Source organism: Camelus ferus, chromosome 13 (genome assembly GCF_009834535.1).
Source record: "Camelus ferus isolate YT-003-E chromosome 13, BCGSAC_Cfer_1.0, whole genome shotgun sequence".
Classification (NCBI taxonomy): domain Eukaryota; kingdom Metazoa; phylum Chordata; class Mammalia; order Artiodactyla; family Camelidae; genus Camelus; species Camelus ferus.
The window spans coordinates 1,919,900-2,022,052 of record NC_045708.1 but is presented as its reverse complement, the minus strand read 5'-3'; the positions used below and the strand labels follow the sequence as shown (position 1 = coordinate 2,022,052).

Genomic DNA, 102,153 nt, shown 5'->3' with positions numbered 1-102,153 from the left:
CCATAAGAGGCACTGAGTTCCGAGGAAGAAGTCAGGCTGCAGGAGGAGGAGGGTGGGGAGCTATTGTTTCAGATGACGTGGACATCTGAGGAGGGGCTGGTTGAGCAGGGACCCAGATGGGTGAGTGAACGGCCATGCAGTGTCCAGGGGCAAGCACTCTGAAGAGAGGACACCGACTCCTCTTAAGGCCTTGAAGTAGGAGCCTGTGTGTCTTGTTTGAGGGTGAGCAGCACGACAGAGCCGGCAGGACTGTACTGAAACTGGGTGAGGAGTGGACAGTGAGCTCAAGAGTGGTGGCCAGAGTCCTGGCCTGGAGCCTGGACGGCCACGCAGACTTTGGATTCTGTTTGGATTGCCTTGGGAAGCCCCTGGTGGCGTGAGCAGAGGCCGGCTGATCCAACTCAAGAGTTAGAAGCATCGCTCCAGCAGGTCCTTTCACTGCCGGGGACAGCACACTTTGGGGCCAGTGGTGGAAGGAGGCAGGGAGACTAGGGTGGGCCTGGTCACACAGGTCAGGCCTGGACCAGAGTGGCAGCGTGGTCAGATTTGTGATGTTCTGAAAGTAGAGCCTTGACAGCGGCCGAGTTCCTGGGAGCTGGCTTCCTTCCTGACCCACACAGCTGAGGAGGGCGTTACCTGCCCTGACTGGGGGCAGCAGCGTCGCTGCAGCCGAGCGGAACACTGGGAGGCAGCACTCCAGCCTTGCTGCCAGCTCAGTTTGGCATGATCACAGCAGGGTAGCCAGTCTCGCCAGGCAGCACCCAGCCAGTGGTGTCAGGTGCCACCTAGCCAGCTCAGCCAGAGCCAGGGCGGCACGTTTCGACGTTCACTGTCATGGGGCCGGCAGGCGTGCCGCAACTTGGCTCTAGAACTTAATGCTCCTTTCCCGCCCCTGGCTCTCTCTCGAGGGCCGTAGCTACCGTTAACATTGAATATGTTCTTAATAACGTAGTGAGAAGGTTTAATCCCGGGTGGTTGATGCACTTACGGAGTCCTGAAACGTTCAGCTGAATGGTGTGGTGTGATGCCAAAGCCTCATTTTTATCCCTGAAGCACATTCACGAATGCGTAAAGCTTGTATGACTTTGGAAACTGACAGCTTTTACTTTTGGGTTATGTGTGACGTTATCTGCCTTGTGCCTCCTTTCCTGACTCTGAGCTGAAGTATAACATATGTAGAATACCCACCTTCGTGTGTAGCGTACACAGAGAAGCTCCCGAGCTCGGTCAGCACATTTTTGCAAATTGAACCCTGTGTGAACAGCCCCCAGAATGTCCTCGGGCCCCCAGAAGCCCCCTCTGCCCACTTGCGGTCCAGACCCAGGGTGACCACTCTGCTGACGAAGGAGTTTCTGTGCCGTTGGACCGGCTCTCGGAGGGTCTGACAGGGTTTGATTCGCTGAGTTCTGTGATGCTCCCACTTGGCTGGGGTCCGCACTTCCTCGGGGCCTCCAGTAGGAGTTGAGAAACAAGCCCTGCTCGCTGGACGTGCCCTTCGTCACACCTTTTCTCCTCGTCACTGTTCTCCTGTGCCTGAGGTCTCCAGAGCGTACAGAGTGGTTTTGACTGTGAATTCCGGGACGTTCTAGCTCTCATATCAAAACACCCTCCTCTGACGCTCCGTTTACTCCCCGCAGGGTCTCCGGAGTGGCTGTCTGCTCCCTGCCCTCTCAGGCAGCTTCTGAGAGTGTGCTGGACGCGTTGCAAGCAGCTAAGGGCTGCAGTTCACTCTGTCCGCCCTCCTGGTCCTGTGTGGTTCCTTCCCAGTGGGCAGCACCTGCGCTGGGGTAGGTGGGGTGGTGCTGGGGGAGCTGACATGAAAATGAAAACCCACTTGAAAATCTGAAAGGGTCCCAGATACCTAGTTAGTGTTTCCCAAAGTGTGTTCCCTGGAATGTTCGTTGTCTTCGTGTTAGGGAGAGCAGGGGCTTTGTTCTCCAGCACACCTGGGGGAACGCAAGATCATTAAGGAGACAAGCTAATTCACGTGGCCTTCCTGTCTGTGTGGCAGTGGAGCCTTAGAATCTGGCAGCCCCCAGTCATTTTGGGGGGGGTGTCACCGTCCGTTTCAGTGGTGGTCAGGTGCACGGAGCGTTTCCCACCCTGACCATCTTTAAGTGCGCGGCTCGGGGCATCGGCGTGTTCACCCTGCTGTGCAGCCAGCATCACCGGCATCTCCTGAGCTCTTCCGTCTTCCCAAACTGAGCTCCTTCCCATGAAGCACTCACTCCCCACCCCCGACCCCGGCCGCCACCCTTCTCCTTTCCTCCTCTGGATTTGCGGCCCCAGGTGCTGCATCTGAGGGGAGTCATACAGGGTCTGTCCTTTGCGACTGGCTTTTTTCCCTCAGCGCAGTGTCTTGAGGGTTCGTCCCTGTTGTAGCGGCTATCAAAACTTGCTTCCTTTTTGAGGCTGAATAATGTTCCAGGGTACGGATGGACCACATTTTATTTATCCACAGTTCATCCATGGAAGAACACTTGGGCTGCTACCACCTCTTGGCTCTGGTGAATAATGCTGTTCTGAACGGGGTTTTGCAGGTGTCTGTTCCAGACTCCCAGTCGCTTTTGACCTTTGTGTCCTTCGGGGGTTACTGTCGGGAGCAGAAGCCACTTAGGTGTTTTCAGCAGCAGGAGACTTAGTGTAAAGACCGGTCACTGGGGCTCTGGGTGGGGCGACCTCAGAACTCGCCTCTGCCTCATCCAGTCAGGTGAGGGGCAGGGGGCTGCCCGTAGTCTGGGGGTCAGGGCACCTGGTTGGAAAGGCTCTGCCACCACAGTCACCTCAATGGCAAACTGGTGACAGGGCCCCAGGATGCTGTGGGAGTGACCCCGTTCTCCATGGAGTTGCCTTTGTCCGTTTGTCAGAAATTCACCTCTCCTGCTCCTCTGATCAGCTCCTCTGCTCGTCCCCAGCACGGCGCTGTCTGATCGCCACCACTGTGCGGTGGTGACGTGGAACGAGGAGCGGGGTCCTCCCGCCTGCTCACTTTCCTTGTTGTCTTGGTTACTCTAGATCCTTCCCCTTCCCGTGTGAGTTTAGACCCCCCTTGTTGGTTTCCACAGCAGAAGTCCTGCCAGGATCCTGACTGGACTGCACTGAATCTGGAGGTCGGTCTGGGACACCTCTGTGATGGAGGGTCGCACCGTCCCTGTGTTTACTGAGGGCGCCTTTGACTTCTTTCCTCGGTGCTGTGCACTTCCCGGGGTCCAGATCTTGGGTGTCTTTCGCTCGGTTCCTTTGGTGCTGTTGCGAAGGGTCCTTTTTAGTTTCTGTTTTCAGGGTTTCATTACTAGTGTGTGGAAACATGGCTGATTCTTGTGTGACTGACCTTGCGTTCTGTGACCTCGCTGAACTCACTTGTTAGCCCCACTAGCTTTGTGTGGTTCTTTGTGATTCTCTGTGTTGACAGCCATGTAGTTTGTGAATAGAGGCAGATTCCTTTCTTTCCAGCCAGCGTGTCAGTCTGCTTCGTGCCTGATGGAAGTGGCTTGGACCTGTCACATGGTCTAGAATAGGAGTGACGGCCGCCTTGTTTTGTGCCCAGTCTTGGGGGGCGTTCTGTCTCACCACGAGTGTGGTGCCGCTGCAGGCTCGGTCAGGTTGAGGTAATTGCTTTCTGTTCCTGCTTTGCTGAGAGTTTTCATCATGAACGGATGTTGAATTTTGTCAGATGCATTTTCCGCATCAGTTGAGATGCTGGATGATTGCGCTTCTAATGTCAAACCAGCCTTGCCTTCCTGGGACAAGCCCACTGGATCCTGCTGCATTTCCCTTTTTTATACGTTCTGGTTTCCATTTGCTAAGCTTTTGTTAAGCATTTTTGTCTTTTCACGAGAAGTATTCATCTACGGCTTTTTCATGATGCCTTTATTTGGTTTTGGTTTCAGGGTCATGCTTGCCTCGCAGAATGAATTGGCCTTGTTTTTCCGGAAGGGTTTCTGTAGAATAGGGACTAATTTTTTTTTTTAATGTGAAGACCTGGCTCCGGTCGCCAGCCCTTGTCTTGTAAGACAGACATAGGTCGCTAGAACGTACTTGGTCTTCAGCAGAATATTTCAGTATTCCACAAACAGGGCTTAGCTTCGGCACTCGGTCCTGACCTCAGTCAGGAAAGCTCGCCGTTGCTTGTGGGAAGGAAGTTTAGGAATGTCTTAGGGCTTCTTGCACAGGGCCGCACAGTGCTTCTCCCGGAAGTGCCCCCTCACCTGGGACTGGCGTCTTGGCCATTCGGGGACAGGAAGGCTCATCCTCGAAATGTCCAGGTCAGGTGCTCCTTGAGGTCCCGGTGTGCCCACAACAGGTCATCACTTGGCACTTGCATCTTGGTGATCTGAGAAAACTAGGCCATATTCGGCCATTCGTAGGGGCCTCAGATTCAAGCCACTCTGCTGGGGTCCTGCCCTGGCTCGGGCCCCTGGGCGCCTTTCTCGCCCTCCGAATGTTTTGGGAAAGGAATCTGGTTACCTGTGTTAACACACCCCCTTGGAAAGTAAGTGATCAGGCACAAATGTTAGTTCTTGCTGCTGCTCTTAGCGCCTGGGTGACCACTGTGTGGCCAGTAACGCCACGTAATCTTAGTGTCCAGACTGTCACATCCACCAGCTCGGCATCAAGACAGAGACTTCAACTGCTTTGGGACCCTGTCGTCTGTGGTGCCCTCCACCCCGGGAAGCACCTACGGCAGTTTGAGTGGAGGAAGGGTGGGGGCTGGGGTCCTCAGTCTGGAGCCCATCTGCCGAAATCCCACGTGGACGCCAGCCGCGTGACGTCCCCTCTGCCCATAGCTGGATGCCTGTTTGGATGCAGTGGGTTTTGTGATGTTATATTTAGTTTATAAATTAGCTTTGGTTTACTCATTATAAAAGAGGAACTAACACTTGGTTATATGTGATGAAGGTTGTATTTAGAATAAGTCAGTGTTGAGAATTTGTGAGGATTTTTTCTTTCTTAAAGATGTTTGTATCTTACTCAGGTTTGAGAAATACTGATAGCAGTTCCATCTGCATTTGTAAATTTAGGGGTGGGTGTGTTTTTTCCCTGACTCATGCATCCTGTTAAAGCCGTGTGTCTGGCTTCTGTCCCCAGGCATGTGGCTCTGGGTGACAGTGGCCAGGCCCGGGGTGGTCTCCGGTTGTAGAGAGGAGCCGGTTGGGGTCTTCATTCTGTGACGTCTGCTCGCTGCGCCATGACCCCGCGTATCCTCCTTGCAATTTCCAGGGAAGGGGGTGCTCTGCGACGGACTGCCCTGTCTGGACGGGCAGACTGCGGGGTCCTGCTTCGATGAAGCCGACAGACGTGGCAGGCCGCCTGTCTGTGGACTTTACAAGTAAGAGCAGCCTCCTAGCGGTTTTTGAACGTTTTCCCGTTATGTAAAATACTCAGAGCACTTCTTTAGAAATGCTAACCTGCAGTTTCTAAATGAGAGTCTCATTTCCAGGAGTGAGAAATAGATATGTTATTAGTGGCTTTTCTGTTTGAACATTATTTATTCTAAAGAGACCCAGGGTTTACCGTGTGGCTCCCGGTTGCCAGGGGCTGTGCTGGGTGCTGGCGCTGGGTGTAACTGGGGAAGAGACAGAAAAGCCATTGCCCCCGTGAGCCAGGGTCTGAGAGGGGCCAGCTCCCAGAGGCAGCGGCCAGTGCCTCTGCACGGAGACTGCAGTGTGGGGAGCGTCAGGATGCAGAGAAGACGGGCTGGCGGTTGAAGTCAAGTGGCTGGCGTGCCCCCTGCTATCCCGCTGTGCCCCGCAGACGTGGCCGTCAGCAGCCTCACAATTCACACACTGCAGAAGGCTTCGAGGGACGCGGCCCAGAGCCCAGCTGGCCACACACGCTTCTCAGCCAATGGGCTGCGGGGTGGGCCCTGCCCGGTGTCCATCGTGTCTTCCGGGCGCCTTGACCCAGCTGTCCAGTTCTTGCTCGGGAAGGTCCGTGACGGCCGAGCCCTGGGGAGGGTCCATTGGGTCCCCACCGTCAGCAGTCAGTACCCCGCAGCCCCCCTAGATCTCCTGAGGAAGTCAGGCGGGGGCTCCGCGGTGGGAGCCCCAGCCGCCTTCTGGGGCTGAGCGCCCACGGCCACACCCCAGCCGCCAGCACCGGCTCCCGTGTGGGACTTTCCCTGCTGCTGCCGTGCACGGTGTGGACGTGGCCGGTGTGCTGCTGGGAGGACACGCTCCCCACCGTGTGTGCCCTGGGGAGTGCCCTCTGCCCAGGTGAGAGCCCGCTTTCTTCTCGGCACCCTCTTGCCTCTGTCCAGCCTGGGAGTGCAGCCGGGGCTGGCGCCCCCTAGAGGGCCCCCCCTACAGGGCCCCCCCCGCCGTGTCACGCGGGAAGCACTGCGCGCTTGGTGAGCTGTGAGATTCGTTATTTTAATAATTGTTTCTGCAGTGCCTGCTATGAGACGTGCCTTCTGCCATCTTGAAGCGTGGGCCCCGTCCCTCCTGCAGGAGGTCGCAGCCAGGCCGGGCTGGCAGCGACCAGCCGGGGAGGTCGGGTCGGGCTGTAGCTCCTGTCTTGTCCTGCTGGAGCAGAGCCCCCACGTCATCTGTTCTCGTGGCCCCCATCCCTCCTCCGTTCTCACTGGGAGCTCCTCCTCCAGGGCTGCTTCCTCAGGTCCCCGCTGACCCCTGGGGCTCAGCCTGGGATCCAGGCCACCCCTCTTGGCCCCTCGGGCCCCTGAAAGGATGCTGCACAAGCCCCTTCTCTGGCCTCCCCCTGCACTGCAGCCACCACGAGTCCTTTAAAGTGGACTTCGGACCTGGCCCCCTCTGCTCCCAGCCCTCGGGGGGGTTCTCCTCTCGCTCAGGGCAGACTCCCCATCCTTGGCTCATGAGTCCCTACAGGAGCGCCCCGCCCCGCCAGGGCCCTTCTCTCTGCTCCTGGGACACTGGCAGCCGCACTGCAGGCTTTGCCGGCTCCCCGCTGCCTGGGCGCTTCTCCCAGGCCGCACCGGTGCCTGCCCTGCTCTTCCCTGCGGCTCTTCCACCATCATAGTCCACGTCCTCTCGGCCCCTCGTGTGGCCGGTGCCCCGGGGCCGTGGCAGGGACTGCTCTGTCCTCGTGCTGCCCCTTTGGTGCCCAGAGCGCAACCCCACGAGTGTGGGGACAGGAGGGGCTGGCGGGTGCCTGGCCAGACTCTGCGCTGGCCAGCAGCCCCGCCTTCTGGTCACCGTTGGGGGTGGTTTTAGCTTTTCCCTCTTTTGATGACCAGTTTCCGTAGTTGCTCGGCTGGGCCGTGCTTCGGGCTGACAGGGCAGCGTGCTCCCTTCGGGCCCTGCTGGTGTGAGCTCCTGGGGGACAGACCCCGCCGTGAGGAAACAACGTGCCCTGCCGGCGGGGGTGTTGAGGGTGAGACTGCCGCCACCGCCCGGGATGGTTTCCACCCCGAGCCTCAGCCCTTCCTGCGTTCTGGCCCGGCGGCTCCAGCCCTGGGTCCTGATGCTAAGAAAGTGATCGGGGTGGCAGTGGACGTGTCCACAGTTCTCGTGATGCAGGGCCTGGGGCCGTCTGAAGGCCAGCCCCCAGGAGCAGGCGAAGGCCGTGTCCCCATAGTGGGCAGTCCATGGGACAGGACACTTAGGAGGGTTTCTCCAGATGCAGGAAGGTGCTTTTGCGGGAGCATTAGGCAGGGAAAGTGCAGAGAACAAAACTGAATAAATAACGTAAGCCCAGCAATGCAAAAAATGCATCACCTGTGTGTATAAACGTGTCTGTACGTGCACACACACTCACACACACACACATACATGAGCGCTCCCGGGGGAAGAGGCTGGAAACAGACCTCCCAGGTGTCGACAGCGTCCTTCTCTGCACGGCGGGATTGTGAGGGCTTCTGGCTTCCCCTTCATACCTGTCTGTGGGTTCGGAACCGTTCAGGTCACAGAAGGAACCCCTCCCCATTGCGTAAGGACAGTACACAGAACCCAAGTCACTTGAACACTCTACTTCTCTGGGAGAGGAGGGGTTAGTGGCGTTGGAAACACTTCAGCAAACTAGACAGAGAGGCAGCACTGGACCCTCCTCGCTGCTGAGGCCCACGGGGTGTTCAGGCCGCGTGTGGTGGAGCGAGTGGGAGCGCGCCCTCCGGGGCCCTGGCCCCCCCGTCAACGGAGGTTCAGCAGCGGTTCTGTCTGGGTCTGTGGGGCTGCCGCTTCTGCGAATGCTTTAGAGGAGCTTGAACGTCTTTTGTCTAAAAGGGAGCGCCTTATCAGATCGTTTGTCCCAACTGGTTTATCCCCGGAGGACGCTGTGGCCTGGATTCCGCGTGCCTCCCGCGGCTCCCTGCCCTTCTCGCCCCAGGGTGCGAGTCTAGAGCCTGCCCGTGCTCAGCCACAGGCAGCTTTTGAATTGCTCCTGGAGCCCCTTGGTTGATCATGTCCACATCTTTACCGCACCTGGGGCTTGTGCCGGGTGGTGGGAGACTGTGTGATGTCGGTCCTCACGAGCTCCCGCCCCCAGGGCAGGGGCACGACTCAGCCCTGGGCATCTCCGTCCAGGCTGAGCCCAGGACGGCCCCACGTTTGTGCTTAGGGCACACTTTCTGACTGACTGTTCACCAGCCCTAACTCCCTTGTTTCTCTCAGTTTTCTGTTTGCTGAAAGGTTGTACACCATCATTGTAAAGGAGATTACTGGCCCTTTTGGGCATCAGAAGTTTTGCGGTTTGCTGGACTGACTGACTGACAGCACCTGGATGCCCTCCTGCCTAGACACGCTTCCTTACAAGACGCAGGCGCTGCTGTGATCACCGCGACATCTCCCGGGGGGGGGGGGGGGCCTTGTCACCTAGATGTCAGCCAGCACTGCAGGAAAAGCTGTGATCAGAGACTGGAGGCGCCCCCGGCCCCCAGCCCCGGCCCAGCCAGTTGCGATGGTGAAAGATGTCATTTCAGTGGGCAGAGACACGTGCATGCGGTGGGAGCCACTCGAGGGTGGCACCTCGTGCACAGTAGGTGCTCAGTAAATATTTTAACTGTTCTTGTAAGAACTTTTAAACTTACCTGGTGAGAGCGAAGTTTTCTATACTTTGATGATTGAGATTCACTCGTCGGTCCTAATAATGTTTTAAGAAATTGTCTTCCCAAAGGTGACTTTTTTCTTTCCACGTTGGTTGTTACCTCAAAGACGCCCTGGCCCTTCGGCCGTCACACACAGCTTATGCTGCATCGCAGTGCGCCATACGGAGCGCGGGGTGCAGGCAGCCCTGGAAGGTCGGGTGCCGTGCCCCCCGGTACGGGCCATCACCCAGGGGCCGTCCACCCCGACCACTTGCACTTTCCCGGCCCTCGTGGCCCCCCAGGCGCGCGGCTCTCGGCACCTTGCAGGTGGGTCATCAGAGCCCCTGGGCATCTCCGGCCTGGCTCGGCCCTCCCCCTGGATGCCCAGACCCCGGCCGGGCGCTACCGGGAGGCGTACCGACAGCTCCTCAGACACTTTCTCAGGACCCTTCGAGGTGGGTGAGGCCCTCAGGAGAAACCTTGGACGTGCTGACTTGTAGCGAGAGTATTTGTTTTCAGTTACAGTCAGTGCAGCAGGTAAGCCGTTTGCAAAGTGATGGCACTACGGGTGTCGGGTTCAGTCTCAGCTGTTTTGAATAATCATTTGCGTTGCGTGTATCTGACGGACCGCCCGTCGGTGTCCCTTTGGGGTTATGTGGACGCACACATTAGCTCTGAGGCATGGAATGTGACGGGTACTTCCACGTCCCTGGGATCTGGTGAATTTCACACGTCCCTGAGGAAAGTGGCCCGGTTGTGGGGGAGACGGCTACGTCAGACAGGCAGTGGGCCTCTGCGCTGCACCCCTCGGGACCTTTCCGTGTCCCCCGTCCCCAGCCAGACCAGAGGGTGTCGTGGTCCCGGCTGGGCCTGGGCTTCTGCCCTGACTCTGTGTAAGCACGCCCTGTGCGGGGGAAGACGCTCCCGCGGCCACCGGAGAGCAGCTGCTCGGGGCGCTGCAGGCGGCCGCGGCCGCACGGCAGGCCTGGTGCCGGTCAGCCGGAGCCCTGCGGCACAGAGCAGCCGAGGTCTGTGTGGTCGAGGCAGAGCACCGGGAGGCACAGTGCGCTCGAACCCTGCCTGAGACCCGCCGGCCTGTGCACGTGCCCCGGTGCTGAGAGAGCTGGCACCTGTGGTGACATTATCTTCACCAGAGACCAAGAAGAGGACCCTTGGGAGACCGAGTATGTTCCGTTAGTGGGGTAACGGATTGTAGGGCGATGTCAGAGCCAGGAGACTGAGCTCAGGGTTGCTGCTACATTTCCTTCTGGCTGGGGTCTCCTCCGTGGGGTCCTGGGAAGAACGCAGGTCAGGAATCGGACCGTGTAAGTGGGGGGAACCTGCAGCCCCAGCTCTGAGCACCTCTTCTGTGTGGGGAGCAGAGTGAAGGCGGCCTCAGCACCCTGGACCGCGTGCTGCGTGCCCTGAGCGGGCTGCAGCTTCCCGGGGGCCTCAGGGGCAGTTACAGCTGTGTTTAAAAACCAAACAACTTTCTCAAAGAATCTGTGAGTTGTGCAGTGTATTATGCAGCACTATTCCTAGGAAATGATAAATAATTGTATATGATGTTAAAGAATTTTTTTTTTTTTCTTGCCTGACTGTAGACTTTCTCTGAATGTCAGCGGGCAGCCAGGAAGTGGCCTCACAGGGGCGTGTCCCCAGAGCCAGTGCCTTGCAGAGTGGTAGATCTGCTGCTAGGCGGGTCATCTTCCCAGACTTCCGTGCCAGCCTGTGGGAGGCGTTTTCATTTATTTCAAAGTGATCGTGTGTGTTCCTTGTATTCTACTTTAAAAAAACGTTTTTTAACGAAGGTGCTAAAGCTGCCTCGTGCTGGAGCGCATGGCTGCCGCGCTCACCCCTCGAGGTCCCTGTCTCCGTGCTGTGCGTGGCGGCGGCGTCTTAATAAAACTCCCAGGTCCGCGTTTCCCGTCCGGTTCTGCAGCGTCGGCGTGTCCGTGATTCAGACAGCCGAGTGCGGGAGGGTGGCGCGGAGGTGACAGCTCAGAGGAGGGGTGGGAGGAGGTGTGTGGGGGCGGGGACAGTGGGGACAGAGGAGGTGCGCGGGGCTCCGTCTCCCTGTCCTGTCGCCTTGTCCTGCTGGATTTCAGCCCCGCGTCTAGAGAGACCCAGGCCTCCCTCAACACTGAACAAGCTTTGAGAGCCCCGCATTTCGCTGTGGCCAGTCCCCAGTCCCGTATTCCCAGGTCTGACAAGAGGGGAGCGGAAGGAAGGCCAGGTGCCCCGGAGCCCGAGCAGGGCTGACCTGAAGCGTGAGCGCTCGTCTGGAACAGCCGGAGGGTGTTCACAGTCCACACGGACGCCCGCGTGGCCTTTCTGAGGTCACAGCCCGGCCCCCGGCCTGCTCTCAGGAGGTCTGAGCTGGCCGGGCCCAGGCCAGTCCTGTCAGTTCAGTGGGCGTTGCTCAGATGGCACCAGGTCGGGCCACAGGTCGCTCTTGGACCCGAGTCCACGCTGAACACACGGCTCAGAGGCCCCGGGGTGGAGGGCGCCCGCAGGGCCTGTGCCTGCGTGGGGTCTTTGGGTCTGGTTCAGTCATAGGAGACAGTCACAGGCCGTGTGCTTTGTTACGTATAAAACCAAAACTTCCCACCAAAACACAGCTGAAAAACACATTTCCCCAAGATGGCGTTACCGGGAGAAGCAGCTAGCGTCGCTGGGACGCTTCCATCAGCGCTGCCGGAAGAGGCTCTGCGTTACGTTGGCAACGCGGGTGGTGTTTTTTTAAACCTTCAAGTGTTAAAGCGCTTTAACCAACAGAACAGAAGATGTTTGTGTCTTTACCGCTGGCATGTTCTGAGGGCCAGCTACCCGGTGCCCCCGCTCCCTGCACACTGGGGACCCAGGCCGCTGGCGCTGCTGCCCAGAGCTGGGCGGGATGATGCCCCCAGCAGCCCTGCCCTGGAGGGGAGGAGCCCGGGGGACTGGGCAGCAGTGCTCAGCGCGCAGGCGTCCACGAGGCCCACCCTGCACCCCAGCCCGCAGCTCCCTCCCGCCTCCTCACTGCTGGGGAAACCCCACACCCTAAAATAAAGCTTTATTTTCTCTTGAGTTCTGTGGCAACGTCGTGACTCGGAAGGATTGTTGTTCTGTCAGTTTGCATGTTCCTGTGACCACGACAGTGTTCCCACAGCTGCTCCTCCACCATCTGCAGGCGCAAAGGCCCAGGGGCCCTGCCAGCTCATCCCACAGGGAGAGTCAGTGAGAGGATCCCGTGCCGGCCTGGGTCCCCAGGGAGGGTGCTCCTCCCCCTTCCTCCACCCTGGGGCTCCGCCCGCCCTCACCAGGCGCCAGGCGAGGAGACCAGACTGAGAAACAGCCATGTGAGGCCCGGGAACTCAGCTGTTCCTCAGCGGGGTGCTTGGAGCCCAGGGAGTTGGGGGAAGGGCCCCTCGGCTCCTGAGGTGGTCCTTGGGGAACGGGTTGGGGGGCCCAGTGTGGGCTGCTGGAGCAAGTGCAGAGTCCATGACAGCTGGCTGGGGCCCTGGGCTTGGTTTTCACATCTGAACCGGCAAGAAGGGCGCACTGACCCCGGCTTGCGGGGGTGCAGTGAGGAAGCACGGGGACGCCCCACCGCCCCGCCTCCGCCCGCCCTGCGGCTGCTATGACGCTGCGCCCGGCCGTGTGTTCCCCGTGGCACTGATGGCACCCCTTCTGCCCCAGGGTGGTCCCGGGGGGGGGGGCAGCGTCATCCTAGACACCGGCACCTGCGCCTGCACCCATCGCTGCTTTTTTAAATCAGTGGAGCCAGCCGGTGTTGACGCTCATGACCTCCGAGGTGAAGTCCTGGTCCAGAGGCCCCCTGGGGTCTGGGGCACAGCTGGCGCTGCAGCTCCGTCCCCTGCTGGCTGGCCTCTGAGCCATTTGGCACAGCTGACACCCCTCCCTCCGCCCAGTGCCCAGCCTCTAAGGAGCCTGGAAACCTGACCAAGAAATTGGCACGTGAACGCTCACTCTTGGTCCTGCCCTGTGCGGAGAGGGGCGAGCTTGGCTTCTGAAAGGACCTGCGAGAGGTCTGCCTCTCTGAGCACTCGGCCTGGAGGGAGCCCTTCCTGACTTCCCGGTGGGGAGGGGGCGGTTACCCAACAGGAGGAGCCCCAAAGGGCGGTGAGGGCTCTGTCTGCACAGCCTCCTGGCCTGGGAGCCTTGCCGCTTCAGGGTGATCTGGAGACGCCGGGGCATGGGCAGAGCAATGGACAGACGGATGGACAGACCGCTGTTAGGAAATTGCCAGGCAGCATCTTGGCTTCCATGTCGGTCAGGACCCCTCCAGGCCAGCCCAGAACATCCTCTGGCCCCTGGCCCCCTCTGTCCTGTTTCCTGTCCTCTGCTTCTCTGGCCACCAAGGCTCAGAAGGCTCTTGGCAGAAGGAAACGGCCCCTCAGCTGGGAGTGCGGACACCGTCTCCCCCCCAAGCCCACTGCCTCCCTGGGCTGCCCTGTAAGGGCCTGGACCCCCTCTGCCTGCCTCCTGTCCCTGCCAGGACGGGAGGGCCTCTCCCAGCACAGAGCCCAGCCTCCCAGGGAAGGAGGAAGGCCATTCCACCAAGAGAGCAGAACTGCCCTCCCATGGCCGCCTCCCATCCCACCCACAGAGCAAGGGACGAGCCCTGCCCGTCTTGGGCCCCCGCCTGCTCTGCCCCTCAGCTTTCTGCCCAGCTGGCTTTATACAGACTTGGGAAGCTGGGAGCCCCCCTAGACTAACCCTGACAGGAACATTAAAGACGGAAGTTTTGTTAAAATAGGCTGACCCACCGTGTAGAAAAGGGTGTCATTTTATCAAATATTAACAATCTGCAGTAATTTGAGGGGCATGCCATCCGTGTCTGTGCTGGAAGGGTCGCCAGACAGAGGTGACAGGCCAGCGGCCTTGGCGTGGGTGTTGGCTGGAGGCTGGTGGCCAGAAGTCTCCTCGCCTCCTGGGAGGGACCAGTCTTCAATTCCAGCGAAACTCTGGTTTTCATTCAGGGCAGAAACAGAAGGCGGCTGCAGTGGGGTCTGCATGAGCAGTCAGGTGTGCAAGGGACAGGCTGGCCCTCAAGTCCAGCAGAGGGACCAGCCTTGCGCAGAGACGTAGTCTGGAGCCTTGACCCGAAAAACCAGACAGGCTTAGATACAGTCACTCAGAACCAGAGACAACGAAAAATACTTTTTGGCAGTCGGTCAGTGGAGCCCCCAGGAAAGTGAGGCGGTGGGTAGGGGTGAGGCTCGGCGCGGCTCCGGGAGCCCCTCCCTGCGGGCCACCCCACAGCCTGCGGGCTGCGGTGGCTGGAGGGCTGGACTTCCCTCTCCCGGTGCAGCCCAGAGGTCCTGCCTCCCAGGGCAGCTTGAGACAAGAAGGAAGCAGAGGTGGAGCGTGGCTTCCCGAGTCCTCGGGCCCAGAGGCCCACTCTCCGCTGCTCTCCCGGGCAGACCGGGCTGGGGCCCAGCCGAGCCCCTCCCCCGGCCCCCTCAGTGGGCCTCGCCCTCCGTGAACTCCTCTTTGATGGACTGTTTTCGGGACTTGCAGTCTGGGAGGTCGAAGCCAAAGTCGGCCCACTCGTCCGGCCCTGAGGCCCCCGCAGGGCCGCCGCGGTTGGGGATGGTGATGGTGTGGCGGACGCGGAAGTGCACGGCCTCCATGACCCGCTGCCGCTGCAGCTCCCCCGAGCTGCCGAAGGAGATGGTGGCGGCGTTGCTGCTGGAGCGGATGAGCTGCTGGGCGCCGTAGTCGTGGCCCTGCTTCAGGTCCTGGAGGCCCCGCCAGATGGTCATCCGGTACTGCTCTGGGACTTTCAGGGCCCCGAGGTCCTGCAGGAGCAGGGCGGCGCCCCGTTACAGGGCATTTGTGGCAGGCTGCCCTCGTCCCCTCCCACCAGGGATGTCAACTGTGGGACCCAGAGGGAGGTGAGGAACCCCACCCCGAGGGCCATCGGGTCTGGCCGCACCGAATTCGGCCCCAGCATGGTGGCAGGAGAGCTAAGAAGTGACGTGTGTGTGCTTGGGGTTGGGGGGAGAGCTGAGGTCACTCGTGGGCCCCTGGGCCTGGGGCCTTGCCCACGGCAGAGTGACAGAAGGAGACACTGCACACCGGGCCCTGGAGGACCGCCTGCCCCCAGCCTCAGGTCGGGGCCCCTCCCAAAGTCAAAGCAGATGCTCGGGCTCCACCCTCCCTCCTCCTCCCATCCCTGCCCCTCCCCTCCCCCCTCGCTAAGCTCGCATCAGCAGTGAGGCAGCGTTCACATGCACTGAGCCAGCCCTGCAGGGAAGCCGGGAGAGGTCAGAGGAGGGCGTTAGTGGACACACGACAAGGCCACCCTCTGAGCCACTGGCCCCAGCTCCCTCTGGGCAGCCCATGTTTCTGGCCCATGGCCATGGCTGGGGATGAACCTGGATGAGCCTCTGAGCAGATGCCAGGCCCCCCAAGCTGGAGCCCCAGGATCCAACAGCTGTGTCTCCTGGGCTCTGGCTCCATCACTGCCCTCAAGGCATCGCCTGGCTATGAGTGCTCGTTGCCGGGACTCTTGTTCAACCCAAAGACAAGCCTTGGCTGCGCGGTGAAGGTGCCCGGGGTGGGGTGCTCCTAGCTCTGCACACCCCAGGCGGGATGTTCAGTTGCCGTGGGTGCAAGGCAAGCAGTTTGGGGGTCCGTTCGTCCCCTTGTAAGTGGCATTGAACTTGACCGGCTCTGTGGCCCTTCTGACCTTTGACTTCTGCAATTCTTTGTGCCTTGGAGACAGCCCGTCCCCCTACACCAAAGACAGCCTGACCACATCAGAGAAGACTCAAGTCCAATGAGGGGCCTGGGGGGAGTCCCTTCCAGCCCGAGGCCCTGCAGCTGAACTGGCTGGAGTGGACACTGCTTGTGGGCAGAAGGGTTTGCCAGATTCCCCAGGCTTCCCGCACACGGGCGAGGACAGGCACGGAGGGGCTGCCCCAGAAAGGGGAGAGCGTTCCCTGCCCCGCAGACAGGGCCCTGCGCCGGGTCTGGGTGGCCCCTGAGCCTTCCTGCCCGGGCAGGGCCGGGGCGGTTACCTCCATAGTTAGGCTCTGCAGGTGGTAAACGCTCTGCAGCCCCTGGGAGGTGAAGCACTCGATGCAGTTTGGACACCCCAGTCCTGTTAGGAAACTGCAGAGGGTTTGGGAAACAAAGCAGCATTAGCCTCTAAGGACCCGGCTACGCGGCCCGTGCTGGTAGAAACTGGCCACCCCAGAGGTCGCCCCGCCCACTGCTGGCCACCGCATCGGGGACGCGCTCGCTGCGGGCACAGCGTCCAGGAACCCCTGGCTTATTGTGTCCCCTCAGCACGTCGGTTGGATACTCACTCCTGACCTTCCTCTGCCTCTGTTCTTCCTCGAGCCGCTAAGCAGGGCACGCGCAGGGTGGCATGCAGGGACCGTCCCCGGGCGGGGCCAGGTAACCTGGCCGCCAGGGCTGAGGTTAGTGGGTTAGTGGCGGGGCCCAGCAGCCACCCACGTACCTGACCAGGCTGGGGTCGGCGTGGTAGGGGGGTGGCGGGGTGCAGTGGGACCCCGAGACCACGGGCTGGGAGCCGGGGCCTCCGTTCATCTCGCCGTCAGCCTGCAGGGCGTGGCCGTGGTTGTTGAGGATCCCGGGGCCTGAGCGAGAGGCAGGCGGGACTGTCAGAGCGAGCCAGGCCCAGCCGCCCCGAAGACCAGGAGTGGACAGAGGGGACCATCCACGACCCTGCGTCTTGCTCACAGGCCCGAGTTGCTGGAGGGAGGCAGCCGCCCAGAGCCCCTGGTGGTCCGAGCCCACCCCAGCCAGGCTGCCCGAGCTACTCACCCATGGGCCCCAGGTTGGGCCCGGCCGCCGAGCCGTGGGGGGGAGGCTGGCCCACCAGCTGGTTGACGGAGGGCAGCTTGTTGACGGCCCCATGCACTTTGTTCATGGGCGAGAGGACGGGCCCATAGGACGGAGGCTGCAGGTGGCTTCTGCTCGGAAGGGACAGCTCGGGTTGGTAAGGAGCTCAGGCCACTGTCACCTCCACTTAACACCTCCGTGCTGCTGGGGCCCGGAGACCTCGACCCGCGTGAGGTGTCAGAGCGCCTGCCTCCTCACCCAGACTCCCTGTCTGATGTCTGATGGTGGCCTGCTGGCAGGCAGGACCCGGCAAGGGTGGGAGGGGGTGGGTGTGGCTTACATCCCTGGAATCGGCACCTAGTCTTGGTGGGTCAGCGTTGCTCCAACCACCCCTCCTCACATTCACTGAGCAGAGACCCCGCCGTGGGAGAGACAGAGTGATGGCTGAGATGGCTGCAGTCAGGGAAGGCTTCCCGGAGGAGGGGACACCAAGGCAACCGCTGCCTGGTGCTGTGACTACTTGCCACACTGAGTCCCCCGAGTGGCCCCACCTCCCCCAGGCAGCGAGGCAGGACAGGGCGGGGCCCCGGGGGCCGGAGGGGCTGCACTCACGGCCTCTGCAGGAGCTGCTGCTGCCGGTAGGAGTCCACCAGCTGCTGTGGCACCAGCTCCACCAGCTCCAGGCTCTCCTTGATCTTCATCAGGATCTCATAGTTCTCCCGGCCCCGCACCTGAGCACAGAGAGGTGGACCCTCTGCCCTGGTGCGTGTGGACGCCTCCCGGCCCAGGCCCCCCGGGCAGTGAAGCGCCTCTCCTTTCTTGGGGGTCCCCTGCCTCTACCCTCCTCTTCCCAGAAGCAGGTCTGATGGGCGGGTCTCCTCTGTCCACACAAACCACGCCCATCCCTTCCCACTCCTGAGCCTCCACCACACTGTCCCCGTCCCCCTTTCCAGAGCTCAGTGCACGTGGGGTGCCAGCAGGGGACATGCGACAAATACGGGGCTTTTAGAACAAGGAATTCATTCTTGAAGAACTCAGAAAATGACCCTCTCACGTCAGAGACCAGTCCCAGCAAAGCAGGGGGTTCACCCTCCAGCTGGAGAAGCCTTGTCACACAGCAGCCTGCGAGAGCGGTTTCCGTGACGCAGCTGCGGCCGGCCAGGCTGTGCGGGTGTGGGGCTCCTCACGCGCCACCCGGCGTGGGGGGCCTGCATCACCCCCACGGTGTCGCTGTGTCTGCAGCAAGACCTCCTGTGCTGGGGCCTGACTCAGGCAGAGCCCCCGCGTGGTGGCCCTGCTCTCCCTCTGCTCTGGCCCTGCTTGTCGGGCCCCCTGGGAGCTGGTTCTCCCTTCCCGGCCCTGCGGCCTGCCACCCCGGGGGCCCCAGTCACTCACGTGCATGTAGTACACATCCTCGTCCCCGTGCCGCCTCTTCTTCACGCTGGTGCCCAGGGCAGGGATGGCAGGGGGGCTCTGCTTGAAGGCTGGAAGGGACGGGGAGGCCTCGTGAGCCGGCGGCGGAGGGGCGCATGCAGGGGAGCCACGCCGACCACGCCGCCCGGTGTGAGCCAACATTCGCGAGGGGCACCTTGTGGACGGGCCCAGGGACCAGTCACCCACTCAGATGGGCCACCCACCCTGGACAGAGCTGGACAGGGGCATGAGGGCGGGGCTGGCTCTGTTACCCGAGCCCCGGGGCAGGTCCAACTGCGTCCCGAGGGCCGCCTGGCTCTGGCGTCCGGGCCTGCCCTCCACGCCCGTGCCCCAGCCCGGAGCCCCGCTCACCGCGCTTGCTGGCCGCCCCGCTCTTGGCGGCGCTCTCGTTCAGGGCCTGCTGCTCGCGGTAGTGGTCTTCGTCTGCTTTGCGGTCTCGGCCAGGACAGGCGCAGATGCGGCCCTCGAAGGACCGGCGGCCCAGCACCTGCCCGCTATCCAGGGACACAGCCAGAACCGTGAGATTTGAAGGCCTCCTTCCTTAGCCACCTTGGACCCCACAGAACTGGCCTCAACGGGCTGAGGGGTCAGGGCCAAGCGCCCAGCTGCTCTGGGACACCAGGTCCCCTGCTACTCTCTCTACCCCCCAGGCGGCTCCTGAGCCTGCAGCCCCTGAGGCCCCTCCCAGCTCATGGCCTGCAGGGCCCCTCCCCCAAGCTTGCCTCCAGGGCCAGCACCACTCCTTGGTCATGCCTCTCTGTCTCCACCCAAGACCTCCAGCAATGCTGGCCCAGGTCCCAGCCCCGCTCCCTCCCCGGCCCCACATCCCGCAGACTCACTCCCGGGTCTCCAGGGTGATGATGATGAGGATGGGCCGCCGGTTCATGCCGCCCACGCAGCTGCTGTTGCACATGAAGTTGTACAGGATGGTGGTGAATTCTGTCCCCACCTGCACACAGGAGGCGGGGGGAGGCTGTGGGGTCAGCACATGGCTCCCAACCCCAAAAGTGGGGGCTCCTATCCTTCACATTTCTGGGTAGGCAAGCGGGTGCTGGGTCCCATGGTTCTCAGTCTTCTGTCCACCCATCCACCCCCTCACCTATCCATCCTCCCTTCCATCCTCCCCTCCATCCTCCCATCTGTCCATCCATCTATCCACCCACCCATCCATCCACTCTTCCATCCATCCATCCATCCATCACCTCCATCCACTCAGCAATCCATCCACCCGCATCTATCCACTCATGCAGTACACTGGAGCCATGCGCTGTGCTGGCTCTGGGTACCGAGTGCCACTCCCAGTTTCTGCTCTCGGGAGGCACAGAGGGCCGTGGTCTGGCAGCCCAGCCACCCCCCCTGACAGCCCAGAGGCTAGTGTGAGCACGTGCACAGGCCTCCGTGGGCACACTAGCGTGTTTCGCACGCCATGGCTCTTCTGGGCAGAAAGGCATTGCTCTAGCAGTGGGGGCCCAGAGCCGTCCAAGTGGACCCCCAGCACACACACTTGTTCCAGGGGGTCTGGGGAGAGCTGAGATGTGAACTCAGGACTCTTGACCCCTGCGCATCCGAGGCCCACAAAGTGGGCAGTTGTCACGTCAGGGAGCAAAAATCGCAATATTGGTTTGGGAAACCTGGCCTTTCACCAAGCTGCTGGCATGTGGTGGCCACCAGGGGGCGGGAGAGACCTGTTCTCCTGGCTGGCTCTGGCGGTGAGAGCCGGGCTCAGGGGAGGGAAGGCAACCCCTCCCCGGCCCTGGTCCCTCCAACGCCAGGACTGTTCCTAAGCAACCAAGGGGAGGTGCCTGGGAGGGCCTGGGAGGGCCTGGGGGGACGAGGTACTGGGGTAGGGCCTGGTAGGGGCGGTGGGACCAGGTACAGGGATGGAGTGGGGCGTGGGTGCTGAAGGACGGGGTACAGCTCTGGGGGGGGGGTCTCAAATCCAGGCAGAGGAAAGGCAGGGGCTGGCTGCCACACGCCCACCCTGGGAAGCATGGCCCAAGGCCCAGAGCTGGGACCCGCTCTTCACCTGAGGTCTTGGCACCCCTATCCCACCATCACCCCGCCCGGCCCTCACGTCAGCTCCAGAACCTTCTGCTGCCTTAGAGCCAAAGACCCCCCAGGTCTTTCTGCCCCTGCCCACCTCTTACAGCACCCAGCCCCCAGCCTCCAGGCCCCATCACCTCATCTCCAGGCCCTGCAGCGACGACGTGCCCCTGACCGCAGGCCTCTCCTCTTCCTCGCGGGCCCCCACTCCACCCAAACTCCAGTCCTCAGCCCCTCTGTCCCCCAGAGCCCCAGGTAGAGACCAGGGCATGAGAAAAGGACGGGCAGGGCTGAGGCTCAGAGGTCAGCAGGCCCAGCCCCCACGCTAGAGCTGAGGATGCAGATGCTCTGAGAGGGCCCAAGGGGGTCTCACCCAGACCGGCAGGGAAGGGATGTTAAGTAGGGTAGAGCTGCACAGCCCAGACTTAACTCATAGACGCTCGCTAAGGGACCCCAGGGGTCTCTGCCCGGAAGCCCCGCCCCTGCCTGGCCCCGCCTACCTGCGGGGGCTCGTAGGGCACCATGACACTCTGCCTGCCGGTGACAGGGTCGTCCACGTACTGCGAGAGGTTGTTGCCCTCCACGCGGATGAGGTGGCTGGCCGGTGCAGACTGTCCTGCCAAGAGGGGACGCGGCTTCAGAGGGGTGCCAGCCGGGGTCTGGCCGGGGTTGCGGGGAGGTGCAGGGTGGAACGCAGGCCAGCGGGCAGCCCTCCTGCCCCTGGGGCCTGGCCCAGCAGCCCTGCTCCCGCTCACCTGTAGGCACTGGCACTTCTGGCCAGGACATGGGGCTGGGGAGGGGCGTGCTGAGCCCTAGAGGTGAGCCCCCTCCCATCGGACCTGCTGCCTCCCAGGTAGGAGGCCCCGTGCCAGCCCTCCCCTCCGGGCTGGGACACTGGATTGGGGGGCGGGGTCAGGGCCCTCACCTTCGTTGAAGTCCCGCCCCAGCTCGTGGTTGGGGCAGCGCTTCACGACCTCGGTCACGTGCTCCGCCTTCTTGTAGACGGGCATGGCGCGGATGGCGGTGCCCGGGGGCGGCGGAGTGGACACCTTGATCTGGACGGGGCAGGTCTTGGCGATTTGGCAGTAGAGCTTCTTCAGCAGCGGAGAGTACTGGGGGCCAGGAGGGGCCAGGTTGAGGATGGCCGCCCCAACGCCACGCCCTCGCCCGCTGTGCCCGCCCCCACCCCAGGAATCCCTGCCCCCACAGCTCTCTACTGACGGCCGCCAAGTGCCTGACCCTCCGCTGAACACCTCGGGCCTGCTTCTCTCAAAGAGCCTCTCCCCAGCACCCGCGCGGCAGCGCCTGGCTGGTCTGGGCTCAGAGAGCCCCCTGCAGGCAGGCTGAAGTGCTTTCTATCTGGATCTCACTGGTTGGAGAAATGGGTACCACTGGGTCCATTTTATGGATGAAAACAGTAGAGGCCAGGAAAGCAAGAAGGAGCTGCTGGAGAGGGTCTGGGACGGAGAGCCAGGTCCGGTGCATCAAAGCCGGTGAACCTTAAGACCCCAGACCATGACAGTTTGAAAGGGGTGAGGCTTACAGCATCACAGCTTGGTTCTTAAAAGCCTAGAGTTAGCTTTTAGGGCATTTGTGCAAAGGAAACCAGCCAGGGCCTCCTGGAACATCGAGTCTGAGGGGCCAGACCTGCAGCTTGGTTCTGGCCACTGCGGTTTTGACCACGAAGCTCTAGGACCCCCCACTCAAGACCCTGCCTCTGGGAGGACCGAATGACTCCCAGGCCACCTGCAGGGACCTCCCTGGCCAGCACTCAGGAGTCTGGGTGGCCCATCAGAGGACCCCAGCCAGCTCTCACAAATTCAAAGGTGATCCTTGATGGAAGGGTCCGTTGGAAACAGGGGTGCCCCTCGTTTCCAAGCTGGCTGCCTCCAGTGACCAGCTCCCCTCCAGTGACTGGCTCCTGGGGGCCCATCTGGGGGTCCTCATAGTCCCGTCCCCCAGGAACAGTAGGGAACATCATAGTCTGAGTCACAGGACACTTCCTGTCCCCATGCCACACACCCTGGGCCCCCCACAAGTCCCCCTGGAGTTACCCCAGGCACCAGGATCTGGAGAGAGCCCTATCTCACCCCACCATGGTAGCCAGGAAGAGTAGTAGCTGGAAACGGGGGGGGGGGGGGGGCGTAGACCTGAGAAGGAGTAGGTCTGAGCCCACTTTGCCAAGGAAGCTGGGGCCTCACACCCTAACCCTGCAGAGGAAGACCCCCTGGCCGTCAAGGGACACAACAGACCCTAAGGACCTCACACCCTCGGTAACTCCAAGTCCAGGAAAAGCAAGGGAAGTGGAGCTCGGGCTGAGCCCGTGAGCAAGGGGTCCCCGGGCCTCAGAGCCCTTGGCCCTGAGCAGTATGAGCTGTCTTTCCTCTGATGAGCTGACACCCAGCCGGACATGCTGACCTGTCCCTGGGGCGGGGTCTGAGGGGCACTGGGGGACAAGTGGGCTGGGGTCTCCTAGTGGCGTCTTGGGAGATCAGGACCCCTCAGTGCTGGCTTCAGGGCGGACAAGCCCTCTTGTGCCCCTGTCACGGAAGGGGGTTGGATGCCTCGCCCACCTGGGGTCCCTGAAGCCCAGGGCAGCCTGCCATCTGTGCCCCCGACTTCTGCAGGGAAGGACATCCCTGTGGGTGTAGGTGGGCCCTCGGCTGCCAGAGAGTGGGCTCAGGAGCCACATGGGGCAGGGGAGAGCCTGCCTGTTGCTGTGGGGGTCAGTCCAGCTTCCCAGGGAGGTGACCACTGCCCTGTGTCCCCATCAGTATAAACGCTGTCCCTTCACTCCGCAAAGCAATGGCTTAGAGGATAAGCCCAAGAGCCGTGCCCAGGGCAGCAGCAGCCCAGCCCCAAGCAAACGCCAGGTTCCAGCTGAGTCCTGGCTCTCCTGTCCACCCACGAGTGAGGCTTCAGAGCCCGTCCCTGGCTCTGAGACAAGAGTGCAGTGAGAGCTGCCTGGCAAGCTCCAGGCGCAGCCTCGAGGAGGTGGAGACGGGCCCACAACGGGCCCGCAACCCCCCACCCCCGCAACCACCAGGCTCCGGGACAGCCACGCGGCCTCAGAGCCCCGGCCCTGGCGGCGCAGCCTTTCCCTCTGGCCTGCCCCGGCCCCTCCGGCCGCCCCGCCCCGGGGAGGAGCTGCCGGGCGCTGTCCCTGGTACTGCAGCCCACTGCAGCCCGACCGCCCCTCCAGGAGCTGGGAGCCGCTGCCGCCCGGGCTGCCTCAGGCGGGCAAGCGGTGAGCGTGCAGAGGAGGGCGCCCAGCCCACCCCCGTGTCCCTGGCAAGGCCGCCAACTCCCCATGGGGTGTCCCCAACCCAGTGCTGCCCCCCGGCTGGCTGCTCACGTGGCCTTCACCACACACACCTGTCAGGCCCCGCGCTGGTCAGTCAGGCAGCATCCGGGAGGGATGCCTGAGGGGTCCCCAGCCCGGCTGCACCCAGTGCTGACAGTGGCCGCTGAGGTGCAGGGCAGGAGGGGAGCCCGGGAGGGCGAGGGGCAGGCCTGGACGGCCAAACCCCCGGGGCAGGGTGCAGCGTGGGACCGGTAGGCAGTGAAGGAGCCCTTGCATGTCCAAGTCCCACCCAGCGCCTGAGCCCCGCCCTTCCCAGCTCCTTCCCCTCCCCCCAGAGCTCCTGGGCCTCAGGCTGCCCTGGGACGGCTGGGAGCAGCAGGGCTCCCGGTCCTAGTCTCTTCTGTTGAGAAGGTCACGTGAAGATGCTTCCTCTCCGCACCCCCCACCCCCGCCTCTTCTTCCCTAGAACCGCTAGATGGATGTGTTTCAACAGATTCCCAGCCGATAAAATCTTATTTATCTTCGGCTGTTGACACAGAGCCGTCCAGACTTGCCTGCTCTGGGGTGCATGTGTTCCTTCGTGCTTGCAGGAAACAGTTTGCCCAAATGCTGGGGTATGCCCGCCCTGCCCCCCCCCACTCGGCTTCTCTCCTCGGACCCCCCCCACCCCCCCCAGTCCACGAGGGGCCCAGCCTGGCTGCCAGCCGGGCCTGGCAGGGCTGGTGCGGGGGCGGGGGTGGCGGGCGCGGCGCAGGGGCTGTTAATTTCCTCACACCCGCTCCCCAGCAGCTGGGTGCCCGGCACGGGCAGGTTTGGACAGGAGGAGAGTGGAGAGGTGATAATAACTTGTCTGTCATTTTCCAGGGACGTGTAGCATCTTGCAAACCGCAAATACCGTTAACCAGCTGGGGTGAATCTGCTACAACAGGTTCTGGAAGACGGGGCCTGCAGTGGGGCTTTATTTTTTAAATGATTTTTTTATGGCCCACTTTATCTGCTTTCCACGTGTGCGTGCGTGCGTGTGCGTGCGTTCACAGCCACACTTCTCTCCTCTCCTGGGCTGTGGACCCTTTGAGGACCTCCTCAAGGCCACAGACCCTCTCTCACCCTGGAAGAGCCCCCAGGGCGGGTCCGCAGAGCACTTGACTAGAAGCTCTGTGGGCTCCCAAGTGGTCCTGAAAGCTCACAGGAGGCCCCGGTTCCAGCCCCCTTTCTTCTTCCAGGTGGGGGGACCTCCCAGGGCAACACAAGCCACAGGGACGTTCTGCCCACCCCTTCCTGGTGACCTCTCACCCTTCATTGGCACCGCTCTGCTACCAAACTCCCATGTCTTCGCTCAGCAGAGAGCAGCTCGGCGCACGGTGTCAGGGTGGGGGGGCTCTGACAGATATCAGGGAGGCCGCCGGCCTGGAAGGGCAGCAGGGGCGCCCGTGACCATCACCCCAGCCTGCTTCAGAGCACCCACAATCAGAAGGCAGCCATGGTCCACGCACAAGGAAACCCACAGCCAACACCTCACTTTTGCCACAGGTCTGGTAAAGGCTGGAGGCCCCAGGGAGCCCCTGGATGCCTGGGGGGCACAGCCAGAGCCTGGCCTGGAGGACGTGCTGTGATTCCTCTAGAGTCCCCGCTGAGGGAGGGGGAAAGGTGCACCTGCGGATGCCCCCCGCGCAGGTCAGGCGGCCCAGGCTCCCCTCCCCAGAAGCCCAGAAGGACTGGGGGTGGAACAGGCTCTGTGGGTGCCGAGACGCTCACCACCACCTGGGGAGTCCCCGAGGCCGTGGCCCAGAAGCTGCCCCAGAGAGAGGCAGGCCTGTGTCTGGTCAGCGCACCCCCGGTGAGTGCGCACCCTCAGGTGCACCCCGAGACCAGCCTGCTCAGCTCCTCGTCCCTCCCCGGGCTGCAGGTCAGCAGAGGACAGCCCCAGTGGCTTCCATCCTGGGCTGAGGCTGGGCAGGGTGGGCAGCAGACATGCGCTGGGCTGACCCAGGAGAGAGGCCAGTAGGCACCAGGTCTGCACTGCAGAGGGAAGGCCCAGCGTGGCGCCCGGTCAGGAGCTGAGGGCCCCGCTCAAAGCCTGGCCAATGGGAGACGGGCCAGGCCCAGAGCGGAGGAGTGCCCGGGGTGGGCCAGGGGGCCCGGGCAGGCACCTCTGCTGGAGTCAAGACTGGGAACCCCGTGAGTGGGTGCAGTCACCCCGCTCTCAGTCGCGTAGCCACCGTTTACTGACGCCTCCTCTGCGCCGGGTCCACTCACTCGTGATCTCACCCTGGGGGTCACGCACTCTCACCCTGTTTCAGCAACCCAGACCTCTGCTTCCAAAGCTTCCAGCCAGGTTGGGGGAGGGCAGCCCTGGGACCCCCAGCTTCACCTCCGGACCGCTTGTCACCACCAGGCTTGACCTGGGTCCACAAGGATTGTGCAGCTCAGAGGCAGGTGGACAAAACAAGGAAACAGGCACCAGATTCAATGCCCTTCATCCTCGAGGCAGGACTCCAGCCTCCGGGGGGCAGCGGGACCCACGAGCAGGGGCCTGACCTGCCTGGTCCTGCTGCGGGTGGGGTCTCCCTCCGTGGTCTTGCGCAGCGGGTGGCTCCCAGGTGGTGACTGTCGAGGGGAGGGGACGGCTGACCAGGATGCACCACCTCTACCTTCCTGTCCAGACGCTGTGGGATGAGGCTCAGTCCTGGCTCCAAAGGGACCGTGCCAGTGGGGTCTGGCACACAGCGGGTCCTGTTGTCACCACGCTCACTCTGACCCCAGCCAGGGCAGAAGGAGCTGCCCAGAGGCGGGCCCTGCCCTTGGCCCCGGTGCACAGGGCAGGTGGGGAACTCTGGGCCTCCATCCGGTCCTCATTCAGTAGCCCAGCACAGCATCTGGCCACCCCTGAACCCTGAGGAGGGGGTGAGCAGGGCATGTTCTGAGTCCTCGGGGCAGCCCCGGAGCTCCCAGCAGCAGCTGCCCCTCCCACTCCAGGGGGGCAAATAGGGTCCCGGTCCCTGTGGAGCAAAGGCACCTTGCTCAGCCTCAGCTGAGTCCAAACACAGGTTCCTCTGCCCACAAACTTGGTTTCCGACTTTGCCAGCCAGGGAGCCCATGGCTGTCTGTCCTGGCCTCCTGTGTCCCTGCCTGCAGTGGGCATCCCCAGCTGGCCTCACGGAGAGAATGTTCTGGCAAGAACCCAGTAAGTGGGGCTGTGGGCCAGGCCACAGAGCGGCCCGGCACGGGGAGGTGTGGGGAGGCTAGCCAGCAGCCCAGCTCTGCCCGCCCCACCCGCCCCCACCCCGCTTGTGGCCTTTTGAGCTGGACTGGCCTTGCTCACAGGACAGTCCCAGAGCCTCTGACTGTGGGCACACCACTCTGGTCACTGTCGCTGGGCTGGTGCGGGCAGGCACAGAGAGGCCGCCTTCTTCCCCAAGCGCCTTGCAGCTTCAGATGGCCTGGGGGGGGGGTGCCTGGAGCTGGACCAGCTGCAGGAGGCGGGGGAAATGGGGGGAAGAGAGGCTGGGTGGTGGCCACAGCTCTGGCAGGTGCTCAGAATGGCTCCTCCAGAAGCCAGAGCAGGAGCCCCGGAGGGAGACCCTGGAGTCTGAAGTCGGGGTTAGGGTGAGAGCCCTGCCCGCCTGCCAAGGCAGCGGCGAGCGAGTCCCTGGTGAGGACCACGGGTAAAGCCACACGCCCTTTGGCCGGGAGCAGCGAGTGCTGCCTCTCAGTAAGTAAGCTCCGCCCCCGGCCAGCAGGAGAGGAGCCCGCGGCGGCTTCTCCGGTGAGCACGGGACCTGCAAGCCCCGGACACGTGGGGGTGGTCAGTCTTCAGCTTTCAGGACAGCTGGCTGCAATCGGTTTTCACTGAAACTTGTAAATATCCAGGGAAGCATCTGGGGCGGGGAGAGTGTGGGCTTCCAAACACCTGGCCCCGTGCAGCACGTGGTGACTCCCACTGCACCAGCCCACCTCCGTGCATCCTCTCCAAGGCCCTGGAGGCACCAGCTGCCCCCACTCAATATGAGGACCCTATGGAGAAAGCGAGGAGGTGCCCCGCCCCAGGCAGGTCTGCGATCCTGGGGGATGGATTCAGGCCACTGCATGGTCCCCCCACAGCCCCGACCTTCCGCTTCACTGAGGCCTGTGTGCCTTTCATGGGGGGTTCCTGCCCTAGAGCGAGCTGTAACTCGCAACCCTGAGCTGCCAAGCCCCTCCTGGGCTGCAGCCCCGACCTGCCACCCCACCCAGAGGAGACGCTTTCCTCCCAGCTCTGCCTCTCCCCTTCCTGAGGCCGCCTAGACAAATGGACAGAATGCCCGGATGTGGACAAGGGGCTTCTCTCCAGGAGACCAGGGCCTGGACCAGCAGGCCTCTGTGTTGGGGTCCCTGCAGCCATGGCTGGTGGAATTCCGGGGCCTGGGATCCATGAACTTGAGCTTGGCTTCTAAGTTTGGGGGCTAAGAAAATCCCAAGGCAGATTTCCCCCACCACTAACCACAGGAACCCACCTGGCTTGGAAGCAGAGCTCTAACTTACTGCTCAGCTGCGACCCTCTCCCAGAGTCCCCCCACGGCCAAGGTCCAGGGCACTGGGGACCCCCCGTGGCTGCAGCACTAGTTCTAGGAGAAGCTGGGTCAGGACCTCCCCTCTGGTCCTCGCTTTCCCACCTAGAAAGGGGGTGATGGGAACCAGGGGTGGGGCGGGGGCTGCAGGCCCGGTTGAGTTGCAGGAAGAGCAGAGGAGGGGCAGGTCCCAGGTCCAGCTCGCCTGCCTCCCGAGCCCTCCTGGCGTGTAACCACTTCAGCCTTTGAGCCTGGTCAGCCCCGATCATCCTAACCACAAAGTCTTCTTGAGGAATTTCCATTTGTCAAAAAAAAAACAGGCAGGAAGGCGGCTGTGCAGACTACCCTCGCTGGGCGGCAGCTGTCACTCACTCATCAACAAACAGTGATCGCAGGGTCGCTAGGGCCCGTGGTCCCCCACCAGGGGCAAGCCCTAGAACTCTGAGGGGTCAGCCCCCCAACCCCTGGTCCCCTGGGTCCTGGGGGAGGCAGCCCCCCAACCCCTGGTCCCTTGGTCCCCTGGGGGGGCCAGCCCCCCAACCCCTGGTTCCCTGGGTCCGGGGGGGTCCCCGAGACCTGCCCCTCGAGCTGGGACAAGGCTGCTCCTTTGACATGCCCCCAAGGGTGCACAGCCTGCGCCCCACACAAGTGAGGAAAGCCGGGGTCAGGCTGCTGGGTCAGACCCCTGCTCAGTCCTCTGCTGATGGGTGTCCTTGAGCAGGGACCTGCCCTCTCAAGTCTCGGTTTCCTTATCCATAAAATGGGGGGAACACGAGAGCCTACAACACATACTCGGGGTGCTTAGGGCTCGGCCTTTTTACTCGGGGGCACTGTAATAGTTCAGTCAGCACACTCAGCAGACACCCCAAAATCCACGGAGCCACAGCCAAGTTGGAAACAAGCCCCAGAGCACAGGCAATGCTCCGCAGAACGTGTACTGCACCATGCCCCGCTTGCAGCCGCACACCTGCGGGATGGACTCGGGTCCACGGGGGTGGGCGTGGGGGCTGCCCTGGGAGCACCCCTCTGGTGCAGGGACTCGGGGCCCCTCTCAGGGCCTCCAAGGCTGAGGTCTGTGACCTCCAGGGGCAGGGCTCCCCGCTGCTGGGGAGGGTGGAGAGAAAAGAGGGGACCCCGTCCTCCGGCCGGGACCAGCCCGCAGAGCTCTGCACGAGGCCAGCATTTGCTGCAGCTTCTCCCCGAGTGCGCCCACTTCCCCTTAATACCCCACGTTTCGTCTCCATGATAAACATTGTTAGATCTTCCGGCGGCTTCAAATACATATAATTGCTCCTGGTGCCAGTAAAAGGTATTAATTCCACTTACGCATTCCATAAACCTTTAGGATAACGCAATTGACACCACGATCGTGTCGGGGCACCTCCGCTGTTATTTTCCTGCTTGCAAACCTCCGAGGGGCTGGAAAGTGCTCTCCCGAATCCATTAGTGTTGACTCAGCCACATTCTGCCCAGGAATCCCGCGCAGAGCCTTTGTGTCCCAGCCCCCCTTCCTCGTGCTCCCCCAGGGCCAGGAGGGGTGGCGCTCACACCACGTGGGTCAGCTCGCCCCCAGGACAGACGGATGGACACACACCCCGCCAGGTCTGGGGCAGCTGGAGGTCATTCAGGGGGCTGTGTCCTGGCTGGCGGTCTGTCCCAAGGCCCCCCAGGGACCAGCTGTGCCTGCACACCCGTGCGCACCCTCACCATCTCGCCTCATGGCTGCCCGACCTCGGAGCCCCCTCCCCAACCTCTGGAACATCCAGGCCAGTCCCGTCCCTGGAGAGGCTCAGCCTGGGAGCGGGGAGAGGCTGGACTGGACTGCACAGCACCAAGACGCCTTCACGTGGGGTCGCGCCTCCTCTCAGCTCCTTGGGAACCCTGTCACCAGCTATCCCCACGGTGCCCACGTGTGACAGTCCCCAGGATGGGAGTGGACACCAGGGCCCAGAGGCCAGGCTGGGCCCTGCCTCAACCCCGACCGTGAGTGTCCCAGGGAGGGCGTGGGACAGGGATACAAGCACTCGGCCCCACCAGCCCTGGCCCCACTCCACCTGTCACCAGCCCTCGGAACATCGGCCCCACTCACAACCATGATCTCTCATGGTGTCTCTCCCTGAAGCCCAGATAAGCCCCAAAACAGACACGCCTCAGCCCCAACACTGACATGCAATGAACACTGGTGGGCGTTACACCCCCGCCAGCGGCTTATCTGCCCCGATGGCCAAACTCCCACCTCACCTGGTCCCTGCTCCTGTTCACAGTCTCAGGAAGAGCCCAGGTCCCTCCTCTGACCTGTCAGCTACCCATGACCCACCACCTCTGGCCTTCTGCGGGAGGGGCGGGCTGTCAGAGCCCTGGGCAGCAACCAGGAGGGGCCTGCACAGCTGTGTGTCTGCGAGTGTGTTCCAACACGTGTGCAGTGTCTGCGTGTGTGTGCTGTGCGTGTCTGCACATGTGTTCACGTGTGTGGGTCTGCACGAGTGTGCACACACAGGCCTGTGGGCTGAGGGCTCCAGGCCCCCCTGTGCCCAAAGAGCGCAGGCGTGAGATCTGAAGTCCGAGGGGTGCAGGGCAGGGCAGAGGGGCCCCCCGGGGCCGGGGCAGCCCACAGGGAGCCTCAGCCGAGCAGAAGCCAAAGACCCCATTAACAGCCGTGGCCGCTCAGGGGCCGCGGGGGCTGTTTTTCCTGTGCCAGGAGAGGAGTGACGGCAGCAGTCGGTTTGGAAGTGCACTTGAGAAAAATATAAATTATCTATCAGTTACCAGCCGGCTGGTGTAAGGGGGCCGTGCCTGGCGCGGCGCAGAGGCCAGGACAGCAAGGCTGGTGGCAAGTCTGGGCGGCACCGGCACAGCCAGCCCCCTAGAGCTGCGAGCAGGCAGGGCACCCGGTGGTCCCCGTCTTCCTGCTGCCGCCTGCCCGCCCGCCCCCTCCCCCGGGCGAGGCAGGGAGCCTGAGGGGGTGGGGACCGCTCCCAGGGCTGAGATGCCAAAGGTCTCACTATCAACGTCTGTCCCACCCCCATCCCCACGTGGACAGGGGCCGGGGCGGGGGCTGTTAGCACCAGCAGCAGCACCGTCCTCCTCAGCTCAGCTCCACAAGACTTCGGGGGTGGGGCCGGGCAGGGAGGGGCACGGGGGTGAGGGAGGCTCAGAGCCTGAAGGGGAGCCCCTGGGCACAGTGAGCCTTCCTCTGCCTTCTGTGCAGCCAAATGAGCCACCTCCATCCCAGACAGACCACCCCATGGGGCCACTTAGTGCCAGCACAACCATGACCAAGCCATGAGCACCTCCGGCCTTGAGGCCACACACCTGGCAAGGAGTGGCGGACACGACCAGGAGGGTGGCAGAGGGCAGCCGGCAGAGGGCAGCTCTGTCCCTCCTGAGGACCAGCTCAGACATCCGAAGGCTCCAAGCCCTCCAGATGCTACAGAGACCCCACCGGCATCCTCAAACAGTGGAGAGGAAGGGAGCTGGGACCCCCCCACACAAGCTGCCTACCAGGACTCCTAGGGGACCAGTCACTCAGGCCCTGATGACAGAATGTCACTGAAGGAGGAACTGGGACCCTCCCTTCCAGAAGAGAGAGAAAGGGCCTAGGGAGCAAGTGGGAACTTGGACTAAGATAGATAGTGAGCCTCCTGTCGCTAGAGGTATGCAAGTGTGCAAGAGGTATGCAAATGCCTCAAAGGCCAGACCTCAGAACAGGGATGTGCGGAGCAGAACCCCATAGGCAATAAAGAACCCTGGCAGGTGCAGCTTCCCCTAAACAACCTTGTCTGGGAGGACCGGCCTCAGTGGCCCCCGACCCCCACCCCTACCCCCACAGGCCCAGGAAATAACAAAGACAACTCCCCAGCACCACCTGTGCGAAGCCCCAGGCAGCACAGACACCATCCCAGTTAGGCCTCATCACCGCCACCAACAAGCAGTGAGGGAGTGAACTTCCCCAGATGAAGAGGCCTGGGCACCGACAGGACCAGGTGCCCCTCGGGGCCCCTGGAAGTCCCGGAGTCAGCCTGCGCCCACAGCTGGAGTATGAACCAGAGACAGCTGCTGGGGGCCGTGGCCGGACCCAGACCCGGGACTGGCCCCTGCAGAGTCTGACCAGGCTTCCTGCAGCTCCTCCCCACCTCTGGCCCCCAGGAGTGTGGGGAGAGCACAGCAGGGGTCAGCAGGGCAGTGGGGACGGTGGGAACCAGTTCTTAAAGTGGCAGAACCTCGGGGTCACCTGCTCAGCACCCCTGCGGGGCAGGAACCAGCCACCCCGCATGGACTCCCCCGCTCCAGGGTCCTGCTTCCAGGGGCTGGCAGTGAGCACGGAGCTGCCGTTCCCGGAGGAGGAGATGTGGCCCGGTGGCCAGGACCTGCCAGGTGTCCCCTGGATGAGCGCAGGGCTGGGCTCACTCTCCCCTCCTGGGGGGGTGCAGGACACTCGGAGGGTCCCTGGGACACCCTTTCCTGCTGGTGCCGTGTGTGCCCTACGTTCACAGGCACACTGGCGGTGTATGGGGGGGGGTGCTCAGTGTCCCTGGAGCCTTCACTCTGCCCCCGTGGGGATGTCAGGCAGCCCCTTCCCCCCCAGCTGCAGCACGGATAGTGCGGTTCAGCGGCTGGGAGCCCAGCCACAGGGTCCCCGTGCCAGCACCCCTACTTACTACCTGCAGGACTCCAAGCAAGCTACTTTTCCTCCCTGTGATTCGGTCTTCTGGATGGTAAAATGGGACAATAATAGATTCTACCTGATGGGTTGCTGGCAGTTTCAAGAGTTAACATAAACTCAAAGAGCCTAGCGCAATTCACAGCTCTCAGGGAGCAGCCGTGGGGCCGTGGGATGTTATCAAAATCTCGAGCGGCAGGCAGAACGTTCCCAAGCACAGAGAGGCAGGACCCGGGGTACATCCCTGAGTGCCCGTCTCACACCCGTGCTTGGAGATAACAACCTGGAGACCAAACCCGCGTACGACAGATGCTCAGCGCCAGCCCGGCACTGCCTGGAGTAGGTGACCTCCCTACTGGACCCTGGACCCTGGCACTGGCCTTAGAGGACGCCAGGTGTCAGGGCCGGCAGACTCCTGCCCACACAGGATGGGATTCAAAGCAGCGCCCCAACCTGCTGGCCAGGCAGTCTTGAGACTGGTCTGCCTCTGCCCCACGGACCTCGCCAGGGGCAGGGGGGACCACGTCCATCCCCTCTGGGGCCCTGCGGGAGACTGGCCCCCTCTGGCCAAGCGTCTGAGGGGTGGGCACACCCAGACTGCCCAGCCCTGAGACCCGCCTCCTGCCCGATGCTCCTCCCGGCCAGGCGGGAACCCTGGATGGACAGAACACAGGCATGCTCGGCCCTCCCTTGGTGCCCAGGACACGGCCACCCCTCCCCACCCTACGCCCCACAGATGACGGCCGGAGCAGGGGCACCACTCACCGTCCAGGTGGCCGACTTGGCCGTGCTGGACTGCTGGAAGGTCACCTCGAAGTGGTGGGGGCCAGGGTAGTCGGCGTTGGAGGGGATGACGGGCGCCGGCGACATAGTGTCGAAGGTGGAGCTGGGCTGCGCGTAGGGTGAGTGGGTGGGCACGCTGGCGGCGTGCTCCGGGGTGTAGGGGCTGGCTGGGGCCGCGCGGCTGCTCATCTGGTCCATGGTGCTGCTCAGCAAATTGAACTGGGACTAGTGGGAAGGGGAGGAGGGAAGGGGGAGACACACAGTCAGGCTGGAGAGTGGAAGCCGGAGTCCCAGTCCGGGAGGTGTCCTGTTACAGGAGCCTTAAAGGGCCAGCGGCTCAGTCATCCCAAATATTTCCTCGGCCCCCCCCCCACCTGACAGGTCACTACTTGTGTTGGGATAAACTGACATATTCACCTCGCCCTGCTCTCTCCATCACCCTCCCGGGTGCCCGGGTGTCAGGGGCTCCACAAAGCACACCTGGGCGGGGAGCTGCCTGTGGGGGTGGCTCCCAGCCCCGGACACCTTCTCAGCTGGGCTGCTCTCTCCAGGGGCAGCGCCTACACCAGACATCCTCACCTCTACCCGCCACACCCCCTCTCCCCACAGCTGCAGCTCGAAGTGGGGAGACCCCGCGCCTGGGAGCCGGGCAGTGGGGGAGACAGGGCCAGGGCAGAGGGCGGCCCCTGCATGCAGGAGGGCACACCCCAGGCTCTGATGCAGGAAATGCCTGAGAGGCCCCCTGGGGAACAGATGTGGCCTGAGGTCCAGCTGTGCAGGTGGCCGGGCAGGGTTGGAGGCTGAAGGACACTGGCTGAGCCAATAGCCCCATTCAAATGCCCTCTGTATGTGGGGCTGCCCCGTCCACCCCACACCTGAAAGACCTCGACCCCTGCAGTCCCCACTGCTCCCCTGCCTGCGGCTTCTGCCTGGTCCACGGCCTCCGCCCATCCCGGGGCACTGGCAGCCCAGCCCCCTCCCCCGGGCCACACACGGAAGGAAGAGGAACTCCTAGCCTCGCGGTGTGGGCATATCCCCCGGGTCACCCTCTGTGGGATCCTGAGAGGGACGCATCAGCCGCTGCCAGGAGCTTAAGGGAGGCCCTGTCAGGGAGAGAGGGGGCGCCGGTCCACGCTCCACTGCCTGGAACCCAGCACAGATCAGACCCCACAGGAAGGCTGGCAGCGAAGACCCCCTTCCCAAACTGGAGGCTCCAAGCAGGAGGGTAACACAGTAGCTGACAGGGGCCAGACCTGCTCTAACCGCAAACGCTTCAATAGCTCCTTCTCTGAGCCAGCGGGGCTCCGAGGAGCAATTAATTCATCATCACGACCTGAAGTGGGTGCTACTGTCCCCGGCTTGCAGATGAGGAGACTGAGGCATGGAGCAGGCAGGACCTGCCTGGGCTGATGCCGTGGCCCCAACAGAAGACACAGGAGACCAGCCTGAGAACCCCGGGGACGGTGAGCTGAGAGGCCTCCGTCTGCGGGCAGGGGGCCTGGAGCCCCCATAGCAGGGTAGGGGGGTGGAGGCAGACCCGACAGCGGGGCCCTTGCGCCCTGCCCTCTGTCTCTGCCTCCACGTTCCTTGGAAGAGCACCCCGCACACATCCCGGGGGCCACCCCGTGCTCAGCCCCCTCTCCGCATCCCAGTCTTTCTTCCATCAGGAGGGTTGCGCGGCCCCTCCAGCTCATAACCCACCCCCCAGAGTGTCCACGTCTCTGAGCCCCAAGCCCCCTCCCGGCCTGCAGAGGGAGAGCCCCTCCTGAGGTCTGCCCAGCCCGGATGCAGGGAGCACAGCTCAGGTGACAGGTGACAGGCGACTGGTTCTTATCAGAGCCACTGCCCGCCCCCCTCCACGCAGTGCCTCTCAGAGGCCAGGCAGGTGCTTTCCTTGGATGACCCAGCCAACTGCCACCCAGCGCGGATCAGCCCAGCAGACCCGTGCCCTCCCCCTCAGGGACAGCCAGCCTGGGCGAGGCTGCCGGGCACGGGCTCAAGGCGCTGGCAGAAACTGCCATTGGACAGATCTCCGGAACAGGCCTCTTGCTTTTCTATTGGCACCTCCAGGGTCATTCCCCCAACCCTGTGAACCTGGTGCCCCCACCACCCTCCCACCCCACCCCACCCCACCCTACCTTCCTAACCCCTGTGCCTCCACCTACAGAATCAGGGGTCCGGCCCACTGCCCACCTCGTAGGCAGGTCAGCAAACTGGAGTCCGTGCGCTGGACCATCACCCCTCCGCACTTAGAAAGAAAAGAACGTCTGCTGCTACAGTCCGGAGGGAACGCGGAGACACGTCACCGACAGCTCCGCCACGCAGCTCACACACTGCACGGCTCCCTCAGCGTGAAAGTCCCGGGAAGGCAAACCCACGGGGACAGGCGCGGACGGTGGCAGCCCGGGCTGGGCGGGGCTGCAGGGTGCTAGCTAAGGGGGGTAGGGTTCCCTTCTGAGGTCATGAAAATGTTCTAAAGTGGACTGTGGTGACAGGAACACATATCTGTTAATATACATAAAAAACACCAAACTGTCCATCCACCCATCCATCCATCCATCCTTTTGATTGACACTAAGTCCTTGGAATTGACACCCACAGCACAGCTCAGTTCACCTGGGCCACAATTCCTGTGCCTGCGTGGGGATGCATGGATGACCCATAGGACAAGTTCCATCCTTGTAGGGTCTTTAAGGAGGTGAGTTGTGTGACATGCAAATTATAACTCAATAAAGCCATTTAAAACAAAACAACCGAGGGACCCAGGGACCTGGTCCTCTCTCCTGGCCCAGGGCTGTTGATGCGGGTGGGGTGGGTTGGGGTGGGGAGGGACAGCCGACCGCTCCTGGAGGCCTGGGCTGGGGGCCCCAAGTGCTATCATACCCCCAGTGAGTGTCAGCACCCTGCTCTGGGAGTGCCCTGCTTCTGTGTCCCCCTTCTTATGTCTCCCCAGCTGGACTTCAGACCCTACAAGGATGGAACTTGTCCTATGGGTCATCCATGCATCCCCACGCAGGCACAGGAATTGTGGCCCAGGTGAACTGAGCTGTGCTGTGGGTGCCGATTCCAAGGACTTAGTGTCAATCAAAAGGATGGATGGATAGGTGGGTGGATGGGAAGATGGATGGGTGGGTGGAAGGATGGATGGAAGGATGGATGGATGGATGGATGGATGGATGGATGGATGGAAGGATGGATGGGTGGGTGGATGGATGGACGGACGGATGGTTGGATGGGTCGATGGATAGGTCGATGGGTGGATGGATGGACGGATGGAAGAATGGATGGATAGATGGGTGGGTGGATGGAAGGGTGGACGGATGGATGGGTGGACGGACGGAAGGATGAGTGGATGGATGGGTGGATTGAGCGGTAGGACAGCCCCTCCATATGGATGCCCAGGACTGAGGACAGGATGTGAGCCCACCCCTCCTTGACAGGAGGCCAAGAGACTGGTGGGTCCTGGGGGTAGGGGATGAAGCCTGCAATACCCCCACCCCAGAGATTTCCTCTCTTCCATGTAACCCCTCTGGAGGTGGGTCTTCCCTGTTGGCTACCAGACCAGGGTGGCCTGAGGACTGCTGGGAGCCTACCTGTCTGGCCTCAGACATGAGCTGAGCGAGGACAGCTCAGCCAGGATTTCAGGTCTGTCCCCCACCTCCATCCCCCACAGGAGGACGGCCAGGCCAGCGGGGCAAACAGCCCCTGCCTCCCTGCTCAGAAGCGGGAGGCAGTCCGACGACAGCGGTGTTCAGATTTCAACTTGTCCACATTCTTTACCGATCTGAGGCGAGTGCCGGGGAATTAGTCACTGAACCACAAGGAGCGGGGCTGATAGGATCTCCACACCCAGCAGCCACAAGGCGGGAGGGAGCCCGGGGGCTTCCTGGGGACCCGTGCACGAACTGCAGGTGCTGAAGCCACAGCCTTGTGGGACCCTGGTGGCCAGCGAGGTCCCGCATCCTCTCACGCCAGCCCTCCGAGGTGTCGGACTCAGTGGCCGCCTGAGGTCCAGGGTCCTGGGGAGCCCCCTCCTCCCCTCCCCGGGAGCCTGAGGACGGTGGCCCTGGGCTGGGCCCGGCTCGCTGGGGAGGATGCTGTCCGGGTGGCCCGTCGGGGCTGCTCCTTCTCCTGTCCTGCTCCCCCAGATGCCCCCCACACCCCGAGAGAGGCGGAGATGGCTGTCCCGCGGGTGTCCCTGCCGCAGTGGCGGCGGCAGCTCTGAGCACAGCTGGAAGCCCGCCGATTAGGAAGCACTGCATCCTCGCCCCAAAGGCCTTTTCTTCCCTGCCCGCGGGAGACTGTGCTTCCTCCCAGCTCAGTGGGCGGGAGGGCTGTGTTGGGGGCCCGCCCGCCTCAGACCCAGGCGCTAACAGCCAGGGAGCCCGGACCGAGGGGAAGCCAGACACAAGCCCGAGGTCCAACTTGGCCACACCGAAGCCAGCGGGGTGGGGGGTTCTCCAGAACCAGAGGCCCCGTCGGCAGCAGGGAGGAACTCGGGCAAAACCAGGACATTTTTGGTTTGTTTTGCTTTCAATAAGAACTCCCAGGAGAGCGGGCTGATCGGGACACGCCCGGCCCGCGGCAGCCCTCATGTGCCTACATGTGCGTGCAGGGCTCCTGGGCCCGACCCAAGGAGGGCCATGAGCGAGCGGGCAGGCGGGCGGGCGGCGGGCGCCAGCGGGTGGCCTCCCCTCCAGCCTCCGCGGAAGCGCGGGGCCTGCCTCGGAGGCCCCGATGCCTTGGGGTGCGGGCGGGAGCTCGGGGAGGGGTCAGGCGAGCACATCGCTCTCAGGTCCTCAGAGCGTCTGGCAAAGCTCAGCGAAGCCCTGGGAGCCTCTCCCACCAGGACCCGGCAGCCCCTCCAAGACAGCCCCGTCCATTTGCTGCACACACATGCATTCTGTTGCGCTCTGTCAGCTTGGAGAAGGATGCTGGGCAGGGCAGAGGGGTCAGAGCCGCCCTCCGGGTGCAGGTGCAGATGGTCTGCACGGTGAACCGGGTCTGCGTCCCAGCCTCTGCAGGGCAGCGGGCTTGCTCCCGGGGTCAGCGTTTCTTGGGCAGGAGGCCCGGGTGGCCTATCTTTGCTCAGCGTCGGGCGAGGGCACACCCTGACAGCCACGTCCAGGCGTGTGCTCGCACACAGGGCCCAGAACACACGCAGGCAAGTGGCTTACACCTCGGGCTGCGGCCACATGTCTCTGGAGAAAGGAGGCTGGGTAGGGGTGGGGGTTGAGGGGGCCCAGTCCCCTGGATGGACATCTCGCCTTGCTCCGGAAGGGAGCTGGCCTCTGCCAGATTCTGGAGTCCTAGGAAAAGGAAGATGCTCCCCGAGGAGCAGTGGGGAGAGGTCTGAAGGGGGCTGCCCTGGGGTAGGGTCTGGTTGCAGCTCCCTCCTCCCCTCCCCTTCCCGTCCTAGCCGCATCAAGTCCCCAGCCCCCGCCCCCATCTGCTGGGGGCCTTCCTGGGCACAGGTTAGCACCAGATTGGATGCTCAGAAACTCTGGGTTAAATGAATCAGACCCTAGAACTCACAAGAAGACCCCACAAGTCACACAGGCCTACTGCTCTGGGCGCACTTTGGGGCCCAAGACAGCTCCAGCCCACGGCAACCCCTCCAGAAGACCCCAGTGAGAATGGCCACGTTGCACTGACTAGCGTCCCTGCCAGCGCCCCGGGGGCCAGGCCACCTCCCTCCAGGGCACTCCCCAAGGGGGTGTCCCCCCACGTCCTACCCTGCCCCCCACCTACCGATCGCCCTCCTAAGCAGCCGGTGGAACTGCACGAGCTGGGCTCTTCCACCAGCTCCACGGCGTCGGTCTTTTCCTTGTGAGCTGGGCTTGGGGGTTTTACAAGTATCCCATTTTGTGTATTTATTTAGAATTTGCGAACCATCTCGAATGATTTTGGGGGACGTACATGGAAAATACACTTACAAAGTCTGTGTCCCCACTCCCTCCTAATCTCGTGCCTCTTCGCGTCCGCCACCACCGTTAGCAAGGCTCCAGGCCGCTAACATCAGACACCGGGAGCACAGGCGGACTGCGACCACAGGCACGGCAGTTGGGGGACACAGCACAGATTTACATTTAGGTACCACAACCAGTGGAAGAGTTTTTTTTAAGTGAACGTGATAACAGAAAATCTTGCCGGTAAAACTTAGAACCACTCTGGTTACGTTCCCAAAGGTTCACGGTTTCAGGCTGCCTCAGCGGTCGGTCAAGGGGACACCAGGCTGAGCAGGTGCAGCTGGAGAGCCCTGGGCTCAAACATGGATTCAGGAAGCATCTGTTTGTCCCAGCCACAGGGACACAAAGATTCAAAAGACCGGACTGCCGCTCCTTTGGGCAGTGAAGACAGCTCCCAGGGAGCCCCAGTTTCCAGCCTCCTTCAGACCCTGCAGGTCTGTACCATGGGGCCTTTGCTCATGCTGTGCCTCCCACCCCCAGCGCCATCCATCTCCACTAACTGTATGGCCTCTCAAGGCTCACCTCCTCCCTGAAGCCTCCCAGGCTCTCTCCACCTGTCCAGCTTCTCCAGGTAGAGTAAGGACTCGATGACTCACACCCTTGTGGGTTTGCATCTGTGCCCACCATTTACCAAGAGCTTCTGTGAGGGCCCAGGAGTTAATACACTGAAACCTGAGAGTGGTGCCCAGCACACAGTGCGCAGAGAAGTGTCTGCCATTGTTCCTACTGGCTCCCTCTCCCCCTACCTGCCCCAGGTGGGCATAGGTCCTGTGGCCACAGTCCTGGGAGCTACACATGGATGGCCGTTGTGGAAACACACCACTTCCGATTCCACCTTTTACAAGCCACAGGAAGGCCAGCTCACACATCCTGCATTCTTCCACATTTCTGCCAGAAATGGAGGTTTCATGCTTTTAAGGTTTTTATTGTTCTTTCAGGGTCTGGTCAGGAGAAGATGGTCACACAGGGCACCTTCCCAAGGCCCTGAAGGCCAGTCTCTGGGAGGTTGGACCTTTTCTGGCAGCTTGGACCCACATTCCCCTCCTCCCTCCCAGAGCCACTTCAGTTCAGCAGAGAACAATCCATTGGGTCACAGTGCACCCTTCCCTCCACACCCAGAATGGACCTGAAAGGACTCAGCAAGGACAGGAACGACCGGACAACTCAGAGAGCACAAGGGAGCCTGTCGGGTGGTGGTGGCAGGAGCTGGCAACTGGCATAAACAGGGACCCAGGACAAGACACGCAATGATAGGCTCCCCACCGCCCAGGGAGCAGGGACCCCTCCGCTGGGTCAAGACAAGGAAACTCCTTCACGGTGCAGAAGTGCTGAGACGGGAGGCTCCTGCTGAGCCAACCTCTCTCCACTAGAGCAGCGCGTCTCGTCCAGGAGCCTTCCTCCTATTTGAGTTCCTGCTTCTAGATTAAGAACCCGCTGAGCGTCCAGGACCTGCAGCTCACACAGGCAGCTGTCCAGCAGGCCAGCCCATGGTGCCCAAAGCATGTGCCCCGGAAGGCGTGAGTGCAGACCTTATCAGAGCCTTGAGGACAGCCACTGTGTGAGGCAAATCTGGGAGACAGAAGTGTCACGGAGGGCTTGCTGACCGGGAGCTCCTGTCCCCACCAGGCTGGCTGGCTGGGGAGTAGGGGGGAGGACCTGACACAGCTTTGGCTCTTTAAAATGCCCCTGCTTCTGGCAGAGGGGAGGCTGGAGGGGGACAGTTCCCTTCCAGACAGGCAGGGATGAAGTCCCACCCCGTAGGACAGCGACCTGGTCCTGTCTCCCGCCCGTCCCGGGGCAGCCCAATCCCACTGGCCCATCCCAGTGGCCTGGCCGCACGGCTTGTCCACTGCCCACTCTGTTCTCAAGAGGAGGCCCAGAGATCTGATGACAGTGGCCAAACGGCAGGACACCCTGCGTCAGCTGGGCCCAGGGGCACCTCGTCTGCCTGGGGGGACTGGGCTGGGGCTGCAATGCCGGACTCTAGGGAAACCAGGAGCGTCCCTGAGAGGCCCCTCCTGGGCTGCACCTGTGCCCTGCCCCTTCCAGGAGGGCACCGGCCTGGGGCGGGTGCGTTTTTGAAAAAGGAGGTCCTGGGAACAGCAGCATTTAAGGGCCCACCGGACTGGAAGGAACAAAGGCTCCGGTTTGTCTTTTTTCTTTATTTTTGGAGGAGTTGTCCTTTTTTAACTGGGGGGAGGGGGTGTCCCTTTTTCTCTGGCCCTAAGCCTCCAAAGCAACTGCTCACGCCTTTGTGAAACCCACAGCGAAGGCTTAGCCCCGTGCCCAGCATCTCAGCACTCGACCCCCCCCCCCCCCGCACTTCCCAGAGCTGAAGCGTGTGGGGCACGTGGCCGCCCTGCTCGGAGACAGCACGCTGGAGGCAGCTGGGCGGGGATCCCCTGCCCCAGGCTCTTCTCCCTTTGTGACCTCAGCTGAGCTCAGGAGGGTCGCAGGGGACCCTCAAGAACTCAGAAAGGACATCTTGCCTCTGAACTGGCATTTTCCGTGTCTTCCATCCTCTCCCCAAGACTCCTGACAGCGGGAAGTGAGGATGTTTTCAAAAACACCCAAGAAGCCCAAATGTGGCTGCAAGCACAGTCCGCCTGCGACCCTCCCAGTTGTGGGAGGCAGTAGGAGTTCCTCAGTCCTCCCTCCCTCCCCATTTCCCTGCCCCGCTTGCTTCCTCCCTCTCCCCTCCCCTCTCCCCTCCCCTCTCTCCTCCCCTCCCCCCTTCCCCCTCTCCAACCTCGCTGGGTCTAGCACCGCAGTCTGCCCAGGTGCCCTCAGGGTCCCGCGGGGACAGGGACGGGCTCTGCAGATGCCCTCCAAGGTCAGCCCCAGGCCTCCCCCAGCCCTGTTCTCCCCACCCCCTGCAACCTTTGACATCCTACCCATGCCCACCAGCTCACAAGGGGCTGCCTCTCCTCCCCCAGCCCCTTCCTCACGCCTTCAGCCCGATTCTGCCCCCAGGCCTCCTCCAGCAGCCTGGCCTGCAGCTAAGCCCAGCGGCAGGGCCACAGATCCCTCCTTTCCCGGGTGGGGCGAGCTCACGGTGGGAACCCACCGGGGAACCGGAGACTAGGGTCTCAGCTCCCACTTCACCACGGCCTGGCTGTGTGACCCAGGGCAGTGACCTCTCTGCGGAAAACAGTGTCCGCTGTGGTTTTTTCATGGGAGCAGAGTGTGGATCCAAACCGGAGGAGGCTGGGTGCAGGGGTCACCAGGTGGAGCCCCACGACACACTCCCCACGCTCTGCTGGGCCCTCCACTCAGAGGCCCCTCCCCACGCCCCGTCCCGCTCAGACGCTGTCCCCTGCAGTGAGGCCCCCAGCCCACCTCTCCCACTCCTGGTACCCAGCACCGCCTACCCCGGCCTCTGCCCTGCATGTTCCCACTCACTCTGCTGCCCACACCAGGGAGGAGTTCACAGTGGACAGACGCGTGCCTGTCACCCCGGGTTTGAGTCCCTGGGGTCTGATCTCTGAGGGCTCTGCCCGGGGAGGGTCAGCCAGGCACCCCCGTCCTCGGGTGCACTCTCGGCCTGACCCCCAGTGCCCCTGTGCTCCCCGGGGAATACCGACACCAGACTTTGAAAAAACAGAGTATGAAACTTCAAACTCCCTGATCTTTCCTCACAGGCATGTCTGGGCTTGGGCACAACCTCACCCAGAGGTAAGTGCCTGACATGCCGTCTGGGCTCCAGCTTGGAGGTAACCCATCCCACACGGAGCAAGACCTCCATCCCGCTGGTGTTTCCCACAGTATCTCCAGGAGTCTGTGATTAAACGGATGGAAATGCCAACAAGATTCGACTTGTGCTTGGGGGGGAAGTCTCCCTCTCCTCCTGAAAGTATGCACATACAGTCTCTTCTCTCACCGGGACCTTGCCCAATCCCCGCCAGAGCCACGTGGAACTTTCCACACCTCGCACCGGGGCAACGTGCCCCGAGCCGCCCTGGCTGCTGCAGGAGGCGTGTGTCTGCAGGACCCGAGGCCGGAGCAGCCCTGCCGCCAGCCTCCACCTGCAGATCGCGCTGCTGAGACAGGGAGGGCGAGGCCTGGACCCGAGAGCATCCGCAGGGCCCCGCAGGGGTCTTGGGGCTGTGCCCTCCCAGGCTCTGCAGAGCTGCCCGAGAACAGGCAGGTGACCCAGGGATGGGAAACGAGCCCAGTCCGGGCCCCACCTCCCAGGGTGCTGAGAGCCTGGAAGGAAGGTGGGGCGCTCTGGGACTGACCACGACCATGGACAGGGCAGGGCTCCTCAGGTGCAGCGGAGGTGCTGGCCGCCGCTTCCCTGAGCACCGCTGCCTGCAGCCCCAGAGCCTGGCCACCCTGTCACCAGGACATCCCTACCCATCCATCCCTCCGTCCATCTGTCTGTCCATCCTGCAGGTGCTACGCAGGCCCTGTCTGCACCAGACCTCCTGCAGGGCGCTGAGGCACCAAGGGGCCGTCAACAGGGTGGCCCCCTCCCCAGTGGGGGAGAATCAGTTGTGACCAGAGCAGTGATGGGGCAGGGAGGGTGTGGTAGGAAGGCCGAAGAGGGAAGAGAGAGCTGCCCAGAGCCTTGCGGGGCGTGCAGTCCAGGTGGAGGGGAGGGCCCCAGGGCCCCAGAGCCGAAGGAGCACCTGCATTAAGTTAACTCAGCTAGGCCCGCAGGCCGGCCCCAGCCCCCAACTCCAGCTCTGAGCCCGGGCCCAGCTCCCTGGCTGGGGAGGGCAGCTCAGCCCTTCAACACACGTCCATCTGGGGCTCCCTCCCACGTGCTGAGACACAGGAACAAAGACACAGCCCGTGCCCTCGGGAGCTTAACTCGCAGGAGGTGACAGCAAACCAACCAACCAACCATGGAGCAGGGAGCAAGGGCAGTGAGCGCACAGGGGCTCTGGGCTTCAAAACGGGCTGAAAACAAAGAAAAAAGACAAAAGCAGGCCGGCACCAGGGATGGAGGAGGGAGGGGCGGGGGAGGGGCAGGGATGCCGAGACCAGGGGATTCTCAAGGCCGGAGGTGAGAGATGCCACTGGCCGCAGGTTCTGGGCGGGGCCGAGGGGAGGTCCAGACCCAAACCAGGGGGCAGAGGGCCTGCGGGCAGAAGACCAGGCTGCAGGGCCAAGTGCAGGACACGGGGCAGAGGTGAAGCACCCTCCCCACGGGAGCCCGCGGGGACCGAGCCGAGCGGAGAAGGGACTGGGGCGTGTGGCAGAGCGCGGGGCCGGTGCGGTGGAGTCGGGAGGTCAAGCCAAGGGGACGGGCTCCTAATAAGCGGGGTGCTGGGCGTTGTAGGAAGGGGCTGGGGCGGCTCCGGCTGAGCGAAGGGAGGGTGTGTTTTCCCGCCAGCTGAGATGGGACAGGCACCGCGGTGGTGGCACGTGAAAGCTCCTGCGGGGACAGACTAGAACCTGGTGGAGGGCCAGGAGCCTGAGCGGGGTGGCCTGGCTGATGGGCTGACCTCTCTGTCCCCCTGAATCAGGCTCTGGTATCTCCTTCCCGACAACCAGTCCCTCCCACACCCCGAGAGCAGCACCGGTGGGGAGAGTGCGCCTTGTGGCTGCTGCCCCGGCCCCAGCCCCCACTCTCAGTCCAGCTCTGTCCTCTCCCAGCCACAGACACGCCTCCCGCCGGGGTCCACAGAGGCAGGATCCTCTTCCATCCTCGCTGCCCCCCACCCCGCTCTCAGCAGCACGCCCCCCACCAGCACACCCTTTCCTGGATTCCCAGGCCCTCTGGTCTCCTTGGCGGACTCCCCAGCGGTCACCTCCACCCACATTCTGGCACGCGGGACACCTGCCCCAAAGTGTCCAATTGGTGCTCCGGCCAACGTGGCCCAGACTCCGACCGCCCTCCCAACTGCGAGGCTCGGAACCCTGGACACTGTCCTCCACTCCTCTCCTGCCCTTATTCTGAAGGTCATCTCCGAACTTCCCCCTCATCTGACCGCCTCCCACCACCTCCCAGATGCTCCCAGCCTGACCTCAGCCCCACTAGACGTCCCCTCCTTCCCTCCCTCCCGTGGCTTCCGCAAGTCCCCCTCCCCCACCCCTCCCCCTCCCCATCTGGCTGCTCCCCTCCTCACCTGAGGAGCCTCTCGCACACAAGACCCTCACAGAAGAACGCTTACCTTTCACCCCGAATCCCCCTCTGCAGTTTCCCATTGGAATAAATGCTGACTCCCTTTCCCCGGTCACTCAGGTCCAAGCCTCAGCTCAGCAGCAGATCCCATCCAGAGCCCCAGTGCTCGCACCCCGCCCATTCCCACCTGGTCCCAGGCCTGCACCCTTCTCCATCCCAGCCTCCCGCCAGCTCCCGGCCTCGCCCTGCCCCCAGGTGGCCTGCTCTCAGCACTGCAGGACCGGCTGCTCCAGGAGCTCAGGAGGGACCCCGCCCTCCTCCCTCCCTGTGCCTCATATGCAGTAGGTGCTCAGCAAATATTTCCTGACACATGATTGGCTGCTCCCGCCTGGGGCCGCTCCTGCCCAGAGGCCACCCCTCATGTCTGTAGGAACGGGTGCAGCCCTGCTCCAGCACACAGCACACAGGGACAGTGGCAGGGGCCAGGCCCCGTCACCCGTGATCCAACCTGTGAGGACCCTGCAGCCCAGACGGACCTGGGCCGCCAGCACAGGCAGGCACGGGGGCGGGGGGAGCCAGGGGTGTCCGAACATGCCCTTCTCCTGTCTTGAGACTGTGAAGTCGATACTCAGCGAAACAGCGAGCCTGGGAGGAGCCTAGGTGGGGTCCCTGACACCCACCCAAAAGAGCAGAGGACAGGAAAAGTTGGACAGTCCGGGTGGTCCCAGCACTCATCCCTTCTGAGAAGGGTCCCCCGGGGCAGGCCCTCGGCTCCATCCTGCTCTGTGAGCAGCTGGTGCTCGTAGGTGGGAGAAGCTGCTTGGACCCAGCACCAAGCCCACCCCAGCACCAGCTGAAGGGGCCCAGTAACTGGGAGCCGCCAGAGTCGGGGCAGGCGATTGCCCAGCCCTGACCGGGAACCGCGGGAGCCACGGAGGGAGAGGGTCAGGCCCGAGGCCGGCGTGGGAGGCGGCCTGCTCACACCAGAACCGGGGCTCAGGAAGGTGGGTCTCCCGGGAAACCCGGCGGGGCCCCCGACAGCAGCCTGCAGCTCCGCGTTTCCCGCCCGGCCCAGCGGGCCCCAGACAACCGCAGAGGCGCCCGCATGATCTCAGTTCACCCTGTTTGTTCAGACCACTTCCTCTCTCGCGACATCTGCACGCTGTGGTGACGTTACAAGTACGCTCCCTCTGGAACAGAAACGGAGGCGCTTGCACAGGTCAGCAAGGCCCTGCCAGCCCACCAGGCCTGGGAAGAGGCTCTGGCAGCCTCCACCGCCAGCAGGCTGCTCCAGACGCCTGCTGACGGAGCCAACAAACGAACTGGCCAGGTTATCCGCGGTGCACAGGGAAGCTGGGTGCTGACGGCGCTGGCCACCGCTGGTCCCAGAGCGGGGCGGCCGCAGCAGGGTGCACGCCAGCGGCTCCCTGCGCCCACGGCTCCTGCAGGCAGGCGATGCCCCATGGCCCGGAGCAGGGGGCCTGTGCCCCCAGTCACCGCTCCCTCCCCACTCACCGAAAGGCGACTCACTGTCATACCCACTTCACTGAAGAGAAGCTTGTACCAGAGTCCTCTGTGTCCCAGGGCTTCCCCTCCAGGGCCCAGGCTTGCGGCTCTGCCTTGGGTTCCATGTGTGACAACAGACACCCAGGTGGCGGGGTCAGCCCCTCCGCCTCCACACACGGAGCGTCTGGGGGTACAAGGCTGCTCCCTGGGGAGCCCCTGGCCTGCAGGTGAGCCTGGTGACAGGCGGTGGTGGGTAAATGAATCAGTAAAGGAGTAAGTGACAGGAGGGAGAGACGGGACTCCAGCTGCAGTCCACACCCGGCTGCACACTTTCCCAGGGCTGGGTTTCAGATGAAAAGGTCACGCCAGAGGTGTGGAGATGCCGGGAGATTCCAGAGTGCACGAAGCCAGCACCCGGGTTGGGCCGTGAAGATGGGTCATTACACCCCTCACCTCCCCTGGGCCACACACACACTGTCACTCTTCCTATGGCCTTGCCTGGGGACACACACCTGAGTCCTGACACACAGTGTGCACAACAGCACGTGCACACACACACAGCGTCACGCACACGTTCAGTGCACTCACACAGACACACTCGAGTGTACACACGCCCAAACACACATGTGCACGCACACTGCAGAGAGCCCGCAGGTCGTGCGGCACTGCACACACGGCTCCTGTCTGCTGCCTGCAGAGCTTGGGGACATCTGAACTCTGTCCAACTGTCCATCCCATCCCTCCGCCCGCCACTGAGTCTTCAGCAGGGCACGAGGTACCGACGGCACCCGCTCCATCCGCCTCCCTGGCAGGGAAAAGGCCCCACATGGAGCAGCTGCGTGCGCCCCACCTGACCTGCTCAATTAGCAGCCTGGTGCCCGCCTGGCCCTGGGGACCCAGCACATCTGGAAATGAGTCCAGGTCCCCAGGGCTCAAGCCACAGGGCCAGGCACAAGCTGCAGCCCCTTCCTTCCCTCTGTCTGGCCGGCTGCCCACGTGAGGGGCAACGAGACGCCCCGAGGCCAGCCTGCCGCGAGCCCTGGACCTGGAGCTCAGACCCACACAGAGCCAGCACTTGGCCAGTGCGAAGCGCTCCTGCCACCGCGGCCAAACGAGCAGGCTCCCAGGTGAGGGTGCGCTTGTCCTGGGAGCAGGTGGCGGCAGCCTCCCAGCCAACCCAAGCCCCGGGAGTAAATATGACTCCCAGGCAGGCTGAGCTCCTACAGCCGGGGGCAGGGCGCGGCAGGCAGGCAGCCGGGCCGCAGAACCCCCCACCCCTGCCTCAAGGCAGGGCCACCAGCTGACGGGACCCCACCCACCCTCCTCTCCCGGGCTGTCGCTCCTGCCCAGCCAGCAGGCACTGGTCCCCAGAGCTCCAGGATGGGCAGACACCTGCCTGCCTCTGTGCCCAGGACCCGCCCCAGCCCCTCGGCGCCTCTCTCACCTGCCACTGCTCACCCCAGCTGGCAGTGGGTGCCCGACCCCGGGGGACAAACAAGAGAATGCCCCCTGAACCCTCGACCACAGCGAAAGCCCCAGCAAGCCCCCGAGAGGGATGGAGACAGATCCCCCATGGGCGGAAGGACACACAAGCGCACCTACCGAGGCGAAGCGCTGCACGGGGTCACTGACGTACAGCATGGTGGGCGCGCGGGGGTCCGCACACGCCGGGGAGCTGGCGTGCCGCGGGGCGAGGCATGGGTGTGGGTGGCCTGGGGGCCAGGGGCAGGGGTGCGGCCGCCCAGCAGGGTGGACCCAGGCAGAGAGGCTCCGTGGCTACAGGGGCAGGAGCGAAGGATGCTCGGGAACATGTGGGCTGGCTGCGGGCATCCTTGCTTTCCCCATCTCCCTTAGTCCTGTCAACTAGCTGCATCTAACAACAAAACCGGCGGCCCACCCCTTTATTCCTCATGACTATTCACCAAAGTCCAGGGCAGGCCTCAGCTTGCCCACTGATGTGCTGGACCGCACCAAGGAGGCTGCCTGGGGAGGGGGCGGCACGCGGGGCTGCTGGCCGGCTCTGTAATGAAGCCGCACCCGGGTCCTTCTGAGACGCTGCCCCCGGGAGGCCCTGGGGGGTCTCAGGCCTCCACCCCTGAGCACGAGGGGGCCAGCCTGGACCCTCGAGACCTTGGGAGGCAAGGCCAGGCCACCCCAAAGGAAAGAGATGGTGCCACGGCCCCGGGGCGCAGGGCGGAGCAAATCTCAGTCCTGCCCATAGAAGGTGGTGGTCTACCGGGGCCACCCCAAAGGGCTGAGCAGAGAAGAGAGGCCCTCGGGGAGACTGTGCCCCCGCGGGACCCCACAGGGAGCCTGGCAACGGAGTGAGCAGCTGGGCGTGGCCCACAGCAGCCCAGAGCCCACGCCCCAGACTCCGCCCAGGCTGCCGCCAGACTTATCCCTGCTGCTGCCAAGCCACCAGAAAGCAGGGATGTGGCCGAGGAGGACCACTGGGACCCCGCCCACCACACGCCAGGGGCACCGCGACAGGGGCCCTCCTCGCTGTGGTCACTGCCTCTCCCTCTCCAGAGGGACCGTCCATTCTCACTTAACCATCTTCGGCACAAAGCTGTGCTGGCTAGGAGCCGAGTCCGCCCTGGAAGCAGGCACAGCGACCCACATGTGACAGTGGGTGTGAATCCCTAAGCCCCGAAGCACGGCTGCTTCTGCCACCAAAACTCGCGAGGTGCTGGGAAGACCCTTGTCCCCCGGCCTGCTCTCACCGCGTCCAGAGAGCTGGGAGCAGACGGTTAGGCGGAGGGGGGGCCCGGCCAGCGGTCCAGCCGAGGAGCCCACCGACGCGTCCGGGCCCCCAGCCCCTCCAGCTGAGGGGAAGGGAGAGCCCAGGAGGGGCCGTGTGCCCGAGGGCGGGGCCGGAGCCTCCGGCTCAGGCTCTGGGCGGGCCTCAGCAGAACTGGCCTGGACCCTCATGACTCCATGTGGCCCCCCCCGTCAGCACCCACGCGCAGGTGTCCCTCACTCACAGTGAGACAATCGAGGGAAAGAGAGGTTTGTGGGCAGATTGAGGTTCAGGACAGGGGGCTGCAGCAAGGCCCAGGTGGGACATGCTGGCCGGGGGCAGCAGCCGAGAGCATTCCTTGCTCAGGGTGCCTACCGGCCGGAGGGCAGGAACCCCCCACGCTGCCCGGGGAGGGGGGCCTGTCCGTCAGTGAGGTTCTGTGGACGCTGCTACAGCCGCTCCAGAGGGCTGGGTGCAGGGGAGGCTTGCGGCCTGGGTCGGAGAGGAGACAGAGGGCCTGGCGTTGAGCCCCCACCCCCACCGCGGAGCACTGGGCAAAATTTGAGCTGATCAAAAGGGAAGTTACTTGAGTGGGCCTGACCTAATCAGGTGAGCCCTTCCACGCGGTCAGGGAGGACGTCCCCCTGACGGCCTCAGGAGCAAACTGCCAGGCTGGGAGGGGCCACGTGGCAGGGGGTGGCAGGCGGCCTCTAGGAGCTCAGAACAGTGGCCCTCAGTCAACAGCCAGCAAGGAACGGATTTCTGCTAACAACCAGAGCCTGGAAGAGGTCCCGGGCCTCAGAGAAGAGAGGAGTCCTGAGCAGGGGCCCCATGGGGACATGCAGGACTCCAGACCCACAGAAACTATGAGATAATAAACGGATGTTGGTTTAAGCCCCTGCAATGGTAGTGATCACACAGCACAGCTGACTCAGACACCAGGAGTGTGAGCAGTCAGGCAGAGAGCCGGGGCAGAGGAGGCCAGGGCTCCGAGGGGCTCCGGCCTGCAGGGCACAAGGCGGGGCCCAGGATCGCAGGCTGCCCAGAGGGAGGCAGGGTCAAGCTGGGAAGGCCTCCTCTCTCGAGCCCTACTGGAGGCACTGAAGGCAGAGAGTTCAGGGCAGAGGGACCCCACCCCACCCACATGGCCGAGGAGGACAGAATCGTCACTGTCCCCAGAGCACAAGCCTGGGCCACGCTGGGATTCCCAGCACGAATGCGAGCCTGTTTCCCGCTCTCAAAGTGCGGAGCTCTGGCGTCTCCCCCAGAGCATCGCCTACTTCCTGTGCATTTACCCAAAATCCTGGCCATCTAGGGGACAGGGACCAGGGAGCTGCCAGTCCTGGCACCCAAGCTCAGCCCACCGGGTCCTCGGCATCTGCTCTTCTGAATTTAACTCACCAGGGACCCCTCACCCTGACCACTTCCGCAGGACTCAGGGCAGCGGGCAGGGTGGGACAGTCTCCTGCACGGCGCACCTGCACAGGAAGGGGTGATTCACCAGAAGGGCACGGGCGATGAGCCAGCTCAGGGGCAAACTCCTCACAGCTCCTCCAGACCACACACAGGCAGGTGGCTCTGTCCTGCCCCTGAGGAGGCGCTGGGCCCTGGCGGCTGGCTGGGCCCCAGCTCTGTGCACCCAGAGGGTCTTCCCACCCAAGCCCGACTAAGGGAGGCCCTTAGCTCCAAGTCCACCCTTCCGCAGGGCTGAAGCCTCTCTGTGGCGGGAGGGGCTGTCCTTTCCCCTCATCTGCCCCCTGCCCCCTCCCGGAGTCTGGCTCAGTTTCCTGACAAGTCCTGCTCCAGGGAGTCTAGGTACCAGCCTGTGCCCTCCGCTCTCCCAGGCCAGGAAGGCCTGTCTTGGGTGACCTCTGGGGTCTGCAGCTTCTAACTCTGGTGTCTGTCCTGCTGCTCAGCTCGCCATGGGCACCTGAGGAGGGGCCGTGGGGCTCCGCGGTGAATCAGCCCCACCTGCCACCCCTGCGGCTGCAGCCCCCAACCCCTCCATATGACCCACCTGCCCACAACAGCTGTCACCAGAGGCAGGCGCCGGGAGAGGCGGGAAGAGGTGCAGGGAGGGAGGGGACAGTGTGGGGGAGCCAGGCCTGGCTCTCAGGCTCTTGGAGGATGGATGGGCAGGCCACACAGGCGCTGCAGGGGGGAGAGGGGAGGGGCGGGCAGGGGAGGAGAGCCGGCCAGCCTCAACTGGGCACATGCCGGCCCTTTCCTCTGTCTCCCTTTGCCACACGCATTGCACTGTCACAGCCCGGAGGTGGCCCCTCCTAGAGCCCTGCCTCCTCTCATCCCAGGAATGCTGAGAATCAGACGGCCAGGACAGCCCAAAGCCAGCCCCTGCTCCGGATCCCATGAGCGCTCGCCATAGGAGTCTTAAGCCTGTCCGTGCTCCTCTCAGATTGTGCGGCCCTCCAGGGCCAGGGGAGACCCCACTAGCTCCCCCTTGTCACAGCACCCGGCCCAGGCCCAGGGGTCACCTTCCTCCCTATGACCTCTGGGCAGCCCTCCTCTCAAGTCCACGGGAGGCCAGGGACCGACAGGCTTTTCCCCTTTCTCCTCTCCTAGTTTGTAGGTCCTTGTGTGTGGGTGACCACCTGGGGTCTGCAGAGACAGCTAGAAGCGAAGGCCACCAACCAGGGCAACAGCTCCACCAAAGGGACCCCGTGGTGGGCAGGGGGCCGGGCCCCCCCTTGGCACTGGGCCTGGAGGTGGCTGCTCCCGGGCCCACCTTGGCTCCACTGTTCTGGCTCCCAGAGGGAACAGCTTTCTTAAACTCGGAGCTTTGCCCCTGCCCTCAGCAGCATATCTAGCATTGGACCTGCACTCTTGTAGGCTGGGAATCACCTGTAGTCCTCAAAATGCTGGATGACTTAGATCCTCTCACTAGCCCATTTCACAGACAGGGAAACTAAGGACCAGAAGGTCATATAACTCTCTAAGCACTGCCCAGCACAGAAAGGGCAGAAGTGGGATGTGAACTCTGAGCCCCCTCACCCTCTATGCCATCTCAGCCACATGGTGCCCTGGAACCCGGTGGCAATGACCTCAGAGAACTCACGTGCCCCCAAGAATCTGTGTTCTGGGATGCTTCCAAGGCTGAGGATCCAGCTGCTCCCATGGGGGCCCATCTCCTTTAACTGCCCAACAGCTTTCCTCCACTGCCCAGCGAGGCAGGAGGCTGGCTCAACTCTGACCACTGGCCCTCCCCACGGGGCTGGCGGTGCCTCTGCTGGAGCCCCACACAGCCTGTCACCCCAGCTTCACAAGCAAGGACACTGAAGTTCAGAAGCATGGGGCACCAGAACCTGGGACAGACTGGCTCTTCAGGAGGGGCCCCACCCACTCTGGCTGTCCTCACCAGCCACTGAAGCCGTGGCTAAGGGCAGCCCATGGGTCCCCAGTGGCCTGTCTTCTGGCTCCAGCCAGGGGCACTACTCGGGGAACCTGCAGGTCAGGCAGGAGAGTGCCTGCTAGGTCACCAGCACAGATGAGGGGGTGGACACCCAGGGCCCTCAGACGATGGTAGGTGCCACCCTGGAGGACTGGTGTCCCCTGATGCGAGGACTGTGCTTGCCTAAGCCCCACCCTTCCGCTGGATGAGCCCCGCGATCCGGTGCCGGGGTGACCCGGAGCCTGGGGGCAGGGGTGCAGGTGCCCTTCGGCAGAGGACAGCGGCCAGAGCAAGCCGCATGGGGCCCGTGTGTATGTGCGCGTGTGTGTGTGTGCATGCGTGTGCAAGCCTTCACACCAGAGCCCTGGGTCACGACTGCAGGGCTGGCAGGGAGTGAGAGCATTTGACTCTGCAGTCGTGGCTTTCTTGACCCGAGGCCTCGCCTGCCATCAGCCCAGACCCCAGGGCCCCAGCCTTTCCCTGGCCTGCCAGCATCACCAGGTCGACGCACTCAGCAGCACAGGATCCACTGGGGCTGCGTTCTGGCCAGAGAGGCAGGTCCTCCTGGCTCCCGGGCTGGACCTTAAAACAATACTGCCGGGTTCAGCACTGTGGGGCTCCCTGCCTGCACCCTGGGCTCCAGCCCCTGCCCCAGGCCCCTCTGCGAGGCAGCTAGGTGGGGAGTTCTGTAGCTGCTCGCTGCATCTCTGAGCCTCGCCTTTGCCTCTGGGCTCCATCGGGCTGCGTGAGGGTGAGGGCCATGCTCCCTGCCGGGCTCTGTGCGGGGGCCCCAGACCAGTCGCTGCTCCCACCACGGGGCCAGACAGGGGTCAGGATGAGGCAGGTGGAGGGGACTTGGCTCCCCGCCCCCTCACCCTTCACCCTCCAGGGCCAGGGTTGTTCCAGGGCATCCCCGCCTCTGTGAACTGAGTTTTCTACACATATCTCATGCAAGACTTTTACTAAGAGGCATGGCTCTGCCTGACAGAGCTGGCCCTCTTGTCTGCAGAGGTGGGAGGCCCCATCCTCGGTACCCCAAGGCTGGTGAGAGGGGTCCTCCCCCTGGCCGGAGGACACACAGCACCAGGCACCCTCCCCAGGTTGCGGGGGAGGGCATCCCACCCCAAAGGAACCTGGAACTGGGCCCTCTGCTCCAGAGAGCCTGCATTCTGGGGGCGTTCGTCCCTGGAGCCCCCACAGCGGGAGGTCGGATGAGTGCCGGATACCCTGCTTTTTGATTGTTATGTAACTGCCGAACATTAAGCTTTTAATGGCTGAGGCGTCCACTTCAAAGACTCCCAACTCCATCCCGCAAACACCGTGTCAGCTGCACAGCTCAGTAAAGAGCCCGCTGCCGCACCGTCACGGTCCCTTCCAGAAAGCCCCGGGCGCCCTAAGCAGTGGGCCGCGGAGCGACCCCACTTCTCCTTTCCGTGGCTTAATTCCACACTCATGTTTTCTCACGAATAAAGAGTGAACCGCCAACCCTCTGTACCCCTGCGCTGGCCCCAACACAGGCAGAGCCCCAGGTGTCCCCTGCCCACTCTCTCCTGAGACCTCCCCGTGTGGCCAGGGCACGCCTGCCCTGTTCCCTCCAGGACCTGTGGGTGACAACCTTCTTATCAAAGTGGCTAATGCAGAGTCCCGCCGTCAGAACAAGAGCCGTGAGGGCCGGGCCAACCACAGCCTTGGCTGACGGGGAAGCGCCTGTGGGGGCTGCCCGCCCCCCCCCCAAGGTAGCAGGACCCAGGTGGGGACCCGAGGCGCTCCTAGCGAAGAGCTTCCCTGCAAATTTTTTTAAACAGGTGCCAGGATGTGTACTGTGGCGCTGTCACTGTGAGACAGCGGGAACAACCCGTTTGTTGAGAGATGACGAAGTCACCCAAAGCCCGGTGAATAAAAGAGCAGGACGACTTTGCGTTCGGCCGTTCGAGGTGACCCGACACGGAGCCAGCACAGCTATGCTTGATAAGCTTGGGAAAACAGGAGCCAGACTGGAAACTTCCCCCAGAGCCCCGGAGTCTGCACCAAAAAAGGTTGTAAAGAAGACATGCTAGATATTTCGCAACAACATGTAAAGTTAGGAGCTCAATGGATGGGTGCAACAGTGAATTAGGTAGACCAGAAGACAGCCTTGGTAAACAGGAAGCTAGGCCAGCTGAAATTACACCGGACCAAGCTAGAGAGGAAAAAAATGATGAAACGTGTACGAAAGAGCGTAAGAGGTAACGTGACGTCAGGTGAGAAATTGTAGTCACATACGTATCATTGAAGTGGGAGCCTCTCTGCTGTCAGGCTGAGACCTGGGTCCTGGAGGACCCTGAGGTCCAGGAGGGGGACCCGGCAGGCGAGGGGTCAGGCCCCTGGGCCCCTGGGGAGAAGCTGGCAACCACGGATGGTCGGAAGGGAGAGGGCGGCACAACCCAGCCCCAGCCCAGATGCACCCTTTCCCAGCCTCAATTTCCTCACCTGTGAAATGGGAATCTAACAGGTGAGCTGTTTCCACTCTGACAGTCTCCTGAGCAGGAGGCCCAGGTCGGGCAGTCAGATTCCTGGGATCCAGTCTGAGGGGTTCCTCAGAGGCATGGATGTGATGGGGGCTCGCTGCCCGCCAGACCCCCACCCACCCCGGTTGCCGACTGCACGAGCAGGTGTCTTCTCCTGGTCCCATGAGGGCTAGCGGGTCCTGGGTGGGCACAGCATCTGAAATGGACACTGGCAGAGGACGCGGGGACCCTCCCTCCTCCTCCCTCACGCCCTTCACCCTGGCTCGTTCACGCGACCACGGCCCCACAGCCCCCACGCTTCGCCAGGTGCCTCGGACGGGTCGGGGGGCAGGGGCTCCAACTCCTGGAAGGGGGGCTTTGGGGAGAGGGTGCTCCAGCCTGGGGGCCGCCCCCCGGCCTCCAGAGTTCCCAGCTTTGCTTCCCTCCTGCTCGCCTGCATCAGCCTGCAGCCGGTGCCCTGAGACAGTCGTGCTGGGCGGTGTGGAGGCCAGCGGCCAGCACAGCCACCATCTGGGAGCCACGAGCCACCAAAGCCAGGTGCCCCAGCAGGACCCGCTGCTTCCCTCACGCACGTAGCAAAGGTCCCTCAACGAGCCCCCACCTGAGGGAGCCCTGGGCAGCAAGCCTTGTGGGCAGGACAAAGCAGCCCGGGGGTCCAGCAGAGGCTGTCCCAAGGAGGTGACCACAGCGGGTGCTGGGGCCAGGGTCCTTACACACCTTCCTCGTGTCTCACCCGCCACCCACCTCCTGGGGCACCAGGGCCAGGAAACAGGTGGCCAGCTAGAGAGGCAGGAACACACCCCCACCCAGGTGGGCACCACGGCCCTGCCTCCTGGCAAGAGGATTGCTCAGCGTGGCAGGACCTGAGACGCTGCAGGGCCAGCGGGCGGCAGGACCTCAGTTGCCCCCATATCCTCCATCCAGTTTCCCTCCTCTTGAAACAGCAGCTCAGTCTCCCTTCGGGGCCTCTTCCCCATAAGTCAGTACCACACCACTCACACCACCCCACTTCATCCTGACCCCGTGTCAGGGGACCCAGGCCATCAGAGGCACAGCGATGGCTCAGCAATGGGCACATGACACACGCAGACCAGTGAGAGACAGGCATGCTGGACTATGGGCAAAGAGGGGTCCCCAAAGGGAGGGCAATGCTGGTGGAGCCTGGTACCCTACACCACGAGAGGAGATGCTGCCTAAGAACAAAGCCACCACGGGGAAAGCCGGGCAAGAGACAGAGACAGGCAGCTATTTGAACACCTTGATCCAGCCATGCCTGAAGGCCTTTCTACACCTGGACTGACAGTTACACAAGCTGATACATTTTCCACTTTGCAATCTGAAATGTGCTGACAAATCCACAGAGGAAGCTGTACACCTGAGAGCCTGTTTCCTGGTTCTGCAGGCTCCCAAGACAGGACAGTCCACGTTGACTGCCCCAACCCCAAGTCCTCCACAGAGGGCAGCCCCACTCACCATGACAGACGAGGTCATGCCCTGCAGGTGGAAGACGTCCATGCCGGCTTCTGCACCGCCCGCCACCTCTGCATTCCCTTGGCCCGACTGGGGAAGGTCAAAGTAGGTGCTGTCCGGCTCCCTGGACAGAGAGGGAAACGGAGGGGGAGCAAAGCTGTCCGCCCAGCCCGGCCAGCGTGCAGGTCCTCCCATGGGGCCTCCCTCTCACGCCTGCAAGGGTTCCTTCAGCCCCTTGTGTCCTCTGCTGCCTCCCTGAACCTCAGCTCCTGCAGCCCCCACCTCCTCCCTCCTTCTCCAGCCTCTCCAGGGCCGGTGAGGGGGCCAGGGAGGTGTGGCCACACACAGGCCCTGACCCCTCTCAGGACTGGTCAGGGGACGGAGCCCAGACTTTGGGCCCTGCATCCCCAGGAGAAGCTGCGTCCCGAGGCAGCAGCGCCCCGGCCCCCCCTCGGGCCCAGCCCTGCCCCAGCCCGGCCTGGGGGTGGCGGAAGCACTCACAGGGAGCTCCAGAGGTGCTGGAACGTGGCGCCCTCGTCGGCGGCGGCGGACTGGGTGGACTGGGACATCTTCTCACACAGCTCGCTCTGCCAGGAGGAAAGCACAGTGAGGGTTGGTACGGCGTCCTCGGGGCTCCTGGGACAGCGTTCTGGGGATGCAGGCGGCGGGCGGGACCGACGAGGACACCTGGGGCGCGCCCTCATACACCTTCCTTCCCCCCTGCCCCGTCCCGGGTGGGAACCCGAGGCCTGGGGGTGGCGTCAGACCCAGCCGGGGGCCTGGGCGGCAGGGGTTTCTCAGAAACCCTGTTGTCACCCCACTTCATGGGGGTGACAACAGCGCCCCCACATGGGGCTGCTTCAGGGCTCGCTGGGAGCACGGATTTAAAGTCTCTGCTGTGCCTGGATTATAACACTTGAATATGGGGAGGTCCGTTATTGTCATGATCTGGGTCTCTAGGTTTGGCCCGGAGGGGGGCTCGAGCCAGGTTTGGGGGCTCCCAATGCCCCCGCATCCCAGGTTGCCCCCCTCCCCCGTTCTGTGGGAAGAACCTGTGTAGGGCACCCGGGAGGCCGGAGTCAGGACCCGTGTGAGCCTGACCGGGCCCGACTGCTGTGGCGCTGGGTGTCCTTTGGGATCATCGCCTGCAGCCTGAACGCAAAAGCAATGCCAAGCCAACAGGGCAGCCACCAACCCACGGGGCAGCCACCAAGCCACGGGGCAGCCACCAAGCCGAGGCCAAGAACCTGCTCTGTCCCAGGAGCAAGGGTCACGGCACCCGTGTTCAGGAAGTGTCCCGATCTGCTGGTCTTTGTCCCCACTGCTGCCCCTTCTGAGAACCTCCAAGCCCAGGTCCCACCCGATGCAGCCCCCGCCACCCAGGAGGAGGTGATCGTGACCATACCGGCCACAGCTGGGACCCTTGGTCCTACGGTGGGGGGGAGGGGCAGGGAAACCAGAGCCCACCCTGCCCACTGCCCCCACCCAGGCCGAGGCGTCACCTCCCCTGGGCCGGCCTCCAGGTCCTTGGCAAGGGGCCTGAGGGAATCAGCTCGGCCACCGCCTGGCAGTGCCCAAGCGGGCAGGCCCGGACCTGCCCACGGCCATCGGGGGAGGGAGGGTGTGGCTGCAATCTGTCGCTTTGTCTGTCCCCAGGCGGTGGGCACTGATAGAGGCCTGTGGCGTGCTCCCAGGGCTGCCACGTGCCAGGCCGCCGTCTCTGGAGCATGGCAGGGGCTGGGAGGGCTGGGCGGGGGAGGCTAAGGTGGGGCCAAGTGAGGATGGCCAAGACAAGTAGCTTAGGAAGTGCTGGCCACAGACCGACTCTCCGGCAGGCTCGGAGACTTTCCCACCTACTTTCAGGAGACCAGAGCTCAGAGAGGTTATGTGACCTGCTGAGGTCACATAGCGCAGCTGTAAATGCAGGGACGACCAAGTGGTTTTCTCAGAGTTGGGAATTAACTTCCCCATGCCTCCTCCCGTCTCCACCTCCAGCCTTCAGCACACAACCCACAGGGTTTTAACAAGGGGCCAGCCAAAGCTCACTTGCATGCCTCCTGTGCTGGGGAGGTCACTCCCATCCTGGGCTGAGCTGTCCAAAACCCAGCAGAGCTGAGGGTCAGGGGTGGAGCTGGCCACCTGGTAACGCAGAACAGGCTGGACTTGGTAGGAAGAGGAACATCCCACCCAAAGCTGGGCAGAAGCCCACCCTCACCCCTTCCCGAAGCTGGTCCTTGCTGGGTGAGCAGAGATTAGTCAGGCCAGCCTCTTGGGGTGGGCAGGATGTGCCAACACGGGGTTCAACTGGCCTGGGCCAGTCCCACCTCCTTCACTTTGCCAGTGGACCATCTAAGCCCAGAGATGGACAACGACCTAACTAACATCACACAGCAAGGGGACAGCAGGATCTTGCGAGGGCAGCACCGGTCACAAGAAAGGTGGAAACAGCCCAAATGTGCATCGACGGTCAGACACATAGACCAGTCCCCGCAGGTCCACACAACGGGGTATTGCTCCGCCGTACAAAGGCGCCATCACTCACACAGGCGACACCACTGTGAGCCTCACAACATCCTGCTGCGCGGAAGAAGCCACACGCCACACAAGTCCACCGACGAAACGCCCAGAGCAGGGGACACCACAGAGACGGGGGAGGGGGGTGTAGACTGGCGCCCGAGGCGCTGGGGCGGGGGTGGGGCGTGGCAGCTGGAACTAACCCGAGGCGATGGCCGCCCGCCGCCAAGTGTGCGGCGAAACGCCCCTGAGCCGTTCGCTTGCAAGGGGTGAGTTTTCTGCTGTGTGAATTTCACCTCAATGAAACATTTTTAATTCAAGAGAAGGAGCCTGGCGTAGCTCGTGGGGAGAATCAGAGCTGCACAGTGCATCCTGGGTGCGTTACCCCGCCAGCTGCAAGGCAGTGAAAGACAGTTTCTCTCCCAAAGCGCTGTCCAAGTTCTCAGCAGCATCTGGGGAGGCAAGTCAGCACCGAGAATCTCCCCGTCAGGCTGAGGAAGAGAGGCCCCTCCCCCAGCTCCCACACCCACGTCCCTGCACCTCCCTCCCATCAGAACCACCGGGGGAGGGGAGGCGACAGGGAGCCCCCACTCCGGGGCACAACAAGCATCTCTCCCTTTCACCCCACCCCCTACCCGGCTCAACCCCTACTAGAAGGCAGAGGTGGCCCGGGGTCTCCAAAGTCCATTGCAATCAGCAGACCCTGAAGCTCCTGCCCTCAGGTACATCCCCCAAACCCAGGACTCCATGTCCACTCTTAGCCAGCACGCTGGGGGACTCACAGTGACTCTGGGACAGGCCCCAAGGAGGAGAGCATCACACAGGCCCATGTCGCCCCTGTGGAGGCCCCTTTGGCTATCCACCTGAGCACGGCCACCAGCCTCCACAGGTGACTTCCACACAGGCTCTCCATCGGAAAGCACGTCCAGAAACCTGCCTTGCCTTACTCAGAGAACTGGGGGAACTGACCCAGGAAGCCACGCGACGCCCAGATGTCCAGCCTCCCTGGAAAACTCCGAAGAACTGACTGCACTGGAGTGTGCGTGACGGCGCAGCATACCCGGCCCCTGCAGGCATCGGGGGCCACCTGCCGCCGGGCAGGAGCGCGAGGAAGAGGCAGCGCTGATGCTCCCCGTCGGGAACCCCAGGGCTCCGTGGGCCCAGCCCCGGCCAGGGGCAGACACCTTGTGCTCCCTTTACCTGACAGCAGCACTTTGGCCAAAGTGGCCCAGGTTCGCAGAGGTGAGAAAAAGGAAGCAACTCTAAACGACTTCCTGTTAATCAAATCTAATTTCCCCAACGACACGCCCTTCAAATGCGGGAATGTGCTTGCTGTGGAAACTGCCTCTGCAAACATTGCAAACCATTAAAAAAATACACGTGCGTGGGGGACAGAGACCCCTCCTCAGGTGGCCGTGATGACGTCATAAAGCACAAACGCCTGGCGGGCCGCTTTGCTTCCCACAGAGCTGGGTCGCCATGAGACAGTCCAGTCCACATCAGGGCGGGTCCCCAGGGAGGACGTGGGGCAGGAAGACGGGGCTTGGCGTCAGTGGGGGCTGGACTCTTGAGGAATCACCGAGCACCTGGTCCCCACCCCCAAGCCCTGGAACTGCCAGGTCAGAGCCAGCCTGAGAAGCGAGGCGTGCTCGGCACCTCCCACCTGCCGCAGCACCCCACGGGCTGGGGCCACTGAAACGGCATCACCTCAAAGAATTTCCAGCAAATGTTTGTGACTCCGTGGAGGGGCGGCGTGGAGGGCTGTGTGGCTTGAGTGGAGACTCAGCCCCATGCCCCACTGACTTCTCGGGGTGACTCAGGGCTTCTCTCGGGTCTCTGAGAGCCACCTGAGCGAGGCCATGCTACCCAGCATCCTGCAGTGCACATCAGCCCCCACGGGGAGAAGGTTCTAGACCAGAGCCAGTGCCACAGGGAGAAGGGGGCCAGCTGCTGCCAGGGCCCCCAGGCTGTCATACTGACCCATCAAGCAGTGACCACCACCTTGGGGCAGGGATGAGCAGGCGCTCAGAGGCCCAGGAAACTTGTCCTGAGCTACCAAGGGACGTGGCTGGGACTCGAGCCACAGGCAGGCCAGCTGAAGGCCCCGCCCCCTCCTGCGCAGGTTGGTGGGGGCCGGAGGCCCCGAGGGGCTGCAGGCCTTCTTTCCCAGAGCTCGGCTCAAGCCCCTGACCTTGCCTCCCACAGGTCCCAGCAGGAGCCCCCGCCTCCCCTGCGCCCCCGTCCTCTTCGCACGTCCCCTCCCTGCCACCTGCCCTGTTCCCATGCACCCCAACGGGGGCTGCCTCCAGACTCAACTTGGGTCCACCGTCCACCCCCCATCCCATCCTCATCCTGCCAAGCCAGGCCAGGCTCTGCCTCCTCCAGGAAACCACTGTCCTCCCTGACTGCGGATCAGGCCGCCCCTCAGCACCGGGCAGGTGGCAGAGCACAGACACCCGGCAGCTGTGTGGCCCCTCGGACAGCCTCATCGGCCCGGAGGGTATCGATGCCGCCTGCTTCCCCGTTTCCTCCGTCCACCCCTGCCCAGGGGTCTGAAATCACCTCTTGTAAACTGAGGCCCCTGTGACTCCCCCATCCACGGAAACGGCCCCCGCCCACCTGCATGAGCCCTGATGGAGAGCGTGGACGTCTGGCCTGAGCGTGGGGGGGGACAACTCCCGGCACACGCCCCTCCCCCACGGCCATCTGGACACCGACTCTGGGGAGGGGCCACAGCTCCACAGTTCAGCGAGGAGAGGCCCCAAGAGCCCCACCCCAAGAAACTCCGTCTCGATTGTCCTCTGTCCCATGCGGGTTATTCCAGTGTCTCCTCCCCTGGTTACTCCAGTAAACGAAGACAGACTGAAATCTGAGGGGCACATAAAACTTTACCATCGTAGGAGGGACCCTGACAGCCTTCCTGGGCCCCTTCTGATCACCCTGTGGCCTCGTCTCAAGGGGACTGCAGAACGTCCCGGTGCCCAGAGGTCCCCTTACCTGGGTGGAGGGGTCAGGCGGCCCGGCTGTGAAATGGCGTTGTCCCCCGGCAGTGGCCCAGCCTAATTCCAGCAGGACACTCGATGCCCAGCCTCCTAGGCCCTCAGAGCTGAGGGGCCTCTGTGGCCCCAGCCACCCACTAGGAGGGGCTGCCCTCAGCCCGGGAGGGGGGCCAGGCCAGAGCAGGGGTCAAGCCTAGAATGACAGCCAGGAGTGCATCCGCTTCAGGGAGCAAGGGCAGCGGCCATTTTTGTGTCCCCTCCTGCCTGCGCCCGGCCACGTGGCCACAGGAGCCTGGGCAGCCTCTGTCCCCGCTGGCCGAGTGAGGGATGGGGTGGGGTCAGGATAGGACCCTCGGCCAGGGCCGGCCAGGGCTGCACCGGGACCATCTGTGGAAAGACTGGGCCTGCAGGGCCTGGAGGAAGGCATGGCTGAGGCCTCAGTCACCCTGGGGTGGGGTCCCTGCTGCCCCTCTGCCCACGCAGGGAGACTAGCACTGATGATGAGAGACAAATTTAGCCTCCCCACCCTGGGGCAGGGTGCACTTGTGAAACACGAAAACAGCTGGAGGTGCCCGATTAAGCTGCCCTCTGTCCCTCCTGGGCCAGGGCCCACAGGAAGGCGGGGGAGGCGGGCTCTGGGAGTGGCCCCAGGAATCCCCCCATCCCTGCGGCCTCGCACCCCACCAGCCTCTTACCCGGCCGCCAGCCTCGGTCCCCCACAATCAGCCTCCTCCTGCAGCCCGGCCTGGGGAAGGAACGGCTCCCCTCCGGCACCTGGGCCCCGTCTGGAGCACAGTGGGGTTGCCCGGCAGTTTCTGTTTGAATCTAACGGTTGGCTTAGCACCCACGTGAGGCAGGGAGCTGGGTGGTGGCTCTCTGACCACGTGGGCTTCACGCCCTTCTGGAAGGAAATGGCTGACCAAATCCTCCAGGGCTGCCAGGCTCCTGGTTGACCCAGACCTTTGCTGGGAGTGTGGGGGACCCACCAGCGCACGCCCCACCGCCCTGCCAGAGAGGGCTGCCACCCACCAGCTCCCTGGTGGAGGAACGCGTGCAGCCAGACGAAACACAGAAACACCAAAGCCTGGTGACATCACAGCGGGGCGGCGCACAGGGCCTCTGGCTGTGCCAACCACAGAAACATGCACACAGAGGTCAGGTCACATGCCCGGGGACACGGCCGTCGGAGCGGGGAGCCCGGTCTGGCCGGCGGGCGCCTGTGCCCTTGCTCCTGACCCTGCCCTCTACTTGACCCTCCTTCACGAGGCGAGCCCCAGGGGCCACAGCCCCTCCCCAGCCTGCGTTCCCACCCACACAGCCCCACCCGCATTCTGCTGGGAAGTCCCTGGTCCACCGTCTTTCTTCACCTGCACGTAGAGGCCCCACCCACATCCGGGGCCCCCCCTGCCCTCTGCTGACCTGCCCATGGCGTCCCCCCAGTCCCAGCCTCCACTCCCTACGTGTGCAGGTCCCACCAGGACACACGGCTCCTGTCCCTTGGTTTTCTGCTCTGCAGCTGGGCACTGCCTGGCACACTCCCTGCTGGGGGCAACATAATTGATTCCTGCTTGGACTTCAAAGTCTGGACCCTAGGAGCAGAGGCCAAGTGGAGGAGAAGCTTCAGCCCCCCCATCCCTGCCCAGCATGGAGGAAGCAGGGCACCAGGTGAGTTTGTAGGTGGGGGGAGGGGGCGGTCAGAGGCACAAGAGGTCTGATGAGGGGTAAACTTTCTCTAAGAAGGGAGCAGGGTAGGGGGTGACACTGATAGGGGGTCCTAGGTTTAAGGAGGGGGCAGCACGGGGACAGGTCAAGGCTGGCTGGCACGGCAGCCCTCAGCTTGGAGATGCGATGTGCCCTGAGCCCGCCTGTGCCACCTGGTGGGACAGGGCTTCCACGACAGCACCCAGACAGGGGGCCAGGCTGGGGAGTGGGAGCAGACTTGAGGGAGGTTCAGGCCAGCATGGGGGTAGGACGGGGCCCCCGGAGGAGGGGCAGCTGCAGAGCTGGGAGCCTCAGGAGGCTGGTGATGGAGAAGCTTGGGGGCAGAGCAGCTGTGTGAGCCTTCAGCCCTGACTCGTTCCACTTGACAGCCGAGCATGGCAGGGAGTGGACGGTGGCTGGGCGCATCCTGGACCCCTCCGTCTCACTGCCTACCTCCAACCCCGCCTCCACAGGGATCTGGAATCCGGTGCTCCCAGCCACGGGGCCACCCCAGTGCCCGAGTCCCTCGACTCCCTCCTGCACCCTGTTCCTGGTAAGTACAGCAGCCTCTCAGCGGCTCTCCCTGCTTCTGCCTCGTCTGACCCTGGACCCTCCAGTGTCTGACGAACAAGCTTTCCTGGCCCGTGAAGCCCCAGGACCCACCCACCCTACCCCCACCCCCACCACATCTCCAGCTTCTCACCTGCTTGTGGACTGGCCCTTCTGCCGAGGGAGCCCCAAGCTGGTTTGGCCCCTGCGCCTGAAGCCAGCGGACTGGCTCCAGCGCTGCCCGGTTTATAGCCGCACCCCCTTCCCTGATTCCCCAGCAGTGCGCTGCCTTGTCACCTGCAGCATGTGTGGGATCAACTCCCATCACCAGAGAAACCCGTGGAAGCCCTCATCAGCCCTGGACAGACACCCCTGCTTCCTGTCGTCTCGCTCCACAAGTCAGGGTCCCCAAGGCTGGGGTCACTGCTGTATCCCCCGGGCCAAGAGTCCCTGGCACAGTGCAGGTGGCAGCTGATACCCAAATGAGCAGGTGACTGGCACGGGTACAGGTATCCCTTAGGGGCAAACAGCCATCTTCGCTGGAGGAGCCTCTGCCTTGGGGACCACCCGGCAGGGGACCACTGTGGAACCTCACTGGGCACCGGGGCTGCTAGCCTCACCCCAACAGGATGCCACCCTCTTGCCCACCAGGCTGCCAGGCACGCCCGTCCTTTCCATCTGTCTCCTCCAACCCCTCCCTCCTGGGGTCACACCTCTGCGTGCCAGGGCGCCCTGCTCTGTCCTCCAGAACCTCTTCCCCCGACAAGAATCTGCTCCTGCAACCTTGCCACGCATGGCTGTTCCCAAAGCTTCATTCCCACCTGGCCGCCCCGCTCTGGACTCCTCCACCTTCCTTGAGGGGCACCCACTCAGCTGAGTGCCCCTCCTTTGCAGCCTCCTGACTTCTCCCCTCTGGGCTCTGCACTGTGAGCCCAGGATATGCTCATTTCCTGACTCTCTACCCATCCCCACTCAGCTCCCCGCCCTCGCCCCCCACCCCGCCATCCCGACTCGGCTCCCCGCCCTCGCCCCCCCGCCATCCCCACTCAGCTCCCCGCCCTCGCCCCCCCGCCATCCCCACTCAGCTCCCCGCCCTCGCCCCCCACCCCGCCATCCCGACTCGGCTCCCCGCCCTCGCCCCCCCGCCATCCCCACTCAGCTCCCCGCCCTCGCCCCCCCGCCATCCCCACTCAGCTCCCTGCCCTCGCCCCCCACCCCGCCATCCCTACTCGGCTCCCCGCCCTCGCCCCCCCCGCCATCCCCACTCAGCTCCCCGCCCTCGCCCCCCCGCCATCCCCACTCAGCTCCCCGCCCTCGCCCCCCCCCCGCCATCCCCACTCAGCTCCCCGCCCTCACCCCCCCGCCATCCCCACTCAGCTCCCCGCCCTCGCCCCCCCGCCATCCCCACTCAGCTCCCCGCCCTCGCCCCCCACCCCGCCATCCCGACTCGGCTCCCCGCCCTCGCCCCCCCGCCATCCCCACTCAGCTCCCTGCCCTCGCCCCCCACCCCGCCATCCCGACTCGGCTCCCCGCCCTCGCCCCCCCGCCATCCCCACTCAGCTCCCCGCCCTCACCCCCCCACCGCCATCTCCACTCAGCTCCCTGACCTCGTCCCCCACGGTGGAGGCAGCGGTGCCCCCCGCCCCCGAGCGCTCTGTCTGACTCATGAGTTACGTTCCAGTCCAGCTCTGAAGTCAGCTGACATCGGATGTGACTTCGTCCATGTTGTCCTGACATTGGTCCATCCACCCCTTACTCATTCCAGAAACATCCATCAGTGTTCCTCAGAGCTGCCTTTCAAGAGCTGCCTCTGCCCCACCTGCCTCTTCCTGCCCCCACCTTCCCTCCCCGGCCCTGGGGTTCTCCTTCTGATAATGATGGCCGACACCTACCCTGTGCTCACTCGGAGTCAAGCCAGCCTGGAACCCTCTGTCTCTCTTGATCCAGTCTTCAGAGTAGCCCAGGAGGGAGGCACGGCTGTGCCCCTACCTTCCCGGGGTTCTTACAGAAGCACAGAGAGAGCGGGCCGCTTGCCCAGGCCACAAAGCTCAGAAGGGCCAAGGCTGGGTTTGAGCCTAAATCTGGTTAGCATCCAGCTGACCCCTTCCCATCAGGCACCCCGCCCTCCAGGGGGACCCCCTCTTGGGGGACAGACAAGAGAGCCAGCCTTTTCCCCTGCCCAGTGTGAAGGGTGCCCTGAAGGGGTGTGGACAGGACCAGGTTCAGCCCAAGGGTAAATGAAGGCCCACAGTGAGTTGTCATTTTCGGGTCTCGCAAGCTAATGGAGAGGGTCCCACCCTCCTCCCTCCCAGAGGGGCACCGATGGCACGGAGCTCGGCCAAGGAGGATCCTGCTGGCCCTTCGGGTCTGGGGAGGCGGGAAGAGTGAGGAGGGCTGGAGAGGGGACAGGGTGCCCAGAGGTCTCGGCCACAGGAAGGGCTCTGGACCTGCCTCCGTGGGCCTTGGGGGTTGAGGACAGGGTTCAGCTCCCAGAGGGATGCAGTGGGATTTTGGTGGGGAAGGTCATCCTGGGGGGCACATTGTGAGGTGGGCGAACCCAGAGGCTGGTGGTCAGTGTGGCAGTCTTGGCTGGGTCCAGGCAAGGTGGGGGCATAAACCAAGGGGACACAGGAAGGGACAGGAAGGGATGAGGACACCTGTCCTGCCCCAGAACCCCTTCTAAGCTGACCCACATCCAGTTAATGTGCTTTTGAGTCCTTCAACCAGCTGCAGATTCAGGGGCCTCCCACCACGTACCAGCTGTGTGCACATTCAGGGCCTCTGTTTTCTCATCTGTAGAATTGGGGAAGTCACACCCACCATGCAGGGTTGATTTACGCAAAAGCATCTAGCAGGGTTCCCTGGGCCGCTCAGGGGTGCAAATCAGCTCCTATCTGACCACTGGGGCGGCTTGTAATCTGCCACTGGTCGTGTCTCTGTCAAACACTCACCCCTCCTTCGACTCAAGCTCCAGAGGGGCTGCTTCCTGGCAGGAGCGTGCAGGGAGGAGAGCCAGCCCCTGCTCGCCCCCCTCCCGTCAGCACCATCAAAGTGCACGCACACATGCACACGCACGCACACATGCACGCACGTCTGCATGCACACACACCTGCACGGTGAATACACACATATACTCACATGCATACGCACCTGCACACGCGCACATCCCCTCATCACAGTGCATACCCCACACTGGCCCCTCCCTTCAAGTCCGAGGCCCTGGAGGCTCCCCGGCCCCGGGAGACCAGCATGTGGGCAGCACAGGGAACCGACCCAGCAGAGTGAGGGCGGGGGTGGCCAGGGCAGACTCTGGGAATTACATGTGTGAGGGAGCCGGGAAAGCCCCTTCTGGGCTGGCCCCACGGGGCTGGGGCACGGTGATCCTCTGTGGGCAAGGGTCTCCTTGGCAGGAAGTGAAGAGAATTCCCGCGGGTCCAAGGGCTGGAGGTGGCGGCACCGGAGTGACTTCTGTCCCCCACCCATCTACCCCCAGGCCTGGGTTATAAAGTTGCCCCGCCACCCCCTGGGGGCAGATGGCCATGCACAGCTCAAGTCCCAGCAAGGGAACTTCGAGCATGGCCTCCCCGCGCTGGCCTGTCTGCCACCCGTTTCCCCCAGGCAGCCTGTTTCCAAGTGCCTGGGGGAAGCCGGTGGGGAGAAGCTTCTGAACCCCGGGGTGGCCCCAAGGAGCCCCCACTGGCTCCTGAAAGAGGAGGGCCAGCCAGACTCTAAGCCTACCTTGGTGGAGCCTGGACGCCGGAGGGTCTGTGTGTGGAGAGGCAGCCGGGACGCCCTCAGCTCGTGGCTGAGCAAGCAGGCAGTGGAGGCAGCGTCCCGGTCACCTAGGTGATGACATTGGAGCTGTGGAAGCCACGTGGCCGGCCTGGAGCCTTGGGGAGGACGGGGCGGAGCGTGGCCAGGAGCCCTGGGGCTGGCGGGCCGGCCGTGCCCCCTGCTCCGGGTGGATGCCATGCCCTCTGCACAGTGACCTGGCGACGGCCCTGCCCAGCGGGAACCAGAGCGGGAGGCGGGGGAGCCACCATCTCCACCCAGGTCTGCATGTTTCCCTTCTAGTCCTCTCTGTCAAAATTTCCAGACACACTCAGAAGTAGAGAGAATGGCGCAGTGAACCCATGGGTCCGTCCCCAGCCCGGTCTCAGCGTGTCTGTCCTCGAGCCAGAGCCAATTCTACAAACTATACACAGTTTCACCTGCCATGGGTCAGCAGACGCTTCTAACAGATAAGGATCCATCTCTTTTAGTATCAAGTCCAACCCCGAGATTGCTGATACTCAGCTGTTTTTAATCCTACCAACATACTTCCGCCCCCACACGGCAAACGCAGATGACTTAACGTAAGACGCAGCACCATGCCACGTCCTGAATTTCCAGGCCCGGCTTTTAACTGCTGGTCAGAAGGGCTTTGAAGAGGACCCAGACTTGGGAGACAACCTGTGTCGGCACAGCTGTCCATCCTGCCCCAGGGTGGGCAGCAGCGCAGAAAGCTCAGCCCAGCCCCGAGTGGACACAGCAAGAGGGATGCTGCAGAGGCAGCCCCCCAGGCTTTCCCGTTGCTAAGCAACGTGGGTCCTTACGGGGGGAGGCAGGAGGTCGGGACAGGAGAGCGGGGCTGGGCTGCTTGGCTCGTGGCCTCCTCCGTCTTCACAAAAGCACCCCTCCAGCTCCTCCTTCTCTCCGGCTCTGCCCCTCCCCCCTCCCCTCACAGGGACCCCTGTGACGACACGGGGCCAGCCAGGTCCCCCAGGGTCACCACCGTCTCAAGGTCCCTGACTGAATTACTTCCCTCCTCCTGTGAAATCAGTCACCGGTTCAGGGGATTAGGGTGTGGAAGCCTTTGAGGAAGCTTTCTCCTGCTTTCCAGAAGCGTCCATGTGAGCCCTCTGTTGTGGTGCTCAGCTGCAACCACGCTGCAGCCACGCTGAACCACTACTTCCGGCTGAAGTGAAGACTGCGCAGTGGGGGGGGGCAGGGGCGGGGTGTTTAAGGCCACTCTCCCGCCCACCCCACCTTGCACCATCGGGTGACCCTCCTCCTGCCCCCAGCATCTCCCAGGAGCCCCTCCTCATACAACGACGAGGCCCTGAAAGTGTGTTTGAACGTCAGCAGTAGACAACTGTATTTAATATCTTGCAGTAACTATAATGAAAGAGAGAATGAAAATGAACGTATGTATGTATGCGGATGATGGAAACATGAGGCTGTGCACCAGAAATGGATGCCACGTTGTACATTGACTAGACTTCAGTAGAAAGGAAGGAAGGAGGGAAGGAAGGAAGGAAGGAAGGAGGGAAGGAAGTCAACAGTGGGCAAATCTCTGTGACTACCCTGTGCCCCCCCCAGCCCCCAACATGAGGCTGACTGTGCCCCAGGAGCCAGGAAAAGCACTTCACACACACGAGCCCTGAGCATCCCGTCAACCCTGGGGAGAACTACTGTCCCCATCTCACAGGGGAGGAAACCGGGGCACAGAGACGAAGGGATGAATTCGATGTCATACAGCTGGCACACAGCACACCTGAGCCTAAAAGCCATTAGAAAACAAGCGCCCGACGAACCCACCCCTTTCAGACACATCCCGGCAAGGCACCTCCTGCGCTTCCTGGGACGGGCTTCCTCGTCCGGACGGAACCACCCTGGGAGACTCCAGGAGCGTCCGACAGCCCCCTGCCCCAGCCCCCAACTCTGCGGCGTTAGTTTCCGAGTGCTGCCGGATGAACCCGGAGGGGCCGGGGCTCCAAAGCTGCAGGAGGTCCTGTGAGCTCATCGCAGGGCACAGCCCATCCTGCCTGGGCTCAAGACCCGTCCCGCCCTTGGCCGAACAAAGGCTGCTATGGGCCACCGTGCGCTCCCGGGGCCCTCAGCGCGCCCCAGGCGTCGGCTGCGTCCGCACCCTGCTTCCCAAGCTCCTGGTCTCTGAGGAGCAGGAGTCTGGGCTTCTAGCTGACTGTACTGAGGGGCAAGGCTATGGCCTCCAAGCCCCCCGAACTGCAGGTTACCAAGTGATCAATGGATAAACGCAAGAGTCAAGTCCCCAGAAAGACTGCTTCGCTCTGCCCCACGTCCCTTTTCTGTGTTTAGAAATCCAAAAAGCTCGGAAAACCAAAAGCCTTTCTGTACGTCCGGGGCCGACACCTCTGGGCAGACGCAAGGTGCCTCCTGGTCCCTGTTGCCTTTTAGGGTAAATACTTCTGTGTCGTTGCAGAGACTGGGTGAGCTTGATTGTGGGGGACTCCCATCCGACCCCTCGGGGGTGTTATAACAGAGAATCCAAGTCCTATGGTATTTTTCTAAAATAAAACAAAAATTAATCTGAATTCTGAAATATCAGCGGCGCAGGGCTAGTTTGGACCACAAGGTAGGGCGGCCACACCAACTTTTTACAACCCCCAAGGCCCAGGTCCGAGACGCCCAGACGTGGGGCCGCGGGGTGGCCCTCACTGGGGCCACGCGTGCTGAGCTGGCCACATCGTCTCAAGGGGAAGGTATCTCCCCCTCACCTCAGGGCCAGCCTTTGAAAGCTCACACGGCAGACCTGGACCGGCTGATTCCAAAGTCGGCCGCCTAGCCGTGACTTTTGTCTCCTTCTACCTCCATGGATTTTGGGGTCAACGCAATGCCGTTGGATAGCACAGATTTCAAAAGGCCCAGAAAGGTCCAGGCCGGGCAAAGCCGTCTCTCCCACCCCGTCCATCCCAGACGCGGCGTCCCTGCCCAGACGCACAGCCGCCGTCCCTTCTACCTGGCGACAGTGCATTTGCCGGGAGGAGAGAAACAGGACAAAGTTTAACGACAGGAAAGAGCAAGTGTACCACGTGAGGTTCTGTGGGCCACTCAGAATGACTGGCCAGACAGTCCCGAAACTCTGAAAACACAGCTCGCCAGGACTGCTCGCGGTTCACACACACTCTGCCCACGCTGGGGCTTTCTCGGTTCAAAGCACGTTCTGGCACCTGACTTAACCCGCACGTTCCGCAGTCAGGAGTAGACCCTTCCGGTTATTCTGCGACTTTCAAAACTCACATCGACCAGATGACGATCAGGCAGCGTTCTCGGAACGATGTTGACCTCCATCTTCCAATTGTCTATTTCGCTATTTTTATCAGCATTCATTATTTCCACATTAATCCAATTAGCGTCCTGTTTACCAATACCTCATTTTTAATTTGCAGCTTCATTCTAAAAGCTCGGAGAGGCTTTCACAACCTGAGTTCTCCTCCCTCGTTACTGCCAAGTAATTAGTCAAGGAGCGTCCCTGATCAAAGCGAAGAGCCAGAAGCAAGTTGGAGCTTGCCTCACACCGAAAGGGAAAAAAACCCACGGTGAGTCTCTCCTAATTGCGGGGGCTTTGTGGGTTATCACTGAGCGGGGCAGGGGGCCGAGGATGTGAGTCAAAGGGCCTTTAACTGCAGGGCTTTGCACATCACAGCGCGTTAAATACCTGGGGATTCCTCCTCTGATGTGCATGCTAATGCCCAGCGGCCCTTCCTCTGTCTTTGAGGGGAATTGCGCTAAGTTTGCATTGCGCATAGTGCGAACGGCAGGCCGAAGGGCCCGAGTGCTGGGCAGCCCGGTGACATTGGTGAGATCCTGTCCTGCCTGGGAAGGCACTGCTTCCAACACGGCTTTCCCCCTCATAGCCCCGACGGCTCTGCCGAAGAGGGACCCCTCCCCGTGGTCAGCACTCTTCAAGCCGTCCGCCCCCACATCACTTCACAGGAGGGCAGGAGCCACACTGGGCCCCGGGCTGGTCCCCACGCTGGCCTGTCCCCCACACAGCCCCAGCCGGAGCGTGCAGGACGCGGGGGCAGCCTCCGTCTGGCAGGGAGGCATCGCCCAGGCGAGCCCGGAGGCCAGGAGGCTGCGAAACCCTCCTGGAGATATTTCTCATTCAACTCGATGGAGAGACCAGCCTGGGAAGCCACCTCTAACATCCCAGGAAATCGGGCAGGAGGGGTGCGAGGCATCTCTCCTGCCCGTTCGGAAGGACCTTGTGCAGCCCAGGCGTCCTTGCCCCCAGGAGAAGCCACCTGCCCAGTTAAGGAGAGGCTTCCCCAGATGCCCGCCCCCCAGGGCCTGGAGCCTCCAAGCAGCAGGTGGGCAATTAGAGCCCCTGCCCCCTCCCCACAGTCACCCAGGGCCTCAAGGAGCGGCTTGCGGGCTGGCACTGGGTGAGGACACACCAGGGACAGGTCCTTCCCATGTGCAGCCACCCTGAACAGCTCCACAAAGGAGGGACACCCAGGCACCCGGCCCAGTCCTGCTGCCCAGGTCCCCGCGCCCTGGCTGGCGGGAGGTGGGGGGGGGCACAGGCGCTCTGGACCTGCCTGATGGGGGAGGGAGGGCGCTGGGCCAGCTTCCCTGGGCTCCCTGTGTCTGCCCTCCGAGGTTCTCAGGTGCGTTCCTGCAGGCCACTCAAAAGGAGTCTGCAGGGGGCCCCGGCTTGGGTTCTCACCACAAGGGTGCAGGCGGGTGCCCCCTCCCTCCATGGATAAAGGCCTGGGGACTTGTCAAGGCCATGGAGGAGCCAGGCCTGCTCTGGACGACTGTCCGGACTGCCAGCCCAGGGCCCTGCCCGCTGTGCCCTCTGCCCGCTGTGTGCCAGGCATGGCGGCCAGATCAACACCTGCAATCTGATTTAGTCGCTTGGTTTGAGGTTTCTCGCTTCAGTGCCCAACTGTCAGTGGGGGTGAACACCCAGAAGCAGGTGCATCAGAGGGGCACATACGAAGGTCTACTGCCAAAGTTATAACTCATCCTTAGACCCAAAACACGGATGGGAGAACAGAAGAGGGGGCAGGCCTGAAGCCTGGTTCTCGCTCCCAGGTTCTTCCCGGGGCTCACTCTTTGGGGCACCTGATTCCAACTCCAAGGTCCACAGAGTGTCCCAGCCACGGACCCTATAGTGCTGCCTGAAATGTCCACCCCACACCCTGAGACCTGCCTTCGGTGCCCCCATCTCCCCTCTCTGAACCCAGCAGAGCCCTCCCTGCTGCCTGGCCCCTCTCCCAGGTCTGCTCCCTCCAAGGCACCTCCCTGACCCCTCTCGCCCAGCTAGTCTATACAGCGCCGATGGCCATGCCGATGGCCATGGCCGCAGCCACTCCATGTGTGTCCTCTCTCTCCCAACTCTGGGGGCCGTGCTGGCCCAAGCCGTCCTTGGCGAGAGAGGATGCTGGGGTGTGAAGGGGTGGCCTGTTTCCCAGGACACAGAGGCTGTGGACATGGGGGCAGGCGGAGGGGCTGGGGAGAGCCGGTAAGCTGGGCGAGGGACCCCCTCCATCCCTGGCCGTGCTTGGAATGGAGCGGGTGGTCTCCTGCTCCTATTTCGCCAAGGAGGGACGTGGCTTAGAACAAATTTCTTCACCTTTTGTGCCATGGCCCCTGGCAGCCCGAAGGCTGAGGACAGATTCTCAGAAGAGTATTTCAAATGCAGAAAGTAGGGGGGAGGGTATAGCTCAGTGGTAGATCGCATGCTTAGCCTGCACAAGGTCTTGGGTTCAATCCCCAGTCCCTCCACTAAACAAACAAATAAGTAAATCTAATGACCCCCCCAAAATGCATGAAGCAAAATATGCAAGATTACAAGGGAGACCAATGACACTGAATTCTGGTTATTCTGGTGGGCTCAACAGCAACCCCCCACCCCCCCCCAAAAGACTCGTCTACCCAGAACCTTAGAACATGACCTTGTCTGGAATGAGGGACTTTGCAGACATAAAAGGGAAAGCTCTCCTGACGAGGTCACCCTGAGTTACAGGGGGCCCTCAGTCCAGTGACGAGTGTCCATACAAGAGACAGAAAAGGAGAGACACAGACACAGAGAGGGGGCCAAGTGAGCACGGAGGCAGGGTTCGGGGTGACGTGTCTACAAGCCCAGCGGGCTGGGACGGAGACACAGACCGATTCTCCCTCAGAGCCTTCAAAGGGGGCCGGCCCTGCCCACCTGGATCTGGGACTTCTCGCCTCCGGGCCACGAGAGAATGTTTCTGCTGTTTTAAGCCCTAGTTCGTGGTAATCTGTCACGGCAGCCCCAGGAAGCTAACACGGTCATGATGATGTTAAAAAGCAAACTTGTGTTCTGGGGATGATGAGGCCTCAGGGAGCAGGTGTGAGGATCCACCGTTTCAACCCAGTGACGAGCACAAACGAAATTTTGAGACTGTCACGCACAGTGCACATATCAGGGAATCCACTGGGAAGGATTTATGCTCTCTTTGGGTCTCTGATCTGGAGGAGCATCTCCAGGAAAAGAAATCACTTTCGAGGGGTGAATGTCTGGTTTGCAAACCCGACCAGCTGGAGGCAGGTAGAAAGTTTATGTTCACTTGCGCAGACTCTCACAGCCAGCTTCGGCTTGAACCCCAATGAGCAGAGGGAGATCTTCTTGTAAAGAGCCAGGCTTCCTCTGCATAGCACACACAGAAAAGATTTTTCCAGGCATCCCATGTAACCTACTTAAGAAGGCAAACTATTAAAAAAAAAAAAAGACATTGCACATTTTGATTACAGAAATGGATGCGTTAGTTCCAGATGTGTTTTCTATGTTGTACAAATCTGGGCAGGCAGGACATGGGAGCACCTGGCGGGGGTGAATTGCCACACAGTGCCCTGGCGATGAAAATCCCCCAGAGTAAGAAGGCTTTCGCCCTCCAGACAGAAGAATCATCAGGGTGACAAGGGAGCAAGGAGCTACTGAACGACTCCTCTTAGTTTCTTTTTTCCTTTTCTCTGTATGAATGGAAATCAGTAACAGGTTTCAAAAACATTGACTCAGCCCTCCCACAGAAATCCCCAAATTAGAAAACAAAAATGAGCCCTTCCCTCTTACAGGGGCTGGGTAGGAGAAACATGCATTTGAAGAGTATTTCTGCATTTTTGCAAACGCAGTTCACCGTGTGTGCAAGGACTTCTACACAAGCACGGAGAGGATAAATTTCCCCTTGAATTTGGTGACCTGAAATCGTCTGCCAGACGAACGCGCACTTTCCTTTTGGGTGTCGGGATCTCAGGGTGAATGCCGTCCTTGGCTACAGGCAGGACCTCCGCCAGGTCCTCTCCCTAAGTCCTCAGTCTCTCCTTTTCAGGCCCGTCTTAGCTGCGCTGTCTGCAACCCATTCGTGGAGGTGGGTGGGGCATCCCCTATAAATAACTGCTAAAGCACGCATCCTTGCTATGGTACCCCTGACAGAGGCCACCAGCCTCCGCCCAGGCCACGGGCAGATTCCTGCCTCACTGCCAGCCATTCCGTCCCCTGCCGGGGAAACCTGCAGGCTACCAGGGAACTGTGTCCCCTACCCAACCCCACCAAGGGCTTCCGGTTCTCGGGACCCTGGAGGAGCAACAATAGCCAACACTTTGGGGCCCACTTGTGGGCGCCAGGCACCATTCTGAGCACTTTAGATACGGCGTCCTGGTTACTGTTCCCACAACCCTCTAGGGCAGGGGCTATCACCGCCCTTCTTTACAGATGGGTAAACTGAGGCTCAGAGTGGTTAGGAAATTTGCACAAGGTCCAGGACGAGTAAGTGTTGAAGAGGGGATTTGAACCCTAATATTCTGAATTCTCCACATACCCGATGAACCGTGGCACCAGACTGGCCCTCCCATGGGGCCGCCCTGCAGAATTTGGAGACAGTGACCCTATTCCCCAGAGCCTGCACCAGGTCTGAGGGCCGGGGCCGACCTTCCTGGGGCTGCCCCTCCAGCATCCCCTTGCCGACACCCTGCCAGCTTCTGATGCTGGACTTCTGATCCTATTTTTAGAATCACATGCTTAAGGCATACCATTGTATGTTGCAAAATTCCAAGTACTCTGTATTTTTGTCCTTGATGCAATTCTTTTTTAACTTTTATTGAGTAAATCAAAACACGGGTGCTGGACTTTCGGCAAACATGAAAGGCGGGCAATGCATTTTCTCCACAGCCAGCTGTTCAGGTGAAACAAATAAACAGCAGCAGTGACAGCAAACGAAACAAAACAAAACCATTGAGCTAATGGCTCCCCAAAGTCCACCATTTAATAAACAGACCACAGTACACTTGGACCACATGACCTCTGGTCAGAAGTGAGCCGTGCACTGTCTCCCGGCCCCTTGCTGGTTGACAGTGGTCTACCTGACACCCCCTTTTATTTATGTAGACACGTGCATACTGTGTGCAAATCCACTTAGGAACCAGACAAAAATACAAGCTGAGTAATAAGGTAATAATAGCTCCCCCTCCCAGACCAAGGTCTAAAAGACGGTGGCAGCACGGCACGGAGGGCCAGGAGAGAAGGGACGCAGGAAAGAGGAGGTGTCTCTGGCCGGGCGGCCCAGGGGCCAAATTCTGACCCCTCCTTCCCCCAGCTGTTACAGACTCAGGAGCTAGGGTACCCGGACCAACTCAGCGCCACTGAGAGATGCCCCTGTGGAACCCAGTTTAGTGGCCTACCCTCCGGGTCCAGCTTAGGGGTCATGCCCAGTTCTCCTGGTCCAGGGGAAGGCCTCATTCATCCTTGAGGGTGGGGCGGCTGGCGCCTCCGGATTGGTACAGCCCTCGTGGGTTCAGAGGGAGTCCGGCGCCCAGCGGGGAGGAGCCTGTCAGAGACAGGCAGTCTCCCAACCTCCACCCGCGTCTGCAGCCCCGACCGAGCCTCTTCCCGGGGTCACATTCTCAGCCTCCCCTCAAAGCTGGGGTGGAGCGAGGTTTGCCCGAGGAAGGCCCTCCGGGAATACCAGTGAGGCTGCTTCTGGCCCCAAAGGCCGCCGCACGGCCGGCAGGAGCCCGCAGCTCCTCGCGGGCTGGACTCTGGCCGGCTGGCTCCCCCCCCCACCCCGCCCGTGCCCCATCCCAGGAGCTGGTCGGACTCGAGGGAGCCCCCACGTCACCCTCTCTCGAGTCCGTGCACCATCTCCTCCTCACCGACTCCCAGCTTCGGAGCTGCGAGCCTGTGTGCCGGCCGCCCCGGGCTCGGGCCCCGCAGGTGGAGCCCAGCTGCGCCCAGGCGCCCTGGCGCCGGGCTCCGGTGCTGCCTACCTGGTACCGTCGGAGCCCCAGGAATGGATGCCCGAGCCGGCCCGGCGCTGGCGCGGGCTGCGCGCGTAACCTCTTCGTGAGCGCAAGGCGGATGCGGGCCGCAAGGCGGGCGCGGCTGGGCGGCGGCGGGCGGGGAGGCAGGGCGGGCGCCGGCCGCCGAGGCGGGTTATATGGGCGCGGGGAGGGGAGGCGCCGCGGGGAGGGGGTGGCCGCGGGCGTTAGCGCCTTCCGCAGCCGGCGGGCGGGAAGGCAGCGCGCGGGCCGCTCAGCCGTGGCGGGAGGAGCGCGCGGCGGCGGGGCCAGGCTGGGGCCAAGGTTGCCGCCTGGCGCTCCGCCCCCGCAGCTGGCCGCGGCCGAGTCGGGGTCCTGGGGCGCGCTCCGCCCCGCCTCCTTCCCGCCGCCTTTTGGCGCGCGTCTCCCCTGCCGGCCCCGGCGGGGCCGCCTGCCTTGGCTGGACGCGCCCCGGACCCTGGGGCCCTGCTGCTGTGGAGACGGGACGGCGACCCTCGGCCGGCTTGGGGGCGCGGGAAAGGGCGCGCGGGAGCCGGGAGTGGCGGGGCAGAGATGCAGACCCCGCGTCCCGATGCCTTCCTTCCCCAGACGTTGCATCTTCCGGGTCTCGCCCCTCCGCCCCCATCGGCGCTGGACCCCTCCGCGCCAGGCGCTGGGAACCCAAGGTGCCAGGAGAAGCCCCGCGCCTCACAGGGGTGTCGCAACCCGGGTCCGCACTGCCAGTGGCCGAGAGGGACGGGGAAGGTCTCGGCCTCAGGACCGGGGCTTAAGTCGAGCTACCTGCTTCCGGGTGGCATTAGCCCGACTCCTCCGCCCAGGAGAGCCCGCCACCCACGCCGCCCACGCTGCGGAGGTCACGACCTCGCCGTGGCCCCGCCCCTCATTGCGGATCAGCTGCGACCCTCTGGACGCGTGACTCTCTCGGCCCCAGCCTGCTGTCTTCCTGGGTGGAAGACGTGTCCCACGGTCCCTAGGGAGTAGTAACAAGGAAAGCAAATACTCCCAGGTCCCGCGGCCCGCACCTTGCCCCCTCCCCCGGCCGCTGCCTCCTGGCCCCGGGGGTAGGATTCCGTTCCTCGTTGCGCAGGTAGGCGCGCGTGTACACGACGACACGTGGGTCGTGCACGAGGCATTGCTTTCTGCGCGCAGAGACCCGCCTCAGGTCGAGGCTTCTCTCGGGCTCGCGACACCTGTGGCTCCAAGGTCCGGGCCTCCCCCCAGGGCAGACCTGGGCTTCCAGGGCTCCCACCTAGTACGTCGGGCCTCGGCTGCAGAACCCGACATGCAGGATGAGTTTTGAAAGGCTCTCGGCGGCGGCACCTGTTGTGCGCTGCCTACTTGTGCTCAAAGGACCGGTTATCTGCCTCCGAACCGGTGCCCCCAGGCCAAAGGGAGCCCCGCGTCGGTGTCGCCCGTGGAACTGTGCGCACCCCCGGCTGGTGCAGACCCGCTTCTCTGGCTGCACGGGGTCCGCACCTCACCTGGCGCGTCTGGCAGACTTCCACGCACTTTTATTGCTCACCTATTGTTTGCAAGGTGCGGGAGCAGGGGACGGGACCCAAAGATGAATCACAATCGGGGGTTGAACTGGCCGGGGACAGAAAATGCCGGCACTGCGAAGCAGGACGCCTGCTTGCATCCTCAACCTTTTCGTTCCGGGAAGTTGGGGGTGGGGCGGGGGGCTTCTGCAGGGCGCAGGCCCGGGCTGGGCGCGCGGAGGTGCGAGGAGGACCCAGGTCGGGTCTTGGTTCTCAGAACGCAGGGTCGGGGCTGGGTGTCAGAGTCCGCGCGAACCCGTGAGCAGCGGACGCGCCCGCGGGTCCTGGACCAGGCGGCTAGAGGCTGCTGTTGGGAGAAAAGGACCGGGGTCCCCACTGGGCGAGAGGACAGGCACGCGCCGGGCAGCGAGCAAGGTCGGCAGAAGCAGCGCCGACGAGGGTGCTCGCTGCGGTCCGTACCGAGGGCGGGTGCGGCTGGCCCCGGGTCCGGGCCTGGGTGTCCTTCTCTGCGCAGGTCCGCGCGCAGGTGCGTGCGTGCGACGGACAGGCGGGTGCACAGGACCCGGGTGCTCTCCCTGCGGAGCAAGCGTCAAATTCGCTCTCTCCCTGATCCGATGCCCTCCTGAGCGCGAAGTGACGGCTTCGCTGCAGGCGTGGTTGCCAGATTTAGCCAAAAGACAAACGAGGAAAAACGAGTATTTATTTATATTCTATGTATAAAATACAATATATGTGTTATGTATGTATTATGCACTATAGCATCTATTATATCTATACAAACGCCTATTTGTGTGTGGGTATATTTGCATGTAAATATGTATTTACATTAAACACAAATACATAGAAATACACACAGGACGCCAGTTAAATTTGGATTTCAGATAAGGGGATAATTTTGTTATAAATATGTGCTATGTAGATATTTGGGGACGTATTTACCCTAGAAAATGACTCGTTGCTTATCTGAAATTCAGTTTAAGTGTACGTCCTGCGTTTTATCTGGCAACCCTAGCCGAAGGGGACCTCGAGGCCTCTCCCGCTCGGTGACTGGCGGAAATCCCGGGTGGGACGAAAAGCGGCGCCGGCTTCGCGGCGCTGTGGCGTGCGGGGCGGGGAGAACTACGAGCCCCACAATGCCGCGCGCGCGCCCTCGGCCCTGATTGGCTGCGGCGTGCTTCCCGCCTTCCCGTCACTTCCGGCCGCGGAAGGGCGGTTGCGGCGGGCTGTGCCGGCCCGGCTTCGCGGGCGAGGAGTTCGGCGGCCGCCATGAACTTCTCCGAGGTGTTCAAGCTGTCCAGCCTGCTGTGCAAGTTCTCCCCGGACGGGAAGTACCTGGTGAGCGGCCGCGGGGCCTGGCCGGCGGCGGGCCCTCCGCGGGAGGCGCGTGTCCACAGCGGGTGGCGCGGACCCAGGATCCGGGAGCGGGGCGGCCGCGGGGCCCGGATGGAGGGAGCTCGGGGCCCGCAGCGGTGGACCCTGCCTGGGCAGCGGCCCCCGGCAGGCGCCCCGGGCAGGGGGCCTGGGCTGCTGTTGCAGACAGGAGACCCGGGCAGGTGCTGCAGATCAGTTTTCAAAGCGACAGTGTGAAAAACAGTAAGCACAGGACACATATGTGTTCTGATCTGCAGTCTCTCTCCCACGCTCCTTTTTCCGTGCAAAATTCATGTGGCCCTTTTTTTGATAGAAGTTCATGAAACAAAAACCCAGGAATCTAGTTTGACCTTGATAAGTACAAAATGAAGCAGTTAACATTTAAGAGTCCATTCTTGTTTTTTTTTTTACTTAAGTATAGTCAGTTTGCAACGTTGTGTTATTTTCTGGTCCACAGCATCGTGTTTCAGTCCTACGTATACACACATGTATTCGTTTTCATGTTCTTTTTCATTATAGATGACTACAAGATGCTGAATATAGTTTCCTGTGCTCTACAGAAGAAACTTGTTGTTTATCTGTTGTATACACAGTAGTATCTGCAAATCTTGAACTCCCAGTTTATCCATCCCCACCCCCTCTTGATTTTTAAACTGTGATTACTCTGCTGTTAGCAGGAAAGCACACTCAGGCACGTCAGCTATTTACTTGAACGTGGGTATTAACAAATATGGACATGAAGTAGCTGTACCTTTAGGAAAGCTGTACTAACAGTTGAACATTTTCAGAGTCAGGGTTAGGACGAAGGTGATGCAGGCGTCCTCCCTCCTGAGTCTCCTTCACTCCCACCCTGCTGCCTGCCACGCGCAACACTTCTGCCACATCTGATCAGCAGTGTGTGGGCCTACCCCCAACACCAAGCAGTTCTCCACACCAGCTCTGTGTCCTGCAGTTTGACTCAGTTCTGGCACTGTCTACCTAGAGAGAGCGTCACATTCCCCAGGTTACGGGCTCAGTCCAACAAGGCTGCCCCCCTCTTCAGACGCCACTTGGAAGTCCAGATTGTCACCTGTGCTTCTGACCAACTGGCTGTGGATTGGAGGTTTCCATGATCTGCTCTTTGGGTTCCACTAATTTGCTAGAGCAGCTCACAGGACTCAGAGAACACGGAGGGCTAGCAGTTTATTGAAGGATGTGATACAGCCAGATGAGGAGGCGCACAGGGAGGGGCCTGGCGGGTCTTGATGCAGGAGGTTCTGTCCCCTGGAGTTCAGTGTGTCCCCCTCATATATAGATGTGTTCATCCATCTGCAAGCTCTCTGAGTCCCATATTGGGATTTTATTCAGGTTTCATCACATATGCATGGGTGGTCATTAACTTTATCTTCAGGCTTTTTCCCTGAAGAGAAAGGGGCTGGGCTGGAAATTCCAGGTTTCTAGTCCTGCTGGGTCTTTCTGGGGAGTAGCCCCCACCCAGGTGCCACCCAGGGTTGCTCCCCAAGAACAGAGCATGCTCCTCTGACCCAGGAGGTTCCAAGGGTTTCAGGAGCCCTGTGTCAGGACCTGGCGGCAGAGACTAACGTGTGTTTTCCGTTCTCTCACAGTAGGTAAATGAGCATTTATGAAATGCCCTTACTCTTGCAGAAGTTCAAACCTGAGCATTCGCTTTCTGTTGGTTCGCCCCAAGGTGGGCCTTGAACAGAGGGGAGAGCCCCTTCTCCTCTGAGCGTCAGCCTCCATCCTTACTCCACGCAGAGTCTGCAGGCAGCCAGGCCAGAGGGCTCGGCTGTTCACAGGGGCCTTTTTCCCAGCGGCTTCCCGCTTTAGTTTTTGTCGTGCAATGAAGAAGGGAGCAGAAAAAGACTCGAATCGAGAGTTTTAAAATGCTGCTTCTTCCTGGAGTGGAACGGGTTTAACTCCTAGTTTGTGTGTTTCAGTTTTCATCTTTTTATTGACTCATCTTTTGTTTAGAATGTGCTCTCCAGGCGATAAACCCGAGGCTATCTAGACAGAAAGCATGTCTGAAAGGAGAGGAGGAGAGCCTTCCTGAGCAGAGGGCGGCGCTGATGCCCGAGAGCCCCCCACCCCCTCTGGTGGAGTGCACGCCAGCAAGGCCTCTCCTCTCCCCTCCCAGGCTTCCTGTGTCCAGTACCGGCTAGTGGTCCGGGATGCGAACACTCTTCAGGTCGTCCAGCTGTACACATGCCTGGACCAGATCCAGCACATCGAGTGGTCGGCCGACTCGCTCTTCATCCTGTGTGCCCTGTACAAGCGGGGGCTGGTGCAGGTACGCTGCCCGCGGCTCGGCCTGCCGCCTCCCCGGGATCCCCTTCCCCACGCAGGGTCCTGCCCTGGGCCCTCCTGGGCAGGAAGGGAGGCAGCGCAGCTCAAAGCCCGCTTCCTTCTAAGGTCATCATAGTTCTCTCGTAGTTGAAGTACTTTTAAAACAAGAAGACACTTAAATATTCATGATCTGTGACCACATTAACTCAGGAACGGGAAGTGTTCGGACGGCAGCCCAGCAGCCTACACACCGTGTGTTCAGGGAGCGTTGGGTGGGGTGTTTTGTTTGAGACCCCAGACTTAATTAACTGAATAGGGTCTTGAGGACGGCAAAGTGGAGAAACCCTCCAAACTACAGCAAAGTGACGTCACGGAGAAGCGTGGCCTCCTCTGGTGTCGTCCAGAACCAGCCCTTCAGACTGGAAGCCTAATTAGTGCCCTGGTCTCTCTCACGAACCCAGGTGTGGTCTCTGGAGCAGCCAGAGTGGCACTGCAAGATAGACGAGGGCTCGGCCGGGCTGGTGGCTTCCTGCTGGAGCCCGGACGGGCGCCACATCCTCAACACGACGGAGTTTCATGTGAGTAGGCGCCCGGATGCCTGCCCCACCCTTCCTCCGGAGATGGCTTGGGAGCATTCCGGTGGGCGATTGGGAGGAAGAAACACGACTTTGGTCATCAGAGCGTTACAAGCCCATGAGTGTTGTTATATACTCTTTTTGCCCAGTTATAATGAAAAGGAAAGATTTTTTAAAAACATTTTAAATTATACGTATATTTTTGGTTTGGTTGATTTTTTGGAGGGGAGGTAATTAGGTTTATTTATTTATATATATATTTGTTTGTTTGTTTATTAATGGAGGTATTGAGGATTGAACCCAGGACCTTGTGAATGCTAAGCACGTGCTCCACCACTGAGCTACACCCTCCCCCAAATTATATTTGTAAGGGTTGAAACAGTTCCTTTGATTCAACAATAGAAAGTGAACTTCAGTATGAACAAATTTACATCCTTCCTCTGAGGCGTCTGATCTGTGGCACTAACCCCTTCATTCATTTGCTCCTCAAGCCTGGGGCTTCCTCTGGGCGCGGGGCGATGGGCAGGAGCTCCGAGTGGAAGAAGAACATTTGAAATCTGGTAGTAAATTGGAGATAGCTCGGGCACTGTGACTGCGTCTCATAAACGCATCACATTAGGGCATTTGGCGTCTCGAAGGTGTTTGCTGAAAGGTCTTTGGTGTTAGCGGTGTGGTTTTTGGACATAGAAAAATGTATGGGTCCCTTTAACGAGGTGGCTTTTGGCCTTTGGGTGTGAGTCCGCTGAGGTCGTTGGGTCTGGGTGCTGGCCCATCGCACCGGCCCAGCCCCCGGCTCTGCAGGCGCAGACTCTGCGCGGTGACAGCGTGTTTGGCGGGACGAGTGTTTATCCCCAGCCACGGGAGTGCGGAGTGACCCGCAGGAGTTCATTCTGCTTCTCTGAGTCGCATCGCTGGAAACAAACTCCAGTCGCGAGGGGACGGCCGAATAGCTGCGTCAGAGCGCCGTGGCTGCGCATGACCTCCGTCTCGGTTTTCAGACATACTTTACAGGTGACGTCTGCCGGTAAGGCCGCCGGGAGTGCGGCCGGACGCGAAGGGGCCGGGAGCCTCCGCGTTGTGCACCTGAACGTTTTCCAGGGTCTCGGGGATGCCTCAAGCTTTTCACACTTCCTTGTCTAACATTCTTCATGCTTGTAATTCTTTGGGCCAAAATTCAGCCTCCGATGGTCACCTGGCAGGGGGTCCTCATCTCCCAAACTTCAATGTGAAAGACAAATCGTGAGCCCCTTGGACAAGGGGTCGTGAGTGAGAACCGAGGTGGCCGGTTCTTGGGGTAGACACCTCGGGGTGAGACCGCCGGGAGGCGTGTGCCATTTTAAGAGCCTGCAGCCACTACCCCACGTGGCTATGCCCCTGGCAGTCCCACCAGCAGCTCGGAAGAGGTTCAGGCCCACGGCCTCAGTGACGCTGGTCATCACAGCCTCTTCTGCGATCAGTCTCATGTGTGGTGGCATCTCATCATGGCGTAATTTGCGTTTGTCTTACGACGGACACATTCCCTGTGTGCTGGTCACCGCGTGACTTTGTATTTCTCTGCGCTTCTGTATTAGGCCATTTGTCGTGTTACTGAGTAAAGGCGTATTCTGGCTACAAGTCCTTTGTCAGACGTCTGTGTAGCAGATATCCTCTCCTGGGCTGTGGCTTGCTTTTTCACTTTCCTTTGAAAGGGCAGTTTTTCATTTTGATGGAGTCTCTAATCAATTTTCCTTTTTTGATTTGTGCATCTTGTGCCTAAAGAAATCCCTGCCCAACCCAAGATCATGGAGTGTCTTCTGTTTTCTCCTAGGAGTTTCAGGGCGTGAGTGCCTCAGTTGGGGTGTCTCATCTGTCTTGAATCTCTGTCCTTCCCCACATTGCCCCGTTGACAGAAACCAGTTGTCTGTCTGTGTGTGGCCCTGTTCCTGGACCCGTCTTGTTCTGTTGATCTGCTGGTCTATCTGTGTGTCAGCACCAGACTGTCCTGATCGCCAAAGCTTAATCGTAAATCTGGAAACCAAAATCAGTGTGTTTTCCAGTCTTGTCCTTTTTTGAAGTTGTTTTGGCCATTCTAGGTCTTTTGCATTTCCATGTCAATTTTAAAATAGTCAATTGCTTAAAAAAAAAAAACTGTGCTAGGATTGTAACATTGAGATTGCGTCCAATCTATAGACCAGTTTGGGGATAATTGCTTCTTAACAATATTAATGCTTTGGATCCGCAGACCTGGGGTGCTTGTTTTCTTAAGTCTTTAAAATTTTTTTCTAAGCTGTGTTTTCATTGTACAGATCTTGCACATACTTTATAAAACTTGCTCCTATGTGTTAAATTCTGTTTGTGAGCTCTGGACCTTTAGCTTCAGTGCAGGGGTATTTACCCCGCGGGTAGTCAGGCAGGTGTGCGTACGTAAATGCGGAGCACTTGACCTCTAAATGCATGCGCTTCTAACAAGAGAGGGAAACCACACACATTTCCACACCGATAAAGAACTCGATAATCTGTTGTTGTCAATTTGCTATATAGTTCACAAGTTAATTTTCCAGACAATCTCTAAGTTGGAAAAGGTTATTTTAAGTATTTTTGCTTCAGTACTGGAATTTCCTGGTCACCAGCAGCACTGGGAATGTAATACAAGCGCACTTATGTTTTTATGTCAAGGAAAGTTGAAAGTATTGTGGAAAAGGAGGTGAGAAAAGTAACTTTCTCAAAAGCAAGTTTCTCTTGCAATCAGCATTTGAGTTCACACTGGAAGTACTTGAAAGTGTACCGTGTCCTGAGGGGGCTGTGGGGTCCTGCCGAGGACAGACGCCTTTAATGGGTGGGTAGGCCGTGACGGTGGTGCTGTGGGGACAGACCTGAGGTCCCAGGTCAGGGCCATGATGGCCCCTTCATCCTCCCAGGGGCCCAGGGCGGCCCGTCCCCCACCCCTCCCCAAGGTGCTGCCATGTTGTGGGGTTGATGGGTTTCACTGCCTCTTCTTTTCTTACTGGATTTATTAAAGGTATAGACAGTTTGGTTTTTAAAACCTTTTCTTGACGGGACAGTGGGTGAAAATCAGGCCTCAGTGCTCTGTGTCTTCCGTGGCCGGGGCAGGGCGTGCAGCGGGCAGGGCGCCGGCGGTCCCCAGGCCTGGACACCCCACCTTTCCCTCCTCTCCTCACTTCTCAGATCCTTTTTTAACCCCAGCAGTCACTTTAGTCTTAAGTTTGCACTTTACAGAACCACAAGGGAGAAGGCCTTGAGGGCGAGGGGTTGGGGGCCGGGGGTGGTGACAAGGGGGAGGAGGAAGGCCCAGAAGTGAAGCCCCCCATCTGGGGACAAGCACATGCTGTCCCCAGGCCCCCCGCAGGGCCTCCCGTGTCCGGCTGCCAGGCCAGGAGACCTCCAGACACTGCCATTTGACGTGACACTGGCGGGCAGGTGTTCAGAACAGACACTGCCAGGCCAGGGGCTCTGAGCATCCCGCCCCGCTGGGCTGGGAAGTGTGCACCTTCCTTGGCTGGCTCACACCGCACGCCCGCCTCGGCCTCTAGGAGCCGGGGGGTTAGAGGAAACCCGCCTACCTCGGGGTGCGCCTCGCTCCCGGGGCGCTGGCGCCGGCGGTCTGCAGGTGCCTGTGGCGCTGCCTTTCCCAAGAAGGGCAGGCACTTCCCATAGCATCTGAGTCTCCGGCCCCGCAGCACATGTGCTCCCGCGTCTCCCCGGTGCGGGTGAGCTTTGCAGAGGGGTGGTTTCAGGCATCAGGTTTGGTTTTTTCCTCTTTTCTAAGAGGCGAAGTGGAGAACACAGAGTTAAACTTCTAAGCTAAAAACAACAGCGTAGTTTGCAGGGGTCACACGGGTCCAGAAATGCACTGCCCACCCCGCGGGTTGCTTCCCGGGAAGGCCTGCAGTCTTTGTAAAGCTACGGTGTGACCGAGAGCAGTTTTTCAGCCCGTGTTCCTGATCTCAGCGCCATGCCCAGCGAGCACAGCTTTGGTGGTGTCCACTGGCCTCGGGGCTGCCAGTGGCCAGAGGTAGCAGGTGCCCTTTTTTCTGTGCACCTGTCCCTCAGTTAACCTCCCGACAGCCGATGAGAAGGGTATGGGGATGGTTTTGGAAACAAAAGTTTAGAAACTCTGCTCAGGGGTGACTCTTCACTTTTAGGGAGTCTCGGGGAGGTGACAGGCAGGCCCTCCCCCATAGCTGCAGGCGGCGGGCCTCCTGTGCTCACAGAGTTGGGGTTACAATGCAAGGCTCTGTGTCCCCTCACTGGTCCCTCGTTAACATGTCTTCTCTTCTGCACCAGCCTGGTCAGCTCTGGGCTACCTGTGTGCAGAGTGACTGCAGTGGTTCCTGCAGAAATCCTCTGGGAGACAGGGCACAGTGGGGCGTCCACTCAGGGAGTCGGGCCGATTTCTGTCCCTGCCAGCCTGGGGGCCAGGCCGCCCTCCCACCTGTCCGGAGAGGCAGAGCCATTTCCCCATTACCTGCTTCAGGAGACCGAGGGTCCCAGATGGGTTTCCCACCTAAACGTGTTTCTGTGACTAAGTGACAATTTTAGGTTTGCTGTTATGTGAGAACTGATCACAGCACACCGTCCCCTGGCCCTCATCTACAGAGGGTGCCTGAAGTCCCTGAGCGTACCGAATCCTACAGACAGGCCTGTGGTCAAGCTGAATTTATAAGTTAGGCCCAGTAAGAGATGAACAGTAACTCACAATGAAATAGAAGACATAACAGTACACCACAATAAAAGTTAAGTGACTGAGTCCTCTCCCAGAAATCTCACTGGCCTGCACTCAGCTTCTTGTGATGATGTGGGATGACAGGGCAGGACGGGGGCACTGGCCTGGCCTTTGGCTTCGGACCGCACGTCAGGAGGACAGGTCCTCTGCCTCGGGTGGTCCTGGTCCCTCGGCCTCGGCGATGTCGATAGTGGGGATCCGGGCGGGACGGCGCTGGGCAGCACACCTTCATCCCACTGCTCAGAACGGCACACGGTTTTGTACTCAGGAATTATTTCTGGGATTTTCCATTTAATATTTTCAGACCACAGTTGACTATGAGTGACTAAAACTGGGGATAAAGGGGGACCATGGCACTTTGGAACTAAAAGCGCTTGTGTTTAACTTTGTGTCACTCAGATATATTGTTACAAAATGCAAACAAAACCGAGTGGGGTGGGGAGCCTTAAATTTAGCAATAGTAAAGTGTGAGTCTGACGTATTTCTTCAGATGGAAAACACCCAGGACCAGCGATACTGTTGCTTCCGAAGTAGACCCCTCCTTGGGTGCTGGCAGTCTGGTTTACGAGCTGCAACAGTCTTCCAAAAATGCTGAACATATACTGTTTCTTTTCTCCTCCCCCTTTCCGGGCAGCTGCGGATAACCGTCTGGTCCTTGTGCACGAAGTCTGTGTCCTACATCAAGTACCCCAAAGCTTGTCAGCAGGGTGAGTTGGCCAAAGCTGCTCAGAAGTTTCTCAAAAGTAAGCAAGTAGAGACGGTGCGTCAAGACAACACGCTGTTTGAACTTAAAGCTGTTTAAATGCAGTTGCCGGCGGGGGGGTGGACCTTTTTATCGTGGGAAATTCCAAACAGGCAAAAGGTAGCTTCAGCTGTGTATCAGCTCATAGCCAGTCTTTTTTCTCTACACCCACCCCGCCCACGATTATTTTAAAGTATGTCCGCGACCTCCTAGTCCTCACTCTGTAAACGCTTCCACCTGGGTCTGTACAAGACAAGGACTCCCTTTTATGTGACCTCAGCAGCTAACGAGGAGATTGTTTTAAGGAAGTCAAGGAAGAAGGGTTTACACGAAATCCCGAACCTCTGTTACCGAACCGGGTGTTCAGCCCCCTTCCAGTTGGTGTCCCGTCACGGGACCCCAGCCCACACATGGAATTCTGAACTAAATCCTCCACTGACTTAACTCTGTGTGCTCTGTGAGGGATGGGGTCCTGTCCCATAGGGACGTCCCGGGGCAGGAGGACTGGCCAGTGTCCTCTGTGCCAGCTGGGAGCACCCCCCACCACGACATTTAACTGGGCTGAGAGCTAGCTGGGTGCCCCACTGTGGAGTCATGAAATTACACGATCGTCTTTCAGTCAATGAACAGAAGGAAGCAGTACGTAATTTGAACGATCTTTCCATTTTTTCTCTTGCCATCGACAGTTTGAAACTCACATTTGAATGAAATGCAGTTGAAACAGCAGGTCCTGCTGCAGAACCCAGGGAGCTGTACCCAGCTCCTTGCAGCATAGCCTGTCACGGGAAAGACAGGGTGAGGCACGCTCGCGCGCGCACACACGCGCGCGCATGTAGCCGAGTGCTGTGCCATCCACCGGAAACAACGCAGCACTGCAAACCGATGTACGCCCGCTAAACAAGGTGCATGAGATGCAGCTGTACGTTTATTTCTCACGTTTATAGCTTGATGTGAGTGCCCCTCCGAGGACACACACAGCTCTCAGTGGAACGGCGGCCGTGTCATTTAGGTGTTTTTTTGACTCATGAGGTGCGAGCTGCGGCCGGGCTCGGTGCGCTAATGGACCTGGAAAGTACAGCCTGACATTTCAACCAGAAATTCTCATCTTAAATTTACTTCTTGGAAATAATTCAATTCAAAACTAAAAGGAGGGGGAGTGGCGGCGAGCCGGCTTTGAACCCCCGAGTTTCCTGCAGTTACTTTCCCGGGAGCGCGCGCTCCGTGGGGCACGCGCTCTCAGCACCCTCTGGGTCACCGGCCTGGGGGTGACCCCCTGCCCGTCTGAAGTCTGGGGGGCAGGTGCTGGCGCTGCAGAGCCCGCTGCAGGCGCCGCGTCCCCACTTCAGACCGCCGCTCGCGCTTCCTCATCCTCCCTTGAAAACTGACCGCTGCGGCCTCCTCCGTGGGCCTTTCCGTCTCCCGGCAGGCCTGGCCTTCACCAGGGACGGCCGCTACCTGGCGCTGGCGGAGAGGCGGGACTGCCGGGACTACGTGAGCATCTTCGTCTGCAGCGACTGGCAGCTTCTGCGGGTGAGCGGCGCTCTCCCCGCCCTGAGCAGGCTCCCCGGGGAGGGCAGGGAGGGAGGGGAGCAGTGTGCTCCCTGAGGTTCTGGGGGGTCCCCCGTGCAGCGTGGGGAAGCGTGATCCCGCGTCTCCAAAGGCAGGTGTGCTGCACAGAACACGCATCAGTGAGTATTTCTAGGACTTGGCGAGCTGGTGCGTGTTTGGGCTGTGACCAGTTCGTGTGCCACCAAATCTGAGCCACCTCCTTTCTTGTTAGTTAAACGGTATTTGCATATGTGTGGCCCTCCCAGGAGGAGTGACCTGGAGTTTACACTGACCCAGTGCCCGCCCCCTGGAGGCCGTGGACCCAGACACACCAGCTGAGTGGCCGTCTCAGCGCGGGGCAGGGCTGTCCTGGGAGGTGAGGCTCAGCCGGGCAGGAAGAGGGGCAGCATGTGCAGCCTGGGGGCCAGAGGCAGAGCCCCGTGGCAGCCAGATGCCCTGCCTGGGGACCTCCCTGGCACTCGGGCAGGATTTCACAGCTGCAGGGCAGAGCTGTAGAGATGTTTGTCCTGCTTGAGAAGGAAATTAAGTATGAAATGTGTTAACATCAGCTATAAAGTAAACGTATGTGTATCTGTTTAAGAAAATTTTTTCAATTTCTTGGATCTCTCCCTGCGCCGCTGTGGGCAGCACTTTGACACGGACACGCAGGACCTGGCGGGCATCGAGTGGGCCCCCAACGGCTGCGTGCTGGCGGCCTGGGACAGCTGCCTGGAGGTAGGGAAGCCGCCGTGTTATTTGCATGCTCTCCCCGTGCTCACGTTGCCGTAACTGTGAGTCTTCAGACGTCGAGCTGGAGAGCTCCCATGCCACCTCAGAGGAGGGCAGTGTCCTCAGGCACGTTCCTGCCCCGGGTACCTGTCTCTCCGAGCCTCACGTGACATCCCTGTCCCCGCAGTACAAGGTCCTGCTCTACTCCTTGGATGGCCGGCTCCTGTCCACCTACTGCGCTTACGAGTGGTCCCTGGGCATCAAGTCCGTGGCCTGGAGCCCCAGCAGTCAGTTCCTGGCGGTCGGGAGCTACGACGGGAAGGTGGGAGACGGCCCACGAGGCGAAGCCCGTCGCCGGCCGCTGGGCGGCTCTGACCCTCGCGGTTTTCCTCCCCAGGTGCGCGTCCTCAACCACGTGACTTGGAAAATGATCACAGAGTTTGGGCATCCTGCAACCATTAATAATCCCAAAATAGTAAGTCTGGAAGGCATGTTTCTATTCGTACAGTACTTGGGGAAGGAAGTAGAAAACTGCTTTTCCGCTTTACATTATTTATGGTGATCCGTGTACTGACATCCCCGTAAACCTGATCCTGTCACGTTCCACTGTGGGTCTGCACCAGTGGCCTTCGTTTCTCCTGCCACATTCCCAGCGGGTCCAAAGTGGCATCTGCCCTCCCTCTCGCGCTCCCACCCCCAGGGCTCATTCTGGACCAGCTTCTGCCCCCTACGCTGTGACCACTGAGCATCTGCTGGGCCGCGGGCTATGCTCTGGGCCAGTTGGAAAAGAGCAGGCAGACCTCCGGCCCCTGGAGTGTGGGCTGGGAGAGCCAGATATCTTTCTGGGGTGGGTAGGGTGGCTGCCTGCCGAGGGGTCCTGGGGCCAACACCAGGAGGAGGTGAGGTGGGATCTGGGGAGGAGTTATTCAGGCAGCAGGAACAGGGGCGCAGAGGTCCTGAGGTGGGTAGGTGTGTCTGTTCACTCAGCAGGCGCTGGCCTGGGTGCTGGGAGACAGGGACACAGACAGAAACCCTGGCCTCGGGGGATGGGGGGACGAGGACAGACACCCCAGCATCCGGGCCACAGTGAGGGCAAGGACAGAAATCGCAGCCTTATGGGGACAGTAGGGATGAGGGCAGGCACCCCGGCACTGGGGACAGCGGGGACATGGACAGACCCCCTGGTGAGTTGCCCACAGGTGAGGGACCTGAGTGAGAGGCGGGGGTTGTCGTGAGGAGGAAGGCGGCGGGCGAGGGCTGCAGTATGGTCCCGGGTCAGCTGGGCATTGCGGGTGCGGGGAGTCTGAGTCGGTGGAGGTCCGGATTCGGGCGGTGATTGGACGGCCAGCTGAAGGTGCAGGGGAGGGACTCACAGGCGGCCGTCGGGGTGGGGCCGACCCCAGGCTTCTCAGGGCTCCCCGCGGTCCCCCACACCCTGCCCGCCTGTCCTTCCTGTCCGCCCCGGTCACTCCGTGTCCCACCTGTCAGCCATCTTCACACTTGTGCTGGACCACGGGCTGGCCTGGGGGAGGGGACCAGAGGACGCTCGGGGCGTGGTGAGTGGGGCAGCATCCCGTCCCCCCCAGGAGCGGCCACACGTCCTGCCCGCGTCTGTGTTGCAGGTGGTGTACAAGGAGGCAGAGAAGAGCCCCCCTCTGGAGCTGGGCCGCCTCGCCTTCCTGCCACCCAGAGCCGTGGCCGGTCCCCTGTCGTCCCCAGAGAGCAAATGTAAGAAGTGCAGCCCAGCGGGTGCCACCTCTGCCCCCTTCCCACCCGGTTCCCGCAGGAGTCCTCTCCGTCTAGGTGGACTTGAGACAGTCTTTGTTTTTTTTAAACGCTTTTCCTTCCCCATGATGCCTGGTCAGCGTCCCCTCAGCCCCGAGCCAGCAGGCCACCCGAGCGCTGTCTTGTTGACTGAACACAAGCTCTGGAAACCGGAACTGGACAGCTGGGACGCTGAGGGCGACTTTGTTTTAACGACGATGACGTTTTGTCGGGCGAGCTGGGGCTCGGTGCAGCCGCACAGCTGTGCCAGGACCCCGCAGGTTGCTCACGGTTCAGTTTCCTCGCCCGTAAGATGGGCGTAATTAGGGTGTCAGAGGGGCTGCTGGAACAGCCGCCGGGCGTCTCCTGCCCGCCCGACGCAGCTCCGTCTCCCGGGCCTCGTCCGCCCCGGCCAGGCTCCCACAGAGCCCTGCTCTCCCTGAAGCCCTGCCCCGAGCTCTTCCTGCCACACGTCTTGCTCACGCCCAAGGGCGGTCAGGGCCCGCGGCTCCTCTCCAGCGCCGCCGGGCGGACTGCAGACCAGGGGGGCTCAGGGCGCACTCTCCTTTGACGCCTAGATGAGATCGCCGAGGTGCCCGTCTCCCTGCAGACGCTGAAGCCAGCTGCCGACAGAGCCAACCCCCGGATTGGCGTCGGGGCGCTGGCCTTCAGTCCCGACAACTACTTCCTGGCGACGAGGAACGGTCAGTGGTGCGCCCCACATAAGTGCTATGTCCCCCACCCACTGCTCGGGGGCCAGGGGTACAGCCAGCTTGAGAGGACAATCAGGCCTTGGGCCTCCCGCACACGTCCTGCTGCTGAAGTGGTGGATGTCCCAGCGGCGGAAGCTTCCTGGGTCGGCTGGTCCTGTCAGAGCAGCAGCTCGGCCACGCTGCCTCCCGGCCCTTGTCTCTCCCTTCTGGGTCAAGAGCAGGGCTCTGGGTGCGCCGAGAGGCCGAGGGGCACGACCCCCGCCCGCTGAGACACCGGGTGGGGGCGCAGATGTCACTTGTCTGCTCAGTGTCCGTCCTCAGGAGGGGATGGTGAGGGGCCGTGACAGGGCTGAACCGCGGCCCGTGCGGTCTCCCTCCTCAGACAACATCCCGAACGCCGTCTGGGTCTGGGATGTGCAGAAGCTGCGGCTGTTCACGGTGCTGGAGCAGCTGTCCGCCGTGCGCGCCTTCCAGTGGGACCCACGGCAGCCCCGGCTGGCCGTCTGCACGGGGGGCAGCAAGGTGTACCTGTGGTCGCCGGCGGGCTGCGTGTCAGTGCAGGTGCCCGGGGAAGGTGAGCGCAGGTGGACCCCTGGCAGATGGCGTGTCCCCGCAGACCCAGCCTCCAGCTGGAGGTGGAGGCAGGGGGACACCTTCCGTAAACCTCGGGTTGGCCCGTGTGCACTAGAAACGGGCCGGCTGCGCTGAGCTCTGCAGGCTGGGAGGAGCCCACCTGTGGAACTTGGGGCTCCCACTGGCCTGAAGCCCTGGCCCCTCTTGCTCTAACCTCTGGCTACCTGTCTTTCTTCAGGTGACTTCCAGGTGCTCTCCCTGTGCTGGCACTTAAGCGGGGACTCTCTGGCCCTCCTCGGTAAGGACCACTTCTGCCTGTGCTTCCTGGAGACAGAGGAGGGGGTCGGCACCGCCTCCGGGCAGCGGGGCGACCACACGTAGGGCCCTGCGTGGACAGGCCCGTGTGGGTGGCAGTGGGAACCGTGGGAAAGGACTGTGGCTTCTCGTGGTTTCTCGGGGCTCCTCAGGTCCAGAGGAAATGATTTGCTTTTATTGTTTATAGCAAAGCATTTTTGTACATATGTATGGTATTATTTAAATAAATATTTGCTACTTCATAAAACGGCTAATGCTTTTCCTGAAAGCTTTACATCACAGAAAAGTTTTCTAGGTCAGTTTTGAGTTTGCTGTCAGGAGAGGTGAGCAAGCCCCACGCAGCTGCCCCCCCCCCCCCCAGGATGCTGTTCAGCTTGGAGCCTCCATCCTGTCACTGCACGCTTTGGGAGGACGGCCTGGGCGTCCTGTGGGGCCTGTTCTGGGGTCAGGGGTCGGGGGCGGGCAGGGAGGTGTGCCACCAAGGGTAGGGGGTGCAGGTGCCGGGGCATCCCGGTCAGGGACAGTCCCCGACCTGCTCAGTCAGCTCTGCAGGGAGTGTCCACCCAGAAAGATTGCGGGTGCTCCCCGCGAGCAGCCAGGGCCGAGGGCCGAGCCTCGCTTGTAGGCAAATGAGGATTTGTTCCTCCCCCTCAGGCAGGACTGCTTGTGTACCGCCCTCTGGTGTCTGTGAAGGGAGCTGCACCAGGCAAGTGCAGAACCCTCATTGTGCAGGCACACGCACGCACGCAGGCACACGCACACACGCACGCACACGCACCCCTGCCAGTTGACAGCGTTCAAAACTAGAGCAGGACACCTCCCACTCTGAGATGCTGCACCTGCCGTAATAACTTTAAGAAAGGAACGACACCCACTCAATTCTAAGTATCTTTACCACAAGACCAAAAGCAAGGCTCAGGACCCAGGCTGGGTATGGAGGCTGCTTTTTGACAGACAGGCCCCTGCGTCCAGGTCACGTCGTGCTGACTACAGCTACGCCAGGGTCATAAATCAGGAGCAGGGACCCGTGAGCCAGCACTAAAATCAGCAAAAGCTCCCAGGCACAGGGCTGGGCAGCGGACGGGGTGGGGGCGGCGAGCTGCGACCGCCCACAAGCTCATGTCTGCGGGGAGTGGCGGGAACCAGGACGGGGTCAGCTGCTGCATGAGGCCCTAATACGGTTCCTTTTTAAAAGTGTATCCTTTAAAAGCAAACTAAGCAATTCTCTTTTTAAATACGAGTATGACGATACAAACTTAAAAGTTGTCAAAATTGAGTGCAAAAGAACTTATCCATCTGGCTTTCTCAAACTAATGACTGGTTTTAAAATGATTTTCCGCAAACCTTTTTGGGCCTGGGGAAGATACCGTGAGTGTTATTAACACAATGCAGATGATTACTTTTAGAGAAAGTGTGACTTTAGGGCAAACACACATTTACACAAAAGCACCTGCCTGTTCAGGAGCCGACAGGCAGACTCGCCGAGCTCGCGTCTGCTGGCTTCTTTTGTATTCGCTTGAAGAAGATGGATTAAATCTCAAGATACAAAATTTGACACCAACTGTAAACATTTGCAACTACAGGCACTGGGGTACATGGTACCTCCCTGGGTGTGATCGTCTACGCAGCTGAGGTGCCGACGGGGGTGTTCTAGTGGGATCACCAATGTTTACCACTAACAAGCTCAGGGGCTGGGGTGGGAGGACGGCAGGAAGCTGGATGGAGACACCATGAGAAACAGGAAAAGTGAGGTGCTAGGAAACTGACGCTGGCCAGGACGGGGACAGCCCGATTCACCTTGCTTTCCCTGTAGCTCCGGTTTCCAGACATCCAATATCCGGCTGAAGTATACAGTTCATTTGACTCCGCCAATCACACCCAGACCCTTAGGTCAGGGCCCCGAGCCTGCCAGCAGCAGGGGAGCTGCCCCGAGGCCCCGGGTCCCGCCTGCCCGGCTCCCCAGGACGGGCCCGGGCAGGGCACCTAGAAGCCGACCTTGCCGCGGGCCATGGAGTAGCCCAGCTTGGCCTCGTTGTTGACAAAGGACATCAACCCCACGTAGGTCTCGATGAGCAGGGGGCGTTCCAGGACCAGCACGCCGCCCGCCTGTCCTGGCAGAGGACTCTCCTTCTGGGCCTTTTTGACAGCTTGGATTAACAGCGCTTTGAAGCTCTCCAACTGAGAGAGAAAAGGTGGGGTCTGGTCAGGGGATCCACAGGAGCGGACCCCACGCCTCTATGTCAGCCCTGCTGTCCCCACCCAGCTGAGCACCTGCCCAGCCCTGCAGCCCCGCCCTCAGGCAGCTCTCGAGAAACCTTGGCTCTTCCCATGGTCCCGTGACGGCCGGGCGACGGCAGCACTCACGGACCTTGCTCTGCCGGTCTCCGTGGTTTCGCCACCGTAAACTACCTGATCCTCCCACCACTCAGCAGGCAGCAAGGAGGCCAGGGTGCACAGCTGGCACGTGTGGGGGCCTACTCTCGCCTCCCCCCCCCCCCAGAGCTCCTCTCCTGCTCAGCACATAGACTGCCCAGCTGGAGCAGGGCCGGGACACCTGCCATGCCCTGAAGCCCTTCTGGGACCTTCCCCAAGACAGCCACAGCCACAAAGGGCCACATCATAGAGCCACACTGGCCAGTAGCCACTAACTACACAGGGCTGCTTACATGTAAGGTAACTAACATTTTTAAAAATTGAAAGTTTCTTTTCTCAGTGTAGCCACAGGGTGAGTGTTCCACAGCCACATGTGGCTACCACCCCGGGCAGTGCAGGCTGAGGACGTTCCAGTCACCGCTGGGCGGCCCTGCTCCTGCCATCTGTCCTCTTACTTGGCACAGAGAGGCTGTCTTCTCATCCACGCCGGCCATCGGGTGCTCTATGAATGTGGTGTAGGGCACATTGGTGGACCAGGGGTTCCACCTGTTTATGAAGGACGGGCGGCTCTGCTTGTCCCACTGAATGCGGATCCCAAAACCTTCTCGCCTGCCAAGTTAGAAGGAAGGGACCAGACTTCACAGACGGCCACTGTGCACCCACATCCACTTGGCTCCACTGCTAAACACGAGACTGATGACATTTCAGGACAGAGAAGGATCCACGGGCTTGGACGGGAATGGTGTGGCCAGCATTGACAGCTTTCAGCACTTGCAAACAGGACAGCTGAGCACGCTGTCCTAGCTACGCTACAGCCAGTCTCTGCACAATCAGCAAAGCTTAACAGGTAGCAGGATGACTAGATGAGTGATATTTTTGTAACTTTAAGTCTTTTTTTCTGAGTGTCTTATTGTTAGTTAAAAATTTTAGCTCATCTTAGTTTCCTGAATTCCCTATCCAAATCTCTACATCACAAGTCTAAAATTTACTGTTTAACTCAATGGAGTATACTAATGTCTAGGTTTCCATTTCAGAAAACTCCCCTAACATATGAAGGTCAGCTCTTGAACGTTGTCCCTTAAATGTTTAATTTAACCTTCAGGAACGTCTGCAAGTTACAGTGATGTGCTACCACTTCCATTTAAAAAAGAATGTAATCCTTTCCTGGCCAGAGATAAAATGCTGAGTTTGGTTCTCATCTGAAGAATATCCGCATCAGGTCTACTTTAAGATACCTCGAATTCATTTCACTGCAAGCCTAATAGCTGTCTTTTGTGCCAGAATTCCTTTTAATGCACCTGCTAGGCAGAAGCCACCTGCTTCTATTCTAAGGAGCTCCACCGATTTTATAGCTGAGGCTTTTATGTTTCCAAGTAATGACAAACACAGACATCTGCTGGGGGCTGGTTTCAGAAGGGCTGACTGACTAGGAGGCGCCCGTGGGGGGTTCTCTGCTGAACAGACTTACTTGTTGAGCGATTTCGGGGGGAACTGGAATTCCCCGTAGGAGATGGTGTCCACCGCGCTCAAGGCCACCCTGACCACCTGCTGGCACTGCAGGCTGATGAAGTCGTACTTGCAGACGAGCAGCGCCTGGTCGGTGATAAGCACCAGCCGCTCCTTCTCGTTGTTCCAGTGATCGACCCTGCGGGAGGCAGCAGTCACCGCGGCGCCGCGTCCGCGCGCCGGTGCCCCCCGCCCCAGCCCGCGCCCCTTACTCGGTCAGCAGCCACACCCCCTGGATGTCGCCGTCCTCCACCGGCCGGACCACCACGCGGATCTCCTCCACTGCCTGCTCGATGGTCCCGGGCTGCGGGGGCGGGCAGGCGGAGGTCACAGGTCACGCCGCGCGCGCCCGCCGCGCCCCTCCCGCCCCGCCCCGGCCCGGCCGGCCCCGCCTCACCCGGAACACGAAGTACTCCTTGACGCGGGCGCGGCGCGTGGGGTCGTGGACGCTGAGCGGCCACAGCGTCTGTCGCAGCGGCGTGCCCGCACCCGGCCGCCCCCCGCCGCCGCCGCCGCCGCCGCCGCCGCCCGGAGCGATCTCCTCGCCGGCCGCCAGCACCGCCGTGGGGCTTGTGCCCGCTGAGTCCACCGAGTCCCGCAGCTGCAGCATCACCTCGCCCGCCGCCGAGAGACCCCGGACTGGACCCGACGCAGCCGCCGTCGCAGCCGCTGCCGCTGCAGCCGCCTCAGTCCAGCCCTCAGCCCCGCCCCTGGCCCCGCCCCGCGCCGCGGCCCGCCGCGATTTGCTCCGCCTCGCCAGCCCCGCCTCTGACACCGCCCCTTCCCGCACCCTCAGGCCCTCACGATTGGCTCTTCCCCAGTTGTCTTCTGCGATTGGTCTATCCCGTCATCGTTCACAATCGCTTCCGCCCCTCGCAGCACCGGAAGAGCACGCCGCGCGCTCGCCCACTTCCTGTTTACGGGACTGGGCGGGGCGGGGCCGAGGCCGGTTGCCAAGGTGACGCGGAGGGCCCGCGGGGAGGGCGGAGCCCGGAGCCGAGCGCCCCTCCCCCAGTAAACTCGGGGCTCGCCCCTCCAGGGCACGGCGGGCGGTTGGGGGCGTCCTGGAACCCCGACCTGCGGCACGGCGTCCACCCCCTTCTGTTCAGCTTCGGCTGAAGTGCAGCGGGCATCAGGGAAGGGACCCCGGCCCCTGCCCAGAGTGACCGCCCCCTGGACCCGCCCTGGGTGACCACCCCCTGGATGCGGACCCCTGCGCGGGAGACCACTTCCCTGGATGCACCTCCTGCCCAGAGTCCCGCCCCCTGGACGCGCCCCCTCAGCCGGGATGACCACCCCCCGGACCAGCTCTCTGTCCCCGGGTGTCCGCATTGCACCGCAGGGGCGACGCGGGCTTCCGGGACTGGAGGAGCGGCGGCGCGCGGGGCCGAGCACTTCCCTGTGCGCCTCCGCCTTTCCTGACCGGGGGGGGTTCATGGATGGAGCAACAGGGACGTGGGCCCAGCGCTGTGCTGAATGCAGACGTACTCGCCGCGCCTAGAAACCGGCGCGCCCGACCCCCTGCTCCACGGAAGGGGAGGGGCACTGAGGCACAGGGCCTGGTCACTTGCCCAAGTCACTCCATCAAGGGCGGAGCCAGGAGTCATTGTCGCAGCCCCTGCTCTTCTCCCGGCACTAAGAACCGCATTTGTTCTTGTGCTGAGGGATCGCCCGTGCAGCTGGCGCCCCCCGGGGCATCTGCCTCCCCTGCCAGGGATCTCAGCTCCCTGGTCTTGGCACCCACAGGCCCCAGGGCCACCTCATCACCATCCTCCTCGCCCATCCTCAGGGAAACCCAGAGGCTGTGCATCCATGACGGTTCACAGCCCCTCCCAAATATGAGCGCCATGATCCTCGCCCCGCAGCCTCTTTGCCCCCCCCCCTTACTCCTCCAACCCCCAAAGGCTTCTTTCCTCACCTCTACTGTGTCCATCCTCCAACACTCGGTTGGGACCCCGCGGCCCAGGAGACACTGCCATTAACTACCTACCACTCAGTGCTAGTTCTCTGCTGTTTCCTGTAATCGTCTGCTCTGCGTGTGCTGGTCAACCTGTTGTGTGTGTGTCCTGCATGTGGTTACTTGTGTGCGCTAGGTCATCCTGCTGTGTGTGTGTGTGTGTGTCCCTGCACCCCATTAGTCAGGGAAGTCCCAGGAATGAGCATATAACTGTGCTTTGGGGTGTATAACCCCTTCCATTGTTCTTTGAATTTTACAAGAACCCAGGAATGTAAACACACTCTTGTGCAGGTGCTGCAGATGGAGAAACAGGTCTGGAGAGCTCTGGTGGGGTGCCTGGGGCCACACAGCCTCGTGGCCCTGACGATTAACCAAGACCTCCGGGCTTATGCAGACCTAGGTGCTCTCCCTGGCAGTGAGTGAGTCCAGGGTGGCCAGCATTCTGTCCTGGGGCATCCCTCTCAGGAGGGCTCTGAGCTCTGCACACAGCAGGTCCTCAACAGCCCCGCGCACTCTCCCTGTGCGTCAGCATCCACAGAAACAGGAGGCACGAACGCACCACAGACATTCACGTAGCTGCGGTGCTTTGCTTCCTGGAAAACACTAAGCTCTTACAGAGGGCTGAGTGTGCAAACAGAAGCAGCAAGCTGCTTCTAGACCCGCTGGCCTGCTGGGGTGGGGTGGGCACAGCTGCTGCCGCCCCTGGACTAGAGGCCGTATCACACTGCCTTGGGCCCTGCCCTTTGGGGGACGGACCCCCCTACACCCCTGCTCTGGCAACCAGAGTCCGTGGTTGAGTCTGCTCAGCCCAGTCCCTGTAGGGTGGGCCTGGATCAGGCCCCAGAGGGGCAGCCTGAGCCGCTTGGGCCTGAGGTGTCCTCTGCCCCCTCTCCTGAGCTCCTTCATGATGGGCGGGGTGGTCAGAGCAGAGCTGCAGGCATGTTGATGCCTCCAGGCATGTGGACTCGGGATGGGGGCTTGAATCCGGCTCCCCTACTTCTGTCCACTGGACCTGGACACTCACACTCTGCCTCAGTTTCCCTTTTTTACGAGTAGGGGTAACAGTTCCTACTTCCCATGGTGGTTGAGAGGAGTCAGTGAGTTAACACCTGTGCTGGCTAGCACCTGCCCTGCACATGAGAAGAGCCGCCTCAGCGTTAGCATCAGCCCTGTTCCTGCTGCTCCTTGAGCCTCTGCTAAGGGCCAGGGATGTTGCAAACAGCCTTTGCTCCAGACACACATGCCTGCGGGGCCTTATTACCCCCTTCGACCGAGAAGAAAGTCCCAGAGAGGTTTTACATATCACACGATGTGAGGGTCACACATCAACAGAGAGAGAGGACCTGGAGACCAGATCCTGGGCTCTATCCCCCACCCCGCCCCTGTGCCAGTGCTTGAAGGGCCGACG

The 102,153-nt window shown here is 61.7% G+C and overlaps 4 protein-coding genes across 8 annotated transcripts in view; 2 read left to right on the top strand and 2 right to left on the bottom strand.

Annotated features, from left to right (window-relative positions):
* LOC102509860 (putative TP73 antisense gene protein 1) overlaps window positions 1-12,067 on the top strand; it is a 13,734-nt gene extending 1,667 nt beyond the window's left edge. The window contains exon 3 of the mRNA XM_032494789.1: window positions 1-12,067. This exon is cut by the window's left edge and continues 765 nt beyond it. The gene's annotated coding sequence lies outside the window, so the exon portion shown is untranslated.
* A 1,707-nt stretch (window positions 12,068-13,774) lies between these two features.
* Window positions 13,775-78,762, bottom strand: TP73 (tumor protein p73). Of its 5 annotated transcripts, none has more exons than XM_032495012.1 (14): window positions 78,063-78,205; window positions 57,763-57,848; window positions 57,265-57,385; window positions 33,573-33,815; window positions 21,222-21,408; window positions 20,797-20,912; window positions 19,093-19,202; window positions 18,605-18,747; window positions 18,215-18,303; window positions 17,432-17,550; window positions 16,802-16,950; window positions 16,476-16,614; window positions 16,030-16,123; window positions 13,775-14,805 (listed from the first exon to the last, which is right to left on the bottom strand). In XM_032495012.1, the coding sequence occupies exons 2-14, from the start codon at window positions 57,828-57,830 to the stop codon at window positions 14,467-14,469; spliced, it is 1,917 nt and encodes a 638-aa protein (XP_032350903.1). In that variant the 5' UTR covers window positions 57,831-57,848; window positions 78,063-78,205; the 3' UTR covers window positions 13,775-14,466. The 5 variants fall into 5 exon arrangements, 4 of the variants coding, with proteins under 4 accessions (XP_032350903.1, XP_032350905.1, XP_032350906.1 ...); XM_032495014.1 differs by lacking the exon at window positions 78,063-78,205 and adding an exon at window positions 63,470-63,598; XM_032495013.1 differs by lacking the exon at window positions 16,030-16,123 and having other exon boundaries at window positions 14,649-14,805; window positions 78,063-78,206.
* Window positions 78,763-80,751: 1,989 nt separating this feature from the next.
* On the top strand, window positions 80,752-95,156 carry WRAP73 (WD repeat containing, antisense to TP73). Its single transcript, XM_032495010.1, has 12 exons — window positions 80,752-80,908; window positions 83,079-83,231; window positions 83,689-83,805; window positions 89,160-89,232; window positions 90,694-90,797; window positions 91,464-91,550; window positions 91,732-91,866; window positions 91,942-92,019; window positions 93,167-93,272; window positions 93,887-94,012; window positions 94,404-94,595; window positions 94,833-95,156. The coding sequence occupies exons 1-12, from the start codon at window positions 80,840-80,842 to the stop codon at window positions 94,973-94,975; spliced, it is 1,383 nt and encodes a 460-aa protein (XP_032350901.1). The 5' UTR covers window positions 80,752-80,839; the 3' UTR covers window positions 94,976-95,156.
* A 628-nt stretch (window positions 95,157-95,784) lies between these two features.
* TPRG1L (tumor protein p63 regulated 1 like) lies at window positions 95,785-99,505 on the bottom strand. The gene is made up of 5 exons (XM_032495011.1): window positions 99,186-99,505; window positions 99,001-99,092; window positions 98,751-98,927; window positions 97,738-97,891; window positions 95,785-97,087 (listed from the first exon to the last, which is right to left on the bottom strand). Exons 1-5 carry the CDS (start codon window positions 99,396-99,398, stop codon window positions 96,893-96,895), a joined length of 831 nt encoding a protein of 276 aa, XP_032350902.1. The 5' UTR covers window positions 99,399-99,505; the 3' UTR covers window positions 95,785-96,892.
* Window positions 99,506-102,153: the final 2,648 nt, after the last annotated feature.

Excerpts from the sequence above, each read along its gene's own strand:
- TPRG1L (XM_032495011.1), bottom strand. The coding sequence starts at position 99,398 with ATGCTGCAGCTGCGGGACTCGGTGGACTCAGCGGGCACAAGCCCCACG. Across the intron at positions 98,928-99,000 it reads GGGGTGTGGCTGCTGACCGA|GGTCGATCACTGGAACAACG; the intron begins GTAAGGGGCGCG and ends TGCCTCCCGCAG. Across the intron at positions 97,892-98,750 it reads CCCCCGAAATCGCTCAACAA|GCGAGAAGGTTTTGGGATCC; the intron begins GTAAGTCTGTTC and ends CTAACTTGGCAG.
- TP73 (XM_032495012.1), bottom strand. The coding sequence starts at position 57,830 with ATGTCCCAGTCCACCCAGTCCGCCGCCGCCGACGAGGGCGCCACGTTC. Across the intron at positions 33,816-57,264 it reads GCATGACCTCGTCTGTCATG|TCCCAGTTCAATTTGCTGAG; the intron begins GTGAGTGGGGCT and ends CCTTCCCACTAG. Across the intron at positions 14,806-16,029 it reads TGCAGAGCCTAACTATGGAG|GACCTCGGGGCCCTGAAAGT; the intron begins GTAACCGCCCCG and ends CTGCTCCTGCAG.
- WRAP73 (XM_032495010.1), top strand. The coding sequence starts at position 80,840 with ATGAACTTCTCCGAGGTGTTCAAGCTGTCCAGCCTGCTGTGCAAGTTC. Across the intron at positions 83,806-89,159 it reads TCAACACGACGGAGTTTCAT|CTGCGGATAACCGTCTGGTC; the intron begins GTGAGTAGGCGC and ends CTTTCCGGGCAG. Across the intron at positions 92,020-93,166 it reads CCATTAATAATCCCAAAATA|GTGGTGTACAAGGAGGCAGA; the intron begins GTAAGTCTGGAA and ends TCTGTGTTGCAG.